Source organism: Dreissena polymorpha, chromosome 11 (assembly GCF_020536995.1).
Source record: "Dreissena polymorpha isolate Duluth1 chromosome 11, UMN_Dpol_1.0, whole genome shotgun sequence".
Taxonomy (NCBI): domain Eukaryota; kingdom Metazoa; phylum Mollusca; class Bivalvia; order Myida; family Dreissenidae; genus Dreissena; species Dreissena polymorpha.
In genome coordinates, this window is record NC_068365.1 from 73,659,049 (window position 1) to 73,803,227 (window position 144,179).

At 35.2% G+C, this 144,179-nt stretch overlaps 4 protein-coding genes and 1 long non-coding RNA gene across 5 annotated transcripts; 1 reads left to right on the forward strand and 4 right to left on the reverse strand.

Moving 5' to 3' along the window:
- Positions 1 to 278: 278 nt before the first annotated feature.
- On the reverse strand, positions 279 to 3,548 carry LOC127849935 (uncharacterized). Its single transcript, XM_052382678.1, has 4 exons — positions 3,401 to 3,548; positions 2,703 to 2,890; positions 921 to 1,070; positions 279 to 362 (listed from the first exon to the last, which is right to left on the reverse strand). The coding sequence occupies exons 1-4, from the start codon at positions 3,546 to 3,548 to the stop codon at positions 279 to 281; spliced, it is 570 nt and encodes a 189-aa protein (XP_052238638.1).
- Positions 3,549 to 13,652: 10,104 nt separating this feature from the next.
- On the forward strand, positions 13,653 to 17,272 carry LOC127850507 (CDK5 regulatory subunit-associated protein 3-like). The gene is made up of 2 exons (XM_052383595.1): positions 13,653 to 15,092; positions 15,594 to 17,272. Exons 1-2 carry the CDS (start codon positions 14,901 to 14,903, stop codon positions 15,654 to 15,656), a joined length of 255 nt encoding a protein of 84 aa, XP_052239555.1. The 5' UTR covers positions 13,653 to 14,900; the 3' UTR covers positions 15,657 to 17,272.
- Positions 17,273 to 28,431: 11,159 nt separating this feature from the next.
- On the reverse strand, positions 28,432 to 39,642 carry LOC127849936 (uncharacterized). Its single transcript, XM_052382679.1, has 3 exons — positions 39,534 to 39,642; positions 35,604 to 35,734; positions 28,432 to 28,833 (listed from the first exon to the last, which is right to left on the reverse strand). The coding sequence occupies exons 1-3, from the start codon at positions 39,640 to 39,642 to the stop codon at positions 28,432 to 28,434; spliced, it is 642 nt and encodes a 213-aa protein (XP_052238639.1).
- A 19,358-nt stretch (positions 39,643 to 59,000) lies between these two features.
- Positions 59,001 to 88,049, reverse strand: LOC127850759 (sperm-associated antigen 7 homolog). The gene is made up of 7 exons (XM_052384048.1): positions 87,902 to 88,049; positions 85,340 to 85,407; positions 79,614 to 79,702; positions 76,994 to 77,078; positions 75,305 to 75,394; positions 67,982 to 68,132; positions 59,001 to 61,694 (listed from the first exon to the last, which is right to left on the reverse strand). The coding sequence occupies exons 1-7, from the start codon at positions 87,978 to 87,980 to the stop codon at positions 61,516 to 61,518; spliced, it is 741 nt and encodes a 246-aa protein (XP_052240008.1). The 5' UTR covers positions 87,981 to 88,049; the 3' UTR covers positions 59,001 to 61,515.
- A 50,865-nt stretch (positions 88,050 to 138,914) lies between these two features.
- LOC127849529 (uncharacterized) lies at positions 138,915 to 142,701 on the reverse strand. Its single transcript, XR_008034894.1, has 3 exons — positions 142,517 to 142,701; positions 141,751 to 141,840; positions 138,915 to 139,299 (listed from the first exon to the last, which is right to left on the reverse strand). It is a non-coding gene; the product is annotated as an uncharacterized LOC127849529 (long non-coding RNA).
- Positions 142,702 to 144,179: the final 1,478 nt, after the last annotated feature.

Genomic DNA, 144,179 nt, shown 5'->3' on the forward strand with positions numbered 1-144,179 from the left:
CGCACGCACGACGGACACAGGATCATGACATAAGCCCTGCTGGCCTTTGACCAGTGGAGCTAAAAACAACATAGAATACAATAAGCGGGGAAATTATGTTTCACATACCATCTGTGGTTTAATGCACTGCCAAAAATATCTTACAACTTAGGTGAAACATGAGAAATACAACTTACATAAGAATCACAACTATGTTTGTCATCGAGAAGGAAAAACAATTATGTAACAGCTATTAGATTTCATAGCTAATCTATATACAAGATGCAAATTACAATTGGTTAGATGTCAGGCAGCAAATAACTCACTATTGCACATATTATTTTCTCTGATTTTGTTACTCTGATTTGTCCGTTTGTAACCTCTGACAGGGGTCTCCTCAAACCACTCAGTCCGTTTCTTTTTGATTCAATACTCAAATGTTTAAGTTGCAATCCACTTCCTGCAACTTTCCTTGTAACACCTTGACTTATAACCTTTGTATCAATCATGGTTTGGAAAGATTTGATGTTGGAAGCAACATTTTGTTACACATTGTATGCTAATACTGCTCGGTCATAGCTGAATGAATATTTGTTTACAGTATTTTGGTCAAGAGGAACAGAGTTCACTAACTTTTGTAAAGCTGAAACATCCTGTAGAGCGCCATGTGCCATGTATAATTCACCAATAACGTCTTTAACTAAATGTTCCCGCTTATATGATTTCATATTTGGTAATATTTCCTTTAACATTTTTAAGTATCTAAAAAGCCACAAATATTTTGCTGAAACTCAAACATTTTTCCACAAGTATGGACAGCTTGGAGCAACACTTTACAATCAAATACACTCTATATTATGCCCAACTAAAATAACTGGTGAAAATGTCTGTAAGAATGTTATAAAACTTGTCAATGCAGATTTGATGGGGACAGCTGTTACAGTTTGTCCCTTGACAAGCATAGAGTCGCCAACAACTGTCACTCCAGTTATTTCTGACGCTTTCAAGGACATCTTCTTTTCAGGCATCACATATGTTGAAAACTGACCAGTTGAATGCACTGCAGCTATTTGAATTATATGAGAAGTACGCTCTGAAAAAAAAACAAAAACATTTTACATCGAAATTGCACAAAATCCATTTAAGCTCCATTAATCAGAGAGCCTTGGGTCGCTCGCCCAAGTACAATGTAAACTTCTTAAAATACTTTTGCAGTGTTTACAATAAACATAAAAGGGAAAAACATTGCCCCCCCCCTCCCCAGGACAGGACTTATTTTGAAGCTTAATTTGAACAATCGTAGAAGAGGTTCCTTCACATCCATTCTCTATGCATTGTGGTTTAAGAGTTTTTCAGTTGAAGGGTTATTGATCGGAAACAATTTTCACACTTATTGTGACCTTGACCTTTGACCAAGTGACCATAATTTAAATAGGTGTTATATACTGTCCAATCCCTATGCACATGGAAAGTAAAAAGCCAATCCGTGAGAAAGTTGACAAAATATTGATCGGAAACTAAATTATCTACCGACAGACCATTATCCAGCAAAACAATATTAACTCTCTCTTCCGAGGGGGGCATAATAACTGTTATTATGAAAATTGAAACGCTCTTTTCTTCGATTCATGGATATATCTAAGTAAGTTTTTGGCATCTTAATTATTCATAAATCTGAAGAAGCGAAGAGAAGAGTGTTTACATTCTTAAATGATGCACAATATAATACTATAGCCTGTTTTGGGTAATGTAACATTGCATCATCTAAGTGGTATTTACTATCATTTTATCAATAAAGATTAAGAATGATTTATTATATGAAAGCAATATGAGAAATTAGTCTGAACATAACTCTTGTTGCAATTCAATCATATGCTAGGTTGACCAACAATTCACACGATATCTCACATTGAGTTACTCAGCAGTAGCAGGTTGAATTATGTTACTCATGTAAGTAAATATGTATATTTTTTAATATTTTTTTACCAAGATAAACATCTGTATGTGCAACACTGTGAATAAGGAATATGTTAAAAATAAACTTTACCTAACCCTCTTGTTTCCAAATCAAAGAAAACAAATTCCTTCCCAGTAGTGTCTAGCCCTGCTGGACCAGGCTTGGGTACAGGTGGGGGTAAAGTTGTAACTTCAATATCTTGGTCCTCTATGTTTGAACTGTATGTTGGTCCCGCTCGTACTTCTTGCACTGTCCTTTGAATGCCTGAACAGGAAAACAGAATTTCAAATTGGAAAATGTGCTTGCACCTTCATGGGTTATTTTCGATTTTTATTTAAAGAAATGATTACACAGCACATTAATGCTTTTACAATAATCAATTTACAAACATTAGCATATGCTTTTAAATGTTGCTACTTCTTTGCATATATAATTGATGGATCTATTGAAACAATCTCAAACAAGAAATGTGTCCACACGACACGGATGCCCCAAACTCCAACTTTGTAACAATATAAAAAATACTCCATACAATTGTAAGAAACCCACGATCCCACATGGCCATGTTCGAACTTGGTCTAGACACAGCTTCTGACCAAGTTTGGTGAAGATCGGATGAAAACTACTTAAATTAGAGAGCAGGCACGAAAAGTATGACGGACTGACCGACCGACCCACGGACAGTGCGAAAACTAAGTCGCCAATTTGGGGCATACACATGAAGAATACTGTGTTTTAAAAATAAAATGCCCATAATTAAAAATACCGTTCCAGTTTTGAGTCTTATGCGTCGCTGTTTTGCTGCACGAGCAACAGCTATAGCCTTTCTTTTTTTGTGCTGAAGGTCACGGGGAAGGGCCAGTTTCGATGTGAAAGTCCCAGGTGAAAAACCCAGTTTATGATTTACCTGAAACAGATTGCAGTAAATGACATAACAGTTTACAATCCACAATACTAGAATATGCTTATGCGGAATAAAATAATATGAAATAATGTCAATAATTTACAAAAGTTACATAATTTTATAAGACCTAGAGATCTACATACACACAAATAATAATAAATTTAAGCCCTTTATTTTCAAAACCAATACGTATTTGACGAATTGAGAATGTTTTTGTTTTGTAAACTTGCAAAATTTCATTTTTATTACCGGTATTAATAAATAAGGCTCCAGGAAGAAAATAAACTTATGTCACTTTAAAATATACATGTTTAACTAAGGACAACCAATGAACCATTCACATTCTATTGTAATTGTGTTTACTGGCAGTAAATGATTAATCAGACAAAATATGAAGGAAAAATATAGCAAGTACAATAAAAAAATGTATGCATGTAGACAACACAGGAATTACATGTACTTTGAGATAACTATCTGAATGTATTCAAACGTATCAGTAATTTAGACAATAAATCATGATATAATGCACCAATGTACCAAAAAGACAAAACAAGTCTTACCCAATGCAAGCTTTGTGTTCATGTCATAAACTCTGTCATGTTTCCGTCCAGTAGCCACATTATTTATTGCACCACAATTGCTACGCTGTATTTCCAAAACACATGCCTGTCCGAAATCCCTGCTTCCTACTGTGTTAAGTAAATTCATGGGCACTTGGCAAGAACTGCATGCTGAAAGCGATTCGGCCAATGTGTCGAGATCAACGACACATCTACTAATTTTCCAACTGGCATCGCTGTTGTCACATGTGGTCACGCTTACCGACGATCCGCTAGAAAAATTCTTCTACTTCGACTTCTACTTGTTACTCCCGAACAATCAATCCTGACTATGATTGGGAGGCGCTGTCAAGAAAACTGTGTTAAGAATAATATATTAGTGCAGATTAACAGATAAAAGTTCAAAGATAAAAGTGTGCAAGATTAAAAACATAGTAGGGTGGCTAAACTGTAACTGTCACCAGCCTATCTTTAACGATATCTAGGCTGGGACTGGACTTGACCTGGTATGGGAGACTATTCCAAAGTCTTAGGGTTCTCGGGAAAAAGGAGTTTAGGTGGTACTGTGTACGGGAATGGGGGATCAGGAAGTTCAAGTTACGGGAAGGGGTGAGTTGGTCATGGTCAACGTAAACAAGGTTGTACTGAATTTTATAGAGGAGGATGAAGGAGGTTTGGAGTCTGCGGCTTTCTAGGGTGGGCCAACCAAGCTCATTTAGCATATGAGTAACGCTACTCTGGAAGCTATAGTTGCTACAAACATATCTAGCCGCAGCTCTTTGGACACTTTCGATGTTGTAAGTTAGACTTTTCTGCCAAGGGTGCCAAATTACAGAACAGTATTCTAGTTGGGGTCTAACATATGTGAAGTAGGCTGTGGTTTTGATTTTCTTATTTTAAGTTTTGATGTTTCTCTGAATAAATCTTAGGGAATTTTTTGCCTTGGAGGTTGTGTTGTTTATGTGATGTGTCCAGTTTAGGTCTTTTGAGATGGTTACTCCAAGGTACTTCGCAGTATCGGCGGATTTTAGGATTTTTTCGAGTAGGGTGTAATTGAAGATAGTTGGGTTCTTTTTGCGTGTGATCCTTAGTACCTCACACTTATCTGGGTTGAACTCCATAGCCCAGTCCCGCTCCCAGCCTTCAAGTCTCAGTAAGTCCTCTTGTAGTCGGTTTGCGTCTGTCTGTCCCTTAATTGTTAGGTAAACTATTGTGTCATCCGCAAATAACCTTGTTTTACTTTTGACGGTTTCTGGCAGGTCATTGATGTATACCAGAAACAGGCAAGGTCCGACAACGGAACCCTGGGGGACGCCGGATAACACGGGCAAATTGTCAAAGATTTGACCTTCAACCGCAACCCTTTGGCTACGATTGCTCAGGAATGACCTAATCCATGAGAAGACATTGCAGTCAACCCCCATGTTATTTAACTTATGTATTAACTTGTGATGGTCGACTTTGTCGAAGGCCTTTGAAAAATCCATCACAATGACGTCAGTCTGTTGTTCACTGTCTAGGCTGTCAAGGACTTCTTGGGAAAAACTCAGCAGCTGAGTTTCGCAACTACGTTTAGACCGGAAACCATCTTGGAAGGGACTAAGGATATCATGATTATCAAAGAAAGTCATCATATTTGAGACAATGATATGCTCCATAAGTTTGAAAGAGATGCAAGTGAGGGATATTGGTCTGTAGTTGCTGGCGTCAGATTTATGACCCTTTTTGTATACTGGAGCTATGGCTGCGTTCTTCCAATCATCTGGCACAATGCCTGTTTCTAACGATAACGATAACCTGAATATGTGAGTGAGGATGGGGGCTATTTCACTGTGGAGTTCTTTGAGGGCCCTTGGTGAGATTTGATCTGGACCTTGAGCTTTATTGGGGTTTAGGCCTGCCAGGAGTTTGTCAACGCCGTCAACCGTTATTGTAATAGGGGGCATACTGTGAGAGGGTGGGTTTAGTACACTTTTGCACATTTGCTTTAGGCTCAATGGTTGTGGTCTGGAGAAGACAGACTCAAGCTGTTTGTTGAGAATGTTTGCCTTGTCCTTTGCATTTGTAAAAGTTTGACCTTCAGACTTAAGGGGTGCTACTCCACATTTTTCAGATTTGTTATGTTTTACAAAGCTGTAGAATATTTTGTTTTGACCTGGTTGGGAATCGCCTGAGAAGATAACCGACTCTAAGTACGACCAGTATGAGTTACGTATTTTTCGTTGGATGATCGCCTTTAGGGTCTTAAAGTGGGGATTTGACTGGGGGGAGCTCATTTTTCTTTTTATGTCTAGCATAGATTTTGTCCCGTTTTCGTATTTGTCTAAGTATGTCCATGGTCACCCAGGGGAGATTTTGTCTATGTTTGGTCATTTTCGTTGGTATGTAGAAGTCACAGAGTCTTTGAAATTCAGTCTTAAAGTCAGTCCAGGCTGAGTTTGTGTCTGTGTGTTTACATTCTCTGAACTTAGAATGAAAATCGTTTAACTCCGATTTGATTTTTGACCAGTTGGCTTTTTGTAGTATGGGATTTTTCTTTGGGGTTGGACGGGGCGACCTCTTTTTATGTTAAATTCAAGGAAGATGATATCATGATCGGAGTTTCCTAAGCTTGGGAGGGATTTGACATTATTAACCAGTGATGGTACATTTGTGAGGAGTAAGTCTAAGATATTATTATTTCTTGTGGGAATTTTAACCATTTGCTCAAGGTTGAGGCTGACAATATTTTCAAGAAAATCTTCATATAGGGTTTTGAATTTGCATGAGTTCTTAATAGCTTCTGAAGACCAGTCTATGTCGGGCATGTTGAAATCACCTGCAAGCCATATGATGCTGTTTTTAGGGATTTTTTGCAGAGATAACCATAATTGTGAGAGGCCATTTGGGTCATTTTCATGAGGCTTGTATAATGAGCCGACATAGATATTACGGGAACCGGGTATACTTAACTTGGCCCAACAGACATTACAGTCTGTTTTGAGATCTGGCTGCTCCTGACTCAATAGGAACCTTGTGACAGCTATCAGTACTCCACCCCCTTGGCTATGTGTCCTATCATCCCGATAGACTGCATAACCTAATCTGTCTGTGAAAATCTCAGCAGTATGGATGTCAGGTTTGAGCCAGGTTTCACTACAACAGATGACATCTGGTTTCACCTGATCGATCATCTGATGTAGTTCCGGGACTTTATTTTTGATTGACCTACAATTTATGTTCAGGACAGTAATACGTAGATTTTTACTGATCAGGGCTTTTTTAGGTTTGGTACTGGCTCTTGGTTTGGGGTTTGGGGGAATAACTTTTGATTTTGGGGTAGATGTGGCTTGCGGAGGGGGATGATGATCTAAGTTGGGGCCTGAGGTGTTAGGGGAGGACCCTACGTGTTCCAGAGAAACATCATTTGCGTGTGATCGGGCTGGCGACTCTAGGTTACAGTATATGTTTGTGTCACTAAGTGAATCTAAGGACGCACCTAAGGACAGGGAGTGGTTACAACTTCCACAGCACTGGCAATGCCAGCTAAATTTGGAATCAGATAGCCTAGCATATGTTGAGTTACCTATCCCTTGGCAGTCTGTGTGAATCATTATTTTCACAAGCCGATGACTATATCAAACCTGTCTCAAACGAAATCAGTATCGTGTTTTTGTAACTGCACCTTCATGCGACATTTTAAATGTGTATACTAAGTGCAACCTTTAAAACAGCCCTTTAAATCTTCTTAATGATATTCTTATGTCCCCCGCCACTATAGTGGGGGACATATTGTTTTTTCCCTGCCTGTTGGTTTGTTTGTTTGTTTGTGTGTTTGCGTCAAACTTTAACATTTGTCATAACTTGTGCAATATTGAAGATAGCAACTTCATTTTTGGCATGCAAGTGTATCTCATGGAGTTGCACTTTTTGAGTGGAAAAAGGTCAAGGTCATCCTTCAAGGTCAAATAAAATCGCTTATTTAATGTACCCTTTTGCAACATTGAAGATAGCAACTTGATATTTGGCATGCATGTGTATCTCATGGAGCTGCACATTTTGAGTGGTGAAGGTCAAGGTCATCCTTCACGGTTAAAGGTCAAATATATGGGGACATAGTGTTTCACAAACACATCCTGTTTAATTTAAGTTACAACCACATAATTTATGCCATCATTAGATGTGTCGGAATGTTCAACATCAACACCAAACATTGAAATCTAAGGAAATGCCAATAGTTTCTTTTTGCATTCACATATGTACACTTCCTACGTCAAGCATGTTATATGCATAACATACACTGGCATCTATCATTTGAACGTGCATATAATCACCTGTAGCTATCAATGGCATTTATAGACTTAAACCTTTGTGACATTTAGAGGCTTAGTTCTATCTCTCCTCTTTTATATGTTTAATATCTAGGGAAAAATAAACAACAGAAAGCAAATGAAATGCCGCATACTTTATACAGAAGTCACTTCATGTTTTCGTACATCTCTTAAAATATATTATGTACCGTTTTCCAAGACGATTTACAACAGTACAAAATACGGCGAAATGATGTTATTTTTGCAATGAACCATGTAAACATCCAGCCAAGGCGCTGTAGTACTCAACTCGGACGACATTTCGTTGATTTATATAGGCAAAGCGCCGAAGACGAACACCAGTATTACTTGCAATACCAATAGTGTGCTGGTAGAATCCCGAGATGTTTGTGGAGATCGCACGATCATACCGCTCTGAGGTGGGGGTGGTGGTGCTGGTGCTGGTGCTGGTGCTGGTTGTGGTGGTGGTGTTGATGAGGCAACACCTGTAAAATGTGGTTAATAAAAATGTTCGACAATCTTTCGATATTGTTTCGGAAGTAAAAGAACACAACGGCGAATCCTTTTCTCCCGTTGTGGAGATATTAAAGAATTGCAAAGGATTTCGTTTGATAAATATTGTGTTTTCCTAGTGGGTGAACATACAATAGATCAGTATCTCCATATCATAAGTGTTTCATGTGTTGTGTATCCTAAGCTTTTGAAAATTTCAACAACACCAGGGTAAACCAAATGGTCTAAATACCGTTAATAAATATTGTATAAAGCGTACACATGGTGCAAGTGCGCGTGAATTTTGAAGATACACAAATAACAAGCGCTTGACTATATTTTGGCTTTGATAATATAAAGCGGATTATCTTTATTGATCCAGATATAATTACTTAAACATTATCTGAGCGGGTGAATATCAGTAGTAGTTACAGAGTTATTTACAAGATAAGTATTGATGCAAAGCTTCAAAGGGCGTCGGAAATTTCAGTGAAAAAGGCACTCAATGAAGTTACATGGAACGATTTTTTTTCACTAACTGACCAATCGCATTTTGTTATTTTGTTGAAATGACGTTGCAACGTCAAATGATGTCATGAAATGTAAACAACATTCGGGATTATTATGTTTGCGTAAACATTTATTTAATTTGCTCATTTAAAAGCATGTGACAAAAAAGATCTGACACTCGTTGTCATTTCGTACAATATTTTATTAAACTCGTCCAGGAAATTCGTTAGTAAGCTCGCCATAGGCTCGCTTACTACCAAAATTACTAAGCTCGTTTAACAAAATCTGGTATAATATGACAACTCGTGCCAGATCCTATATATATGGCATCATTATTTGGTAAGAACGAGAAGCTTTATTTTTCTTTTATACCTTATGATAAAATATGACATTTCTACAGTGAAATAACAGCCGTGAAAATACACAAATTGTTATTTTCACCAGTTAAATAACAAATCTTCGGAACAACTTTTTCTATTTTCACTTTTTTAAGATTTCATATAGTCTATCAAGATTTTTATGACCAGGAGTGAATTAAAATCGGTATTCCACCGAATCCAACAAACTTTCTTTTTATTTCACTTTAGACCCAACCGGCTTTTTATTGCATAAATCAGCACTTTACGGAGACTCCGGAGATGGATGAAGTGTTATGATTGTTTTATTTTATGCTTTTTTACCGTTTATTTACATCGTAAAAGAGTTTAACTGAATAATTTCGCTGGAATAGTGACGTCATTTCGTCGAAAAAAATGACGTCATTTTGTTTATTGAAATGTATTGAGCCACGCCACGGGAGAAAGGGTAACTTTTCAGCGAAAAGGAAACGGCTGTTAATTATTTTCTTGAAAAAGGGGCATAAAATAAACAGAAATTTGTTTCATGTCAGTGTAAGATCGATAGATATTTCACTCGTGAAAATATATTTTCTATGATCACTCGTGAAATAACAAACGAACTTACCCCCCGTTTACACAAAGACGCTGCTTCTACTACGATCAAAGCGTGGCCGAAAATGTGCCCGATCGTGACAAATCGCAGGAGAAACGTAGTGGAGTCTTCATAAGCGCAGTAAGATCGCGGTAGAGTCTTCATGATCGGAGAGCTCTACGCTCTCACCACGCTTATTTTGAATATGCTCAAAACAAGCGTAGCAGGATCGTGGCCAACAAGAAACGAGAAGAAAAAGGAAAAAAAATCGAAATGAAGACCAACGTTTGCCAAATTGCTCGATTTGCTCCAATCGGCCTCGATCCGCCCCGATGCAAACCTTTTTCAGATCGTGGCTTGATCGGAATGATCGTCGTAAAGTCGCAGCTCTGTGAGAACGGGGGGCACACTGAAATGTACAACAAATATGCTATATCTTACAACAAAGTTTGCAGCTGTTTATTAATTGATAATGGTAAGAGGTACTTACTGCTGCAAGTCCAAAAGTAGAACACTGAAAAAGAGGATTTTCTCTAATTGCTTCATACGTTAAGAAATGTCTTACATGCGATTTAATTTGCCAATTGAAGTCTTTCCGAACAAAATCACCAGGGCAAGGCAATGTCTAAGACAGGAACATTAGTTAACATTTTGTGTAGAAAAGAACGTTACTATAGTACAAACCAAGTACTCAATCTATATAGCCCAAAACGTTTTTCCCAGCACGTTGAGCGTATTGAGTACCATCGTCCTGGGAAACATTTTTTATTAGCCATGCAACTTACTATTAAAATTACTATTTAAGCCTTGTTCTGAGAAAACTGGGCTTAATGCATGTGCTTTAAGTGCCATCCAAGATTAGCCTGTGCAGTTCGCACAGGCTAATCAGGGACGACACTTTCCGCCTAAACTTGATTTTCGGTAAGGAGGGACTTTCTTAAAACTAAAAATACCATAAATTAAAGCGGAAAGTGTCGTCCCTGATTAGCCTATCACAGAACGCGGCTTATTTATTCAAACGGGCTGGATAGGTCAGTTGGTATAGTGCTGGACTATAGATCCGAGGATCGCGCGTCGGATCCTTGGACCCGCTGCCTAACTTGTGACGAGATGTGTCATGAAATCCTTTCTACGATAACCCCATCTTCAGATTCAAGTAGGGAGTTCCTCAATTACTAGCATAAGCATGTGCATTTAGTACTGATGAAACAGCTATTCTAGGAAAAGTGAGAAATAGTAAACCACCTTAAAAAAGCTAAGTAAAAATTAACCGTTTATATATTCATAAGTTTATGTTTCAGAACCATATTTACTTCTTTACCATTCAAATTCATTCGAAACATCTTCTACAATGTAATCGCGCGTTCCAAATCGAATGAGTCGAATATATTATTTTTAAAATGCCTTACCAAACAGCACGAGAAAAACAAGTAGGATTTTGGAAAGCATGATCTTCTGAAATAAAAGAGTGAGATACCGTGTACTATAAGTAAACGAAAACATATAACGGATCATGTTGAACTACGTATATGTTCTTTATCAATTGACATGTTTGTGCATTTTTAAATTATTGCACATAAACAAAACTACATTTAAAGAAAAGAACAACTGTTCAACAATTGTCAACACTTAAGAAAATTTGTCACGCATGGATTACACCTGGGAAGTTTAAGAGAACATAGTCATCCCGTAAAAAGAATACAGTTACACAAATGTACAAGTACAACAATAAAAAGAACATTAGGGTGTCACCTGATTAAAATAAATGGTTACCGTACCAGGGTGCAGAATCAACGTGATTTTCAGGGATTAACACACGGGCTGGAAAGAATGTAATCACACCGTTAAGAACTTTATTTTGCAAATATCTTAAGTTATTGAAATCCATTTGCAGACATCTTTAGTGCATAAAAGACAGATTTTCTTGCAGTTTGTGCCGATATTTTAAGGGATAAGAATAAATATTTGAATACGTCTGATATCGGTAACAAAATTTCACGTTGCGTAAAGCATAACCTAGTAGTACAAATCAAATTTTAAACAAGAACATAGGCTTATTCAATACAGTAATTCTTATTTATTTAACATCGCCATAAGCAGCATAAAAATCTGTCTTTTATGAACTAGTTGAAAGTATTAAGAAAAATTGCTTTAACCCTTTCAGTGCGGGAACCGAATTTTAAACGCATTTGCAAACAGTTTGGATCCAGATGAGACACTATTCTGATAGTATTCTTTGAAAAAAATCGAAGAAAATGCTAATTTTATAAATTCTGCAGACGACAAATTTCCCAGCATGCAAGGGTTAAAAAATAAATCGAAATAAAGCACCACTTACCGTCGTGTTTACTTCCATTAAAGTTAAACTTAAATGTGCGAATTTGCTATATAACTGAACCACCGAACAGAACATTTCATTTTATATTATTGAACCACTCCCGGTCATATTTTTACAAATTACTGGAAGTGTCAATGCAAATTCAGGAAGTGTCAATACAAATTCAGCCATTACGCAGGTGCTTATAATCAACATACAGTTCATCGCTAGGTCAGTTTTGACTGTAAGTAAGTAAGTTAGTAAATTGTTTATTATAGTAACATGTGCAATATAACAAAACATCATGTTAATCTATATACAAATGTGTTTTGCACCCGATCCGATGAACCTTTAAGTCACAAAACTGAATATTTCAAATTATATACAATAGCTCCACACACACTGATACGTGTGAAAAATATATTACGTATATGAATATGAAACAAAAATTGTAAATGAATTTATGTCGATGATATACTCGTTCAGAACTATGCATAAGTAACAGTTCGTCTTTTAAAATATGCTTTAACAATCAATTTAGCCAGTTTTCGTGGACATAAAGTCATTAGTATATTCAGTTTAGTAAAAAAAACATAAGGGATGTTAAGTTATGTTGTTATAATACTGCCAAAGAATGCCTTATAAGCACTGCCAGGTTTGATTTTTGTTAAAGGTTTGAAGTCCAATTCTGATGTTTTGGTGCCATGAAATCGTACTTCAAATCATGATTCAATATAATATTGAATGTCCAGTTGGAGGCGTTCCTTACCCAGCGCCATCAGAGCTTCACAGTAAAGGCAATGTGTTAGCATCCAGCCACTTCACCTCAGCCCCGGCCTCCATACAGGTAGATGACAAGGTCGTGGAGTCCATGGCAACCAAGGTCAAGGACATCATATCTAGACTGACCTCTGTCCAGCTGCTGCATCTCATGTTGATACAAAACTCACATAGGCAAGATTGATGAATGATTTGAGTTAATTGAATAATGGTTATGATATGTGAAAATGTCACCATGTTTCCTTATCAATACCTCCCTCTTTATTGATACCTCCCTTAATGAAGTAGAAGCGCTATTCTGGAATCACAACGGATGCCAGTCAATCAAAAGAATCAAAGGAAGAAATAGATACTTTAATGTCTAAAAACTCACATTAAGTTGCATTTCGAAGATTAAAGGGGCCTTTTCACAGATTTTGGCATATTTTGAAGTTTGTCATTAAATGCTTTATATTGATAAATGTAAACATTGGATCTTAAAAGCTCCAGTAAAAAATCAAGAATAAAATTTAAAAAAGGAAAAAAAAGTAGCCGGTACCAGGGCTCGAACCAGTGACCCCCGGAGTCCTGGAGTTAGTCTGAAGTAAAAATGCATTAGCCCTCTCGGCTATTCCGCCGTGTAGACACTTGGTAAGTATTTTATACCTTATATAAGAAATCTTCGTAGTTTCGTAAATTTAAACGACAACAACAGAACTCTCCAAATTATTCAATCGTTTCGCGTTGCAACGCTTTATAATTTTTAGGTTTTCAAATTGTCAAAAGATACCTATAATGGCTATATTGGACTATGGTAAATGTTCAGTAATACTGTTTCCTCACAAATATCATAGCTAAAACGAAAATGTGCGAATCTGAAACAACTTTTTTCAATTTTGTCAATTTACCAAACCGTGAAAAGATCCCTTTAAACTCTCTTTTGTGTCTCAAATAGTCTATGAGATTGAGAGGGCTAACATGGCATATGGATTAATAATGAAATAGTCACTAAAGTATCCATTCGTAGTTTTGCCTCTCTGTCTGTCTGTCAGTTGACATAAACTTGTCTGGCAAAGTACTCCTACACTTATAAAAAGAAAATATGTTGGATTCCGTGGAATATCAATATTAATTCAACCGTGATCATATAAAAAATGTTGTCTCACTCGTGAGAAAAAATTTCTATGATCACCCATGAATTAAAATCGATATTCCACCAAATTCAACAAATATCCTCTATTTATTTAAATAAATATCCAAATTGCTGGAATTACGCCCCTTTTAAACTAAGACTTTCTATAATATTCTTGTCGCAACTTGCAATATATATATATTATGGGGCATCAAGAGCATTCCTCATTTTTGTGACAAGCTCTAGTATTGTTCTATGATTAAGTAAATAAAATCTTGTGATACAGTACAAACAACATTATCACTTTCCATAATAACTGTGAATAGACATACATGATGATCATAATAACTTACTATATACTCCTATGTTTGAGCTATGTGACATTGATTAAAACCCACTTCTTTGCATCGACCATTCCAAGTCGGTGATCCCAGTTTGTTCATGTTTGTGTGTTTGTTATGTATTTCTTCGTCTTTTCTACATTTGTTTTGTTTCTCCCATTTTGGCAATAAGTTACTTGCCATAAATATAAGACCATAATCCATATCAAGGCTTCTCTCCTGCTGATGCTGCTGAAGTTGCACTTGGTTTATATGTGAGTCGTGTTCTGAGAAAACTGGGCTTAATGCAATTGCGTAAAGTGTCATCCCAGATTAGCCTGTGCAGTTTGACGGCACTTTCCACTTTTATGACATTTTTCATTTAAATGAAGTCTCTTCTCAGCAAAAATCCACTTAAGGCGGAAAGTGTCATCCCAGATTAGCCTGTGTGGACTGCACAGGCTAATCTGGGAGGACACTTTACGCACATGCATTATGCCCAGTTTTCATAGAACACAACTCATATTAGCCCATATGAGCTAATCAGGGAACCACTTTCCGGCTAAATTGAAAGTTCATGAGGAAGAGACATCCTTCACACGTAAAATACTATAAAAGCAGAAATTGTCATCCCTGACAGGCCAGTGCAGACTTCACAGGCAAATCTTTGATGACACAGTGCATCAATGCAAAACAAAACTAATTCATCGATTTAATTTATTTTATACTTATGTTTCCTCCATGCCACAGGTATGTGGACCGCCTGCGAGACTCGTTACGACAGACGCTGACTCTGGCTGACAAGATGGTGTTCTATGAGAAGGAAATGGTGTCGCGTCGTTACGCAGCCATAGAAGAAGAACAGGAGCTGCACCCTAGAGTGGCTTTCATGGTGAAGAGGACCAAAGAGATGCAAAAACAGGTATTAAGTGGTATTTTATGAGTGGTCATGATTTAATATGATTACATCTGATTAACAGTCAATGCCGAAAAGTTCTTGTGCACTCTTATCGGTTCACTCAGGTAAAAGTGAGTAATGTATAAGTGATTATTTCCGCGTGTCGAAAAGTTAGCGAATTCAAAATAAAAGGCATTTAGTGTGCGGAAATGTTAGCAAAACGCCCGTATCAAAAGGATTCACACAAATTATACCGCTATAGCTTTTGTGTCAAATTAATAGTCACATATTGACAAATATGTTAATTAACTTTAATTTGAATGACAATACATCTGTTTCCAATTAATGCTTTTGCTGATATTTTTCTGGAGCTGAAATCATATAATATCTTCAATGCTATAAACTTACATTTATGCAGTCAAGCTGTGTGTTTTAGTTTGGTTCTGGATATATCAATCAAGCTGCAGTGATTAATCTCAAATACATTATTGGAATGATATTCAATGCTCTTTTGTATATTTGCAGATGGAAAAGGAGATTTCAAAAAAGTACAAAGACAGGCCTGTCAACATTATGGGGAAAAATTGATAAATTGATAAATGTTTAGACAAATAGAAATACGAGTCGCATTCTGAGAAAACTGGGCTTAATGCATGTGCGTAATGTGTCCACACAGGCCAATCAGGGACGACACTTTCCGCCTAAACTTGATTTTCGGTAAGGAGGGACTTCCTTGAAACTAAAAATACATTAAAGCGGAAAGTGTCGTCCCTGATTAGCCTGTGCGGACTGCACAGGCTTATCTGGGACGACACTTTACGCACATGCATTAAGCCCAGTTTTCTCAGAACAAGGCTCAGATATGTTTGCATCACATTATAAGATAAATATTACATGCACTCCATTTAGGCAGTGCATAGGACATTCAAAATGGTTTAACATTATCAGTGGTTTAATGGGCACTTAAGTAGCAATCGAGCCACTATGCCATAAATTACAAATCATGTACAACTTCATCTACTAGTTAGCAAGTTTTTGTCGGACATCAGTATTTACCAGATGTTCTAATTATTTTGTGTTTTGTAATGCATACACGCAATTAGCTTTTTCACACACAGAAACTTGTTTTCTTGAAGTTGAAGCAATATTCTTAAAAGTCAAGAATTATATTAAAACAATTGCAATGTTAAGAAATTTCGGCAAAATGAAATTTAACCCCCGACCAATGCGCTTGAGATTTTCGTTCATCTACATAAATAGGGCAGATCTCAATGATTTTTTACAACCTCTTATTTAATCATAAGCTGCTGTGGTTAACACGCACACATTATTGACATTCTTGATATTTTACCTTTAAAAACTTGTTATTTTTTGTTGTAAACAGATATCTGAATGATCGCAAATGTACAAATTAATGAATTATAAATTCACTGTTTGGATTTTCTCCGTTAAAAAGAGATATCTTTGTTTGCACAAAGATCTATAAATAAACATGTTTACATTCGCTTGAAAATAACAAACACAGGATATATCAGTGAATTTTAATGCAATATTTTTTATTATTAAGAGTGTATTTGGAGAAAACTTGTATATTTTGTCAGAGAAATACACGCTGACCAGTGTGTGAGATTACAACAATTATAGTGATATACATGTATGCCCCCTTTCGATAAAGAGGGGGTATATTGTTTTTCACATGTCGGTCCGTTGGTCGGTCCGTCCACCAAATGGTTTCTGGATGATAACTCAAGAACGCTTAGGCTCAGGATCATGAAACTTCCTAGGTACATTGATCATGACTGACAGATGACCCCTATTGATTTTCAGGTCAAAGGTCAAGGTCACTGTGAGTCGAAATAGTAAAATGGTTTCTGGATGATAACTCAAGAATGCTTACGCCTAGGATCATGAAACATCATAGGTACATTGATCATGACTGGCAAATGATCCCTATTGATTTTCAGGTCACTAGGTCAAGTTAACAGTGACTTGATGCAGTAAAATAGTTTCTAACGTATTCAAACAGTGGCTGCCACTACAACGGACAGCCCATTTGGGGGGCATGCGTATTTTACAAACAGCCCTTGTTTGTTTTGTAATTCTATTAAAGTATGTGCTTTTCTAATGTTACTATTGTATGAAATACAATGCTCTCATGAAAATTTATTGTTGAATTTGTTCACATAAATAAATGATGAAGTTTTTGCATTATTGTTGAATGCACCCAATGAAAATTGTTATAGTTATATATATATATATAAATAAATAAATAAATAAATAAATATATATATATATATATATATATATATATATATATATATATATATATATATATATATATATATATATATATATATATATATATATATATATATATATATATTATTAATTAGAAACCTTTTCCATGTAAGCTAGGATTGAATGACCCACTCTCTAGGAAAACTAGGCCGAAAGCATGTGCATAATGTGTCGCCATAGCTCTTCAAAACAATAGCAGTGTTGTATACCGGGTAGGCAAAAAGTGACGTCCCTGATTTCCCTGTGCAGACAGCAAAGGCAAATCTGGGACGAGTTTTTTTGCGCAGCAAATGAATTCAGCTCAGTTTGTTCAGAACAATCCTCAATCACAGATGAATCTGGGACGAGTTTTTTTATGCGAATTAATTTAGCTCAGATCATTCAGAACAATGCTCAATCACAAATGAATCTGGGACGAGTTTTTTTGCTCGAATGAATTTAGCCCAGTTGGTTCAGAACAATGCTCAATCACAGATGAATCTGGGACGAGCTTATTTACGCAAATAAATTCAGCTCAGTTTGTTCAGAACAATGCTCAATCACAGATGAATCTGGGACGAGTGTTTTACGCAAATGAATTCAGCTAAGTTTGCCCATCACAGATGAAGACAGTCTTAGTGCAGCTAGATTGGTCATTGTCGTCTCGGGTACTACTTACATGTACCCCGGATACATGTAAGTATACTTAGGTGTACCCCGGGTACGGTAAATATACTCAAACGTACCAGGCCTATATTAGACTGTACCCGAGTTTTTATTCACGCCCAAAATCCGATGTCGTAAAACGCGCTACTGATTACCTTACTTACGAAGCAAACTTCTGTTAAAAAAACTGCATCAAAATGCTTTTTGAGTATGAGTTTCGATAATATAAAGGCTATTTCAAAATGACATAAAATGTACATTATTAATTTAAAGATAAATAGCCGACAACGACCGATTTAGCGTTATAGTGTATATACCGTACCCGGTGTACAAGTAAGTATACTTAAGTGTACCCGGAGTACATGTAAGTAGTACCCGAGCCGACAATGACCAACCGTGCATGTACTTAATGGCCCTGAAAACGTCAAATACCTTAATTATTCTTAGTTTTCGAACACTGAAATATAACAAAAAAAATTCGTGACCGAAAATTTAGAAACGAAAATTTTCAAAAGTTATGTGTCCGAAAATTTAGAGACAAAATTAAGCTGTCCGAAAATTGTAATTATATTGGAATAAATGCAATAAATCAATGTACAATTATTATCTTGTGATTTACTCTTCTTTTTCTGCATAGAAAACATAAATACAACTTAACAGCTTTGCTAACTCTTGCCTGAAAGGATATAGAAAGAAAACATAAATACAACTTCACAGCTTTGCTAACTCTGGCCTGAAATGATAAAGATAAAAAACACTTAAAAACAGAAAGCATTCTGCTTATTGTATAGGACTTCACTGTTTCAAATGCTGTTGGGTGAATCCATCACTTTCTACCGGTATACTTGGTTATTTATCAAATTACGCGAATGTAATGGTCCATTGCCCTCAGGCATGAATTTGCAAAGTTTTATTACCCTAATCCCGTTGTAAAATCAAAGTACTGACAGTACTGGTGTGACGATGCTTTTGAAGAGGATTGATATAAAAGCATATATTTATGTTTATCTACATCACCACAATTGTGTATGTGGGTACGATAATTCTGGGTAGGAAAAAAATGGGTACGAAAATTTTTGGCACTACAATTATGACAAAAAAAATTAAGTACGTAATAAGATTTGGTTACGAAAAAAATTTGGGTACGAAAAAAATAGGGTACGAAAAAAAATTGGTTACGAGCAAACATTTTGGTACGAAAAAAAATTGAGTACGAAAAAATTTGGTACACAAAATGTAGGGTACGAAAAAAACCATTGGGGTACGGGGAAATAGTACCCGTGGGGAACTTGATCATTTCAGCGAAACTGGGAGGCGGATTACGATCTCGATCAAATATAACAAGAAATATCTTTAAAAAGGTATTCGACGTGTTTTTTCTGTACCACTTTTCTTAAAAAATTGTCTGCTACAGTAAAACGTTTGTGGGTTATAACATTACGTTTCAGCATATAAATTCAAAACTTGACATGCTCTTTAATTACACCATGCTCTTTAATTTCGCATGTATATCATACCAAACTTTATATTTCGTTGTTTTCTTTCCTAAGTTAATGATGCTATGTGTACGGACGTGATTTCACAATCCCATTTGCATGAACATATACTTTTTCTCTTTTGATTATTGTTCTTTTTCTCTAATTCAATAAGCTTAGGCATGTTTGTTCGTTAAGTACGGCAATAATTTCATTATGATTCCCGATCGAAGGTGGGCATGAGCACATAGTCGTAAGAGCACTTGAATACGTGAGGTCGCCCATGAACACATGGTAAGGTTAACTAAATCTCCGCGATATGACCTAATATGTGTTTAAAACAGCAAACAATATCCAACAAACGAATGAATTGTCAAACATAGTATGTGCACTGATGTGACTCTGTAATTTATGTTTGAAAAGTTTATAAAATATGTAAAATGCGAAAGCACGCAGAAGAGCGAGTATCACATATATCGGCTATAATGCCGTTTATATACCATAGTCGCTACAACGTTATCAAATGGCAGGTTCGAAATAATTCGTTTTCTTTACACTCTTGATCCAATGAAAGTTAATTATACACGTTTTAATTTGCAATTTATTTACTGAATCACGACATATGTCAAATACAAAACAGAAAATGCATAGTTGTTTCATTAATCTATAAACATATAATGGATTGAATATAACTGATTTAAAATTAACGTTTTCAAATTATTATTAAATCTTTTCCCAGAATATGCTATCCTAGTTATAGCTGAGCTTCCTATACCTTTTATCAATGATTATCAGCGAGGTATGCCGATTAGAAAAATCGAGCTATCTCAATCGGACTGGCTCGGTCTTTTACATAGGTTGCCATTGTGAAGATTTTTTTATGATATGATAACTTAGACGATGCTTCGCAGCATCGTCAAAAAGCAATATTCCAAGTGTCACAAGATAAGCGAAAACAGGGCAGAAGTCTATAGAAAAGCGCGGTAAAATATACTGTCCGAAAATTTGAAAAAAGATCAACATTAATTATGGACGAAAACTCGTTTGTCCGAAAATTTAGAGTCGCGAAAAAGAATTATTTTTGCTACAAAAGAGTGTGTCCGAAAACTTAGAGTGTCCGAAAACTTAGAGTAATTACGAAAGGTCGTGAAATCTTATCCACTTTGAGTTTTTGATATTTTTGTCGGTTGAATGGGCCTGGGTTGCCGGTGACTGGGCTTGTGAGTATTCTTGCTGATATAAAAAATGATTTTATTTCTTTATTTATTTGTTATGTGTCTTAAATCATAAATGTTTTGTAAACAATAAAATGTTGATATGTATATTTGTTTCGCTTGAATTTGCTCGCAGTATTTAACAATGAATTTCTGTCGTTGATGGGGTTTATAAAAAGTTTTTTTAAATACCATTACATAAAATTTCGGTCGTTTGTTTAACCGTAATGGTCAGTTTTGGTACTGCTTTTTGCGTTTTATATGTTACGCGTTTCATATTGTTCACCATAAAACGTAATAAAATTAAAACATGGTCTACTAAGTGCTTCATGGGACTGTAATCTTTGTTTATGTTGTGCGTTGAAACCAATCTAGATAATTAGCAAATGTACCATAAAGTGACAATTAATTGTCGACGGACGAATCCCCATCATCATGGACAAATCTGGCAATATGACCGAATAATACAGTTAAAACAATATTGTAATTATGCTGGCACGTCGAAGTTTCGCACTGTTCTGGTGATCTGTACATAATTTGAATATATTAAAAGGGATTGAAGGAAAGATAATCCGATGGAATGTAATACTGCGCGATTTGTGCTTAAAATGGGTTTACAAATTACACATCTGTAACGAAAAACGCTTTCTGCACAGAACGATAAGTAGAACGCGCAGCAGTTGCACACACAAATACAGGGAAAAAACGTTGTTCTCGAGTATTTTCCGAAGTGAAATGACCTTAAATATTGTCACGTCCTACATCAAATAAATACGTAATTAATAACGTCATTACGTAATCACGTCGTTGTCATAACATAGTAGCCAAATTTCCCTTTTTTTAAACGATATTTGTTTACTCATTTTTTAAATTTTTTTACAAATTCTTTTAAGCTATACCAAACCAATTATGACGTTGGAATCGTTCCACGACATAATGTAAGTGCACTAAGAAGCGATTATCCATTTAAGTGACTTGTACAATATTATTAAGTAGATCTTAATTTCGCTATAGAGATTAGTACAACAATGTAAAGATATATTGCAATTTACTGTTCTCAATAAGTAGCAATCAAATTAATTTTTCTTAAAAACTAGTTTATCCCAGTATATGGACTCGGGAGTCTCTCGTAATATGCCTTACGCTCCACGAACTAAACTACTTTTTCAAAGTACATTTTTTTTACATACGGCAAAAATAAATTGCCTTCTTTGAAGTTTTCTGCGCTTTTAAGATCAAACATAATAAAATAGTACAAACTTCATAAAGGAGAATGCTAAACTTTCTAAATACATGTGTAATTGCATATTTGTTCAACTAAAAACTATACGTTTAAATCGTGTTCACCGAAAGCCGTTTGCTTATAGAGAAACTAAGGTTTCCGTTATATGTGAACAACAAGCTTTCCGCGTTATCAGAACGAACGCTCCGTGAGTAGGAATTCAGACAGGGATATGTTTTGTCTACACATACGATGATTTATCAATGCTTCATGTGTTTTTCTAAGGGTACATCCGGACACTGGCGCGGACGTGTTAGCCAAGAAACACACTGCAACACGCTTGTTCCGTTCCGGAAGTTTCTCTATTCTTCTGCGTTCCGGATTCAGTACGTACAGGGCGGACATACGTATTCTGATTGCGTTATCTATGTAATTGGCATATATGCAAAGTTTCACTACAACCACGTGTAAAGAAAAACCTATTGCTTTTGTGAGTGCCTGCTTTAAAGTGATAATAGACGGATCTAAAAGTGTTATGCTATTTTATAGGTGTCTATCGCAACCGTTGTTTAGTTTTGGTATTTTCTCTTCATATACACTTATATTTGTTAATGCAGCATCAACATACTAAAACAAAATATCGGAAAGAGAAAAATAATGCATTTTGAATATCAACGTTCTTTTGTTTGACAACTGATCATGCATGTACGAATTGAATCTAAATTTAGTTTAAGTGCAGATTCGTTCATACGACAGAAAGACACAATTCTGCTTTACGGATCATTTTAATTTCCTGCAACGATATCTATTCATACGACACACAAACACTTACTCCGATCAAAATAAAAAGACAGTTCCGCACGATTTTGAGGACTGGGACAGTCATGTAAAATATCGAATATAATATATATATTTTACATAACCAACTGGTAGCAAGATGAGTTGCAGATAATTGGTCAGTAACCACATTTTAACTCATTCATTGTACCTGTTAATTCTTTTCAGCTCAATTCAACGGTTAAACAATGCGTCTAATATCACTTTAAAGTTTGCATTTTATCGTCATTATTCCACATTGATTTTCTTGTGTTCCAGATAAACTGTTTGCTTTCTTTGAGAAGAAACTTCGCATGTCCAAAGTTAGACTTGACGGCTGGGTAGGTAACCACAATTTGAGGGTTTGAACCTCTCTTGGTTGTAAGTAGTTCTCGCTGTAAAATTTTAATGAAGTAAAAGCTATCTAAAATTCTGGTTAAGAAGAGGCAATTACGTTAATTATGCAATTAATTATAGTTTATTAAGTATTCAGCTAATCGAAATTAAATTAATGCCCGTTTATCAGGCAACACATTGTCGCTTAAATGCGCGAATATTAACCCTTTTGACAAAAGTTCTGATTCACTTTAACCAGAAACGGAAATTATATTTGGTCGAAATTGTATCTAAAACAAAATGTTCAGAATGAAACAAGCGTTTCCTTTTTGGTTCCAATAGGTCGTCGTCGAGATGTCTTCCGATGTTGTCCGGATACAATCGAATAAATCCCGACTTTGGATCGACCTACCAGACGATCCGAATGAACTCTAAATTCCACTTGTACCAGTACCACTTTGATAATTTTAAATGAAATCATTGACAGTCTTTTAAGCGATTTTTTACACTCGTTTAGTCACTATACAAAGCAGAAAAATTGGTGCATTAATTCATTTGTTTAAAAATCCCAAACCAGCATTGGTATTTTTTTTTTTCTGTTCCGAGCAACTTCCTTTTTTTGTGCTCGTTGATAGCTCCGCCTATTTATGTTTACATTTGCGTAATTAATAAATATTGCAAATATATTTTGTTCCTAGTTTTATCTTGTAAATTAACATGCAAAAAAGTAAGTTACATTATTAACTTGTTTCTTAACATTACTGAGAGAGATATTGGCGGAATAATGTATAACGAAATACTATCTGACAAATTGAAAATTGATACAACAAAGGACCTATCTAAACTAATGTGTTTAAAGGTAATTGCTATAGTGACTGCAGATCAGGCGCACGTGCGATGGACCGATCTATGATGGTCCAGATATCGTGCATTTTGTTTGCCAGCAAATCCTGTAAAGACAATCAAAGGTCAGAAAAAGACACGCGTTCTGTAACCATACATATACATTTGTACTGTTCAGCGTTAAATTAGCCGCTCGGTGCCTGTTTCCAAAAGTTAACAATACCATGTTTCAAGCACATGTGGTTAGCGTGTGACCATGATATTAATTAGTGAAAACATCATTTTGAATGATAAATTATCATATTATAACGAAAAATCAACTTTTCTGGAAAAAAATACTATCAAATAAATATATAACAAGGTATCCAACTCGAAATCACCCCAAAACGGGGTGCATCGTTTTGAACAGCCATTACTTCATCAATTTTGCAGTGATTTCCACGATCGTGGTCTTATTCAACGCAGAAATGAATTTACTTTTTGGAAATGTTTATGTCTTGTAATATAACACGATACACAACTCGCGTGACCCAGTTAACATCGATCAGACCGTATTCATGATTGAAATCTTCACGAAGTAAAGGGCATTTTCCCTGCTTAGTTCACGGACCTCGATACCATAATTCAATAAAACGTGTGAAAAAACATTCTTACCGTGCTTGCCGTTGCATTATGCATCAAAACTAACTGTCCAGCGCCGTTTGAAACCTTTGTTTACATACATTTCAACTAACTGACATTTTAAACACACGAGTGATTTCATTGGTCCAATGCGAAGGTGTGTCTTTACAACTGGAGTTTTCATTCATAAATAGTATTTAAATACGGTCTGATCATTGTCAAGAAGGTCAAGCGAATTGTGTATCGTATTATTTCTTAAAATTTGACCCAGCATGTGTAGAAATATAACAAGATATATACATTTCCAAAAAGGAAAATTCGTTTTTGCGTTGAATAAGACCGGGTTCATAAAAACCGCTGTGAAATTGATGAAGTAACGGCTGTTCAAAACGATGCACCCCGTTTCTGGGTGATTTTGAGTTGGATACCTTGTTATATACATATTTGATAGTGAAATTTGTCTCACTAATTAATAGCATAGCCACACGCTAACCACATGTTGTTTCAAGAGTTAACCGTATGTTAGGGATGGTCGATATAGTTGCTAAGCGCAAGCCGTCGAAAGTAAGAGTTGGAAATTGCGGTTTTAGTTCAGAATCCTGTGTAAAGTTATTTAGATAGAAGTGCAGGGACGCACTCTTGGTCCTCCCTTTATACAGTCTCAGGAAATTATATAATTCTAAACACACACGCTCTGAACAGTCCGTGAGCTATACAGTTAGCGCAGTGGTTTTTACATTCGCTTTTTACAAAGGTGAACAGGTTTCAATCCCGGATCCCGAAAGAATGAAAGTGATATTTGCAGTCACCATATTTGACTGGTGTGGTTTCCTCCGAGTACCACGGCTTCTTGCACCCCCCCTCTCCCAACACACAGCACAAGAATAAACACAATTGAACATCTTTTCGTAACAAATAAACAGCCCGACATTGCAGCTGTATTTCAAGATTCGTTCGTGTGTGTAATATGGTTTATGGTTTATTCAATACATGTATATACAATAGACATACATGAGCATACATGATCAAAACATAGTAACGTATATAAAAGCATGACATGTGATCAGTATTTAATTTTATAAGTTGTTAAATAAAGTATCAATACATGAAAAGGTCTAGGAAAATAATTATTTGGGGATTACATCATTTAGAATCTAGTTAACAATTAATACTTTAACGATAACATAATTATAATTAATCTTATTATTTAATATTTAATAATGTATGATTGCCGGGCCACACTCTGAGTCCTTACTAATTGCAGCAACAGGCGGCGAAGAACTCGTATAACTTGGAAAAAAACACACATGTACAAACACATACCTTGTCTAGGTTGCAGACTGAGGACACATGATTTTGCCTACGGTTGGGGATACCACTATGCACGCATCGTATGACTTTCAACATATCTACGTATATAAGGTTGTTCATTTCAATCCTATAAAGCTATTTATTTTAGGTCTAAACTATAAAGATTGAATATTTCAATGGACACCTAAATGGGGACATTGCTTGATACTCTGCAAACTGAGGACATACCTATCACTTAGGACAGCCTTCACACAACCAATGGGGACTTCACAAACCATTGGCTGAGAACAGCATAGACAAAATGTATTTAAATAATATAAACAATGTATTTATATGAAGATGTATTATTAATCACTGCCTTTTATGTAACTTTGAGAATAATAGTAATATTGTTCCTTGATATTCGACAATTAAGAATTTTCTAATATGTCGGATATATCAGTACATGAACTTTTGTGTCCGACTGGGCACAGTCCTACCACTGAGGACTCACACACAGGCACCGAGAACCTTCTACGCGGATGTCTGGGGACACAGTTGTATATTCCATTGCTTCTTTTTGTATATTTGAAATGTCCATTGTAATGACAATCCTCGCAAAATGTTGAGGTCTGGAGTCATTGGACCAAAACAATTGACGCAATACACAACTTACCTCGTTTAATGTCGTTGCGGGTATTTGGTGTAACGGAAAAAGGGGGGATTGATCGATATCAATACAATTATTTATTGACTTTTGATCAGTCTGACTGCATTTTTTATTTGCCGACATTTTTTATCATTATCGAATCTGATCTTGTCGACTATTTGTAACATCGACCGAAACGGGTGCCTTAAAGTTAATGAAATGTCTTCTGGAAAATTATTGCTTGTGTATGTGTTGTATTAAATTTTAATCACGTATTAAAATCGTTGTTTCATTGGAATTGTAGCTTTAAACAGTATGCTACTTCGCTGTAACTAATTGATTTCCAAAAATCACGTTTTTTTCAGCATATGCGAAACAATACCCAATGTCGCTGTCACATTATATTAACCGAACATGATAATATATTTACCGCCCATAATTTTGGCGTAAAGTCCGTGCAATAAAGTCTCTTTTACTCTCTCGTTTCCATCTGCACTCCTCTCTAACTCTCTATAAGGTGAAATCCCACGTTTTACACCTTTAAAACACAACGGTCGCAACTTTGAGTACATGACAAAGAACACTTTTGTCAACATTGTTTTTGTTTCTTTATTTCCATTCAATTAAAATCGAAGTTAATGTCCGCAAACAGTTTTTCCAGTGTGTGTTTACAAACTGGACAAAATATTCTTTTCAGGAAACCTACAATTCGAAACATATCCGTTAGTCAAGAGAAGTAAGTACAATTGATTTTTGGACAATGGTTTTCCACTTGCGTTCGATTGTTGATGTGGTTTCCGCATTGTTAGTTATTGTTGACACTTCATACATCTTCATAAACTGGAAAACTGCACCTAAACACCAATATGATAACGATGACATCGACATATTATGTAAAATATAAAATGATTCATGTGTGTGCACACTGTGTTTAACTAAACTTTCTTCATGCGGACATTATTTTGTAGAAAAAGTAGGACACCGACATCAAAGATAAAAATACTTTCGAAATTCCTACAGAACTATAATAAAAAAGATGTGCATTGCACTTTAAATAACAAAAAATAATAATAATTTAGTCATCACGCTTATAATGTTTATTACATTCAATAAAGTATTAAGTGTTCAATCATAAATTTAGAATATGAAAACTGAAGCTGTAGGGCCGTAATGGTCGAAAATCAATCATGTTAAGATGGGACGTAGATCTCGTCAGTGTAAACAATAACCAATTGAACAACAGCACAATCATCCTCAATGGTGTAGTGGGTATGGTGTCCGCCTAGCAAGCTATAGTTCGGATTTCGCCATGAAATAATCCAAATGTTGAGAACCTAAAAGTGCATATGTATTCACGTAATTACATTTATCTGTATATGCAATACATAGCTAACACAATACACCTATGTTTAAAACACACGTTTAACAATTTTAAATAATGTCCAATACAACAAATGTAACATTTATAGTAAATAATGAATAATGTTCTAGCGCGTTCTCTTGCTATGGAAATACAATTACCAATAACATAAAGACACACTTATTGGTATGACTTTTACATTAATTGGAAGCACTTCACACATGACTCATCTAATACAACTTCCTTGTTCGGTATTCCTGTAGCATCTAGTCCCCAATAGAAAACTTTCCATTTGAGCCTCTCTGTGGGAAAATGGGGCTTAATGGATGTGAGTAAAGTGTCGTCCCAGATTAGCATTGGCAGTCCGCACAGGCTAATCAGGGACGACACTTTCCGCTTGTATTGTATTTTTTGTTAAAAGGAAGTCTCTGTAAAGAGAAAATCCAGTTAAGGAATAAAGTGACGTCCTTAATTATCATGTGCGGATTGCACAGGCTAATCTGGGACGACACTTTACGCACATGTATGCATCAGTCAATGCTTATTCGCCATTGGAAACATTAGAGTTGTGTCCCTCCGTCCCTCCAAGCCTCCTCAAAAGCCTTCCTCTAACACCAAGCCTCCTTCCAAGCCTCCCTCCAGGCCTCCGTCTAAGCCTCCTTCCAAGCCTCCCTCCAAGCCTCCCTCTAAGCCTTCCTCTAAATCCAAGCCTCCCTCCAAGCCTCCCTCTAAGCCTTCCTCTAAGCCTTCCTCTAACTCCAAGCCTCCCTCCAAGCCTCCCTCCAAGCCTCCCTCCAAGCCTCCCTCTAAGCCTTCCTCAAAGCCTTCCTCTAACTTCAAGCCTCCCTCCAGGCCTCCGTCTAAGCCTCCTTCCAAGCCTTCCTCTAAGCCTCCCTCATAGCCTTCCTCTAACTCCAAGCCTCCCTCCAAGCCTCCCTCTAACTCCAAGCCTCCCTCCAAGCCTCCCTCCAGGCCTCCGTCTAAGCCTCCCTCCAGCTTCCGTCCAAGCAATCCTCTATCTCTCTCTCACTCTCTTCTCTCTCTCCTCTCTTCTCTCTCTCTCTCTCTCTCTCCTCTCTCTCTCTCTCTCTCTCTCTCTCTCTCTCTCTCTCTCTCTCTCTCTCTCTCTCTTTCTCTCTCTCTGTCTCTCTCTCTGTCTCTCTCTCTGTCTCTCTCTTTCTCTCTCTCTCTCTCTCTCTCTCTCTCTCTCTCTCTTCTCTCTCTCTCTCTCTCTCTCTCTCTCTCTCTCTCTCTCTCTCACGAACAAGAAAACTAAAAGACGCAAAGATGTGCCAAGCGTTGCCAAGTTAATAAATAAATAAACACACACAAATCAATAGCCGGGTGCTGTAATCATCTCAACTCATCTTTAATAATGTTTGAACAAAATAAGATATTCATAGATTATAAATAAAACAATAAAAATAAGTGAAACTCCAGATGCTGGAGCAGTATTGAAATCTTACCATACAAAGTTTCGTCGTCCTCTATTTAAGGCAAGTTACCAATTGCCAAAGAAAACGGCACAATACGAAACAACATTAGAGCTTACTCAACGATGTATTGTGTTCATGTAATTTGTTGATGTTTTTACACCTATATCCATCTATACGCAGTTTTTCTGCTATTCCATGTTGCTTCCTACATCTTAATAGATTACTCTGTCTTTGTGTCTTTTTTTAAAAAAGCAATATGTTATTTGTAGACAACATTTGTCAAAACTGTTGCCCTACCTCGCGTTATAATGTTGAAGACATCTTACTATATTTATATTGCTTTGTTTTGAAAGGAATACTAAAGTGAATTTGAAGCTTACTTATACGTCCACTACTACTTTCAAGCGTGATGTAATACTTGTCTACAAGTTTCTGGTTTTGTTGTGTTGTTTGGGAAACAAAAGCAAATCTTACACAAAGTTTTGCACTGTGATAATATTCAAATAAAATAAAATGCGTTATTTGTAAATGCCAAACCTTTTATTTATTTTGGTTAGAATGTTTCGGTTTTGAATGCCTTTATTATGCATGTTTATATTAATACGTGTGTGTTTACTTTGCACTTGTATATTGTTAAATAAATAAGAGAATTGGAACCTTAAAAAACGAAACAACATACACGAAACAACAAACACATCTAGAAGAATAAAGCTGGGGTCAACGCCTTGAAACGGACAATGCAAAGCACTTGAGGTTTAAACCGGTTTTAGAGCGCTCAAACTCACACTTGGCCCAGCAATATTCATGATAAATTTAAGTGTTAATAAATTAATCTCATAGCATTTCAAGTCAAATCGAACAATAATTAAAGGGAATTTAAAAGCACTCCATTTAATTACTCAATGGTAGGAAGGAGATCAGCGCAACAGAGTTACACATTTTTGAGGAACGATGACATAAAATAACGAACCGTGTACACAACTCGTATAATGTATATTTATCCTTTAACAAGTCTTATAATTACTTTATAATTTCCAATTTCCGTGTATTAAAAATATAAAAATGACGTTTTGAAAACAGAGAAGTGAAAGCATTAGCCAATTGAGTTGATCATGGTTCGTTTTATCATTGATCTCAACAAAATATAATAAAACAAACAAACACATGTTGAGCAAGCAATTTTAAACGACTTGATATAACATTACTGGTATACTTTTTAAGCTGTAAAGGTAACTATAAATTTGTTTTCAAGCAAATTTAAACAAAATAAGAATATTTGGTTTTCAACATAAAACCATTTGCAACGCTGTTTTTTTGAAAATAAAAATAAATGTACCTTTCACTTGTTGAATAAATTTTTTTATGACGTTACACATATTTGCACTAAAACCAAGGGTTAAATTCTTGTTTCGGTTATTCAAACTTTCATATCAGGGATACACTTCAGTTTAATGCTATTTTTACGAACACACTCGTATTTAAGATTAATCTGATTCGAGTTCAAAATGTCTTTATGGTACGGGATCCGGATAGTACCGTCTGTAATCTCGCCTTTCTTTCATCAAGGGCGACACACGAAGCGATACACGATATTCTGCGCGACCCACGAAGCGACACACGATATTTTGCGCGATGCACTAAGCGACGCGCTAGAATGTACCACAGAATATCGCCGTTGTGTAGGTAGCCCAAAAGGCGATATATCGTGGTAAATATGGCGTGTGGCTTCGTGTATCGCGCAAAATATCGTGTGTCGCTTTGAGTATCGCCAAATATATCGTGTCTCGTGTTCAAAGGGCGACATACGAAACACGAAGCGACACACGATATTTTGCGCGATACTCAAAGCGACACACGATATTTTGCGCGTTACACGAAGCGACACACGATATTTTTCGCGATACACGTCAAACAGTAAGCTCTAGACCTTATAATATATACCTTTCAGTTTTGTCATCATATATTGTTTGAAGTTCAGCTTTTAAAATGTTAATATATTGAACAATATTTGACTGTTTTTTTCTTCTAGATTTTGGATTTTAAGTGTTTATTGTTGTTCACGAGTGTCTGCAGACTTCTTTTCATAGATGCTGCAGGATAATGCTTTGCTCTTTATTTCCATTAATAAAGTATAAAGAAAAATTTGATCGTCAAGCGCCAATTGTTTATTTTGATCTCTTTCGGACATGTTATCGAAATTATACACCAGGCCCATGTATTGTTGTGTTATTTCGTTTATTTTAGTATTAATAGTGTGGTAGTGCGGTCTCGTTCGCTTACGCAAGCGAACCGGTCACGGGACGGTTACGAGTTATGTAACTTTGTGAGCTCTTATGTAATACGGAAAGATTTATTGAGTCTCATTAAAGAACGCTTATTTCCGGTCAGGATGACACCACTGACTGGTTGTAATTTAATTAACTAAAGACGTCCAGTAAGATACGCCAGAATACACTCAAACAAATAATCTATAGTCTATGAAAACAATAGCAGCCTTTACGAAAATAACTAACTTTTATTCTTAGAACAAGGAAAATGAAGAACAATGACAAACAATGAAGAACAGATACAAGCCAAGTCTAAAGAATCTAAGTATCATTAAAAATGAACAAAATACAGCAAATACCTTCATGAATGTAAGAAAAAATTCACAATCTGTCAAAAAAAATGATTTGATTATTAGTTAATGTTAGTCTAGAAGTTGCTTCAAACATTTAGTTCAGAAAATAAGTCTAACTTAATCTATAAGAACACAATTTATGGAGAGTGAAAAACTCCAGTGACTCAAATATAAAAAATAAGAAGAATTTACAAAATATTTGAATCAAAAGAGTCTTTCTAATTTAGAAAAAAAAAAAAAAAATTAGCTAAAAAATGAGAATAATTTGGAAAATAATGCCAAAATGTCATGATGCTGGTCTTACAATAATTTAGAGTTTAATTAATTATTTATTTATAAAATTTCCCACATTTTACCGAGAGTTGTTACCTTTTCAAGAAAGCATCAAGAACTTCTAATACAGCCTAAACAGCTGATTATATACAGTTCTGAGATCACTGGCAGAACATTCTATTTTCCCTCAGAACAATCCATTTACAGACATTTTGATTGGTTAAAAATATAATCTCTACTCATAGACTATAAATATAATAAAACACTCAAATCAACAATGTTATTTAAATTGAACATAACAAACATACGTCTAGTAATATATGCAAGCTCCACATGCATTCAGCTATCAAAACACACCAATAATAAAAAAAATCATTATCATAGCTCTTTGGAACTCTGCAGGGGTTTTCTCAAAGAAGACTTATCAGTAAAAGTTCCCATTAATAATTTATTATGACATACTGGTAACAAATGTGACAATACAATAAGTACAGATTTACACAGGAAATTACAACTTAGCAAAAATATGTCATTATACCAGAAAAATATGCATTTTTAAGTATTTACCCTTTACGTGTTTTGAAACCATGGGGTCTAAACAATTCCAGAGCTGAACTAAAAATAGATTAGGGAACCTGAGTCAGCAGGTTAAAAAAGGGAGTTAACTATTACAAAGTTTCGTATAGACTATCTTTTTGGAACATAATGGCATATCAGATTCGTGTGATATGACAAAATAAAGTAAGTAATAAAGGTCAGCAAAAGCTAAATTTTACCACAATATTGTTTAAGTATTCGATGTCACCTAAGAGACTATTATTATGCTTCCATAGACCTTTGTCATGGTTAAAATTAATAAAGTGTAACGACATGATTGCAATCGAGTGATAAGATTAAGAGCTAGGTATAATTTTTACGTCGAGGACTGCTGGAGATAAAAGCGACGATACAAAAAAAACAAGCCTCGCTTGCTGTAAGGGGCTTGTTATTCTCCGTGTATACCGTCCAGGACCGGACATCAAACTCTGAAAAGATCCAAAGTATAATGGAAGGAATCATTACTAATCGTGTCAATCGTTTTGGAAAATATTGCAAAAACATTCCGGGTATCAGCGTTTGGTCTGTTTAAAGTTATAATGGGTAGTCTGGTTTCTCCTAGATTTATATCCAGCAGAATAAAATTACCTTGGTCATCATAATAACCTTTATGTACTTTGTACTCTAGTTTCTTTGTACGGAAAATTGCAACACCACGGAAGTTAGATGAGCCATAACTCATAAAACATTCCGCCCCCATTCAGAGTAAATTGTTTTATATTTTTCGCATATAAAATGTGTATCTTAAATACAGAATATGTCACAATTTGTTTCTTTTAAATATTGAAATACTGTTTATCTTTTTTAAATTACTGTGGACGCCCTTGCAGAGTGAAGATAATATTTATATGGAACACATTTACATTTAGAACGAAAAATTGGAATATTATGAATATATAAGCAAGTTCGTCTGTACAAACGCAAAAGGCAAGATCTACATATAGTAAACAGAAACAACAAAAATACACAATTAACAAAGAACAACATAAAAGTAAAAATGACAATATTTGTAACGGCAGCTGGGCGAAACATCAAAAAGATAAACGAACATATGCAATCAGCAAATAGTTAACATCAGAATTATTTTTCGAAAAGCTATGTTTACATAAAGCATTTTTCGTAGTATTTTTTAGAGCAGATATCTATCAATACAATGTTATTAAAATTCATAAAATAGATTTAATTTTTAATTAACACAATGTATTATATTTCTGTTGTCTCATTCAACGCATTTTAAATGCAGATACAAGCCAATACAATGTTATTAAGAAATAAATAACTTTGTTTTATTCATTACATATACAACACTTAATGTACTAAGTTTAGAATTCTTATGGAAGATTATTGTTATTTTCATGAGATCATAAGTTCATAACAATTTTGTTTAATTGACAATGACTTTTTACAAATATTTACATGTTAATGTAGCATTACTAACATATCAATAATACTGGTAATGCGACTGTTGGTTTAAGCTTTGCACAATTAAGTTTGCAAAAACAATCAGAGGCGGTAACAAATACGATATTTTTCCAACTATTTTCAGATTAACAGGAAATGAACATATCTTTTTTTTTCAAATATTTTCAGATTAACATGGAAAAAAACCATATTAGTTTCATACACATTGATCAAAGCCTAAACAAATAAATGACAACGTCTATTTAGGATTAATACATGTAATTGAAGTACACATGTTTTAACAGGTGATTACTAAAACAGTTTTGCTTAATTTGCATAAACTTATAACATAAACATAGATAAGGTATAAGTGAGATATGCCAGTTAATGTAATAAACGGCATTATTAATAGTGTTAGAAAATCAATAACTATAATGCAGAAGTGACAATATCTATTTACTTGCATGTTCACATCAAATTAGGATCATTAAATGAAAATAGTAATGTGTCTGTCTAAATTTGATAAGGTTAACACATACGTTAGTTTTTATTTACAGAATAAATTGTGTTATATAATTTATTTTTCATACAGATGAAAAGTTTAAGAAGCATGTTAATTTTGTAACATAAATAAACGTTTATATTCACTTTTATTCCTTCATAATTTGTAGTATCAGTATAATGTAATCAGCCTGTAGGAGAGGTACATAATTTGACAAGCATGTTACTTTTTCTAATAATTGTGTAACTGATTTATATGCGAAAAGAGAATACTCTGGAAGACAATGATATTAAATCAGACAGTGTAATTGTATTTCGCATCCAAATTTCACTCAACACTTAAACAAACTTCATATGAAAGCGAAAATGAAGAAAGAGTATGTAAATATATTAATGAAGAACTTCTAGTTATAAAGTGTTAAATGAAAAAATAAACAGATGATTTAAAGTCCTCCACTTTTAATACCTTCAAAAACTATACATTTCACATTAACCTATTTAATGAAAACTTTTGACTTGAAGGTATTTAAGTGCAAACGTTATTTAGTAAATGGTAACACTGAATGACTGGGTATTGAGTTAAAAGTAGACAATATAGCATATGTATTTATATTATGAAGCATGTACAAAAACCCATGGTCAAGTTCTTGGGTCATATTTTAAATTGTTTCATCATTGGATTAAGATTTAATGAAACGTATAAAATAATGTACCGCTGAAATGGACGAGGACAAGAGTTTCAAAGTGGGACCCATCGCTATCATGTTTCAATCAAAGCGTGTTATAATATTTTGTCTTTTTCGCTTCCTTCGAAACAGAGTTTTAACAACTACCCATGCCATTAGATAATCACACATGTTTGTGTCGTCTGTCCATATTTCACTCCATCTGAAAAACAGCTAGTTGTTTTCAATTTATTTCGATTCGACCTATTCCACTTCGTCTGAACCATACATCATGCTGTCAGGTCGTTCCGATTTCACCTCGTCTGAACCATTCATGAAGCTGTCAGTTCGATTCGATTCGACTGATTTCACTTCGTCTGAACCGTGAGTTGTGTTGTCGCAAGCTAGTTGATGAAATATACGTGCACATTGTAAGCGTTTAATAATTAATTTGCTTTAAGTTGCAATGATTTGCTAGCTTATGTAAGAAAAGTATTATTATATTATTATATGTTCTTACCTTAACGACGATCGTCGTAGCAAGTTTAAAACAAAAAATGAGCAACTATCTAGACCTGTATCTAGTATTTTATGTTTATATACATGTATATAATTAGGCACCAGAAGCGAGTGAAATAAATATATTTATATATTATTTTTTAAACATAAGACTTACAAGTCACGTTCGTAGAATTGACCATTATTTCCATTTGTAATCCTGCAATTGATTGAGATTGTCTTGACGCATTTCGTCTGAAAATATAAGTCATATGATATTTGATTTTGTTATGTTTACAGGCGTATGTTTTGCAAAGTATTTACACCCAAACCAGACCATTGTGCATTGGCATATGGTAAATACCGCTTATATGCCTATATCCTTTTAACCGATTAACATTTTTCTTTTGATGGTGTTTTATACTAAATTACAATGATAACATTTTGTTATAATAAAATGTTTGATAGAAGCAATGTAATCGGTGACAAAACAATACAATTTATAGATGTTTTGTGCTGCGCCTGAATTATAGAAACGTTGACAATATTTCATGCAAATAAATGTAACACATCTAATTAAAACATTGATTGAGTCCACCCACCGTCTGTTTCGATGGACGATGAATGCCGCGGCCCCAACTACCACAACAACCCCTCCAACTACTCCGCCAATCATTCCAACTAGTGTAGGTACGGGGAATGGTGTGATGATGGGGAAGTGTGGTGGATCTAGTTAACATCAACAAGAATAAGTCCCTGATCAGGCAATTACACACGTTAATTTGTTTGAAGGTTTGATTACCAAACCATCAGAAAATGCGGCATGATTGTTCAAATCAAGACCAGTTTACGACAATTTTAAAATATGTATTAACCATATTTCTATGTACTATAAACGTTATTGTTTGTTATTGTTTGCATACAAAATCAATGGATTTGTGTTAAATAAACACCATGCTGTATACGGCCAAGCTTAGCAAAATGTATCAACTACCTCTTACACAGATGCATTTAATTATTTATTGCCAGTATTTGAATCCAAGACCGCAAACAGTAATAGATTTATGGAAGCTTTGATTTTAATTTACATTTATATATAGATTCTATCATTGACCAGCAAATATAGTAGGATACGTTCGATAAATTGTTTCAAATATATTATATGTTAATGTTATAAAATGTTACACTCATATTAACAGAATACAATCAAAAACCAACGTTTAAGCAATGTTAGTTGGAATATGCAAAAATACAATACACAACAATATTGCCATGACAGGATACATAACATTACATTTACGATCGGGATACCGCTCCGTTCGTGATCCCTGTACAAATACTTTCCCGGTGCAAATAAAACAATAACATATCAATACATTACCATTAAAGCACTTTAAAACATCAACGTCATGCCCATGTCCCTCAGCGCATCCTTCAATGCAAACACCGTCTTCTTGGTTACATGTATTATTTACACAATAATGGCACATATCTAAACATTTCAGTCCAAAGAATCCATCCAGACATCCCTGCAACATTCATAACAACACACAAAACACGTTTAATACCTTAACACTTTTCTGGTTCAAGACATTACAATATAAAAGAACTTTCTACTCCAGTTAGCAAAGCCAAACACTCAGCAAATAGCAACAAGATGAAAGTGCATTTTTATCAATGGGCATTGATAAATTGTGTAGCTTTATAAACATCTAACAAACACATTTTTCGGAATGTTTCTAGTTGTTGTTTTTTCGTTAAACTTGTGTACAGAACGTCAATTACTTATTATATTTCATTTAAAATGCATTTCGCTATATAACAATATGGATTTCTATAACCGTTTAATGACACATGATTCATGATACAACATAAGTTTAAATCAATCAGAATGTGCACTCTTTTTTCATTATTTCTGTTCATTAATTATGATCTTGTTATTAAACACATACTGCTAAGATTCAATTCCAAAATATGTTAGCACGTATCTTTGAAGACATACATGTAACGGTCAGTGTAAAGGTGTCATGCAGACATTGATTCTTACCGCCAGGCAAGTTCCATCTACAAAATAACACGACGGCATATCAGCAATGTTTCTGCAATTTTTCGGGCAAATCCTATCGCAGTGAGAGCCGTACAATTTGTGTGCACATCCTTGAGAACACGAGCTGTTAAAGACGTCACATACTCTTCCAGTCGCATTGAAGCATGTATTCGGATAGGTCATGTTACAAAAAGGCCCATAGTACTCGTTGTTAGCACAGCCGTTTAGACACGAGCCATTGAAGACGTCACATACTCTTCCAGTCGCATTGAAGCATGTATTCGGACACGTCATATTGCAATAAGTCCCATAAAAGTTATCGACACATCCATGCAAACACGAGCCATTGAAACCGTCACACACTCTGCCAATAGTATGTTTGCATGTATGCGGGCACGTCTTTGTACACAATTTTCCGAAGTAGTTGTCGACACAGCCTTCGTAACAAGAGCCATCAATGGCGTCACATACTCTGCCAATCGCCTTATTGCACGTATCAGGACACGTCAGATTACAATAAGGCAGATAGTAGCTGTTGTTAGCACATCCGTTGGAACATGAGCCATCAATTACGTCACATACTCTTCCAATCGCCTTATTGCACGTATCCGGACACGTCAGATTACAATAAGGCAGATAGTAGCTGTTGTTAGCACATCCGTTGGAACATGAGCCATCAATAACGTCACATACTCTGCCTTTTGCTTTATTACACGTATCCGGACAAGTCATATTACAAAAAGGCAGATAGTAGCTGTTGTTAGCACAGCCGTTGTTACATGAGCCATCCATTTCGTCACATACTCTGTTATTCGCCTTATTACAAGTATAAGAACACGTCATATTACAAAACCGCCCATAGTTATTGCTGTCAGCACAGCCGTTTACACATGAGCCATTGAATACGTCACACCTTCTTCCTATGTCAAGCGTCGGCTCTTTGCATGTATTGGGACACGTCATATTACAAAAAGGCCCATAGTTATTGCTGTCAGCACATCCTTTGGAACACGAGCCATCGAATACGTCACACTTTCTGTCTATGTCAAAATTAGGCTCTTTGCATGTTTTGGGACACGCCATATTACAAAAAGGCCCAAAGAAAGTGACGTTGGCACACCCGTTGGAACACGAGCCATTGAAGTCGTCACATTTTCTGCCGAAATTCGCTTCTTTGCATGTTTTGGGACACGTCATATTACAAAAAGGCCCAAATAATGTGTCGTTAGCACACCCGTTGGAACACGATCCATTGAAGAGGTCACATTTTCTGCCAAAATTCGGTTCTTTGCATGTTTTGGGACACGTCATATTACAAAAAGGCCCAAATAATGTGTCGTTAGCACACCCGTTGGAACACGATCCAATGAAGAGGTCACATTTTCTGCCAGAATTCAGTTCTTTGCATGTTTTGGGACACGTCATATTACAAAAAGGCCCAAATAATGTGTCGTTAGCACACCCGTTGGAACACGATCCATTGAAGAGGTCACATTTTCTGCCAGAATTCAGTTTCGTGCATGTTTTGGGACACGTCATATTACAAAAAGGCCCAAATAATGTGTCGTAAGCACACCCGTTGGAACACGATCCATTGAAGAGGTCACATTTTCTGCCAGAATTCAGTTTTTTGCATGTTTTGGGACACGTCATATTACAAAAAGGCCCAAAGAAGGTGTCGTTAGCACAGCCGTTGGAACACGATCCATTGAAGTCGTCACACTGACTGCCAAAATCCGGTTCTTTGCATGTTTCTGGACACGTCATATTACAAAAAGGCCCATAGAGTCTGTTGTGACGGCAGCCTTTGGAGCACGAGCCATTGAATTTGTCACACGTTCTGTCAACGTTAAAAATATGTAAAACAAAGTCTATCCTATTATCGCATGTATTGGGACAGGTCATATTACAAAATGGCCAATTGTAGATGTTGTTAGCACAGTCATAGCACGAGCCGTTGGAGACGTCGCAAACTCTTCCAAGCACTGGACGGTAGCATGTATCCGGACATGTACTGTTACAGGAAGATCCAAAGTGATTAGCATCGCAATAGCTGCCATCATTGAAGCCACGATAATTTTCTGTTAGAAACATAAAAACAAACTGAAAGTAATATGATTTAAAACAAAATGCATGTGATATAATCATTACAAATTAATGTTTTTGCGAAACGTATATTCCATAATTCAATATTGCATAATATTGCAAATTATAATTCATACTCCGTTGTTCATTAGGTGAATGACACTGCAAATGATCCAACAAATCAAATAATTATTTAAGCATATAAACTTATTATCAATAGCAACATCAAAACTTGTATTTCACTGCAAGTGACGAAAGCCGTTGATGCTGTTTTTATTTACCTAAAAGTCTCAATGTTATATCAACTTGTTTTAGAATTAAGAATAGATACATAAAGCAGATGCAAACATTTTTTTTATAGAATTTTGAATATCTTTATATTATTTTATGAATGATTTAACGTCTGACTTGAATTATATCTATTGATCACTAATTGAGTTCCAGGCCGAATCCAGTCGTTGCCATTATGTTTGAGCAAACTTATATCTTATAAATAAGTGTGATATATATTCAAGGAAACGCGTGTTAGTTTGAGGATGATTTTGGTTTGCTGTCGAAACATCCAGGAAATGTAGGAAGGTAGGAACCTAAAGACGCATCTCTTTCTGATGCTTTATGGGACTTCATATTTACTCGCGAGAGTAAATCAACGAACATACTTACATGAAGTATCACATGAAATGCTTCAGTACTCCATAGTAATATCTTACTCTCTACTCTATTTAAATCACACCCTGTAGTTCGGGTTTTCACACGAGAAATAAGCCATGAACAAAAACTCTAAAATATTGAAGTTATTATGGTGATTTACCTCTGCACCTCCCCTAATATAGCTCTATAAATTGTAAATCCATTTAATATGGTTGGAGTTATTCTCCGCAAAAGAACATTAACCAAATGGTTATGATTCCGTACATATTGAGGGCAGATTTATGACAATTGAACCACGACTTGAAGCCATCCGGTAGCATGTATCAGTTGAATCCATTCGATATTGTTCGAGTTACGATTTGCACAATAAAATGCCACTTTAAAGTAAAGTGCTGCACAAAAAGATAAGCCATGGGTGATATCTCCAAACACATCAAAAACGTTACCGTCCTTTTACTCTGCACTTTTTTCTTTATCTTTCTATTAATTCATATATGTGTTGATATACCATGTTTGTTTTGTTATGTACTAGGATGTTAATAGAAGTGTGCTCTACACACAAAAAGTAACAAAAGGGCAATACATATAATTGTCGGCGTTTATAATTTATTTTATTAGACTAAAATTACTTTTCTTTAAATATATATTTGCCGCTGTAGAAGCACGAATATATTCGTACATTTAAATGTAACAGTGGTCAGTTTTTGTCGTTCAGCTTTGGGAACTCGTACGGTGTACATGTTATTTTTAGAGTAAATTGTGAATATTTAATATTATGGAAATGATATATGGAATTGAATAGTTGATATCGAACAAAATTAATATATAAAAATACGGTATGACGACCGAGTAATTTTATTATCATGTGTTCTATTATGTGATGTATATTTTATGATGGTTGTTAGGATATAAGCATAATACTAAACGGACAGCCGGTATGTGAGTCCCAGCGGCTAGTACCAAAATATAGAGTTGTGTTTGTTGTATAGGCAAAGAAAGGATGTAACGGAATTCCATTGTGTACAATCAGCTTGCTTCTCTTATAACCTGTGTAAATTGGCGCTGGGTATGATGTTAAACACTTTTTTTCATTTTCTGTATCTGTTGCTGTAGAGACGCTCCCTCTAAACATGTGCAGAAATATTACGTTACTCTGACCTATATGACAAATCTTTATACACCGACTCAACATGAGCATCATTTAATTCATGTAACTCATTTAAAGAGGCTTATTCGCAGGTATGTGTTTAATAAACAAACATTTGCAGTGCGACACGCATGCTTGTATACGCATTTAGAAGTGTACGTACAACAACATGAGCACGCATGAACATGCATTTTGTTTTGCACGGACATATGCTTACACAATATTTTAGTGTTTGTAGTAAATAAAATACCATAGTTAATACCATAATATCATAATACAATAGTTGATGTTGTTAGAATAACTTTATTGACTCTATTGAAGCGTGTGCACATTCAGCCAAATATAATTGTTAATCGACGAAAGGATTGGCATCATACCTCTATGTATAGAATGGAATAGCACAGTAAACATCTAAAAGAGATTCGTTGTACTCCCCACTCCGTCTCAAAGCCACATGTCAATTGGAGGATTATCGTTTGAGTCACTTCAATCCACTTTGAGCTTTACTCCGTCCGTACAAGAAATTAGACGGACATGCGTTTACAAAACCGGACAGAGTAAAAACGTTAATAAATATGTAAACAATTTAAACATTTTGCTTACCACTAGCTGAAGGAGCCACCAGTAGAATGCAGACTATATATGAAATAGGAACCGGTGTCCACATGGCTTGTATTTAGTATTCCTTTGAATAACTTTGAATAACAATCGCATCTGTTTACGTCCACTAAAGGGTGTTTTATTTCAAACAACCAAGGTAAGAAAAAAACTAAAATAATTTTCTCCAGATCACTTACAATTCACAAAATGTTCATAAGTTATATAACTTTATGATAAGTATTTTACCGAGATGTTAGCTTTCCACTGACATATGAATGTCTGAAGAACAAGTGTGGAAAGCGTCCTTTTCTATCTGATGGTAATACCTCGAACATTTATCAAACGGATATGAACACTTTTAATTGGAAGACAATTTATCTACTTTTGACAAAGAAAAAACAAGTGTTTACATGTTATGTTCCTAATGAAAATACATGTACTTAACACTACACTTCCTAAATATGCGGAAGAAAACAGTTCCAATTGTTCGTAGAAATAGTAATGACAAATGCTCTGCTGGCCTCCTTTTAACTTTTCGCTGAATGCGTCCGCACAGTGTTTTAAATGTTTGGGAAATATGTATGACGCAACAAAAGCTGCTAATGCCACTCAAAGACCACTACAAAAACAAGCATTTTGTATCTACAAAAATCTATGTAATCACACAACATCTAGAATTAAAACTGTGGCTATTGCTATAAGGAACACTGATTGTATAGGTGGTAACTTTATTTTACGAAATACTTTACGTTTTTTTCGTTGATTTGAGCGTTATAGAGGCTTTAAATGAATGTAAAGTGATCTATGTGATCGTTTAATAACACGAATTACGGATATAACAATATTTCGTTTCTTATCTTAAGTTTGCGTCTAAAATTAAGACATAAACGTTTGTGAAATCCAGCCCAGTTTTCTAAGCAAGCCCGGTATTCCGTAAAATGCCCTTTTTTTCAAACTTAATTCGGGGATCTTGTCAGAAATCTGGTTTTAAGTAAACTCTCGAAAGAATAAGTTCCAATATGTATATTGATTTTATGTTATATGATCTGTCCTGTTCAAATATGAGTATGGATCTGATGTGATCGAATTCATAGATGAATGGTTCATGATGTACTAAAGAATGGTTTTATTAAAACATTTCTTTTGAAGCCATGGTATGAACATTACATTTACCACTACAATAGTGGAAAATATATCCGGAGCAATTGCGTCTGTTCTGTCTTGTTAACATTTCAGTGCCATTTAATGTAATATCATCAACAAATCTTTAGTTATGGTGAACATGCCATTCATTATTTGCTTTCGTAAATTTAAAATGGAAATGGGAAATTCGTGATTTCAAAAGGGAAGCTCATTGTTTGAAAACGTTCTTACCAAAAGTGAAAACTGTCAATATTTTCATTTGTTGATATTTCTGGTTCCCGAATAAAACGCTTAAAACGACACGTGCAGTTTCGTGATTATTTTAGCGTTACGACATTATTATTTTCGAAAAAATCTCAAGTTGAATGCTCAAAATGTGAATAAATGGTGGAAAATCATATACTCTGTTGACTTTTTATCCAATAGTGGTCATATCAAATGAAACAAAAATAATCGTGAATTGTAATCCCTCATTATCCGTTAACACTACAAACTAAATATTTTATGATTTTATTGTGATTTTTATGAAAATTTTCGGATAATAAATTTGTAAGGAACCTTCAAACAGTGAACACTATCAGCAAATATCATCGCAAATGGTCACTTTTAACGCGTGTTTTAATTTTATGCAGAACGATATGGGTGACAAAGCCAGCATATGTTCAAGCTTTTGATAGAGAGTATAATTCAAACATGGGCAATACTCATAGCTTCCTGTTGGTAGGCGACTACTTCGGTCATATTAAAGAGTGTTTGAGGGGTGAGTGAAGTGTCGGTGAAGACCAATTAACTCTGTTACCACAGTTCACAATTAAAGAGGCTAATCCAACTAAAACATAAACGCTAATAGGGACAAGTGTTGTTTTTTTTATTTAAATATAGTATACTAGTATAAACATCAATTTGGAAGCTTTGATATTATTAGTAAAATAGTTGAAAATAAACTGGTCCACAAAATTATTCTTTGCCTTTGGCACAGAAGGTTATGGTGTCCGAATGACATAGTTTTTAAATGACATTTTACCATTCACAAATGTAGTAAACCCAAGCTACTTTTCAGTCCATGCGCCCATATTTAAATATTGTGTATTTTTTTGCCATGGTTCTACCAAACAAACGTGAATCCATTAAGGTACTAAGTTTTGCCACGATAGCCCATCGTTCTGTTCTGTTCTTAAGGCTTTAATTCTATAGAGTTTGAAATTTATACCTATAAAACTAATATTGAATACGATGCCCTAACTATTGACACAGCATGCCGTTTATCTATACTCTCAAATTCCTACTAATATATGAATGGAAATGTGGTTCTATCAAGATACCGGATAATGTATGAATTGCCCATGCATTTAACTGGTTATCTGTTTTTCACTTGACATTAGTCGGAACGTTACATTTAGCTTGGTTAGATTATAGAGATTATAAAGTCATACTTTGTTGCGTCCCATGAGCTTCCTATTAGTTTAAATTCAACATCAGTTTGCACATCTCAACTACCGTGCATGTATCCCTCATTAATGCAACCTTAAATGCTTTACTGTGACCGTTCCAATGCGATTAACCCAGATTTGATGATGATTATGTTTTGTGTTGTGCAGTTTGTTTTGTCCTGACTTGTATAGGAGATTGTTCACGTTCCCGACATAAGAGTAGCATATATTGATAACTATTGTCTCATGATAATATATCTGGATGTTCAGAATCTATGTGGGCCGTGCTCTGTGGAAAAGGAGTTTAATGCATGTGCGTAAAGTGTCGTCCCAGAGAGAACAGAACAGAATAGTTTATTTCGACTTAAGCATATATACAGCACCTCGTCATAAAAATGCATAAGCAATAACAGCATGCGTCTAATTAAATACAAAACATCATATCAAAGAAATATCAATTTAAAAGGAATGAAATACAACATGTTTAAGTGAGGATGTTACATGGATGAGGTTACTACATAGTGATCACTTAATTTAAAAATCTAGTTTATTAATTGTAACACGTATACCATTATTCTAAAGATATTGGCTTTGTGAAAAATATATAATTTATTCAACATATATAAGACATTTTCTCGCATTTTACAGCATTTTAAACAAAACATGGCTAGTTTTCTTAGCACTTTTATTTGAACTATTAAGTAGTTCGATATACTCGAACTTATTTGGGCGAGAACAATAATACCTTTGGAATTAATGAATTCCTAACATCGGCATAGTAAGGACATATAATAACAAAGTGATTATCACCCTCGATATCATTTAGGTTGCATAAAACACATTTGCGTTGATCTCTGACAATGTTCTGGTGTTTACCCGATTCCATTACTCTCTCTCTATCTCACTATCCCTCCCTCCCTCCCTCCCTCCCTTCCTCTCTCTCTCTCTCTCTCTCTCTCTCTCTCTCTCTCTCTCTCTCTCTCTCTCTCTCTCTCTCTCTCCCTCTCTCTCTCGCTCTCTCTCTCTCCCTCTCCCTCTTTCTCTCAAAATGAGCATGGCTTTACACATATTCCTTTTGTTACTTAAATGAAGCGTCCAATTTTACAAATTGACGCGTTTTAGTTGGCCTAAAATTTCCTGAAATCTGACATCTGATGGCATTTCTTAGGCATGGCTTCCTTTAATGTTAAAATGATTGCAAATAACTTTTTAAACAATTCTGGATGTCACCCTCTGGGATGCTTGACGACCCTGTAATTAGGTCAAAGGTCAATGAGTGCATTTTGCTTTAAAAATTGAGGCAACATTGCCAAAATTGTGAAACATCAGATACTGTTACTGGCTTTACTCCTGAACTCACTTATATTTGATACTCGAAGGGTGTTCTCATTTTTTAATGATTTTGGCTTTTCATACGTAGGTCAAAGGTCATCAAGTGCACTTTGATAACCCGCATAGGACGTAAATTGCAGTGCATGTTGAAACCAACCAAAGATCTATGTATAATATATTTGTAAGTAACTTTTCAATGAGAGATGAATACTTTGATGATGAAATGAATATTTCTCTGTTGTATCTTAAGTAAATGTTCCTAACTTTGTAAATTACGTTACCTAAATCAAAAGAAAACAATGTTCATTTATAGACTTGTAATACTTATTGCGTTTTATAATATAACAACTTTTTAAATAAGAACCAATATTATTTCTGCATTATTCTATTAATACAATTACGCGACTTTAAACAATGAAAGTATAGTTACAAGTAAACATGTTTGATCTACGTTACAGTCTAAATATTTTTATTGTTTTATATGCTGTTATGCTAAATACTATTTTAAATAAAAGATTTCAGCTCAAATAGTATACTCTAATGAAGTTTTTAATACTGTACGTTCTATTAAGTCATATTCATGCAAGATAAGTTATTTTTACTTCATAAAATTAGTATAAATTGTAATAGATATGAATAATGTAAAACTGAACTTGTTTTACCAAAAACAGTGATCTATTTATTTATATATTTCAAAATCTTGAAGTACCATTTATAATATAAAACAAATGTTCATCGGACTTCAATGCACTAGTATGACCTTCTGTATCATAATGCTGAAGATAATATCGGTCCTGTGTGATAATTTATTTAACATATGTTACATAAATTCACAGTTTTGTTCCAAAACACGAATTACTATGGCAGTATATGTATCTCCTTATCTTTTATCGTTTACAATAATTATCTAATAATTCACATGCGCATTGAAACAAGCATCCTTGGTCAGATCGATAGCATTTACATCGTGCTGTTCTACACTTGGTTTGACAGCCACATGACACTAACTGGACAGATGCTGCAGGACATTTGGTTTCCCCATCCATACCGGTTTCAATGAATTTTCTTCAATTTTCCATGCGCCAGAATCAAGAGGATCATCAGGCTGAAAATCCTTATCTGTGGTATTTAGTCATATTTTGCCTGATAATTTGCCCTTTTAATGTTAATTTCAAGCGCATCATTTGTAGGGGGTAACACATCCAAACTCTTCCAGGCTTTCCAAAATAACTGATACCTATATGTGTAAATGTTTGGTGGGTGATTTTCACAGCAGCCATACAGCACTCACAGAAATTTAGAAACTGATAGAGCATCACCATCTCTACGAACACCCTCAAATGTATCAGGTTGTGCGATATACTTCACCCAGGCGATTTTCTTACTTATTCCATTTAGAGCAGACATGGTTTTGCATCCTGTCAATGCATGTAACCCCAAAATGTTCCTTCTGACATTGTCACCTAGTTTTTCAGATATTGTGTGCACAGGATAACATTTTCTTTGTTTGACTGTACCAGATATAATATATACCTCGGCGTCAGCTCCAAGGTGGTGCATTTACAAGAGCAGAACGTCAGTGTGTCTACAATATACTTCTAAACGCTTGTAGACTCTATCAATAGCATCCCTTGAGTGCAATATCTACCGCGTATCTGCATCCTCATGATTTACACATACATGTAGGTTTGTCGCATCAAAAAATACTCGACTTTGAATCAACATCATCTGGAAATCCACCTCCTACAACTATAGTTGATTCTGCTTCTGATTTTCTTATTGTTTTAGCAATTCGTTTGAGAGAAATTCAGCCAAGTCTGCTTTATTGTAATTGTGTGTGATATACTGTTCCCATATTTGCGGAACATAAACAATAAGTCGACGCTTTCCTTTCCTCTTAACTCTCGTTGCTTCTTTGATAGATTTACTTCCAAAGTATCGATCAAAAGACGCATCAACTCGGGTAGTGTTTGCGCTGAAAAGACTTATAATAGATGTTACAAAAACAGTTGCATATTGTCCAAATGTTTGACTGTCCTTTGGCTAACCTAAACTATGTATTAGAGCGTGTCCATCAATTGCACATGTTGCATCAGTCGGAACAACTTGAGGCGTCACTATATCATTGTCCTTTGTAAGCCCTTGGAGTAGTTTGATTTCTGGGTTTCATGCATTTCCACACTAGCCTTTGCAAATGATAAAAGCACATCCGAAAGTTCATGTTCTAGTACAGATGCTGTTTCTACGGCTCTCCCTGAATTAGTTGCGTTGAAAGGTCCCTGCATTAGCTTTCTGTCAGCCTTTAAAATCTTTGTCACTTTCTGCTTTTCATTGACTGTCTCCTTATAGAGATATGCAAATGTTTTGGATTGTACCTTCTCAATAGGAGCATAACATTCAACATTCTGCTCTTTCAGCCTTTTCTCTACAAATTCCTTGAGTAATGTTTTACCTCGACTTTCACAGGTCAATAAAACATCTCTAATATCATTAGTTACAATGTCCTTAGATGCTATTGAGAACAGTCTGTTCTCCTCTTCATGCACTCCGAATATATCATATGAATCAAAGAGCTGCATCATTTTCTTTGTGCACTCTTCCTCTGAAGAAACTCTCGAGCGAGTTCCATCTGCTCTATTATTGAATATTCCATTATCTTCGTCATCATCAATTTGATTGAACAATGTTTCTTGGTACTATTTGAAACCTCAGAACTTACTAACCACGTAATACAATCAAAGCGCTGGGGGCACTCAATTTTTTCGTTTTTGTATAATCTTAGATGCAACTCAGTTTTCAAAATTATGTTATAGCTTTTTACATCGCAAGTTTGAAATGACCACAACCCATTCAAATTTATAAAGAGTGTGTCTTAAAGCACATGTTGAGATGTGTGTGTGTTTTTTTCAAATCATTGATACAGCTAATCAGTGTGCACAGACTAATCTTATTTGACATACATTAAGCCCCGTTTTCCCTCAAAGCAGCCAATATGTACAGATTTCAATGACAAACACTAGACTTGCCAACGTTGTCTTACAAGCTGTTGAATACACTGTGTAGTGTACCAGTGAGAACAGGCAGATGAGGTGGTTAAACCAAACGCTTTAAGCATTTGTCATTTTCTAAATTGTACTGGGTTACGGGCCCTGCCGTTGCTAAGGCATACTGATTTGCAAAATTGCGTCTGCATTATTTGCGAGCATCGCTCACAAATAAAAACTATCTCTTGTCTGGTCCTGTCTTGTTATTCCAATTATACCACCTGTCGTTTTACACATTATGTTTATGCAATCAGTAGCTTGGTCGACAGGTACTCCGTTGAATGCTTTTTCCTTCAGCCTGACTACAAAGTGACCTTCTATAAACTCTTTGAACACTTAAGGTGCTGCAAATTATAATGCATTTATGTCTGCTAGATATACAGGACCCCAACGTGCATAGATTGTGTGGTCGTACACAATTAGCTTCGGTAGCATCTCGGAAAAGGCTTCAATATGCAACAGCCAATAGTCTGTTCTTTGGGCTTTAATGAACTTCATAAGTATATCAACCAAATGTAGGTAGGAATTCCAGAAAGAAAAGTTCTTCACTTCACTTTTCTCTTTGTCGAATGTATCTTGTAATTCACATATCTTTTTCTCCTTGACTGCTTCAAGAAGATTGTCATTTGCTTCACGAATATCATCTTGGTTTAAGCGACTTTTCATTTCAAAAGCAACCTATAACTCTCTTACTTCATGTTCAAGTTCTGGAATTTCTTCTTCCTTAGATTCTAACCACTGACTAAAATATCTTATCTTTAACCTCCAAATCGCCTCATATGCAAGCATATGGCCCCTAACCGCACGATAATATGCCGTTCGATCCATAACCTTAGTAACAGAATATAGTTCCAATACACCTACTTCAAGAAATACGTCATCCAATCCTGAACATTGCATAATTATGTTGACCGATCGCGCGAAAGAAGTTGAAGCATACATGAAGTCCTCCCATCATGAAAATGACATTCTTGTAACGTTTGTTTATTTGCCCATAATATTTCTTTGCCTGTGCTGTATAATGGCTGGTCAGCAGTTATAACATTGTATTTCTGTCCAACATGCCTACTTATTTCTTATACACAAATGAGTTTCTTTTTTTTTATTTAGCCTAAGTAGTACTTCATTATACATGTATATATAATGGATCCTTTTAATTTTTCTTTTTACTTGACAAATATGTTTATAGAGTTAACAAAGATTTGATCTAGCAAATACTATTCCATTGGTTATAAAATACTTTTTGAACATAACATTTATTCTGTTGATTTTCCATGCCAGTTGTTATGTTAATTTTGGCATAAAAGTGCACTAAATGACCTTTTTACCTATTTACGTGAACACTAGAATAGATAAAATTTTAATTAGATCCAAGCAGGTTTATTTTCAGACAATATTACTGCCTTAAACTTTTCAATTTTAGTTATAAATCACAATGAGATTTATTTCATATCCTTAACAACAGAAGACTGTACCCATTGACCTTTGACCTAATTAAAAAGAAGTCAAGCACCTGAGAAGGTGACATCCCATCTGATTTTCAGCCGAGGGAATGTAGATACCAAAAAAACATAAAAAGAAGCCATGCCTAAAAAATGCCAACCAACTTTTTTCCAGGCACATTTCTCAGATTTTAAGGTTAACTAGTTTATTGCTGTCTACAATTCCTTTTTAAAGTTGTAGTTTTACTGTAGTTTTATCGAAAAACATATGTCAATCATACACCTTTGAATTTGGCGGCTGTTTTAATACACTCCTTCCAAAATAAAGCTTCATTAAAGTCCAGCATCAGTTGTCAACTCTCAACTTTCGACAAAAAATCACCTAAGGGTAAACAAGTAAACCTCTGTAGATTTATGAAATTTGATCGTATTTTTTTCAGTTAATATGGATTTATAAAGTACAAACAAATACAAAGGATTTCACCTAAGGTTGGATAATAAATTAACTGATCTAACATTCCAGATTGTTAAATACCAACTTTGAAATGAGTCAATAATAAGATACCAATGAATAACTGAACATCAGTATTTGTAACATTTACTGTCATAATTTTGCTTATGCAAAAGTGTAACAATGGCTTAGAATTGCATTTGTCAATTTTAAACATGCGATCTAATGTTAATAAATTAACATATTTAATAAATATACCGTCTTAAAATTACATATCAACAAATACAAGTAGAAAAATATCATGATATATGACGTTTTTCATTTATGTAAATTCCCTTGTTTTTTAAAATTGTAAACATTTATACTTAATTTGCAAAATGTGTGGATGGTACTTGGAATTAAAATGATACATATTAAATATACACTAAATTCAATTATTTATGGTCTAAAATTGATGTATTTTAAAACATGAAACATACAGATAATGGACAGGTATCATTCAGTTAACGATGCAAAATTAAAATCATAGGTGAAAGTCAATATTATTCCATAGTTTTATCTGTAATCTCAAAGTTGAGCAATTAAATCGAAAACGAGTATACTTATTGGTTTCGTTAATGATCCAACGAACGGCTCAACATTGATTTGACATCTGGCTATGATGTGATCAGTAAAGACACAAGTGCAAAGGAATATTAACTTTTGTCACTTGTATGGAAATGAGTTATGATACTGTTAACTTACTTACTGATCTTAAGATAAATCCCATTAACCTTTAAGATTTAGCACAGAATGTGGTGAGAGTAGAGTTGGTTAATTGAAAAAATAACCAATCTGGTCGTGTTGAACTTGTTATCGGTGATGTACGAGGTACTGTGTGTGGCGATAGATGGGACGACAACGATGCCAAAGTCATTTGCAAAATGCTCGGATATATGAGTGAGTTAAAAGTATTAATTGGAAACTGACAGCAAGTTATTGTAATTAAGTAATGTTGTTGCTGAGAAAACTATGAAATGAATTGTTATATAAAATAATTACGTATAACGTTTGATTATTAATGCAGTTTTGAAATAACCGTTGTCTAAGCGCAAGAGAAAAGACAAACAATATGTTTATTTGCAGTGTTCCAAAGTGATATATCCAAAGGGGTTAACCTAAAATACAATTGAACTTCTTTATATTTATCTTTTTTGTTTTGCTGGTTGTGTGCAATGCCTCGCATTTTGTATCAATCAGTTCATGTACAATTATGTAAACTGTGTATATTCTGTAAGGTATTTGAGTTATAAACATATAATAGTACAAACATTTTTTACAGTGGAGGGAAAGCGCTTAGTGAAGCCTACTATGGTCAGGGCAGTTCACGTATTCTTCTGGATTAGGTACATTGTGACGGAACTAAACCATTCATCATGGCATGCCGCCATTCTGGTCTTGGGTCTCATGACTGTGGACACCATGAATAGGCCTCAGTTATATGCATTCCTAAGAAAGCATGTGGTGAGTAATTACCAAGCCAACGTCGGGATTGTTCATTTTAGATTATTCTAATACTCGATTGTATATGGTGGAGATGCTGGTGTAATATATAGCACAATGAAAGTCACTATGGAATTCCGTGAGCCATCACCAGGCTATGCCATATAACACATTTTACATTTTCATCAATTAAACAAGACATGTTGATTTTTAAAGACCAATGACATTGTGCTGTTTATTGTTGCGCCTTGATATAATACAAAAGAACGACGATAATCGATATCGTGACTTCTCTCGTTTTCTATGGTGAAGTCTTTTTTTCGTACTTGACACGTTTCATGCTGCTTAAAAAACTATAAAACTCTTAATCAGTAGTATTATAAGTAGTGTGAAAAAATATTACACTTTACCATGTTTTCAAAAGTGTAATATTTATAGGGTGCATTATCCTCTTGACGTTAATTTACACAGCCGAGCAATAAACTGGTAGAAACTCAGGAGAGTAGTATACATGCAAGCAAATATTATTTTCTGTAATACCCATACTCATCGTTTTTCATTTGCTTAATTTAAAAAGTAAGAAAACAATGCATAGTTCCACTACCATAAAATTTTAAGTTGCAGCTTTACCGAAGGAATCTAGGTCAAGAGTTATAGGAGTAAGCTATGGCGAATAAATAAACATTAAGTTGTGTGCGGATGTTAATAAATGTTGGTTTCTATGTATTCGTCCTCTGGAACATTGTTCAAGAAGAAAATAGCATTTATTTCATCGGATAATTGGTGGTAAGGAGGCAGAAAAGGGCTTCTATCCATGACAAGCTGGAGTTCGAAAACTAAAAGAAGTTGGAGAAGTACAAACCAATTGTACGAACACTTGTGTTGCGGGACCATTTTGAACGACCGTTGGATACTTAGCGCCGATCACTGCTTTGAGTATGCTTGCAATGGCATTTATGAATATGTAATTTTAACGTTAAAACAAGACGATGAAGGCTTCGACATAATTTAACATCACGGAAGTCTTTTTCCACCATGCAAACATAGCGCATTGTCTTAATTAAATATGTTTGAATTGATATCAACACGTTATCTTGAATGCAATTTTCCTCATTATAAACTCATTTAAGAATAGATATACGTTAAAAAACATAATTAGTTTAGTAACACAAACAAAGATGACATAATGGTTCATTCCAGGGAACACGCCCTTTTGAAAGGAGATACATTTGAAGAACATTTCGAGTTGGAGCACCTTATTAAACATCCTAATTATACACGTGAGAATGGTTTTGCGTCGAACTGCATAAGTTAATTTTAACTTCATGTGTATGTGGAAAAGCTTAGTGTTATAATAAACATGAACTAGTTAGTAAGTAGACGCATATTTCGAGAATTTTGAATGGTTTGTTTAAGAGTTAATGGTTTTCAGTCGTATGCTTATGTATTCCAAAACATATACATGTGATAGGATTTATTCGTTTATCATTTTACTCATTTAAATGTGAACTTGACTGGGTTTTTCACTGGTCCTTTTTTTCCATATGTAGATCCGTTCTATGATTATGACATAGCCCTGATGAAGGTGAAGCTAAACCAAGAGTCTGGTATACAGTTTAACGATGAATTACAGCAGGCTTGTTAGGCGGGTGCTAATATGCAGGACTGGACTAAGGTGTCACATCTCTGGATGGGGAAAAACGTCCTTTGATGATAAAAAAGGTACATCAACGCTGTCATACAGTTGTATAGTGATCGTATAGAATTGAACTGAAGCGTTAAGTCCAAGTTCTCAATCTCTTTTCTTAAAATATATATCAACATATGTATGCATGTTTGTGTTGATACCCGTTTGAGATTGGACACTTACCCGCAGTTGTAGAGTACTGGTTAGTATTGACCAATCGCAGCCCTTTAACTGTGCAAAAAACGTGCTATTTGCATGTTTTATGTATTGAAAAGCATAGTGTATATAGTATATTTATATGAACAGACGCGTTTCAATAAGATTTTTTGATAAAATGTTGTGTAAAATGTCTCCTTTTAAGTTCATTCATGCGAACAGAGCGAACAGAAGTACAAAATTGCAACAACAATACATGTTGTTGTTGCTTTTGTATATTTTGTAATTTTTTACGATTGAATTGACCCAATAATTTTCGCGTTGCTCCTGTTATTTATTTACAGTTGTAACTATTTATTTGGATAGTGTTGTTATTCTTCATCTTCAATGCCATTTATATTGAGCAAATGATTTGCAATTATCAGATATGAACAATTAATACGGTCTAAACGAATTTTTTTACAATTGCGTTATATGGAAACGTTTAGAATAATATAACAAATCTTGATTTTCTCCTATATATATATATATATTAAAATCAAAATATTGGATCTGCATGTCAGACTGTACTTCATTCAGCCGAGGTTCGTTTAATTGATGATGGATGTTGACTGCAAAAGGTAATACAAAGACAACTTCACACCGAACATGGTTTGTGCCGGTTATATGGAGGGCGGCATCGATGCCTGCCTAGGAGACTCGGGTGGACCTCTGGTGTGCAGTGTTGATGGACTTTACTATGTGATGGGCTTCATATCCTGGGCATAAATGTGCTTTACCAGAAAACCCTGGTGTCTATGAAAAGGTGGCAGCTTTACAGCCTTGGATTGATTGATGGCGTTGTATCCTTATCAGTAAAACTGATGGATGCTCCCCAATGATGCTTTGTCGATCTATGGGTTAATTGTGTGTTAAAAAGTGAGACCTTAAGAAAATCTAATATTAGCCTCAGTGACATTGACCCCAGTGACCTCAAACCTCATCAAAAGGTAGAGGTCCATGCAAGGTACCTACAATGCAAATATAAAGGAGATCGGTCAAATATTGAAGGTGCTATGAGAAACTGTAACCGAAGTGTGACCTTGAGAAAATCTATTATTAGAATTGGTGACCTTGACCCCAGTGACTACAAATCTCATCAAAAGGTAGAGGTCCATGCCAAATATGAAAGAGATCGGTTAAGTATTGAAGGTGCTATGAGAAACTGTAACAAGTCTATTATTAGCCTTGGTGACCTTGACCCAGTGACCTCAAACGTCATCAAAAGGTAGAGGTTTATGCAAGGTACCTACATGTCTATTATAGAGATCGTAAAGTATTGAAGGTGCTATGAGAAACTGTAACTAAAGTGTGACGGAAAAATCTATTATTAGCCTTGGTAACCAGGACCCCCAGTGACCTCAAACGTAATCAAGAGGTAGAAGTCCATGCAAGGTATCTACATGCCAAATATGAAATAGATCGGTAAAGTATTGAAGGTGCTATGAAAAACTGTAACAAAAGTCTATTATTAGCCTTGGTGACCTTGACCATGACCCCAGTGACCTCAAACGTCATCAAAAGGTAGAGGTCCATGCACGGTATCTACATGCCAAATATGAAAGAGATCGGTAAAGTATTGAAGTTGCTATGAGAAACTGTAACAAAAGTCTATTATTAGCCTTGGTGACCTTGACCCCAGTGACCTCAAACGTCATCAAAAGGTAGAGGTCCATGCAAGATATCTACATACTAAATATAAAAGAGATCGGTAAAGTATTGAAGGTGCTATGAGAAACTGTAACAAAAGTCTATTATTAGCCTTGGTGACCTTGAGTTCAGTGTCCTCAAACCTCATCAAAAGGTAGAGGTCCATGCAAGGTATCTACACGCTAAATATGAAAGAGATCGGTAAAGTATTGAAGGTGCTATGAGAGACTGTAACAAAAGTCTATTATTAGCCTTGGTGACTTTGACCTTGACCGTACGGAAGTATGGAAGTGCAGAAGTACGGATGTGCGGAAGGACAAACTGGCAACTATATGCTCCCCATATATATATATAGGCAGCATACAAATCTACAAAATGTGTGTAAATCAAAAGTGAAGATAAAATAGTGTTATATGTTAAACAAATCGAATCGAATGCATAATCAAATCACATTGTTTTGTTTATCTTGTTCTTGAACAAACATACTCGTTCTATAGATAGACATTCATATTTACCCTGATAGGAAGCCGCAGGTGATTATTTTCTTTGTGGATAAAAAAATATTAACAAGGTAAATGTTGACAACGCAGAACGGACAAAAAGCAATCTCAAAAATGCTTTGTGCTCAGATCAGCTAATTGAACAAGGATTATTTAACATACTTTCAAAGTACCTCTTGCAATGGTGTAAGGGCAAAAATAAAGCATTCATTAAGGTTTCAAACATTGTATTCATAAAACTGGCAAAGGTATTCACGGATATATCCCATTCATTATGATTGTAATTTAAAGGCATAATTTCTAATAAAATGTTATGATAGATTAAACAAATAAACTGTAAGTATTTTCAATAATTGTTTACGAGTCTAGCATTATAAAAGTATAAAATAAAAGCATAATTGAAATATGAAAAAGAAACATGATTAGAAATGCTGAAATGTAAGAAAATAATTGAAAATAAGGGACAATTGGAGATTGAATAGAATGTGATACAAAGCCTTTTTTCTACAAGTGAATGATATATATGAGCATTTATGCACAGAACAATTTGGACACACCATTTGAAAGGAAAACACCGTGAAAGTAATTTGAATTAAAACTTTACATTAAATTAGAGTTTTTAACATTCACTGTAATTACATGTATGTTGCAAGCGATAGTCTAATACCAGCAACATATGTGATTGTTTCGTGTTGCGTTTAAAAAATAATACACTGAATTTATGAATTTACACAAATACACTAGTACCAAATTCGTGTTGGTAAGTAAACATACCCACCAGCTTAGATCTCTCACATTCAGACAGCATGGACGGAAGACAGGCACAAATAAAGAACACAAGAGCACCGGTTTTCAACCATCACATTTACTCTAATTAATTATTAGAATTTATAAGTAATTACCCTTTGTTGCAAAACATTAGGGCCTTATGTCCTGCATGTACATAACCCAAATGAACTGAAGTTTTCTGAGCATTTTCAAAAAAACTTTTTTGAACCTAGCTGAGGTACCATTAAAACTATCCAAACAAGTTTCATGAAGTTTGGACAACACTTGATCATATTGTTTAACCCTTTGCATGCTGGGAAATTTGTCGTCTGCTAAAATGTCGTCTGATGAATTTTGAAAATAGCATTTTCTTTGATTTTTTTCAAAGAATACTATCAGAATAGCAAACGGTTTGGATCCAGATGAGACGCCACGTTCTGTGGCGTCTCATCTGGATCCAAACTGTTTGCAAAGGCCTTCAAAATTCCGTTTCCGCACTGAAAGAGTTCATCATAGCCACCTAAGGAAACTTCCAACCCATGGTAGCCAGGTTTTTCAAAAGACCACAACCATTTTTAAACTCAGCAGAGATAATTTTAAGAAGTTACCCTTTGATGGGACCAATATGACCCCAGCAGCAGGCATAATTTGAAAAAAACAACACGGTTGAGAAACACCAAACAATGATACATGCCAAAACTTCATAACACTGTCATGAAGACAATAAGTTAAAAAAGAAGGTATTAAATAGGTACTTATCTTACAATAAGGGCCCGAGCTCCGACATTTAACAAACCTTTGACTCACTAAACCTACAGCACTTGTTTGCATGCAGATCGATGGGCAACATCTCACTAGATAGTTTATTCAGTCGGACACAAACACCTTAAGAAAACTGACATCAGCAAATGGACCCATGGCCTTGAACCCCAGCCAAGTAAGAACATCGAAGAATCAGCAAATACAAATTAGTGTGTGTGCGAAAATTATTTGAAATGTGCCTTAAGAAAGAACTCAGGTCGTTCATTAGGCAGATCAGAACTGGAACCTCACAATTCACTTTAAAACTGGGAGATTGGACACCTGAAGGCTGAAGAGAGACTGTGTTTACTGTGCAAGGAACCAAATAAAATAAAATCAGAGTACCACTTCTTATTATGTTATGTTGATGGTATACAAACCTGAGACTTATGTTTTATAATTCGATCATAACGATAAAAACGATTACACCAGACCTGATTTGTATGTACTATAGTGACTTAAATGCCTAATGATGGTTTAACGAGTGATATATAAATTTTCTTTATTTATAAAGGATTGCTACTGAAAATGAGAAATTAAACTGTGTATGTCGCTATGACTATTAGGATTATTATACAAAATTGTACATGACATTTATAAATGCTATTTCCTATATCAAATCAGTGATAATTTTACTATATACTCCAAGTGCTATATTTATCCATGTTTGTTTAGTGACTCGTAAGCCATTTTCATGGCTGGGCAGTACTGTAAACATTGATATAAAATATTTCTTGATTCAATATTCTAAACATTTCATTATTTTAGTTTGATTTGAAATTGTATATAATAATTATTATATGTATGTACTATATGTCACTTAAATAAAATATAAAGCTTCTACGAAAATTCTGATCCTAATGAGAAAAGATTATTTTAACTGTGTACATAAAAGCTAAACATGTAACCGCTAGAGCGTGGCCCATTTTTGGCCCATGAGGCAAAATTTGAACAAGAGACTTGGTAGAGGACCACCAAATAATGCTACATGTCAAATACCAAACCCATGTGCCTTGCGGTTTCAGGGGAGTTTGTCTAAGCTTTCACTTTATACATAAAAGGGAAACAAGTAACACCCATTGCAACTTTGTTTTAGGACCACCATATGAAATAGTAAATTCTCTATGCCTTCAGAGATTTTGTTGCTCCACATAATGCATTTGTTGTTCTCACATGATGGCGTGTTAGCAGCCTTCTTCAACTCACTACAATGTAAGAATGAGGAGGCAGAAACCCGCCACCATTTTTTAAAAAGCGCCTTCACATCTTCTATTGTATTTAATTGCAGTAAATTGGCAGTTCATTTGTGAACAAAAAGCAGCTATTAAATTAGTATCAAAATTCACAATCTCTGCAATGAAATGTATTAACCATCACCTAGATATCTAGTGAACAAACTTTTAAACTTATGAGTGCACCTTGAGTACAACACTATTTAATAATTTTTAACTTATTTAGCACATTGTACACAATGATGAGCTTAAAAATGCATAACAAATATTTAAGTAAGTCTGTAGACGTCTATATAAAATACAATTCCTTAACAAGTGCTGTTTTTAAAACATGCATGCCCCCTAAATGGGCTGTCAGTTTTAGTGGCAGCCATTGTGTGAATACGTTAGAGTATGGTTGGCAATTTAAAAAAGAATTGCTCGCGTGACTCATGGAGTTGCTGATGCCCCCATGAACTTTCCTGATCCTTACCCTAAGCATTCGTGAGATATCATCCGGATACCATTTTACTGTTTCAAGTAACTGTGACCTTGATCTTTGACTTAGAGTACTGAAAATCAATAGGGGTCATCTATCAGTCATGACCAATGTCCCTATGAACTTTCCTGATCTCAGGCTTAAGCGTTCTTGAGTTATCATCTGGAAACCATTTTACTGTTTCAAATCACTGCTACCTTGACCTTTGAACTAGTGACCTGAAAATGAATAGGTGTCATCTGCCAGTCATGACCAATTTACCTATGAACTTTCCTGATCCCAGGCCTAAGCCTTCTTGAGGTATCATCCGGAAACCATTTGGTGAACGGACTGACCGACAGACCGACATGTGCAAAACAATATACCCCCTCTTCTTCAAAGGGGGGCATAAAAATAGTTCAACTATTTAATAACTCAATAACAACAAGAATAATGGTAGAGATCTCAAACATTAACCTGATATATGTCACTATAATAATTTCAGATGAAATGACTGCATTGATTCTTATATATTCACTACCCGTTTTCCTTGTTAAAACTGTTCATCAGTTTAATTAAAAAGATTACACCATAACATTTATAGTATTTAAGTGTATACCCTTTAATGCATTTCAACTCACTTTAATGCAGAAATACGTGTATTTATATCAGTCTAAATTAAGATACACTAATATAAAAATGAATTAATTACAAAATAAGTAAGTATCTGGTAGCTATATTAAACAAGCAAATTTGTTTAATTGATATTCCCCGCAAATATGCTTCTGGACACAAAAGTGTTATATTTGACACTCAAAAAAGCATTTTTTCAAGATACAAAGGGCCATAACTCCGTTATTACAAGATGGTGTACAACGCTATTTGGCGTGCATCATCTCTCATCCATATATATACTCATACCAAGTTTCAATGAAATCCGCCAAAGAACTTCCAAGATATGGCTCCGGACGGACGGACGGAAAGACGGACCGAAAGACAGACGGACATCGCCAAAACAATATCCCTCCGTCGATGGCGGAGGAAAACAAGCAGTGCAACACAAATAACACAAAAACATTCGAAAGACAAAGGCCAGTATCACAAATCTAACATGTTTGGAATTGTAGTAAAGTAAATATGGTTTGAAGAGAATATATAATAAACAACACATTTGGTTTTTTGTATACTTTTTGTTTTAATTTAAGTCTCTTTTTTGCAAAAATCCAATTAAGAAGGAAAGTGTCCTCAATGATTAGCCTGTGTGGGCTGCACAGGCTAATCTAGGACAACACTTAACGCACAAGCATTCAAGCCCCTTTCCCAGAGGGGAGCTACCTTTCAGGCTGCAAGGCAGTTTGTCCTTTATACCGTATCATTTCTTCTGTAAAATTTGATTTAGTTCATGAACATTAAAAACAACAACTTAAAAACACTTGACCATCAACTTTTGAGCCTTTTTTGTGGACTCTTCATGGGACAATTGCCTCACAAATTATACACATTGACTTTAAACATAAAAAGTTTTAAAAACAAGTGACAAGGGCTATAAGTTATCTGCCCTTGTTTGTAGTGTGGGTTGATCGGTCTGTGACTGTGAATTAAGGCCCTCATCTTGTGAGTCTGAGGGATGTCTCACATGTTCTGTCTTCTGTTTTTTCTTTGCCCTTGCATCGGCCAACACTTGCTCTATCGTTCTCTGGTCTCGCTTGTTTTCAGATGACACTGTGATAAATTAAATACATTGAGCAGTGCCTGGCAATAACTTAATTCATGTGAAGACTGCAAATGCTAATCTGAGACAGCCCTTAACTCAAATCTAGTAAGCCCCTATGATCATATAATTTGTTCTTATCATATCCAAACAAGCATGTTGTGAAGGAGCTTATGCAAGAATACATATGACCCCAAAGTGATTTATTGTAAAGGGGCCTATTCAAGAATAAATATGATCTCAAAGTCACATGTTGTGAAGGGGCCTATGCAAGAATAAATATGACCCCAAAGTCAACAAGCAAATTCGTTAAATTGATATCCCCCGCAAATATGCTTCTGGACACAAAAATATTATGTTTGACACTCAAAAAAGCATTTTTTTCAAGATACAAAGGGCCATAACTCCTTTATTATCCAATGGTGTACAATGCCATTTGGCATGCATCATCCTCTTATCTATATATATACTCATACCAAGTTTCAATGAAATCGCTGAAGCACTTCCAAGATATGGCTCCAAACACATAAAAACATTTTTCCAAGATACAAAGGGCCATAACTCTTTTATTAACTGATGGTGTGCAATGCCATTAGGCGTGCATCATCCTCTTATCCATATATATACCCATACTGAGTTTCATTGAAATCTGCCAAAGAACTTCCAAGATATGGCTCCGGGCACAAAAGTGCCAGACGGACGAAAGACAGACGGAAAGACGGACGGACGGACAACGCCAAATCAATAACCATCCGCCTATGGCAGGGGATAATTAGTCTGTCAGTCCTAAAAATTCCCCATTTAATAAAAAAATAACTTTGTGTACATGTAAACCTACATAAGTTTGCACAACACACTAAAGAACCATATAGCTATCAAAAATGTCAATGTCAAACATTGAGGTCAGAATATTTTAATAGTTTTTATAACTTGTTGGTGCATTAATCGATTTTAAAATAAATTGGCACATATCTTCTTTAAATTTGTTAGTGACACAAGAACCATGTGGCTCCCTTCAATGTAAAATACATAACTTTAACAAGAGGGCCTGACAGGCCCAAAGTCTCTCACCTGAGAAAAAAGAAATGACCTGTTTTTTGCCTCCCAAGATATCAATGGAACAAATGTTCTAACCAAGTTTCATGAAAAATGAACAACAAATGGCCCTCTGGCGGCCATGTTTTTCAACAGACCTGAACCACTTTTGAACTCGTCCAAGATGACAAATCTTCTGACAAAGTTTCATGAAGATCCGACAATAAATGTTAACAAGGCAAATATTCATGACGCACAATGAAAGACAGACAATTAACAAAAGGTGATCACAAAACTTCACCATGAGCAAAAAATTATATGCTCATAAAGATTGTCACCGTGTTTGAAGATGATATTATTAAATCTAATTGAGTAGACTACATCAAGATATGATAACAAAATTGCACTCAGCAAGCGTCATTCAGATTGAACTAAAAAATGTCACTAAAAGTATTTACAAAGTTTAACTATAAACAACAGTAGACATACAAAAAACTACCACCCCCCTGAGAGCCTTGTTTATAAACAAACATGAACTATTTTCAGACTAACCTTGCAATTATATTTCCAATTAACAAGATGTGTTTGTGAAACACAATGTCCCCCTATATGACGTTTGACCTTGAAGGATGACCTTGACCTTGACCTTTCACCACTCAAAATGTGCAGCTCCATGAGATACACATGCATGCCAAATATCAAGTTGCTATCTTCAATATTGCAAAAGTATTCATAAAATAAACGATTTGGGCCACATATATTTGACCTCTGACCTTGAAGGATGACCTTGACCTTTCACCACTCAAAATGTGCAGCTCCATAAGTTACACATGCATGCCAAATAGCAAGTTGCTTTCTTCAATATTGCAAAAGTATTCATAAAATAAGTGATTTGGGCCACATATATTTGACCTCTGACCTTGAAGGATGACCTTGACCTTGATCTTTCACCAGTCAAAATGTGCAGCTCCATGAGATACACATGCATGCCAAATAGCAAGTTGCTATCTTCAATATTGCAAAAGAATTCATAAAATGAGCGATTTTGGCCACATATATTTGACCTTTGACCTTGAAGGATGACCTTGACCTTGACCTTTCACCACTCAAAATGTGCAGCTTCACGAGATACACATGCGTGCCAAATATGAAGTTGCTATCTTCAATATAGCAAAAGTTAAAATTGGCGCAAACAGACAGACCAACAGACAGACCAATAGACAGGGCAAAAACAATATGTCCCCTACTACATAAAAATATTAAAATTATTGCTTAAAACGTAGATCTTTTGCTGATAGTCACTTAGTAGTATATATATTTAAATCATTAGACATAGTTGTCCATGGGATATTTTAGCGACTGCGGCAACATTGTAGTAGCTTAATATAGTAATATAATGTACATGGCAATACATCCAAGCAAACTGTAGATACCTGACTTGTAAATATGCTTATTGCATACTTTGATGTGGTGCAATTGGATTCCATAAGCGTGAGTTTTAATCAAACAGAGGACGTGTTGGTTAAACGATATTTTAGCTGTTATATTTCTTAACGATTCCATCAACATAGTATTGCTTTTTGTGGTATATACCTTACAATCATTGTATTTTCTATATGTATTTATAGAGGGGTAACCGTCGATATGTCCATTTATTCAGAGTAATGCTCCATGAAACTCGGCTACTAATTCGAAGATCGACGTCTAACACCTAATCATTGTGTGTAATCAATGTGTAGTTGGAACACAATTTTGACATCAACAGTGTATTTCACCTGTTTGAAAGGAGCCATTTCGGGGGGATTTTTCATCTTCATTTACGAGTTGTTGTTTTTTTCTATGTCATAATATTTGTTATAAATTGGTGCCTGTGATAAATCATCTATAAAAAACCTTGTTCTTTAGTTCATGTTTCGTTTGTTAATGTTTGTTATGCGTTAACAATAACGATGTTGTAGATTCATTAAAATAGTTTATGCAATTTGTTATGCTCATTTGAAGTAGAAATGAGTCACATGATACAAAAACATTATTAATACAGATATAATATAAACCTTTCTAGTCAAAAGTTTCAACACAATGTGATTGATGGTTTGCTTTTTGTATTATATTTATGCATACTTGATGCTCCATATCGCGAAGTCATTAATGTGATGAATTATTACTATTTACACTCAGTGCAATTTTAGATTGACAGTTTTATGTTTGCAAATATCCGCACTGTGATCTTTGTCTTTGATTATTTTTATAATGAATTGTTGATCTGAAAAAAGTTTATGGTAAATAAAATAAATGCACAGTTTTGTGATAGAAAGAATACAAATTTCAATTTTAACTCATTTTACCATTGTAAATAACTGCATATTTCATTAGACTTCCACCTCATTTATGAAATTTATTATGCATATATTAACACTTATAACAAGTTAAAAAATAAGTTGCGTATCCACAAACGCCACTGACGCATGTGATACGTATACAATATGTAGAAAAAATGCACATTCAGTTGGTAAATGTTCGTATAAGTATTAACCTTTAAATGAATATGTCATTAGCTGATATATAATCTATATTATTTCCATTCGAATTCACCGTTTTGCTGTTCTAATATAGTTCACAAAACACAATGAAAGTTAGATGACGTCTGTTAAGCCCATTTTAGAAGTAACCAGCATTTTAGATTCATTTCTTCTAGCTTGTTCCCGCCTAACACCAAGGACGCCTTTTTGTAGAGAGGTTCTGTCCCTACAAACGGTCCCGCCTTGCTTCTTACTCCCTTTTAGATGATCAAAGAAATGCATGGTCCCTGTAAGATTACATACCATATTGAGCTTTATTATTTTAAACATCAGTTAGCGCAAATATTATGATAAAATATATTGAAACAAATTTATATGGTTCGTAATATAGTAATTGTAACTTAAAAATATTTTTCAAAGATAAAACTTTGCTAGCTTATTTCAAAGTTAAACAATCCACGTGGTTTCCATTTGATATTTATTTTGTCATAACGATCGGAATTGAGCATACATTACTATCGGGATAAACAAAACTATTTTTTTTCATAGCCTACAGTTACCGGTAGTCCAACTAACTAACTTGATTGTAATATCAGTAACGACTGCTCTGGATCTAGATACGCATGCCTCATAGTTCTGGCCACACTCTGATGGTAAATCCTTGGACTTCTCCAGCAGATGATATGTATGCAATCATCCCGTACGGTATATAAATGGTCTATAATGAAAAATATATTGTTATATGCATGGATATCCTATGACTATATACTAAATTATACTCAAGTATACAAAGGTACTAAACAAAACGAGTGTTTAATAATACTTGTGGTCGTTTGCATAAATTCATATTCCAAGTGTGGTCGTTCGCAAACTTTTTCAAGTGTGGTCGTTAGCACATTTATTTTTCCCCTTATAATTATACCATAGACACTGTAAATAACTTTTTAAAAACTACTGAGATTTCGAAGCTGTTCTTTGGTCTGTTTCGTATAGTTAAACATTGACAACTTGGTCTTTTAAAAGAGAAACACACACAGAACCAACATGTGTGGTCGTCTGCATCGTCGAGTTCGATATTTGTCTTTGAATGTTCTCAAAAAGTATTATACCTAAAACTATGAGCAACTCATCAATGAAAAGCAGAATTCGCACTGTGTACGGTGCACCAAGGTATTGTTACATGTGGTCTTCTAAAACGGAGAAAATATAAGAAAACATACCTTCGATCGACGTTTTGTCCACAAAATAGCCGTGGTCATTCGCATTTGTGGTCACGTGACAGTTCTTGTTCCCGCACATTGTGGCGTGCATCATCCTCTTATCAATATATATACTCATACAAAGTTTCAATGAAATCCACCGAAGCAATTCCAAGATATGGCTCCGGACACAAAAAAAGCTTTTTTTCAAGATACAAAGGGCCATAACTCCGTTATAAACAGATGGTTTACAATGCCATTTGGCGTGCATCATCCTCTTATCAATTTATATACTCATACCAAGTTTCAATGAAATCCGCCTAAGCACTTTCAAGATATGGCTCCGGACACAAAAGTGCCGGCCGGACAGACGGACGGACAGACGGACAACGCCAAAACAATATCCCTCCCCCTCTGGCGTGGGATAATTAGCCTCGTTCTGGAAAAACAGAGCTTATCAGGGATGACGCTTTGTGATTTTAAGGTATTTTTAGTTTAAAGAAAGTCTCTTCTTAGCCAAAATACAGTCTAGACAGAAAGTGGACTTAACCAGATGCTCAAACATAACAACAAGAAACCGTCGGAGACGGGTGATGCTCCCCAAAGGTTTTTTTGCCACAATATTGCACTATATATTCAGATAAAAGGAAACGTCTTGAGGGCACAGTAGTTGGGGGGGACAATAATTTTTTTATAGAAAATGTCAAAGGGCCATAACTGAGAAAAAGCCCGGACAAAAATTTTGCACGGACAGACAGACAGACAGACACACACACGGACAGACGAAGCGGCGACTATATGGGGGAGCATAAAAAGTGCTAGCTCTAACAAATCCCTGATGTCTGGTTTGTGACGGTGGACTCCCCTGCCTCCTATGCAGCCGTGTCACCTATCAGGTGGCAGTACTTGTGATACTTGAGATCATAGAATAAATTATCCATGCTGTGGGAAAATGTGACTTAATGCATGTGCATAAAGTGTTGTCCCAGATTAGCCTGTACAGACCCCACAGGCTGGTTATAGAATAAGGTGGGAAAGAGTATCCCATAAAAAACAACAACAATTGGAACAAGTTTAGTGATGTGTTAATAAAAAAATTTTGAGTTAGAGAGTTGACAAGATTGATTGTTCCAGTCTTTATATCATTCAAAGCCCACAATTCAGACGTGCTTCAAATTACATTTCTACCTAGACTGGTTCAGACGTGCTTCAAGCAACATTTCTACCTAGACTGGATTTCTGCTAAGAAGAGACTCCTTTTAAAAGAAAAATTCCATAAATGTGAAAGTGTCTTAATGATTAGCCTGTGTGGACTACAAAGGTTTATCTGGGATGAAACTTTATTGACATGCATTAAGCCCTGTTTTCCCAGAAAAAAATCAAATGTTATTAAAAATCTAAGCCCTACTAAAGCCAAAGGTTCTGTTGGTGACCATAAACGCCGAAATTTTCACCCATTGTTAGCCTACTTGGACACATTTTGCACATGCATTTTGCCCATTTTTCTCAAAGCAAGACTCAAACGTAATAAAATGCTAGTCCTACCGAAGCCGTATGTCCTGTTGGTGACGGTGGACTGCGCTGCCTCCTTAGCTGCAGTGTCACCTATCAGGTGGCGATACTTGTCGTGATAGTTGGACGCTGGCACGACCTTCCTCTTCCCGGGTCTACTGTCCTCCGCAAGTCTCTCCTGAGCCTTGAAAACATGTCATTTTAAATACTTAGCGCTTGATATAAATGTTTTTATATTACTGGTATTTTTTTGGGGGGTTCACTTGGCAACCTAGATTTTTATCCATAATGACCAAGTTTAAACTTAACAGGCTAATCTGGGACAACACTTTATGCACATGCATTAAACCCCTTTTTCACAGAGCACAGTCCAATTAATCATTTTTTCTTCAAATAAAATTTTATTTGATAAACTATTTCTTTTAAACAGGGTTCATACAGATTTTCTCTAATGAAATTCAAGCACTTTTTAAGCACTTTTCAAGGGAAAAAATCCAAATTCGAGCACTTTTTTAGTCCGATGTACTGAAAACTGTATATTATTTTGTGCCCAATGCTGACAACATTTTCGCTCACTTGGTCTCTTCTTGCTTAACATTCTATGTGACTTACAACAGTCTGCATTACCCTGCTACAGTAACAACTGTTAAATCAAAAGTAAGATATTTCATTATGATATAGTAATTGACCAAAGGCATTACAAATACCAAAACAAAATCTGTTATTTGTATTGAATATATATTCTAAATGTTCACTCTTCTGGTGGCTTTTTCAACGGGGATCCCCCCAAACTAGCGATCTCTATATCTGTTCTGCATACTTTACAAGATGCTTTGACTTAAGAAAGGGCGTTGTCAACAACCCAATGGTACTTCAAAAGCCACCCTTTCTGAAAAATGCACTTATTTATTGGCCTATTTCAACTTGTCAGCACCGTAATGGTATAATGCGTAAACAAAAAGTGAAGTAGACCAATTGGCGGAAGATTAGTAGTAGTTGCCTCCCTTACGTTCTTAAACCCGTACTGACCCATAGCGATCCAGTACCTGCCAGTATGAGCAGATTGGAACCTTCATAAATCATGGAAAAAAACTACGACTTCGGAATCATGGAAAAGATATGAAATTATGTATTTTTACTCTTAGCGAGTTTTCAAGCACTTTTGAAGCCCAAAATAAACACTTTTTAAGCACTTTTAAGTTTTTATATGCAAATAAGCACTTTTTAAGCACTCAACAGCCTTTATAAGCACTTTTCAATGAGAACATCGAAATTCAAGCACTTTTCAAGGTCTATATGAACCCTGTTAAAGGAGCAGGTGTCTAATGGTGGTCTTTAACAATAGGTTAACAGTAAAAAGTCAACCCCTCTATTGAGACCATAGTCTGGATTGTGCAATAAAGTCTCTTGAAATAACTGTTTATTTAAGGTTGAAGCTGTTTTCACACCCCAACATTTATGTTATTGACAGTCAGGGCTCTGTTTTACAATTATATATGAGAATGATAATAATGCAGATTTAGTATACATTCAGGCTGTCAAGTGACCTTTTTTCAAAAAGTAGGAAAAAATAGGAACTACTTTTGCAAGAAAAGAAGGAAAAAAGTAGGAAAAAGTAGGAACTTTTCCCTTAAAAGTAGGAATACATAATACTAATTTTTTAGCCACAGGTCCAGGAAACATAGCTTGAAACAGAGCAGGAGTGCCATCACATGTTCTGTATGGATACCCACTTGAAGCTACCTTAAGGGCCCAGAAGATTTCAGCCTTTTGTATCTGTTCCTTGTGTGATGGATGTACTTGCATACAGAAAGATTTATCCCCACCACCCTGAGAGCTGCTTGGCTTTGGAGCACTTCCAAACAAACGCTTTTGTGAATTATCATGCATGTATTTCATGTTTTCCTTGTGTTTTTGTCCATCTGCCTGACTTATCAGTTGATTAGCACCAGAATTACTACACGAGATGGACTTCATGCAAACAGTACAATATCTTGCAAATTCATTGCCGGTATCTCTCTTGCACCATGATCCAAGTGTTTTTCCACTGTTGTCCAACTTCTCCATCCATGAAGGGTAAAACTTTGTTTTCCCACTAGGCATTTTAGCACTTATAGTGTATCTATGATAATTAAGTTTCAAGCAAAGCTACCCTGATTAAGAAGTATAATTAGATGCTGTTCATTTTGGTGTATCATCAAATAAGTGGTTAGAGATCTTCTGTGTATGGATATAAAAATTGTAATATATTGTGCATGTTATATTCTTAAGCAGAAGACCAAATTTATTTAGTGATACACCAACTTGTTGTACAAGATTAATACTAGTATATAAAGCAGTGTCAATGCTCTGCTACAGCTACATCGTGAAACCTTTAAATTGACAATAGGGTGCAGTTATAATGACTTAAGTTACATTCAAAATGACTGGTCATTGCAGAGCAGATTATGCAACTGGAGATAGACCTTATCACCTGACATCTTTTATGACATCATTGATTGGGCAATGAAACAGTTGCACTATATTGTTTATTCCAGTTTCAAATAATGGTTTTTACATTATTGATGACTTCGCGGGAGTGTAATAATGCCGTTTAATAATTTTAATACTACGCTGTAACACCTTAAAGTTACCTCACTAGCCATGGCATCATTAGACAAGAATTGTGTTTGTCAGAAACACAATGCCCACTATTGCGCCGCTTTGAAATAAAATTTCAATATATCATTTGGCAGGTTTAGAAATTATCTCCCTCTTAAAGCTTATTACTTCCCTTGGATTGTATTTTTTGACTTTTTGAAGCTATATATATTTGACTTTTGACCTTGAAGGATGACCTTGACCTTTCACCACTCAAAATGTGCAGCTTCATGACAAACACATGCATGCCAAATATCAAGTTGCTATCTTCAATATTGCAAAAGTTATGGCCCATATTAAAGTTTTCGGACGGACACACAGACAGACAAACAGACAGACAAACGAACTGACAGTACAACTGCTATATGCCACCCTACCGGGAGCATAAAAATATATCAGGGCATTTAGGCTCTGTGCATTTATCTTTAATTACTAAACATGATGTACCTATGATATCAATAGAACATCATATCCGTTGTCATGTAATACAGAATTTCTTACATTATATTTGTAAATGATGAAAACTCGGCAAAGCATCATTTTATCTTTTTCAAATAACTTGCGTAATAAATTCCATATTACATAACCACTCATACAATACACGTATCTCTATATCTCTACATTCCAAACAGCAATATCATGTAAACATGCATAAGGTTTGGTCAAATTGTTGTCAATGGAAACAAAATAAAACTGGAATAAACAATGGGTTCCCTCAGCTCTTGCATCACTGGGAACTGTGTAAGGTAGTGAAGTCTGCAGTGTACAAATGCTAAGGAAGTAAACAAGGCACTATTGTTACTTAAAAAAAACTTGTTAATAATTTCAAAAGTTACATAAGAAATAAATATTTATGCTTCCTGAAGAGGTGCTAGCAGACAGTCAGCATGGGTTGTCAGGTCTCATCAGGTCTCATCTAGATGAATGCACATTAACAGGGATACAGTCATGCCATAGATTCATTCGTCCTGCAAGTTTACTAAATAAACTCTTGAAAAAAAATAATTCTCCATTGAAAATGAAAAAGTAGGAATAGTAGGAAGATTTGGTAAAAAAATAGGAAAAAGTAGGATCCTGATGAAAAAGTAGGAAATAGTAGGAAAAAGTAGGAAAAAGTATGACCGCTTGACAGCCTGTACATTGTATGAGACTTGTGGTTTTCATTATTACCGTATAGTTAAAACCTATTTATTTTAGCTTGATTGCATCAAAAGCCTCAGGCTTATTGAAACGTTCTCGAGTCTGTTTCCTGGGCCTAGAACCAGTACCTTGGTTTCTTTGGGGGAAATCTAAAGAACGCTCCCACAGTGGGGATTGAAACCATGACCTCCCTGTCGCTAAGCAGACACCATATCCCATGGCGACCTCAATCATTATGACTGTATACAGGTGTGCACTTCACCCGTACAGCTGTAGCTCACATTTTCTTGTGACTACCTAAGCTCAACACTGCCATCTGTTTTGTTCAGCAATACCATATTCCAGTTCAGCAGTAGCTCACATTTCACTGCAATTGTATGCAATATACCAGTACAGTAGTAGCTCACATTTCACTGTGACTAACTTCTCTCAATTCCGCCATCTATTTAACCCTGCAACTACCTACTCTAAATTCTGCAATCTATTTTGCCCTGCAACTACCTTCACTCAATTCTGCCATCTATTTTGCCCTGCAACTACCTACTCTCAATTCTGCAATCTGTTTAGCCCTGCAACTACCTACTCTTAATTCTGCCATCTGTTTTGCCCTGCAACTACCAACTCTTATGTCTGCCATCTGTTTTGCCCTGCAACTACCAACTCTTATGTCTGCCATCTGTTTTGTCCTGCAACTACCTACTCTTAATTCTGCCATCTGTTTTGCCCTGCAACTACCAACTCTTATGTCTGCCATCTGTTTTGCCCTGCAACTACCAACTCTTATGTCTGCCATCTGTTTTGCCCTGCAACTACCTACTCTTAATTCTGCCATCTGTCTTGCCCTGCAACTACCAACTCTTATGTCTGCCATCTGTTTTGCCCTGCAACTACCTACTCTTAATTCTGCCATCTGTCTTGCCCTACAACTACCAACTCTTATGTCTGCCATCTGTTTTGCCCTGCAACTACCTACTCTTAATTCTGCCATCTGTCTTGCCCTGCAACTACCAACTCTTATGTCTGCAATCTGTTTAGCCCTGCAACTACCAACTCTTATGTATGCCATCTGTTTTGCCCTGCAACTACCAACTCTTATGTCTGCAATCTGTTTAGCCCTGCAACTACCTACTCTTAATTCTGCCATCTGTTTTGCCCTGCAACTACCAACTCTTATGTCTGCCATCTGTTTTGCCCTGCAACTACCTACTCTTAATTCTGCCATCTGTCTTGCCCTACAACTACCAACTCTTATGTCTGCCATCTGTTTTGCCCTGCAACTACCAGCTCTTATGTATGCCATCTGTTTTGCCCTTCAACTACCAACTCTCAATTCTGCAATCTGTTTAGCCCTGCAACTACCTACTCTTAATTCTGCCATCTGTTTTGCCCTGCAACTACCAACTCTTATGTCTGCCATCTGTTTTGCCCTGCAACTACCAACTCTTATGTCTGCCATCTGTTTTGCCTTGCAACTACCAACTCTTATGTATGCGATCTGTTTTGCCCTGCAACTACCAACTCTTATGTCTGCCATCTGTTTTGCCCTGCAACTACCTACTCTTAATTCTGCCATCTGTCTTGCCCTGCAACTACCAACTCTTATGTCTGCCATCTGTTTTGCCCTGCAACTACCAACTCTTATGTCTGCCATCTGTGTTGCCCTACAACTACCAACTCTTATGTCTGCCATCTGTTTTGCCCTGCAACTACCTACTCTTAATTCTGCCATCTGTTTTGCCCTGCAACTACCAACTCTTATGTCTGCCATCTATTTTGCCCTGCAACTACCTACTCTTAATTCTGCCATCTATTTTGCCCTGCAACTACCTACTCTTAATTCTGCCATCTGTTTAGCCCTGCAACTACCAACTCTTATGTCTGCCATCTATTTTGCCCTGCAACTACCTACTCTTAATTCTGCCATCTGTTTTGCCCTGCAACTACCAACTCTTATGTCTGCCATCTGTTTTGCCCTGCAACTACCAACTCTTAATTCTGCCATCTGTTTTGCCCTGCAACTACCTACTCTAAATTCTGCCATCTGTCTTGCCCTGCAACTACCAGCTCTTATGTATGCCATCTGTTTTGCCCTTCAACTACCTACTCTTAATTCTGCCATCTGTTTTGCCCTGCAACTACCAACTCTTATGTCTGCCATCTGTTTAGCCCTGCAACTACCTACTCTGTATTCTGCCATCTGTCTTGCCCTGCAACTACCAACTCTTATGTCTGCCATCTATTTTGCCCTGCACTACCTACTGCAACTACCTACTTGCCCTGCAACTACCAACTCTTATGTCTGCCATCTATTTTGCCCTGCAACTACCTTCTCTCAATGCCGCCATCTTTTTTGCCCTGCAACTACCTACACTTAATTCTGCCATCTGTTTTGCCCTGCAACTACCTTCACTCAATTCCACTTTCTGTTTTGCCTTGCAACTACCTTCTCTTGCCCTGCAACTACCAACTTTTATGTCTGCCATCTATTTTGCCCTGCAACTACCTACTCTCAATTCTGCCATCTATTTTGCCCTGCAACTACCAACTCTTATGTCTGCCATCTATTTTGCCCTGCAACTACCTACTCTTAATTCTGCCATCTATTTTGCCCTGCAACTACCAACTCTTATGTCTGCCATCTATTTTGCCCTGCAACTACCTACTCTTAATTCTGCCATCTATTTTGCCCTGCAACTACCAACTCTTATGTCTGCCATCTATTTTGCCCTGCAACTACCTACTCTCAATGCCGCCATCTGTTTTGCCCTGCAACTACCTACACTTAATTCTGCCATCTGTTTTGCCCTGCAACTACCTTCACTCAATTCCACTTTCTGTTTTGCCTTGCAACTACCTTCTTTTGCCCTGCAACTACCAACTTTTATGTCTGCCATCTATTTTGCCCTGCAACTACCTACTCTTAATTCTGCCATCTATTTTGCCCTGCAACTACCTACTCTTAATTCTGCCATCTATTTTGCCCTGCTACTACCTACTCTTAATTCTGCCATCTGTTTAGCCCTGCAACTACCAACTCTTATGTCTGCTATCTATTTTGTCCTGCAACTACCTACTCTCAATGCCGCCATCTGTTTTGCCCTGCAACTACCTACTCTTAATTCTGCCATCTGTTTTGCCCTGCAACTACCTTCACTCAATTCCACTTTCTGTTTTGCCTTGCAACTACCTTCTCTCAATTCCACTATATGTTTTGCCCTGCAACTACCTAATCTCAATTCCATCATCTGTTTTTCCCTGAAACTACCTACTCTCAATTCCACCATCTGTTTTGCTCTGCAACTATCTTCTCTCAATTCATCTGTTTTGCCCAGCAACTACCTACGCTTAATTCAACCTCTGTTTTGCCCTGCAACTACCTACTTTCAATTCTGCCATCTATTTTGCATTGCAACTACCATCTCTCAATTCCACTATCTGTTTTGCCCTGCAACTACTTACTCTCAATTCTGCCATCTGTTTTGCCCTGCAACTACCTAATCTCAATTCCACTATCTGTTTTGCCCTGCAACTACCTTCTCTCAATTCCACTATCTGTTTTGCCCTGCAACTACTTACTCTCAATTCTGCCATCTGTTTAGCCTTCACTGGGTCCCACTCCTCATCCCTTCTGTAGGCCAGCAGCTCTTCATCAGATGGCGCAAACTCCTGTGGAAAGGTTAAACAAAGGCTACAGTCATGCTAGCAGGGATTTAAGCTGTCTTTGGAAACAGGGAGTAATACAAGAAAACTAGGGTCAAAATGTAATTTAACAATATGTGTCACAGGCACAGATGAGCCCTGTGATACAACTAATTGTATTTTTCTATAGAAGAAATATGACAAAGGGTCAAAGTTTTGACAGAATTGGTCGCAGTAAAACTTCTTTCCTTAAAAAATACCTTCATGTTAGGGTTGTTGAATAAAGTATGCCTCAAAGTCTATGACCAGAATATTACATGCTATGTCATGCATATTTCAAAATGTAAAAGGACATGATTCTGCCCAAATCCCTTTATACAAATTCACCCATAATTATAATTGTTCAGCTGGAAAAAGATGAGAAAAATAAATTCTACCCACAAATACACTGTTTAACCCAATACCACTTAGATATATGTATTTTTTGACGCATTTTAAGTACCTTTGAAAGTTAAATTAATTAAAAACCTTTGTAACTAGATTCAAGATTATTTAGGCTTCATTTCCAATCCTTAGATACTAATGAGGAGAAAACAGCACAAAACCTGAACAGACTGCCAGTTTGCACATTGCCATTTTTACCTTGCTTCTAAGTGGAAAAGGGTTAAATATCATGGACATAGCAGCAGACAAACAGCATGTCAGTATCCATATTGTTACCTTTTTCACTTTGAAATATATAATATAGTTAATAACCAAATGAATCTTATAAGAGTGCATACATTAAGCATGTAGAAAATTAATACATGCACAAAGAAATAAAATGAAATTTGAGTTACAATGTATAAATGTTCATAGTCTGTGAGAAAGCAACATGTATACATATATGAATCAATCTTGCGAAAATGGATCTAATATCAAATGAGGCCTGCGCAACTCTTACCAAGCCTTCACATCTGTGCAGTCTGGTCAGGTGCTACCCTGTCCACTTATAAGGCCACGAAATCTTGCATGACTTTATAGCGGACAGTTTAGGTCCGGACCAGACTGCACAGGACAAACGACCCATTTTCCCATCGCAACTAAACATGATGAACAAATACACTTAATCAGAGGAAGCTGCAAGGAATAATTGTTTTGGGTAATTCATTAGATGCAGTTCAGTGTTTTTTTTTCCACCATTTTAGGAATGGGGCTGGGTACCTTTGTGTTTGGAAAATTTGCGTCATTTAAACTAAATTTGGGAAATAAGTATTGTTCATTTTTTGCTAACAAATACTGAAAATTGAGAATTAAAGTGATATTAATATTATATTCGCTATGGTTTTTTACTTATAGAGCTGGATTGGAGATGAATTACATGTTGAGACTTATTGAAAAAAAAATAATAAAAAATATAAGTCTTCAATTGGGAATTTTCAGGTCACATTTGGGAAAAATATATACTTTTTTTCCATTGGGAATGGATCCCATACAGGATCCAAATTTGAACAAAAAACACACACACTGTAGTTGCAATAATCAGACTTTCAGCTACCGACACTTCAAACTGCTGAGAGCTGTACCTTTGTATTCATAAAACATAAAAGCATTCAAGAACTAACATAAAATGATGCAAGGAATTACCTTCTTCCATATCATCACATATCTGTCCTGCTCTTCCAGGCCGAATGAGAATGAAGTGAGACTGGCAATATCTGCTATATCATGTCTGCAAGCATGGAACAAGAACAAATGTGGCTTAATGCATGTGTGTTAAGTGTCATCACAGATAAGGGAAGACACTTTCCGCTATTATGATAGTTTCTGCTCAATGGAAGAATCGTCTTAAGTGTAAATCATGTTAAGTCTGAAATAGAGAATAACAGCAGGGCCCTCAATCTGTCAAATTCAAGGCCGAAATTCGGCCGCATTTTTTTTATATAGATAGATGTCTCATGATTATTATATCTCAATTCTATTTTAATTTAATCTTGTCAAACATACTAAATTATGAAATAAGCAATGAATATAGTGCAAACATGTACAAATGTAATAATTAGATAGTAAGTAAAAAAATCCCCCCAAAAGGGAAAACGCCGCGAAAATTCCCCCAGCTATGGGTAGCGACCCGCTTCCCCTAAAATGGATTGAGGGCCCTGAACAGGTTACTGCCTGATCTTTTTGTAATATATCAGGCAAGGCTTAGAATAATATAACGGCAAGGCTTCAGTCAGCAAGTGTCATCCCAGATTAGCCTGAGAGGAGGGAATGTGAAGAAACTACACACATGCATTGTGAAAACCTTGCACAATTTTATACCAATTTTGCAAATTGTTTGTCCAAAAGGAATTCATAACTTAAATATGTGTTGATGTATGAAATTCCTTGAATGTAGCAGCGCAGACCCTATTGAGACGCCCCGTCTCATCTGGGTCTACGCTGTTTGCCAAGGCCTTTTTTCTAGACGCTAGGCATGGGTTAACCCTTTCTCACTTTGAGGCAAAGTGAAAATGGCTATGTGCAAACAGCATAAAACTAGAACAGCCTGCGAGTAACTCGCAGTCTATTCAGGTTTTATGCTGTTTGCTGCTCATTAGTATCTAAGGGTTGGAAATGAAGCCTTTAAATCTTGAACCTTGAAAGGTCTTTTATAAAATTTAACTTTCTCAAGGACTACAAATGCATCAAAATGCATATCTTAGTGGTTTAATACGTATCTAAGTGGTAAAGGTTTAATAGGTGCATGGTTGTGCTGCTTTGCTCACCTTATGACACAGTTCAGGCATTTACAAATATGGTCCATCAGTATTATATGCCTAGTTTATTAAGTTTCAGGAATACTTATGAACACATCACAATTAAAACAATCATAAAATATGGATGCTACATTAAACAATTTGCACAGGCTAATCAGGGACAACACGTTCTGCCTTAACCTGATTTTTTCTAAGAAGAGACTTTCTTTTAACGAAAAATATCATAAAAAGGAAAGTGTAATTTGAAACCACACTTTATGCACATGTATTAAACCCCTTTTTCACAAAGCATGGCCTATATACATTCTTTTCACAAGGGTGTTTTATATTCACAGGATATGAATTGAAAAAAAAAAAATTATGAAAGAAACGTATTATTATATATGTGATGCATACGCAGATATTGAATCTTGAAAAACAGAAAGTTATGGGATAAGTGATCACATTTTATGTAAAAATGTAGACAATGCAATGTTACTCATTTCTATCTTTGAAATATCCAACCACAGTAACTCAGTGCTCCAGTTAGGCCTAAATAGAGAGGCAAAGAACTCGGCCACCACAAGGTCCCACTAGCCCCCTTGGACCCCCATCATGCCCCCTTGGACCCCCACCATGCCCCTTTGGAGCCCCACTCAGCCCCCTTGAACCCCCACCCAGCCCCCTTGGAACCCCACCATGCCCCTTTGGACCCCCACTCAGCCCCCTTGGACCCCCACCCAGCCCCCTTGGAACCCCACCATGCCCCTTTGGACCCCCACTCAGCCCCCTTGGACCCCCACCCAGCCCCCTTGGACCCCCATCATGCCCTCTTGGACCCCCACCCAGCTGCCTTGGACCCCCATCATGCCCCCTTGGAACCCCCCCCCCCAAGCCCCCTTGGACCCCCACCAAGCCACCATGCCCCCTTGGACCCCCAAACAGCCCCCTTGGACCCCCAGCATGCCCCCTTGGAACCCCAGCATGCCCCCTTGGACCCCCACCTATTCCCCTTGGACCCCAACCATGCCCCCTTGGACCCCACCATGCCCCTTTGGACCCCCAACAGGCCCCTTTTTATTTGATCACATTATTATACTGTAAATTTTATTTTAAAATTCAATCATTAATGTTCACACAATGAGTTTTATTTGTTATTGAAACAATGTTTTAAAATGAAAATAAATGTTATATTAAATATAAGCATATGTAAAACATTCTGTATTGAAAATATACCACAGGCACAATATGATGAGGCAGAGTGACAACAAAGTGCTCTTTTGACAAATTACCACCATGTTCAATCAAAATTCAAATCTAAAATGGAGCAATAGTAACTCAACTTTTAGTAGTTTACATATTTTTTTGAATGAAAGTTTCCTTTTTTACCCAATCAGTCATACATTTAATGTCTAGCCTAAAACATTTTACAGTTGGCTTTATTTTTCAAGTTCCTTCATTATAAATTATCTGTAACAACAGATGTCTTGATTTCTGCATAAATGCAACAAGCAAGTTGTAATACATACACGATTGCTCTGTAAGTCGTTTCCATTGGTTCAAACTTGAGCTTCTCTTGTTTTCCATCTTTTATAAATGCACTTATCTTTGACTGAATCTGAAGCAAAAATTAAAAGCTGACATGATATTGCATAAAGTTTTACCTCATCCCTCTCAATCTCAAACTAAAAATTGCTATGTGCCAACAGCATAACACCAGAACAGCCTGCAAGTAACATGCAGTCCTTTCAGGTTGTATGCTGTTTGGTTGGAATTGAAGCTTTTAAAACTTGAATTTAGTAAAAAAGGTCTTCAATTAAATTTAGCTTTCTTAAAGACTACAAATGCATAAAAATATATATCTAAGGCCAAATAAAAAAATAGTCTTGGTTAAGGGAACATGGCCAGAAAAATGTAGGAGGGTAGGTAGGTTTTTCTTTTCTTTTTTTTTTTTTTTTTTTTACCAGTCGACTGATTTCAGGGTGAAAAAGGGTCAGTTAATGCACCCATGATTGTTTAAACACTGACCAAATGATTAACATTGCACATGTGGTATTTAGTCGTTGTATATTATTCAATATTCCTAGCTCTTTATGCACTTCTTCAGGGCTAGCGCTGGCCCAAAATTTCTTTGAGCCAACCATTTTTTGTTTGTCTGTCTGTAATAGTGTGACCTTCATATTCAAAAGTGAACAAGCCATCTTTATCAGTCTCTGGTGTTTGGGGTGTGACCATCAGAATTTTTTTCATCATGAGACCTGACCTAGTCTCCGACAGGTGCTCAAGAGTCTGAATAGTGGCTGTCAAAAGGAGGGTAACCTCAGAATAGCACAAGTCTTTCTTCTGGTACATTTTTTTATAAAATGGCAATGGGTTTGAGCGCATCGCACAGGCAGTGAGCAGTGTACATAAATTTGAATGTTGCTATTGGTTTGTACAGGCTAAGGGCGTCACAGTACATTGATTTTGATTCATTATCAAAGCGAAGCCAATTGTTGTCAAGTTTCCATGACTCTTGGAATGCTCTAGTGTTTTGTGTTTTAATTTTTTTTTAATGACTCTTTTTCGTCCAACGACGCTTTAAGGTTAAAGACGCCATGTTAGCGACTGTAGAGACAAAGTGGTTAATTCCATTTTTATAGTAGACTAGATGAATGACTCTTCCTATGTGTTAAAAATACGAAACTTTAATTACAATTAAACCGCGCGTGTTTTTCACATTTTCATTTGATTAAAATACGCTGCTGTCAGTTAGCATAGTGTGCGAGTAAAACAAACAAATTAATTAATTATCATCTTTTCATTTGATCGGAAATTGACAGAAAGTTGTAACATCATCGACATAGAACTAATTATTTAATTATCACTTTTAAATTCAGATCAATAGACAGCTTGGAAATAATTAAATTATTGTCACGCTTCTTTTCATTTTTAATCTTTAATAATACGACATTTGCGACCGGCCGCTATTTTGTTTGCAGACGACAATTTTAACTGTGTATTCAAAGTGCACAGTGTCTGCGCATGAATTACCGAATATTACTCCATAGCTCCACCCATTTTTACATTTCATTCAACAACGTTATTTCATCTGTAAGCGAGCTCAATGTTGATTGGCCAGCTAGCATGAGCACTTCAATAACAATAAGGTCAAGCAATGTCTCGTATACAGGTGCAGACCGGTTTTTGTTCACTGTTCAAATTGCGAACACTTTCATTGAAACAAAGAGAAAAATATAGAAAACCAATCCAGGTTTAAATGGTGGCTGTTTTCAATGAAATTTTACGAGATTTTAGCATTTTCGCCATCAGATTTTTTTCCATGGACCAAAAAATCGTTAGGGTCGGGGGCAAAAAATAGGGTCGGTCGGGTTCCCTGAACCAAGACTATTTTTTTTTTGGCCTAACTGGTAAAGGGTTAACCGTGAACACATTTGCTTATACTTCAACAAGGGACAAAATTGTCACAAAACCAGGTTTTCATTGTGAAAAAAAAATCTGATAAAGGGAGAAAACTCCAACTCAACTTTTGAAATGAACAAACAAAATTAACCCCCTTTGTAAGTTTGTTTTAAAAAAAATCTATTTTTAGTCGTGGCGACCATGACATTGGAGATATTGACGTGATTCTTTCGTGCGACACACCGTCCCATGATGGTGAACAAATGTGCCAAATGATTTCAAAATCTCACAATGAATGACATAGTTATGGCCAGGACAAGCTCATTTATGGCCATTTTTGACCTTTGAACTCAAAGTGTGACCTTGACCTTGGAGATATCGACGTAATTATTTCGCGCGACACACCGTCTAATGATGGTGAACAAATGTGCCAAATGATTTTAAAATCTGACAATGAACGACATAGTTATGGCCCGAACAAGCTTGTTCCGCCCGCCCGCCAGCCAGCCAGCCCGCATACGCCAATCTAATAACCAGTTTTTTCGTTCGGAAAACCTGGTTAAAAACCTGGTTAAAAATGCCTATTCTCATCTATTTTTAACAACAATACAATGTGTCGATCACATGAACGGTTTGTGAACCATAAAAATATATGCAGCAACATCTCAGTTTTACTGTATTAGTGACATATTTGAAATGAATGCATTTTACTATGTAAGTATTGTGTGGTCATGTGATTAAAACAGACCCAATAATAGTTTCAGTTAACAAAATGCTAAGATGTGGAATTGATATTAGACGAACATGTCATTGTGAGATAAAACGAGAATATCAGTGAAACATGATGGATGCTCCTCGATGATGTGTTTTGTCAATCTATGCGTTAATAACCACCTAAAAAAATCTATTATTAGCCTCGGTGACCTTGACCCCAGTGACCTCAAACCTCATCAAAAGTGAGAGGTCCATGCAAGGTACCTACATGCCAAATATGAAAGAGATCTGTAAAGTATTGAAGGTGCTATGAGAAACTGTTACAAAAGCGTGACTGAAAATATATTAATAGCCTCGGTGACCTTGAGCCCAGTGACCTCAAACCTCATCAAAAGGTAGAGGTCCATGCAAGGTACCTACATGGCAAATATGTAAGAGATCGGTAAAGTATTGAAGGTGCTATAAGAAACTGTAAATGTGACAGAAAAATATATTATTAGCCTCGGTGACCTTGACCTTGACCCCAGTGACCTCAAATCTCATCAAAAGGTAGAGGTCCTTGCAGTGTACCTACATGCCAAATATGAAAGAGATCGGTAAAGTATTGAAGGTGCTATGAGAAACTGTAACAAAAGTGTGACAGAAAAATCTAATATTAGCCTCTGTGACCTTGACCCCAGTGACTTCAAACCTCATCAAAAGGTAGAGGTCCATGCAAGATACGTACATGCCAAATACGAAAGAGATTGCTAAAGAATTGAGGGTGCTATGAGAAACTGTAACAAAAGTGACCGATAAAACTATTATTAGCCTCGGTGACCTTGACCCCAGTGACCTCAAACCTCATCAAAAGGTAGAGGTTCATGCAAGGTACCTACATGCCAAATATGAAAGAGATCGGTAAAGTATTGAAGGTGCTATGAGAAACTGTAACAAAAGTGTGATGGAAAAATCTATTATTAGCCTCAGTGACCTTGACCCCAGTGACCTCAAACCTCATCATAAGGTAGAGGTCCATGCAAGGTACCTACATGCCAAATATGAAAGAGATCCGTAAAGTATTGAAGGCGCTATGAAAAACGGTAACAAAAGTGTGACAGAAGTAAGGAAGTATGGACAAACTGGCAACTATTTGCTCCGCCAAAATTTTATTTCGGGGAGCATAAAAAATGTTTGGGCCTTCTGATTTAGTCTTTGTCAAATTGTAGGTAAATGGCAATATTAAAAAGACAAGAGGCCCAAGAGGGCCTGAATGGCTCTACTGCTATAAACACTGTGCAAGTTTGGAAAGAATAAGATGGAAACTGTGTACTTAATCGCGCAAACAAGAAGAATTTTCTCAAATTCAAGGGGAGATTATTGTGTACTTATTTCTCCGATACTGCTCATATTAAATAGGGTTCAAGTCCTCATTGATATAAAGATACTGTGCAAATTTGAAAATAATTGAATGAAAACTGTGGAATTAATTGCATTAACAAGCGGGATTTAAAAAAATTCTCATATTCAAGGGAAGTCATTCTGGACTTATTGCTTTGATATTGCTCTTTTTAAACAAGGGCTGTATGTAAAACATGCCCCATATGGGCTGCCAGTTGTAGGGGCAGCATTGTGTGAATATGTTTTTTGTCACTGTGACCTTGACCTTTGACCTGAACATTAATAGGGGTCATATGCCAGTCATGATCAATGTTCCTATGAAGTTTCATGATCCTAGGCGTAAGTATTCTTGAATTATCATCCGAACCATTTTACTGTTTCGAGTCACTGTGACCTTTACCTTTGACCTAGTGGCCTGAAAATCAATAGGGGTCATCTGCCAGTCATGATCAATGTAACTATGAAGTTTCAAGATCCTAGGCTTAAGCATTCTTGAGTAAACATCCGGAAACCATTTTACTATTTCGAGTCACTGTGACCTTAACCTTTGACCCAGTGACCTGAAAATCAATAGGTTTCGAGTCCTCATTAGTATAAAGACACTGAACAAGTTTGAAAAGAATCGGATGAAAACTGTGGAATTTATCGGACAAACAAGAAAAAGTAACCATTTAATTATTTCGAGTCAATGTGACCTTGACCTTTGACCTAGTGACCCGAAAATCAACAGGGGTCATCAGCAAGTCATGGTCAATGTACCTATGAGGTTTCATGATCCTAGGCCTAAGCATTCTTGAGTTAACATCTGGAAAACATTTTACTATATTGAGTCACTGTGACCTTGATCTTTGACCCAGTGACCTGAAAATCAGTAGAGTTCGAGTCCTCATTAATATAAAGACACTGAACAAGTTTGAAAAGAATCGGATGAAAACTGTGGACTTTATCGGACAAACAAGAAAAAGTAACCATTTTATTATTTCGAGTTAATGTGACCTTGACCTTTGAACTAGTGACCCGAAAATCAATAGGGGTCATCAGCCAGTCATGGTCAATGTACCTATGAAGTTTCATGATCCTAGGCCTAAGCATTCTTGAGTAATCATCCGGAAACCATTTTACTATTTCGAGTCACTGTGACCTTGATCTTTGACCCAGTGACCTGAAAATCAATAGGGTTCGAGTCCTCATTAATATAAAGACAATGAACAAGTTTGAAAAGAATCGGATGAAAACTGTGGACTTTATCAGATAAACAAGAAAAGTCTAACACACACTCACACGGACAGACAGACGGACACCATGCCTTTGACAGTAGAGCTAAAAACAGGTGGTATGGGTGTGTTGATAGTGTTGAAAGACATCATGCGTGCAATTATAAAAGCTTGCATGACTATATAATATATTAGGGATGTATAAAGAAGAAAATTTCATTTTGGGTTTACTGGAATTTTGATCTTCAAAATTAGTCTAAGTCCATGTTGGTCAATGGCATGGTAAAAATGAGGTCAGTTGATGTGGATTTAGTTTAAAGACATCATCTATGCAAGCATGAAAGCTTTGAAGGAACAGAAATGAATAATAGACAAAAATGTGACATTTTCCGTTACCCTACTATGGACAGACAGAATGAAAATCATGCAGACAAGCCAAGAGCTATTTGCACACCAGCATCGGTAGAAACTGGCACCATAATAAACCAATTAATGATAAACATCAACATTTTCCTTAAGGATCATCATGCAATATCAAGTTTTACCTTCACACGAAAGTCTTCCAGCTTTCTACGTTCCAAGTCTTGCTGCTTCTCCAATAAAGCTTTTTGTGCTGAAATCCAACCATGCACACTAATCATGTGTACCACTAAAGACCTCTGTTAATTTAATTGAAAAATATATTTTTTAAGTAAACATATATATAATAAACATCAAATTGATACTGCACTGCAACTTCAATATGAAGCAGTGAACAGTTTCCAAGCCCAGAACGGAGCTGCGTTATACAATTGGTGCTCTTAATGACAAATGTGCATGAAGACCCTACTGTATTTCGGTTTCTGCGTACAAGAATTTAAAAAAAAATCCATACTAATGTATTTTATAAATCAGTTAAATACTATTGTTAAGGTTTTCTTTCTCAATTTGAAGCATTTTTTAGCAAACCATAGCAACCACACTAATTTCCCAATTTTAGTCAAAACGCTGCAATTCAAAGGGACCCGGTCCCATTCCCAAAATGGTGAAAAATATACTGACATCGTGACATCACATCATGTGTGTCCTCACATGACTTGTAATGAATTTATTTCGTTGTCATTTAAACATGAGCATCCTCCTCAGTATGCAAATCCTGACAAATCTGCGTGGATATGACGCAGGTCTTTACATTTTTGCAAGTATATGTTTACCATAGCATAAAACATCATTGAAACATAGTACGAGTATCCTTGTCAGTATGCATATCCGGACAAATCTGTGCGGATGTCCAGACTGGGTTTGAGCTACGCTGGCAGAACATTGGATAAGACCCATTTTCACATGATGCGGGTCTTAACATTTTTGCAAGTACACGTTTACCATAGCATTAAGCGTCATTGAAACATAATATGAGTATTCTGCTCAGTATGCATATCCTGACAAATGTGAGCGGATGCTCAGACTGGATTTTAGCTAAGCAGACAGATCATTGCATATCACCCATTTTCACATGACGCTGGTGTTTACAATGTTGCACGTTAACTTTTACCTAAGCATTAAGCGTACACAGCCATCTGTTGACATGTAGGAAGATAACCTCTCTGTTAAATATAAGAGCTAAAAATGCATCATAACATGACTGTTATTCAGGGCTTCCCCTGGCTCAAAAATTTCTTTAGCCAACATTTTAGCCAATTGGATTTTTTTGTAGCCAAATTTTAGAAACTGTAGCCAAAGTTTTAGCCAAGCATTTGGGACCGCCTCGTGAAAGTCTAGGAGTGTAAGAACACAAATAACTACAATATGAAGCTTAAATATATTTATTACTATAATCATCCTTTTAAAATATTGTACATAACAGAATATCAGTTTATAAAAAAAAACATTTATAGATATGCATACATCTAGTACATAAATGTAATAATCATACTTTTATTCTACATAACAGAATATCAGTTTGTTCATACATCATAAGCACATCTTCAGTTCACATTGTTTACAAAATAAGCACATTTTCATTATTTTAAAGATATTCATTCTTGAGCACATATTTCAATATTTGCAAAACATAACAGTTGATCAAGACTAAAGATGCTTTATTTTCAAAGCCTCTCACTTCATATTGTTAAACAGTTATATTTGGTCATTTGGATATGATATACATCAGCTTTGACAGCTTCTGTTGTTAAAACATTTTCTGTAAGTGGTGGATGATTTCTAGGCTCAAATAAATGAATGTTTTAACGCATATTTCTTGATAGAAAGGCCCAGATAATTGCTACCATCCATTCTAGTTGCCTGAAATATGATAAAACATAGTTTTACAAACTATCAACAACAAACCAACACATAAATGTCCGTATCTTTAAATGTCCGAATTTTTAACATATCCGAAATATATTACTACGACTACGAGTGAATGGTATACTTTTTATTTCCGAAATTGTTGGTTTCTTAATCAAACTTTACCTTTCCCAAAATATTATAATAATGAAACTATTAAACAGAAATGCTCTCAAATTCCTGTTGAAACAAGATTTCATGTGTTTTTGTGAAGAAATAGTTTTTTGTTAAATGCTTTTGCCAGGCCCGTGGTATTGACATAATGTTCGATAACACCTTTTGTTTTCACACCAGCAAGCGTTCTATACATAGATGGTGACGTCACTGCCAGTACACAATGCACCAGCAAGTTTCCTTTGTTTCGATGACCGGTTCTGACCGGTGTTGCTGCAGACTGCGTATCAAATTTTCTGGTTAATAACACGATGATGTATTAACGCACAGTCGACGGTTTAAAGAGTTTACTATCTGGGATGGTATTTGACAGGCAAAAAACGTTTCGCCGAGCATTTTCGCCGACTGAGAATTTTATTCGCCGATTTTTTAAAACGTTTCGCCGAGCATTTTCGCCAACCGAGAATTTTACTCGCCGAATTTGCGAAATTTTCGCCAACGGCGAATTTGGCGAACGACAGCGGAAGCCCTGGTTATTGCACTTAACGAAATTATTAATATTAGTTCTTTGGACCAAAGACAAAGTTTGGTACGAACTTGAGAGGGCGAAATAAAATCACCTTCATAAAGGTATGGTTACGATATAACAAGCACTATAATTATATTACCTTTTATCTTCTTTTTGTCGGACTCACTTATGGAAGGAGGCTTTTCCATGGATCCCATTATAGATCCTAAGAGATCCATTGTGCTTCAACAATTACTTGAGTTTCTCGAAGTGCCCGAAATGTTTTTGATGATCAAACGCTTGCTATGATTAAACGCTTTATGTTGTAGCGGTTACAATATACTAAATCTAATGGTATAGTACCAGAAAGGCCGTTTACCAAGAAGGCCTTCCCAAAAAGGAGGCATATGGTATACCAGAAATGCCATGCAATATTGTTTGTGCTGAATATACTTATGATATCTATGAAATAATCATATTTATTTTGGTTTTTACTTTTTATGCTCCCCCATATTGTTTTGGGGTGAGCATATAGTCGCCGCTTCGTCTGTCCGTGCGTGCGTCCGTGTGTCCGTCCGTCCGTGCACATTTTTTTGTCCGGGTTATTTCTCAGCAATTAATGACCGGAATTCCATTAAACTTTATGGGAAGCTTCACTACCAAGAGGAGATGTGCATATTATCAGCCGGTTCTGGTCGGATGATTTTTCACAGAGTTATGGCCTTTTGAAATTTTCCATTAACTGTACATATAGTGCAATTCTTGTCCCCCCAACTACTGACTGGAATTCAATGAAGCTTTATGGGAAGCTTAACTACCATGAGGAGATGCGCATGTTGTTTGTGGGTTCTGGTTAGATGATTTATTTTGAGAGTTATGGCCCTTTGACATTTTTAAGTTGCTAAATCATCCATAGTATTATTTTGTCCAAAGTTATGCCCCTCAAGACGTTTCCTTTTATCTGAATATATAGTGCAATATTGTGACAAAAAAAAACTTTTGGGGAGCATCACCCGTCTCCGACGGTTTCTTGTTTATAAGTTTACTTAAAAGCCGTTAGTTTTATAATCAAAGTCGGCAAAATTATCGTCGATTATCACATATGAATTGTTCGTTAGTCACAATAGTTTTCCTTGAGTATTTGACGTTTCACTTGTTTAATTGAAAGCCGTTAATTTTAATCAAAGTCGGCATAATTATCGCCAATTCTCACGTAGGAATTATCCGTTTAAGAAAATAATATTTTTCTCTAAACAGGTTTACAGGTATATTAATTATAAACTTCAACTTTAACTTCAACGATATACTCTTCAACGCCTCGAGGACGTCAACTGAAGAGGGCTAAGAACTGTGCGAATGTAGAGTGCGGAGTGCTTCTTAAAATTCGAATAAAAATAGCTTTCGCCAACGTATGATACACTGTACAACTGGCCTACTACTCTAGGCACGGAACACTGGCAGCGGCCGGACAGCAGACTTGAATGTGCCCGAGCTTGGGGCTGTCACTACTGCGGTGGGTAAGGAGTTCCAGATAAATACTGTTCTTGGAAAGAACGAGCGTTGATATACGTTACTTATTGTTTGAGGAGGGATGAAGTTTTGAGAGTTGCTTTGTCTGGTTGTTGTGACTATGGCACGTTCTGGTAGGTATGAAGCTGGTACGGCAACAAGACCATTAACAACCCTGTAGAATAGCACCAAGTCATAGCATTGTCTACGTTGTTGCAAAGTCTGCCAATTGAGTTCATTGATAATTGATGTTACACTGTACGGCTGGTATGGGTTGATAGGCTTATTCGCAACGAATCTGGCAGCGTTTCGTTGTACATGTTCAATTTGTTTCAGTTGAGTTGTTTGTTTCTGAGTAGGATTCCAGATGGGTGGAGAATATTGCAACTTTGGTCTAACTTATGATTGATAAGCTCTTTTTTTAACTAGTTTGGGGCATTTGTTAAGGTTTCGTTAAATAAATCCCAAAGTTTGTGAAGCCTTTCCAGTTATTTTTTCGATGTGAGTGTCAAATTTCAAGTTATCGTTCAATTCAACCAATATATATGCATGCTGGTCTACGGTTTCTAAAGATTTACCACTCATTGCATAATGATAACGTTCTTTGTTGGATGTGTTCGAGATATTCATTATTTATATTATTCATATTCCATCTGCCATGACTGAGTCCATTCTACAAGTTTATAAAGATCTTGCTGAAGTTTCTGTTGATATGCTGAAGATTTAATTACACGGTATATTACACAGTCATCTGCGACTAGACACACTACAGAGGAAATGTCATCAGCAATATCATTAATGTAAAGTAAAAATAAGCAGGGGCCGAGGACAGTTCATTGGGGCACTCCTGAGGTAACACTGGATGTTTCTGATGTGGAGTCCTGTACCACAACTTTCTGGGTCCGATCTGCTAAGAAACAGTTAATCCATCGCCTGGTATCATTGCGAATTCCATAAAATTCCAACTTTGATGACAAATGTTGATGAGAGACCTTATCGAAGGCATTCGAAAAATCCAAGATGGCCATATCTATCTGTTCACTGGCATTCAGGTGTTTAGCGATATCATCTGTTGTTAAGAGCAACTGTGACTCACAAGAACGTTTCTGTCTAAATCCATGCTGATTTTCGTTCAGGATGTTATAAGAGTCTAAATGTTTCATGATGCTGGAGACGACGATGTGTTCCAGCATTTTTGAAGCGACTGAGGTCAAGGACACAGGCCTATAATTTGCAGGTTTAGAACGATCACAATTTTTAAAAATTGGAACGACATAAACAGTTTTCCAGTCAGATGGTACAACTCCCGTGTCAAGAGATCGTTGAAAAATGCACATCAGGATATCAGCTACAATTTCACAGTTCCGTTTCAGAATTATACTGGGAATTTTGTCCGGTCCAGTTGCCTTTTTCTCATTTAAACGTTTAATACTGTTTATGCTCTATGGAGGGTGATTTGTATTCGCTCCATGGGTCTGTGAGGAGATGGTCCTTTATTTAGAATATTGTTAAGATTTTCTTTTGTAAATACTGAAGTATTCTGTTTATTTAACATTTCAGCCTTTATGGGGTGTATCACCTATGGTACCTTCATGTTTCAGCGTGCTTATCCCAGCTGCATCCTGTTTCCTACTCTAAATGTATTTCCAGAAACTTTTGAATTTTCATCTTTTTCTGGGTCCAGCATAGTATTCAAATATTCATGGTAAGCTTTACGTAGTCTGTATTACACTTTCTTTTTTATTTCAGCGTAAGTATTACGTAGTGATGTTGATGGCGAAGTACGTAGTCTTTTGTGCATCTCGTCGCGTTTTTTCATCAATTTGCTAAGTTCATTTGTAACCCAGGGAAGATCTACCTTTTTGCGAAGAGATTTAGTTGGGATGTTTTTTTCATTGTAGATGCTACAGCAGTTTTAAAAATGTTCCAGAGTATATCAGCACTGGTGGATGAGTCCGAGGGTAAAACACTTTCCCGGCAATCACTCAAATCTGACTTGATTTCATCCCAATGTGCTTTACCATAGCGGTACACTGTACGTCTCTAACGTTTACTTGCGGCCGACGCCCACGAGGTGGTTACCTGCAATATTTCGTGATCGCTCATGCCGATAGGAGGACATATGGTTTGCTTAATCACTGTGCTTGTGTGCGATGTAAAGAGTAAATCCAAGATTCTACCTTTGCGAGTTGATAAATTGTTAATCTGTTCAAGAGAATGGTCACGAACAATTTTTACATATATAGAGAATAATAGGTCGGTGCCGAAAAAAGCAAAGTTTATTTTGCGAGGCTTGGAAAATCTGAACCACGAGCCTTGGCGAGTGGTTCAGATTTTCGTGCCGAGCAAGATAAACTTTGCTTTATTCGGCACCGACCTAGTATTCGATTTATTATTATCCATTTTCTTAGTCGTAAATTATTTCTTTAAAAATAGATTAGGAAAATCGAACTAGACGGAGAATCCCAAAGATATTTTAAGCACACATTGTTTCATTATTTTAATCGTGTCGAGCCTAATACATTACAAAAGGATCAGTAACTAACCTGTTTTTCTGTTTATCATACCTCTACGTCCCGGATTATTAAGAAATAATGAAAAATAAAGACACTAAACAACTGCATCTTTAGCGTGAAACAACATGCATTGTGTCGTATGACGTGTTAACAATGACATCACGAGTGCGCGCACTTAATATTTGTAAATAATGTTTATTTGCTTTTTGAGTTGCATTATGTGTTAAAAAATATTACATCTTGGTATCAAATTGTTTGTTTTGTTGAATCTGATTCGATTTTACTAAAAATGATAACTTTATAGTTGATTCCGAGTAATATGAACATCTTTCGCCGCGCGTGACAGCGTTTCAGCACTGCTGAAATAGAGGAAAATTTATTCCACAGTGGTTTATTTCGACAATGCACGTCTGATGATGGGATAAAGTCTGTCACAATGTCCCTTGTCCCTCGATCCTTTAGGAGCTGCTGAATTTTCCCAATTAATGTCTCCTAGGTTGAAATCCCCGCCAAGTTTGATTATGCAGTTTTTATATTTGGCGTTGTTATTTATCTTACATAATGAATTATTCAGATGATTGAGAGCTTCTATAGATGATTTTGGTTCACGATAAAATGCCCCAAAAAACTGTTTATCTTATTTGGCATAGTAATTTTCACCCAAAGAATTGCACAGTCGGTTTCAAGATCAGGACACTGTTCGCAATCATAAACTGGCTTAACCAGAACGATAACTCCGCCTCCAGATTTTTTATCGAGCATTTCGAAATCTCTATCTTTTTAAAGACTTTGTACATATAATCGCTTGGAGTATTGTAGGGAAACAGTTCAGCATCATAAATAGATGGATCCAAGTGAGTTTCAGTTCCTATCATTACATCGGGTTCCATACTTGAGAGCACATGATATAATTCAAGTTTTTTGTTTTTAATACTTCGGAAATTTTCGACAAGTATGGTAAACGGTTTATCTTTTTTACTATAATTCACTGTGGTATCTTCATGATCAAAAGAAACACTCATAGATCTAGATGTCACGTTACTTGGAATATCTGATTGGAACGATGATGATAGGTCTGGATCAGAAATTATGCTTTCAGCATGGGATGACACTGTGACGTTTGAAATGTTTATGAGATTCGGGTTAGGAGGGTGGGATCTCGTTGGTGTCGATACATTAGGATTGTCAGTGCCATGGATTACTTGAAATCCATTGAATATATTTGTGGTTTCATAAAGTGATATATCAACGGATCCCGAGGATGAAAGGTTAGGAATTCCACATGAAGGCTGTAAAGACTGTCAGATATTTTGGTACATCTATTATGGTACCAGATGTCGCAACTATCACATTCAAGAGCTTTCGAGTTCCAGACAACACCTCCTTAACATATACCGCACGGAAACCTAGGCCCAGGTTGGACCTCTATATCACCACATTGTATGATTAACATATACATCAAGAAGACGAAGAACGTTTTCTTCAAATCCGATATAACACATATCTACAGTTCGTTAGGTCAAAGTCATATAACATAGTCAATGTCGTCAAAAAAAAACATACACAATATATAGTGTTTAATTCAACGTTATTCTTAATTACTATGTAAAATCATAAAATAAATTAAATTAAATATACGCATATCGATTAGTGACTGCTTACAGACAAATTTGAGGCTAGTCCTCTTAAACTATTTTTTGCAGTATTTAAAATATAAAAAGTTGAAAGAATTTGCGTGTACAAAAAAAACCTTGCTATTAAGACCGGGTATCCAAGTGTCAATGGTCATTCACAGTTTGCGGCATCTGTTTTGATAACGGATTAGTAGAAAGCCCACATATGGTATAAATGACACTTATTGGCACCTATTGATAATTACTGGCGCATTTTACAATAGTTTCTGAACTTTTAACGATATAAAAATAGCTACATTAAATTCGGAAGACTTAAACCGAAAGAAATACAAATGCTTTATTCTATGTGATATTATTTCAAATAATTATTAAATTAAGAATCTTGTTGTGTTTATATCGGGTTTTTAATGTTTGTATTAATACAGGCATAACTCAGACAGCGATGCGTCTCGGTAAAGAAACGTTTGTGTGTCTTCCATGCAGAGACGCAGAGGCCCTCGACAATGAAATGCCCGCCCTAGAGATAAGCGTAAGTGATATTATTTTTGTAATCTGACGAAGGCTTGTGCGCATGTTTCGACTTGATTTTTAGTTTAAACCTATTTATGTTAGCTCAATTGCACCGAAAGCCTTAGGCCGATTGAGTCACTTTCGAGCCCGTTTCCTTCTGTTTTCCTGTCTTTTTTTTGGAGCGGAAAACACAATTTCTGTTTTCCTGTTTTTTTTTGGTTAGGACACCTTAGTGCCACCGTAGTTATTGGGCGAGTATGTTTATTCTTGAAAGTAAATGCTTTTAAAAAAACTGTTTTGCTGTCTTTTAAGGTGAAATTCAGACATGAGAATTGATCCAGTTTTGAATTCAACATAACGTTTATAAAATTACGCAAATGTTAATAGTTCGTATGAAGATTTATGTCTGTGAAAATACATCTGACCTCTTTTACTGCTACATTATAATCATTAATAATGTCATTTAGGTCATTAAGCTCGCCTTTTCTACCAGTGTTTGTTTTCTTTTAGAATAGCTGCTCATAGCTTTTATTCATCTTTATAATTTCAGACGCCTTTAATATTTCGTATTTTGTCTTAAGTTTGTTATATAAAAATGTGAAGATGTTCTTTTAGGTTTTAGTTTACTAGTAAAAATGAGGTCGTTTAGCTTACGTATATGTTTCTAACATAAGTTCCATATTCTGAATATATTAACTGCTGAATAAGAGTTCTTCATCCTTTATTGTTTGGTACTTTTTAGTTTGTTATTGTTCTCATGATAATGACTAAAGAGAATATAAACTTTTTTCTGCTGAAACCTGAATTTATATTTGACTCATATGTGTCTTTGAAAATATTAAATCACCTGTTAACATATTATTCGATTCATATAAGACGTGGCTGCGTTTTTTTTTTATAGTTGTTTAGCTTGTTTTGGAAAGAATGCTTATCATTAGGCTGGACATCGTTTTATTTTCATTGCTGAACTGTTCTCTTCTCTTTTAATACACGCAACTTGAGTTACACACTCGTGGAAACGACCCAAATTCAAACGCACATAGACACCACATCGTTGTCACTTCAGTAAAGATCTCAATATTTCAATGACTTACTATGGCAAATATTCTTCAACAACGCTAATAAGTTTCTAGATGGCAGTGTACGTTTATTATTAAATGGTCTAAATCAGTTTGTAAGCCTGAATGGCCCAGTTAAAGAGCGTAAAACATATTCTATGAGTTCGAATCACATAGTTTTTTTTCCCTTTCATAACTTAAAAAAAAACGACGCACCTCATATCTATTACAGTGTTTATCTCCCTTGACAGTGCCTGCAAACACAGCACAGCAAACAAACTCCTCACAGCAGTTACTTCCCATGGGCATTCGCCTGGTCTCTTCTAGTATAAGGGAGACCACTGCGTAGGAGATTGCACAGCAAACTTGCAGTGGTTACCTCCCCTATCAGTAGCAGCAGACAAAAACAACACAGCAAACTTGCAGTAGTTACCTCTCCTATCCGTGCCAGCAGACAAACACAGCACAGCAAACTTGCTGTGGTTACCTCCCCTATCGAAACCATCTTGCATACTTAAGAAATTGTTCTCAATTGTGTTGATTATTAGAGACTATAATAAGTATAAAAAGTTTGTAAATAAATACATGTATTAACATTATGTCACATAAAGTATTATTCGATGGTTTGATTTAAAAGGCTATTACCAGATACATACCGGTATGTTAAAATAAATATTTGCTTATAGCAGTCATTGTGCGCGTTTGTTCGCGTTTGTTTGGAATATAAGCCAACGGTGTACTTTTATCTTACAGTCCACTCGTGAACAATAAGCAATGAGCACCATGCTTTTTGTATTCAAACACCTTTTTTTACTTTTGTGCACGACATGATTGAAAAGGAACTTTCATGTTGATATTTCTAAAACTTAAAATGCTGAATTCAATATTTTATAGCATTTTTATCCTATATTATCGCCAACCTAATTAACGTGTTCCTACATATGACAAAAGCAAACAATAAAACGAAAACATACTCTCTTTTTTAAGATAAATGATCGAATCCCGGGGAAATAAAATAAGAAGCGTGACAAGTTTACGCTTTGCAACGCTGAATACCAGTCGCTTCGGTTAACTGACTGTACTTTTAAAACGAATGAACTTTTAGGGTGTTTAAGTTCTTTGTTCTACTGACATTCGCCTTTTTTTGTTTGTCTGAATGCTAAGTGAACATATTTTTAAGAAATAATTGTTAACAGTTAAACAATGAAAAAGGAAACATAAGTTTGTGTGTATTTAAAGTAAAAAATACAAATTTTGTATTAACAAGTTAACGAATTTAAACGTTGATGAATAACAACTCGGGGAAAAAACTCAAAATACATGGTAGGTACCTGAACATGAACATCACCGAAATCGTAGTTTATATAATTGAATACACTGTTTGTCAAAAAGTAAATCATGTTAATTAACATAACCTCTGTTAGGTAATAGCCCGCTATTACATTAAGATAATTATGTCTTACGACGCATCGACACAATTTTCTGCCACACATATGATAAAACAGTCGGTATCGGTGTAACGCAAAAATTGTTTCGGGCTTTACGCAAACTAATTTCTATATTTTATATTTTAATTAATTAAAAAACAACAACACATTTTTAAATTGGCACGATATCTGGACGATATTCAATAGTGTATTGGTATTCGATGTACATCCCGACTTGTGTTAGCAAATTAAGATAATCAAATAAGAGTATTGGAAAACAATCTGCATCCTGAAAAAAATACTTAGTATTATGCGCTGAAGAAAAAACAGACAGTGAAAATCCAGTTGGCTCTCCGGTGAGAGCAGTACTTTCTACACGTTCTTTCACAAAGGCGATCCATGTTCAATCCCCGTTCCCAACAGAATGTGTGTATGGTTCATGGTCACCATATTGGAAGCGTGGAGTTAGGTGTCCCTCGCGTTTACAGGCTTCTCACCCATAGCACAGGATGACATCAAAATTGAAAATCTTTCAGTAACAACTAAATTGACTGAAGTTACAGATGTAATTCAAAATTCGTCTATGTGTCTAGTAAGTTGATTGGTTTGTATTGTCGGGACATTCTGTTTTGAGTTCAAAATATTTTACGGAGTGATACCTTTTAACAACAACTAGGGTTATGCGATAAACTTTACTAAACTTTTTAAAACCATAAAAGTGTTTTTAGGTCGACGTACTTTAATGCTTTCTATCAATTTCAGAATCTTCTCTTAACGAGCCGTTAAGTGTAAATTGTGTCAAAGTGTTAAAACCACTTAAGGTCCAGTGTTTTTCTGGTTTGCTTTTCTGGAACAAAAAAATCAAAAAGACGGTGTACATGGACCCGAAACATGAACAAACCTTCCAGTTGGTATTTCTCTATGCTTGGATTTTTTTATGTATGGAAAATGAAACGTGAATAGAAAATATAAATTATGTCCGTGGTGGAGTGTTCGAATTTCAGTTACCGGTATGTCGCATGAAATTGAAGTTATGTCTATTTCTTATTCAAATCGGAGTCGTTTAAGATCTGCCGTGGAAAAGTTTTATAAAGTTAACTGACTGCTTCGATATGACTGAGTTACTAACACTACTGTTGAATATTTGTGGAAAACAAACAAACACATACAACCACAAATAATAATAAAAGATTGTTTAAAGCGAGTATATACGATTTTGTCAAATGTTAATGAATTTATATAAAATGTGTAAAAAACTTATTATATATATATATTTCAATATAAAATAAAATAAAAGTTCAGAAGAACATTTGTCGAAAAATGCGAAATAAGCCGGATATTTTATTCTGAAATCGAAAACGGCTGTACAGTCGAATTCACCAGCATGTATATCATGCATGTAAGATGTGAATCTAAACTTAGTTTAACGGTGCCTTTTAAATTCCTGCAACGATAACTATTCATACGACACACGAACACTTACTCTGGTCCTAATAAAAAGACGAATGCTTCGGTTATTGTAGGAAAACATGTTCGTCAGAATCGGCTCGGGGCGCTAATTTGTTGTTGCTGCATTTTATGAAATTCGTATTAAATGTATAATTTGTCTTGCCTATTTTGTGTTATTGTAGCATATTTTATCAATATATTACAATTCAACACATATACAAAATCGTATAATCTCGCTTTAATAGTTCATCAGCATTCTTACCGTAATGAACATAATCCTAACGGCAACTTAAGTGACTAGTCTAATGGTATTGATGAAAACTCATGCATGGGGAACATCTTGATTAAACATACAAACCATTTAAGCACATGCGCACTCCTTGACTATGTTTGCTTATTTTGTATATGAGTGGGTAACAACTAAACACCGATACGACTTTACGTAAGAGTGACCGTTTCACGAATTAAGTTTAAAAAAGATAATTTTCTACAACAAAAGTCACTTTTATTCGTAACAGTTATTATGTGTGTGCCAATGATTGGAGAGATCGATCAATGCTTTTACAAAGAAACACTTTTAACATGTGTTTTAATTTGTTTCCCATTAAGTAATGCTTCCTGATATATATGCCATCGCATGATTAACACAAGCATATACTTAATACCACAACTGCAATTACAGCAACATAACAGATGCAACGTGTGTAAGGTTTCTACAAAGTCCTCGTTAATGTGTGATGTTGTGTTGCATTGATTGCCCTGTATAGTATAAGCCACTGGTCACTTGCCCTACAGCAACATAACAGATATAACGTGTGTAAGGTTTCTACAAAGTCCTCGTTAATGTGTGTTGTTGTGTTGCATTGATTTCCCTGTATAGTATAGGCCACTGGTCACTTGACCCACAGCAACATAACAGATGCAACGTGTGTAAGGTTTCTACAAAGTCCTCGTTAATGTGTGATGTTGTGTTGCATTAATTTCCCTGTATAGTATAGGCCACTGGTCACTTGCCCCACAGCAACATAACAGGTGCAACATGTGTAAGGTTTCTACAAAGTCCTCGTTAATGTGCGATGTTGTGTTGCATTGATTGCTTTGTATAGTATAGGCCACTGGTCACTTGCCCCACAGCAACATAACAGATGCAACGTGTGTTAGGTTTCTACAAAGTCCTCGTTAATGTGTGTTGTTGTGTTGCATTGATTTCCCTGTATAGTATAGGCCACTGGTCACTTGCCCTACATCAGCATAACAGATGCAACGTGTGTAAGGTTTCTACAAAGTCCTCGTTAATGTTTGATGTTGTGTTGCATTGATTGCCCTGTGGTCACTTGCCCCACAGAAACATAACAGATACAACGTGTGTAAGGTTTCTACAAAGTCCTCGTCAATGTGTGATGTTGTGTTGCATTGATTGCCCTGTATAGTATAGGCCACTGGTCACTTGCCCTACAGCAACATAACAGATGCAATATGTGTAAGGTTTCTACAAAGTCCTCGTTAATTTGTGATGTTGTGTTGCATTGATTGCCCTGTATAGTATAGGCCACTGGTCACTTGCCCCACAGCAACATAACAGATGCAATATGTGTAAGGTTTCTACAAAGTCCTCGTTAATGTGTGATGTTGTGTTGCATTGATTTCCCTGTATAGTATAGGCCACTGGTCACTTGACCCACAGCAACATAACAGATGCAACATGTGTAAGGTTTCTACAAAGTCCTCGTTAATGTGTGATGTTGTGTTGCATTGATTTCCCTGTATAGTATAGGCCACTGGTCACTTGCCCCACAGCAACATAACAGATGCAACGTGTGTAAGGTTTTTACAAAGTCCTCGTTAATTTGTGATGTTGTGTTGCATTGATTGCCCTGTATAGTATAAGCCACTGGTCACTTGCCCCACAGCAACATAACAGATGCAACGTGTGTAAGGTTTCTACAAAGTCCTCGTCAATGTGTGATGTTGTGTTGCATTGATTGCCCTGTATAGTATAGGCCACTGGTCACTTGCCCCACAGCAACATAACAGATGCAACGTGTGTAAGGTTTCTACAAAGTCCTCGTTAATTTGTGATGTTGTGATGCATTGATTGCCCTGTATAGTATAAGCCACTGGTCACTTGCCCTACAGCAACATAACAGATGCAACATGTGTAAGGTTTCTACAAAGTCCTCGTTAATTTGTGATATTGTGTTGCATTGATTGCCCTGTATAGTATAGGCCACTGGTCACTTGACCCACAGCAACATAACAGATGCAACGTGTGTAAGGTTTCTACAAAGTCCTCGTTAATGTGTGATGTTGTGTTGCATTGATTTCCCTGTATAGTATAGGCCACTGGTCACTTGCCCCACAGCAACATAACAGATGCAATATGTGTAAGGTTTCTACAAAGTCCTCGTTAATGTGTGATGTTGTGTTGCATTGATTGCCCTGTATAGTATAAGCCACTGGTTACTTGCCCTACAGCAACATAACAGATGCAACGTGTGTAAGGTTTCTACAAAGTCCTCGTTAATGTGTGATGTTGTGTTGCATTGATTTCCCTGTATAGTATAGGCCACTGGTCACTTGCCCCACTGCAACATAACAGATGCAACGTGTGTTAGGTTTCTACAAAGTCCTCGTCAATGTGTGATGTTGTGTTGCATTGATTTCCCTGTATAGTATAGGCCACTGGTCACTTGCCCCACAGCAACATAACAGATGCAACGTGTGTTAGGTTTCTACAAAGTCTTCGTTAATGTGTGATGTTGTGTTGCATTGATTTCCCTGTATAGTATAGGCCACTGGTCACTTGCCCCACAGCAACATAACAGATGCAACGTGTGTTAGGTTTCTACAAAGTCCTCGTTAATGTGTGGTATTGTGTTGCATTGATTGCCCTGTATAGTATAGGCCACTGGTCACTTGCTCCACAGCAACATAACAGATACAACGTGTGTAAGGTTTCTACAAAGTCCTCGTTAATGTCTGATGTTGTGTTGCATTGATTGCCCTGTATAGTATAGGCCACTGGTCACTTGCCCTACATCAACATAACAGATGCAACGTGTGTAAGGTTTCTACAAAGTCCTCGTTAATGTGTGATGTTGTGTTGCATTGATTGCCCTGTATAGTATAGGCCACTGGTCACTTGTCCTACAGCAACATAACAGATGCAACGTGTGTAAGGTTTCTACAAAGTCCTCGTTAATGTGATGTTGTGTTGCATTGATTGCTTTGTATAGTATAGGCCACTGGTCACTTGCCCTACAGCAACATAACAGATACAACGTGTGTAAGGTTTCTACAAAGTCCTCGTTGATGTGTGATGTTGTGTTGCATTGATTGCTTTGTATAGTATAGGCCACTGGTCACTTGCCCTACAGCAACATAACAGATGCAACGTGTGTAAGGTTTTTACAAAGTCCTCGTCAATGTGTGATGTTGTGTTGCATTGATTGCCCTGTATAGTATAGGCCACTGGTCACTTGCCCCACAGCAACATAACAGGTGCAACATGTGTAAGGTTTCTACAAAGTCCTCGTTAATGTGTGATGTTGTGTTGCATTGATTGCTTTGTATAGTATAGGCCACTGGTCACTTGCCCTACAGCAACATAACAGGTGCAACATGTGTAAGGTTTCTACAAAAACCTCGTTATTGTGTGATGTTGTGTTGCATTGATTTCCCTGTATAGTATAAGCCACTGGTTACTTGCCCTACAGCAACATAACAGATGCAACGTGTGTAAGGTTTCTACAAAGTCCTCGTTAATGTGTGATGTTGTGTTGCATTGATTTCCCTGTATAGTATAGGCCACTGGTCACTTGACCCACAGCAACATAACAGATACAACGTGTGTAAGGTTTCTTCAAAGTCCTCGTTAATGTGTGATGTTGTGTTGCATTGATTGCCCTGTATAGTATAAGCCACTGGTTACTTGCCCTACAGCAACATAACAGACGCAACGTGTGTAAGGTTTCTACAAAGTCCTCGTCAATGTGTGATGTTGTGTTGCATTGATTTCCCTGTATAGTATAGGCCACTGGTCACTTGACCCACAGCAACATAACAGATGCAACATGTGTAAGGTTTCTACAAAGTCCCCGTTAATGTGTGATGTTGTGTTGCATTGATTGCCCTGTATAGTATAGGCCACTGGTCACTTGCCCTACATCAACATAACAGGTGCAACATGTGTTAGGTTTATACAAAGTCCTCGTTAATGTGTGATGTTGTGTTGCGTTGATTGCACTGTATAGTATAGGCCACTGGTCACTGGCCTTAACTTAAAGACAAGCGGGCGTTTATAAAGACTTCTTTACTAAATATGTTTATAAGTTAAATCACTCCTGCATATGTCACACTCTACTTTCGACAAATGCACAGCCTGTGAACATGTCTCTTTAAAGCACTCTTATAAATTGTGTAAATGTATTAAACTGTGACACATGAAAACTTGTATACAGGCGATTCATGCACATGTACCAGATTCATACGCTAGGGATCACAGGTAGGTGGCTATTAGCTATAGTAATTTAAATTATGTTGATGTTTTTGTTGTTGTTGTTGTTGTTCACTTACTTGTTTACACTCATTTTCCCATTGGTGTTTTTGCAACTAACCTATTTATTAATTTCATTCTTTCGACAACATTCGAACGCGATGAAGATTATTTATGTATCAAATTAACATTAACCGTGTAAATGTGTTTTCATTTTTAGTTCAAAAATTTTTAAGTGTTTTTTTATATATAAATATAAACAAATAGCTTGATAACTATCTTAATTATCTTATCAATACAAACAGTGAACTACTAAAGCTACTATACCTTTAAAAATAGTTAAAAAACGTTTTGATACATACATTTATTTACATATAAATACTTTTACAGATATAATTAAAGACAATGCATGTGCGTAAAGTGTCGTCCCAGATTATCCTGTGCAATCCGCACAGGCTAATCAGGGACGTCACTTTCTGCTTGTATTGTATTTTTTGTTTACAGAAAGTCTCTTCTTAGAAAAATACCAGTTTAGGCGGAAAGTGTCGTCCATGATTAGCCTGTGCACGGAGCATGGCCTATTTATATTTTATATATTATTGTATTGGGATTTATCAGAGATTATAAAGTGCTAATATTTTTGCAGTTAATTAGCTATGTTAGGTTACTTGAGATCAAACGTTATTAAATATTTCACGAATGAAGCACGAACACTACATTTACCTCTTTATGAATATCAGAAACAACGCAGTTTATCGTCATTACGCATATAAGAAAAACTTTGCATACACAGATGATAAGCTGGTCGTCTTTGTGCACCAAATATAGATAAATGGTTAAAAGTTTGTTTACATTGTCCGCGCACCTAACGTCCAATGTGTTATTCTGGTATGCATTATATCTCTAGAATTATGTTGTTTTCGATATATTTTTATTGCCAAGTTGCCATCTAATAATAGTGTGCTCTAAAGTAACAAAGACCCGAATGCATTTAGAACATGATATTCTATATATAACGTTCAAAATTGTCATCCATAGCGTGGCTGTCAAGTAAGCGCAGTGGTTGGTGGCTGTCTGGTAAGTGCAGTGGTTGGTGGCTGTCTGGTAAGTGCAGTGGTTGGTGGCTGTCTGGTAAGCGCAGTGGTTGGTGGCTGTCTGGTACGTGCAGTGGTTGGTGGCTGTCTGGTAAGTGCAGTGGTTGGTGGCTGTCTAGTAAGTGCAGTGGTTGGTGGCTGTCTGGTAAGTGCAGTGGTTGGTGGCTGTCAAGTAAGCGCAAGGTTGGTGGCTGTCAAGTAAGCGCAGTGGTTGGTGGCTGTCAAGTAAGCGCAGTGGTTGGTGGCTATCAAGTAAGCGCAGTGGTTGGTGGCTGTCTGGTAAGTGCAGTGGTTGGTGGTTGTCTGGTAAGTGCAGTGGTTGGTGGTTGTCTGGTAAGTGCAGTGGTTGGTGGTTGTCTGGTAAGTGCAGTGGTTGGTGGTTGTCTGGTAAGCGCAGTGGTTGGTGGCTGTCAAGTAAGCGCAGTGGTTGGTGGCTGTCAAGTAAGCGCAGTGGTTGGTGGCTATCAAGTAAGCGCAGTGGTTGGTGGCTGTCTGGTAAGTGCAGTGGTTGGTGGTTGTCTGGTAAGTGCAGTGGTTGGTGGTTGTCTGGTAAGCGCAGTGGTTGGTGGTTGTCTGGTAAGTGCAGTGGTTGGTGGTTGTCTGGTAAGTGCAGTGGTTGGTGGTTGTCTGGTAAGTGCAGTGGTTGGTGGCTGTCTGGTAAGCGCAGTGGTTGGTGGTTGTCTGGTAAGTGCAGTGGTTGGTGGTTGTCTGGTAAGTGCAGTGGTTGGTGGTTGTCTGGTAAGTGCAGTGGTTGGTGGTTGTCTGGTAAGTGCAGTGGTTGGTGGCTGTCTGGTAAGCGCAGTGGTTGGTGGTTGTCTGGTAAGTGCAGTGGTTGGTGGTTGTCTGGTAAGTGCAGTGGTTGGTGGTTGTCTGGTAAGCGCAGTGGTTGGTGGTTGTCTGGTAAGTGCAGTGGTTGGTGGTTGTCTGGTAAGTGCAGTGGTTGGTGGTTGTCTGGTAAGTGCAGTGGTTGGTGGTTGTCTGGTAAGTGCAGTGGTTGGTGGCTGTCTGGTAAGCGCAGTGGTTGGTGGTTGTCTGGTAAGTGCAGTGGTTGGTGGCTGTCTGGTAAGCGCAGTGGTTGGTGGTTGTCTGGTAAGTGCAGTGGTTGGTGGTTGTCTGGTAAGTGCAGTGGTTGGTGGTTGTCTGGTAAGTGCAGTGGTTGGTGGTTGTCTGGTAAGTGCAGTGGTTGGTGGTTGTCTGGTAAGTGCAGTGGTTGGTGGTTGTCTGGTAAGTGCAGTGGTTGGTGGCTGTCTGGTAAGCGCAGTGGTTGGTGGTTGTCTGGTAAGTGCAGTGGTTGGTGGTTGTCTGGTAAGTGCAGTGGTTGGTGGTTGTCTGGTAAGTGCAGTGGTTGGTGGTTGTCTGGTAAGTGCAGTGGTTGGTGGTTGTCTGGTAAGTGCAGTGGTTGGTGGTTGTCTGGTAAGCGCAGTGGTATGTACACGCGCTGCTCACCTAGGCGACGTGCGTTTAACCCCCGTTCCCGGCGCATGATAATTTTGTTGGTTGTCACCATAATGAACAAGTGGTGTTCCTATCGGGAATTACGGCTCCTCCCCACAACACACTACCAGGCTAAACTTGAATGCCACTTAGTAGTAATTGTACCTGCAGTTTAAAATTGATCCAAACTTTCATGAGTCTAGTACGTTAATAAGGTGGGTGTGCTGGACGTCACTTCTGGTCCTCGCATTATGCGGCCTCAGGTGTGGATGCACTTTTCGGATATTACATAAACACAATCTATCAACTGCATTTTGACACGCAAACAGTAATAAATATTCGATCACGGCAATCATCAATCCAAATACAAATACGACATCGTTTTAAAGTATATTTGGTAATCCATTAATAAAGAAATATGCTCATCTCCCCCTCTGGTGATTCAGTCCGATATATGACCTGCAAATTCCGGCCATTGGACCTTTTCGTTCAATATTTTAAACTCATACAATCAGATGATATTTCTATTATATTGGTGACAAACCAAACTTGGTTTTCAACACAAAAGTGCGTTAGCGCTTTAGTCGGTCTAATTGTTATGGTTAATAATGATGCTTAAAGTATATTTTGTATAGTGTCATAATCTTTTATAAAGTTACATTCCGAAAGTTAAATTCATCTGCAGTGTGATACCGAGTATTACTCAGTTGTTCGCTTATGGGTAACTCATTCGAAAAGTTTACGGAAAGAGAGCATGTAAATAACTCTTTATCCATAAATAACTGGCATGGTAAAGTCGGTAAATCGATTGATTTTTTTAAATGTATAGTACACTTGACTCTCGCTATGCCGAAGACGGATATATCCAAGTAATGGAAACTTCGAACATATAAGTTCATTCCCTTCTCAAATTTGAGATACAATGTTTTTCTTAATTGAAACGCATTAATGTATTTACAAACTTTAAGACAGCTACATGAAAATTGAAAGTAATGTTGGTATTTCCTACTGGAGAGCTTTTAGCATCGTTTTCCCATGTATCTAGCTATAACTAGTCAGAAGTGTACGTCTTATAAATCGGGTTACTCGAATATCTTTTATCTCGAATTAATTTGTATGGTGTATGAACTTCGACATTTCGAGATAGATTCCACTGTACTTTGAAGGAGATTGTAAAATGTGTTTTGCATGCGTTGTACTATATGATTTCCTTCTATCCTTTTGTTTTAATAGCGATAATTATGACAAAACTCTGATTACGAGCTAACATTCGATCTATATCTGTTGCGGCTTTCTTTCAAGATTATACTATTTGGAATCTAAGGACCATGGATAATTCATATGTGATATGTCGCGGTACGAATGAAAATAGTTGAAACTGTAAAGAACTCACACATTCACATAAATTAACAAGTTGAACGTTTCATTATCACGCAGATACGGAGTCCGGATAGTGCCATCTATAATCTCGGCCTTCTTTCATCAAGGGCGACACACGACACACGAAGCGATACACGATGTTTTGTGCGACACCTGAAGCGACACACGATATTTTGCGCGATACTCAAAGCGACACAATATGTCCATAGCAGCTAGTGAATCTGTAATATAATCGTATAGCTTGTTGTGAACGCAAATGTAATCATATCGCTTGTTGTAAACGGTAATATAATCATATAGCTTGTTGTGAACGGAAATATAGTCTTATAGCTTGTTGTGAACGGAAATATAAGCATCCTATCGATTGCTTGGCATGTCAATACCGAAATACACACGAAAAACCGAGTTTCGAAGGATTTTACAGAAATATATTAAATAACGGAAACTCATGAGACATATCGGATTTAATCCGTTTTTAATGATTTAAGTTAATACATGTCCGACTGAAAGCATCACGAAGTTACAAACATACACTAATGAAAGAGACCATTACGGCAGTGTGTAGGAATCATATTCATCACCATACCTGTTATATAACTATTTAATCGTCTTCCAAAGAGAACACATAAACAATTCAAATCCTGACTCACCGCTGTTCTGTAAATACACGTATATGTTCACCCGGAAAAGAAGGGAAGCAACCTACAGAGACAATCAGCGCGATATTGCTCTTTTTTATATAATAGCAAATGCTTTTTTTAACAACAGTTAGTTTTTCCATTATACAAATTCGATTGGGTAGGAAATATAAGTATGGTCTTCACCGGCAACAAGGTGAGAATACCACACGTTATAAAGATTAAGGATTAAACACAATTAATTTTACCCAATCTGTATACGTCTTCGACATAGCGTGAGTCAAGTGTTCTCTACATTATGTGGAGACATATTGCGTGTAAATGACTTGTTTAAATAGTGTCAAAGTATAAATTATTTAAAACGAAATAAACTCACCCATCGCATTTTATTTCAAACTACGAATTAAAATCTTAAAACTGTTCTTGTGATCAAAATATCTGATAGTTCTATCGAATATGGTTCATGAGTAACGACCACATCTCATCATGCCAATTTTCATTGCCTCAGCCGATGGCTTGAACATAAATTTATTTTCTCAGCCGATGGCATGACCATCTAACAAGTAGCCACGGCCGTTGTCTTGAGCCGTTTTTCAAACCCCACTCCAATTTTAACGTTGATAAAAATGTTGTGTGTTCATGTGGGATGTTGTAATTTGGAATAACCGAAGACAAATGATTAAGGATTTCAACAAAATGTTGTTCATATTTATCTTTGGTCTAAATCCTGTGTAATTAGAATTTGACAGAGAGAGTGATGACTTTTGTTTGATTTTTGACCACATTCTAACGGATTTCTTTAAAAGTAAGCAGCTAGGAAGGTAGGGATTACGTTCACAAGTTCCTTCTTACTTAGGCTCTCAAAGAACACACGCAAACCTGCTCAATTCACTACGTAGAATATAAAGAATATGGAAATACTTACATTCCGCTTTTAACCGACATGTATACAGCACCGCAGCCGATGGATGAATCACAGACGTTGCGTAAGTCGATTGAACGTTGTGAAATATATGAGACGGAAACCCCCCGTCAGGGGAAAATACTTTTGTTTGCGATGATGATGATGATGATGATGATGATGATTATGATGATGATTATGATGATGATTATGATGATGATGGTGAAGAAGAAGGAGAAGAAAAAGATGATGATGATAATGATGATGATGATGATGATGATGATGATGATGATGATGATGATGATGATGATGATGATGATGATGGTGATGATGATGATGATGATTATGATGATGATGATGATGATGATGATGATGATGATGATGATGATGATGATGATGATGATGATGATGATGATGATGATGATGATGATGATGATGATGATGATGATGATGATGATGATGATGATGATGATGATGATGGAAGTGATGATGATGATGATGATGATGATGATGATGATGATGATGATGATGATGATGATGATGATGATGATGATGATGATGATGATGATGATGATGATGATTTTTATGATTGTAATGATTATGATGATGATGATGATGATAATGATGATGATCATAATTGTGGTGGTGGTGGTGATGATGATGATGATGATGATGATGATGATGATGATAATGATGATGATGATGATGATGATGATGATGATGATGATGATGATGAGGTTAAGTAAATATTTCATATAATTTTTAAGAAGCTTAAGTGAGTGTAAAGAAATACGTGCCATAGAGAAGTTTACCATGCAGATTATGACATGCATTTGAATTAAAAGATGTGCCAAATAGTGATCTTAAATTTTGAGGCAAACGTATTTTGGAGTTTAAGGTGAGTAAATGTAAAGAAGTTTTTTCTTCATAGCAGCAAATTCATTAAATACCAAAATTAATGACTTACGGACATACTACATTTCCGTATTTGTAAATTGATTATGGAATAAGGTCAAACTATTTTAAATGTGCTTGTAAAGTGGTATGTTTAAACTTTATTTAAAAAGAATCCATTGGTATGAGTAATGCATATTTACAGTTGGATTGGATGCAGTCGCGTGCCATTAGTATCGTGCTTTCGTTACATTTATAACAATTGATTTCATGTTTTCACAGTTTATTGCTTTTATAGTGTCTTCAAAGTTCTTAATATGCCACTCTGGTGTTTTTAACCATTTTAACCATTTAGTAATTTTAACTGTACATGATTTGTTGTTTTCTGTTTTAATCTTTAAATTGAAATGCGATGCAATGAGGATAATGTTTGTTTATGCGCGTGTGTTTTGTGATTAATTCTGGGCGCAGAACAAGGTTTATGATCAAATTAACTGGTTTAAAATCCCAATGCTTTGAAAAGAACGTGACAGGGTGGTGACCCCACTTTTATTATTATTTAATATTTAAGGTCGTATGGTATGTTCTGTCTTGTATTTTACGGGCGATTTGCTTTTTAAAATAAGGACAAGCGAAATCGAGTTTCTCTCCAGATAATGTGTAGTCTGTGTCTATGTATTAAATTGTAAAAGCAGAAATGTTCACACAATCCGATTAACGTGATTTAGATAAAAATTAAGATTTTTGAAACAAACACGCTACAAATTGAAATGACCATTGTTTCAGAACCGTGTTTATTTTAGCTTGTATACAATATGTATTTATAATTTGAAAAGCCCTATTATTTTTCCAACAGGAATAAACATGGTGGTTCTTAATAATGAGTGCGTTCAGTCTCAACAAAGACATACAGATAGAAGCACAAAACACATCTGTTGGCATTTGTCCTTAGATGAATTTTCTGTTAAATTAAACATACATGTATATATCGCATTTTTACTCCAAATGTAGAAGAAGGATCAACATTTAATTATATATTTTGTCTGTAAAAAATACTACAGTTGCATAATACATATTAAACCACAGAGAGTTTCTGTAACGAGGACGCTTATGCTTTGCCTTAAAATAACGTGTTTAAGATAGCCATGTTAAAACATCTCAGAAAATGATCAACGTTTTCCCATCTGTTTACTTCGAAACCCTCCTCGCTTGCTTGTCATCCCTTATTGGCGCTCTCCAAACAACACTCGCTCGCGTGCCGTCCCCAATGGCAGTCTCAAAACCATCCCCCTGTGCGTGCCGTTCTTTATTTGCGGTCTCAAAAACATCCTCGCTTGCGTGCCGTCCCTAATTGGTTGTCTCGAAAGCATTTTCACTTGCGTGCTGTCCCACATTGGCGGTCAAGAAACCATTCTCTCTTTCGTGCCGTCCCCAAATGGCGGTCTGAAAAAGCTTTCTCTCTAGCGTGCCATCCCTAATTGGCGTTCTGAAACCATCCTCTCTTGCGTATGATAATAATTGATATTATAATATTAACAATGTTTTATATTTTTTAATTCTTTTCCATTCATCATTCATTCTCATACGATTTTACTCTTAATCTACCGTGCCTAACCAGATGCTCTGGGAAATCTGGTCTTTCACTTTTCCATGGAAACACAGCTTGATATTTTCCAACTCCAACGTGCAGCTTACTAGTGGAAAAAAATGTATTATTAGTTCAGTGATTCTCAACCACACGTATGGACTCTTTGTGCAAGAGTCTTCTATGCTTGGATTGGACGGGTCAGACGCCGTAGTCGCCGTATTCGCCATAGTCGTTGTAGTCGTCGTACTTGTCTTAATCGTCGTATTTGTCGTAGGCGTCGTAGTCGGCTTAGTCGTCGTTATCGTCGTAGTTGTCGTAGTCGTTGTAGTCGTCGTTGTCACCCTATTTGTAGTAGCAATCGAGTTCGCCGTTGTCGTCTGAGTCGTCGCAATCGTCGTAGTTGCCGTAGTCGGCTGAGTCGTCGTAGTTGCCGTAGTTGTCTAAGTCGTCGAAGTCGTGATAGTCGTAGACGTCGTGATAGTAGTGGTAGAAGTAGTAGTAGAAGTAATAGTAGTATTTTTAGTATTAGACGTAGTAGAATTAGTAGTAGTATTAGTAGTAGTAGTAGTAGTAGTAGTAGTAGTAGTAGTAGTAGTAGTAGTAGTAGTAGTAGTAGTAGTAGTAGTAGTAGTAGTAGTAGTAGTAGTAGCAGTAGCAGAAGTAGTAGTAGTAGTAGTAGTAGTAGAAGTTGAAGTAGTAGTAGTAGTAGTAGTAGTAGTAGTAGTAGTAGTAGAAGAAGTAGTAGTAGTAGTAGTAGTAGTAGTAGTAGTAGTAGTAGTAGTGGTAGTAGTAGTAGTAGTAGTAGTAGTAGTAGTAGTAGTAGTAGTAGTAGTAGTAGTAGAAGTAGTAATAGTAGTAATAGTAGTAGTAGTAGTAGTAGTAGTAGTAGTAGTAGTAGTAGTAGTAGTAGTAGTAGTAGTAGAAGTAGTAGTAGTAGTAGTTGTTGTTGTTGTTGTTGTTGTTGTTGTTGTAGTTCTCGTTTCAGCAGCAACACCGACAACTTAATGATACTATCAGTGTAGAATTCATATTTGCAACAATAGCAGTATTAGTAATATACGAGGTATACACGCTGTTCTACTCTCGCCCCATCAAACTCGCAGTGATATAGAAATAGAGAATACTAGGTTAGCGTTGAATACAGAGAAGTTTATGTTGCGAGGCTTAGAACGCCGGGAGCGCGAGCCTTGGCAAGCGCTTTCGGTGTTCGAGCCGAGCAACATAAATTTCTCTGTATTCAACGCTAATCCTAGTATTCTATTTATCCCATTTGATTTTTTTTCAACGTGACATTTAACTAACGTTAGCCTAACAATTAGTTCAATTCATTCTTAAAAATCGCTTAAAATCTAACGAATTTAACCATGCGTAGTGATAAAAATGTATTTGTTCTGGTACGCAAAATAGTCTTTAAAAAATTCACACACAAACTGTTAAACTAGTAAAAATATCACCATATGCCTCGATTCAATTTTACGCAGCATGCGAATTGTAACACATTACGACCGCGAAAAGAAGATTTTACTTTACTATAATTCATTTTATTTTCGAAATAAAATGATTAAAATGCAATATGGCGGCGATTGCTCCTGACAAAATGATGTCGATGTCAACATAGATTCTACATGTACACTATCGACGAGTAAACAGACAATTGCAGCGACTGACACTTTATTTGATCTAATATACAGGGCAATACGTTTTCCGACTTCGAACGACGAATTTAAGGACGCGCAGAACGTGTTTTTTTATATAATGTTATGGGTATGCCGTGTGTCAATGGCCCCATGTTAAAATCATTTCCCCGAGAACAGGGAACGACAAAAGTACAAACAAAAACCAAAACACGTTAGAACTAGTATCTTATCTTTAATTATCCTTTAAAATCCATCTAATAATCCATTTACATGTTACTCAATAATTGGCGATTTTGCATCTAGGGTCTTTAATAATTATTTTAGCATAGTTAAATATAGACCCTTATGCCATCCTATCACTATTTTCAAATGAATTCGTTAAACTTTCTTATTCGTCACACGTAGTTGCAATAATCCAACTCCCAGCTATTGACCCTCCGGGTCCTGGGAGTTGCAACTGGTTTCGCGATTTACCATAGCAAAATCACCGCCTGAAATCCGGGCGCGCTCATTTATTGGTAAAATTAGCAACATAAACTATTTTCTGGCATGAATGAACACAAATACATCGTCAATATATCTATAATGAGCAAATTAAGATAACTTACATGATATGGTGTGCTCGCAGAAGAAAGATTTTAATCAAAGTTTCAAACACGTCAACCGTAAATGTAAATGTCAACTTGTTTGCATATGGAACAGTTTTTATTAACCAAAAGAAAAATTAAAGGAACGCACGCATAGTGTTTACAACAACATGTACCAATAAACGGTTTACATATGCTTTTCTCCGTACATACAATATATGTTTTTAAGAAAGGTTATTTTCAAATAATTAATATTTGTTTTAAATGGACAGAAATTTTATATATAATTTGTTCAAATTTTAATGAATACTTATGTTAATTGTATATGAATAGCGGTCAGATCTGCCTTAAGGGAATTATAATACAACATCTACAGCAGCAACATGTATTAGCTCTAAAGCATACAATTGCTTTTAGCCATATACAAAATAGAAAAAAGCAAAAGTGTAATGCATGGATTATAAGAATTATGATTTCCCCAGGCGATTTTAGCCCAGCGGGCTAAAATGCGTGCACTTGAAATTTTCACAAGCGCTTGCTGTCTGCATTCGGCCAATGGTCAATTAAAACATGCACGCTCTTATCAGCGGTGTGTGCATAAGGGGCTTAGATAACATGTATGATCATCTAGATTTTGGTGCCACTGCTAAGTGTGTGGCACAAAGTGCTGGCAGAGCGCTTGGTCTTTTAATTGCTAAATGTAAATCAGCAGGCGGTTTGCCATATAAAGTATTTACCAAATTGTATGATATGACTGTCTGGCCTATAATTTCATATGGTGCGGCCATTTGGGGCACTAAATCATTTTCGTGTATTAATGCAGTAGAAAGTCGAGCTATTCGATTCTTCCTTGGTACAGGCCGATACACACCTATAAATGCTTTGTATGGCGACACTGCCTGGCAACCACCACATGTTAAACAGTGGAAATCTATTGCACACCATTGGTATAGACTTGTTAATATGGACAGTGGTAGAATGAATCAAAAAGTATTTTTATTCTGTTCCGTTAAAAGTAGCAGAACTTGTAAGAATTGGCAGTTTGAATATAAAACTCATTTTAATGATATCTGTTTGTTAAATCCATTGAATGACTGTAGAGACAGAAACCTGAGAGATTTCTGTGAACAAGTGCTGTCCCACACCATGCATAAATATGTTAGCATATGGACAAATAATGTTAATGCTGAAGTTGGGCCATCTGGTAGGGGGCGTAATAAACTTAGAACGTATAGACAGTTTAAAGAAACATTTGCTGTAGAAACGTATGTTACATCTACACTACCCTTAAGACATAGATCTGCTCTTGCTAAGTTTAGATGTGGAACTGCTCCACTTAGATTAGAGACTGGAAGGTATGAGAATATTCCCGAAAATCTGCGTATCTGTCCCTTATGTAAGCTAGATATTGAAAATGAATCTCATGTTTTGTTTCATTGTGATGCCTACAACTGTGTTAGGATTGACCTTATCTCTAAAGCTAATGAGATAAACAGATCTTTTAACTCGCTCTGTGATAATGATAAACTAGTGTTTGTACTTTCAAATGAAAACATGGTAAAAGTCAGTGCCAAGACCTGCCATATGGTCTTAACTACACAAACACAACTCTTGTATAAATAGCATTTTAAGCCTTCTCTTAACTTTTAGCAAGACTTATGTTTTATCAGATTTTAGTGATGCTCACATATAAATTTGTAAATTATCTGTTGATGAGTTCAATAAAAAAAAATCCTATATATAATATCTGTGTGTATGTATATATGTATATATATATATATATATATATATATATATATATATATATATATATATATATATATATATATATATATATATATATATATATATATATATATATATATATATATATATATATGTAATCTCTCATGCTGTTTTAAATTTGTCAACTGGAGCTCATAACCTTAGTATCTGGGTGTCTAGTTGATTTTATAGTGTATATATATATATATAAATGTTATCTCTCATGCTGTTTAGAAACTACATGTGTTTTAATTTGTCAACTGGAGCTCATAACCTATCTTGTTGTTAAGTTGATTTTATTTTATGCTATGCTTATGTTGTTTTTTTTTGTTTTTTTAGTTAATTTTAATTATTTTTCTATTCCTCTATGTATAAAGTATTTAATACCTATGTTTTAGATAGAGAGCTGTCTCTTATAACTCTGTACTGAGTGGCAATACACTTGTAATCTATGAATAACTTGTATGTGTATATAGCTGTAAAATATGTGTATTGAAGAGACGTTAATAAACTATTAAAACTAAAACTGTATGAACGATTTACGGGTCGTTCATGGGAATCAATTGACCAGTCGCCAAATTATCGATCGCTCCGCCCACATAGTCACGTGGTCTAGTGATTAGAAAACTCCGACAAGCAGATCGCAATTATAGCGGATTACGTGAGGGAAATTCTATATTTGTAATGATGTATTATGCTCTTTTCTATAAAATAAATTATTAAAGCCGCACACTAATCTAAACTGCTTTGTAAAACGTTAATACAATCATAAAAACTTTAGAGAGAAATGGCGTAATCAAAATAAATGAGTTTACGGCAGACTGACTATCAGAAACGTTTCTTATACATATAATATAGGGAGGTGCTGAAAAATCCGTTGTAAAAATGAGCATTTATTTCATATTGATTTTGAACTTGTATTCAACCGTCTGACAGTGAACCCGGTGGCTATTCATATATAATTTTGAAAATATTTTTATTAAATGCAAATGACATATCCATATAATGATGGGTTTTTTGTTTATTAAAAATGTTTAGATCTTTGTTTTATTGTGTTATTTTTAAAAAGACACCGATTTTTTTTATTTGGATATAAATTAAATTTTGATTGTAACCATAATTTAATACAGGCCTAATTTCGTGGTTTCATTAACAGATAGTCTAATATGCATTTTATTTCATTTATGTTTAATGCGAACCTGTTACATTTCACTATCAAAAAATGAAATGTTGGTATTACGGTGCTGTTCACGAACATTCGAATTGAATACATTTAGCATATTATGCATTTGCTTATTTATAACAAGATTGCCCTTATATGTTAATTGCAATTTTCACATTTCTCCCCGTATCAATATATGTTGTATTAGAAATGTTGTTGTTGTATTATAAGCCGTACATTTTACACTTGAAGTCGCTTTAAGCTGGCTTAGCCGCGTTGAAATCACCTTTGTGTTGTTTTTACTTTAGTTAAAACAGTATTTAAGTTAACCATTTATAATGATTTCCCTTGTTTATGATCCACAGAAAATAAATATATAATTGGAAATCATTTAAGTAATTAAATAGTTTTCTTTTCTTGTGTACAGTACCTAACAATGCCTTAATGTTCCTTCATTCTGAGATCCACGCAACATACTGTTATTTATTAATCATCGACAATTACGCTGAGATTAATAAGCACGTGTGGCAATTCTTATGTTGCCCAAACTGCTTAATAATATTGTGCATCAAACGGTATAACACGTTTTAGAGAACACACACCTGGTGTGGTTAAACTATTTATTGTGTTTGTTTTGTCATTACTCGTTCATATGTTCAAGAAATAAAGATAAAATAATAACCTTTTATAAAGTATGTATAGCACCTACAATTTTAAATAATGATCGAACAGTAATGATCATGCATTTGATATAAAATCTGTGTAAACTCTTAAAAATTACGTCCATTCCATATGTACAACACGCTTTGTTTGTCGGACAAAATGGCGGCCAGATACGCGTTGCTGAGGGTGTGTGAAAAATCGATATCCGATTGGCTGATCAACAAAATGTGGGCGGAGTTGGCGACTGGTCATTTATGGTGTTTGTCCCCTAATAATGGCCGATACTGATCTATTATTACCGGTACATGTGGAGTAAGAGCAATTAAAGATATGCTCAAATTGTTTGTTTGTTCTATTTAAGATTTTTAATTCGTTTAAACCTATTTATTGTAGCTCGATTGCATCGAAAGCCGTAGGCTTCTATAAACGCTCTCGAGTCCGTTTCCTGGGACTAGAACCAGTACTTGGTGTCTTTTGGGGGAGATCGAAGTAACGCTCACAGTGGGGTTTTAACCCGTGACTTCCCGATCTCTAGGCGGACACCATATCCACTATGCCACAGCAATCTTTTAAATATTTTAATTTTTTACGACTATTGCAGAAAATAAAAAGTATAAAGAACTTGCTTCAAAAACAAACTGTAACTGATGTGTTGCGGTTGTGCGTAATTTAAGTTATAAATACAAATAATTGGAATCAAACGTCTTATTTGATTGCTCTCGACCATTTACAGTAACATTACTACTCAAAATCATAGAACATTTCATACAATTGTTCGTAAAATAAACTTAACCAATTAAAAATCAGTGTTCTTTATTGCCGAAATTTCAACGCCAGATGTGGACTGGTAAAATAGATGTTTGTAGATACAAAATGCTCGTTTTCAATATTGTTTTGCATATCTATTCATACGACACATGGACACTAAAATGGCGTTCGTGTGTCGTATAAATAGATTTATTCGCGGGAATTAATTGTGGCCACAAATATATAAACACGAGCATTTTGTATCTAAAAAAATCTATGTAATCATATCACATCTAGCGTTGAAATTTTGGATATTGCTATAAAGAACATTGATTGTTAAGGTGTTAACTTTATTTTACGAAATACTTAACGAAAGTTTCGTTGATTTTGAGCGTTATAGAGACTTTAAAATGTGTTCACATTATTTTCTTAACGGCGACTATAGCTTAACAGTACCAATATTTAATATATTCAGATCCAATAGATATATAGTTTCTTTCATAATTACGAAATTCGCTATATACCTGCAACACATTTTCTTTAGTCTTTGTGCATGACGGAATACAATCTAATAAACGGCCAGTAGTTGGAAGCAAGATTTTCCATGGGTCACAGAATGTTTTTCAATGTTTTTTTGCTTTCTGTTTATTTTGGTTGTTATTTAATATTATAATATATGACTTGAATGAAATGAACTGAGAACAAATACATAAATATTAAAAGAATTGTGATTTGGTAGCTCCAAAGTAGTGTGGATTTTGATTTATAACATTTAGAAAGTATATAAAGAATTCGGCACGAACCGCCTTCCGCAGTGCCTGACCAAATTCCTGGGGAAATGCCAGTATATATATATATATATATATATATATATATATATATATATATATATATATATATATATATATATATATATATATATATATATATATATATATATATATATATATATATATATATATATATATATTAATATATATATTATTCGCTTGTTATTCTTGTTTGTTTATCATAACATTTTAATCAGTGACAATAATCAAATGAAAAATCTCTCCAAAACACCAACGTATCCGCATTTTGCACAGCAACTCGAACAACACTGACAAAGATCACACTCACATACAGAACAATTCTTTAAACGCAACCTTCCCTAACGCATAGCACACTTTCACCCATCTCTTTAGTCAACAAAGTATTTAATACAGACAGCCTTAAGCACTCAACACTCTTAAACGTCTCTCTCAGTCAACTGTCTCCCACTAACGAACGACCATACGGATAGAAAACGGCAAGGGACGGGTTCTATATGCTTTTATTTAATATACATTTCAATATTTACACACATTATCAAAGCTTTACAATATGTACACTAGGAGACATACATATATACACTGTTATTTTAATATTTATTACATAATCACAAACAGTATCAAGCTTTACAATATGTAAATAAGTAGACATACATCTATATACGTTTATGCTAATATTTATTTCATTCCGTTAATTAATTAAGTACTAAATTGTATAGCATGAAAAAATAAAATATTTATTAAATATTCCATACTACAGCCTTATCTCTAGGCGACCCCTTTCAGTAATAGCTTTATCTACCCTTCGATAATCAGTACCCTCATCAGCTCTGAAATGGTCTATTGCCTTATCAAAGACATTCGCACGTGTTAATCCCTTTGTCAATGCACCGCAGAGTACATAACAGGGCGGTAGACTTGCTAAGCATGTAAGAACACCCGACACTACATCCAGATTTTTTCCGGATTTTCAGTTCAATTAGCATACAGCGCAATAACTGTTTATACAATGCTGTATCTAAAAGCACGGACTCTGCCACTTATCCGATCGCAGCGAGAATACATGCTCAAATCGACAATTCACAACTTCCGCCATGAACGATTTGTTATCAAGTTTATGTTTTGCGCATTTCTCAACAAAATACACGCAAATTGATGTCGATTGCAACAGGTATTGTGGTTGTAACAATGTATTAGGTTGATTTAACTCGATTTTATGGACATATGTGAGAGATTATTTTTTTACATTGAATTTGGTTTTAACAAGAAAAACTATGAGCTGTACGTATGTACTCATAAAAGCTCAGAGCATTCAAGAAGAACTATCGTCACACGCTGCGTCATGTACTCTATGAACATTACTGCCGTTAAAATGAATCGGAGCAGTTTATCAAATAATAGCCGTTGGTAAACTCGGATGCATTTGCAGATTTCTGCATACGAACATAATTATGTTTAAACTTGCACAATGTTATTTGTCTATGATAAATGCCCTTATTGTGTACAAGAAAATAATTTAATAAATAAATACACAAAGAATGGAAAACCTTCCATTACACAACAGATAAATCAGTAGATAATACCCGTGTACAAAATGGGACGTTCCGAATTCTAGTGTGGTGCTATTTTTACCATCTTATAATTAACACAGCTCTATGCTTAACGTGAATTAAATCGGATAGCAAATATTGCAGATTATTTATGAATTGTGCGATATTTGTATGGCTTGTTGTACATCCTTAAATGTCAAAAGTATATGCATGGATTATAAAAAATGCACATTACACGAAATAAGGAAAATGTGATTAATTGACAATTCAAATACCGTATGTCGATATACAGTACATGTACACGTGAAATAAGTCGCGTTTATAATAAATCGTCAATTGTTTTTGGGAAAATGACGCAATAAGTGTCATTTTATGACGCCATCAATCAGCTGATTCATTATACGGATGGCAAAAAATTATGTCATATGCCTGATTTAAAGGTTGAATGTCGTATAATTTTGAAGCTAAAGTTTTATCGACTTTATTAATTATGAAAAATCATTCAGTGGTAAAGTAAAAAGTAGTCCATGCACGTGACAGGGCACGTGACAGGTTTATCCCACAGTGTTGAATACAGGCTAGTATATTCCATAAAGTGTTATACCGTCAACGTCGCGTTGAAAATGGGATGAATCAAATATAACATATGGGATCGTCGAATGACTGTTCTTCACCGACAGCATAATTGTGCCAAGAAAATTTGATCGTTTATATTATCGTACACAACTTTTAATTCATTACCATATTTTTTAACATACACGGTATATTTTCGAAAGCTATTTTAAGTTATTATGATATATCTACATAATATTATAGATTAATATTGTATACCCTCTTTAAAGTTATTATATTTACTAACATGTATATTTCAATTTGCAATATAATACTAGCAATATAAACAATGTTGATTTGTAGAGAAACATAATACTTAAGTGGTATCTAACGACTTATGAGCAAATCGTGTGCATTTGGAGAATAGTCCACCATTTTGCTCTTGTGTGACGTCGTGTTCCAAAATAAATACTCTTTTGTAGGAAAGATTATTGCTTTTGGTTTATTTTCAAGTAGGTTCACATAAACATACGCGCATTAAAAGTGTTCTTTATCGGTGCATTGTTACAAGTATGTATATACCGTTAGACTTTTATATTGTATTTTACAATTGCAAATCGGTGTTCTGTAACATAACACCATGTTATTTTTAACATGCGCGGTATATTTTCGACTGCTATTTAAAGTATGAACGAACATTAACAATACAATTATACAAAATTAAAGTATACCAACTTAAAAGGTTTTAGAATAACTATTCTTAGTATTTGCACTCGTTGAAGCAATGCTGATTTTTCCTTAAAAAAACATTACAAAAGAGTTGTATCAAACGAATTATGAGAAAATCGTGTGTGCATTTGGATAAAATTCCACTATTTTGCTCTTCGTGTGACGCAGGAAAATAGAAAAAAATATTTTAACTCTGTTAATTAAACAAAAATCAAACATGAAACAGTATTTTTGAATTTCGATCACAAGAAAAAAGATTGATCAAATATAATTCATGATGATAAATGGTATTATAATAATTATTTATTTTATTTTGATATCTTTTTATTATTTTTCATTTGATGGTGTTTTCCTCTCAATCTACCAATTTCAAAACGTGATGGTCTGCTAAGTTTGGTCTTTCACATGTCAATGGAAACACAACTGTATTTACCTATTCCGACATGAATTAAACTGTTTAAACATTGTATTGTGCTTTCAATATTTTTCTATCGCACAAATGAACTCTACGTTCCATTATTCTTCGATGCTTGGTTTGGGCGGGGCAAACTTATAGGCCTTATTTAAAAGAAAAACATTGGTCAAAACATTAGAAAGCATTGGAAAGGTTTTCAAAAAGTTATCTGTTTAAGTTGAGAACTTTTATATGTATGTCATTTATACACAGCAAGATTTAGGACAGCTTTTGCTGGGCCTACAAGAACAGCAGAACACCCTAATTTACCCATAAAGCGTTGAAATCTCGACGTAGTTGGAACAGGGAAACGTGAGGTCAAATCATAAGTCTCTGGGTCAAATATAATATGTTGTATACTACATAACTCAATTATACTCTGTTAAATATTCATGTAGATGGTTCTGGGCTATAAAAAGCTGATGATGATGATGCTTTTGATGATGATGATGATGTACGAGATTTATTTGACGTGGGCATCATCAGTTTACACATAAACTTGCGCTAGTGCAAGTTTTAAATATGTTGTTAATGCAATACATTTTTTAAATGGAAATATACATATGGAATCAGTTAGAAATCACATAAATTAAACAAATAACAGTTACAATTTTTTACAGTTGTAAATGTTTAACGTCTGCTTTATCGCAACTACAAAAATGTAAATTCTGTCTTAAACTTTAGTAAATCGACACAATTTAATAAAAATTGTTTGTTCAAAATATTCCTTTCCTTTCCATGCTGCATTTTTTGCGAGTTTCATTCACTGGCTCCTTTTCTTCACGATATATCGGCCTACTAACAAACAATAAATTACAACCCATCTCTTATTATTAAAGACAATTAGGTTAATCAGTGGAACAGCTAAAAAATGACAAATACATTCCATTTGATAAATAAATAAGGCTACAGCTAACTAACCAACAAAGTATCAAAAATAACATTTGGGCTTGTTTCAATAATATTTCCATAACGTATAAAAGTATGAGAGAATCAAAGTGTTGGTACAAAATAATTATGTAAACTTTCTTATACTGATATTTAACTCAAATAAATAACTGTCTATTACACAGATTATTAAAAGACATTTAACAATGGAATTGGAATAATATTACTAAAAATATTTATATTATTTACCAACACAATTCAGTATTTTATATTGAAATATTCAGATAAAACAGTAAATTAAGAAGGGTTTTGTGCATTGATTGTAATTATTAGTACAATTTATTGATGTCATAAACAATGAACAGCTTGGTATTTCTATTAAATGGGTATCCGGACAATCGCCTTCATAGAGAATCGCTCTTACGCTAATTTTGACATGGCGGACGTTAGCTCCTACGTTGTCGTGAAAACCCGGACAGTCGCTTCTACATGACTTTACAACCTGGACAATCGCTCCTTCATTATTTTTACAAACCCGGACAGTTGCTCCTACATATAATGCTGACAACTAGGACAGACGCTCCAACATAATTAAGACACCACGGCCATTGGTTCATACAATTAGATGCGTAACCTTAAAACATAGTATACGCCGATAAAAGGTTAACACCTATAATTAGCCGAAAATTAAATTTACTCTATGCGTACTATCATAAATACAAGTTAAAGAAATACCAATATTTCAGCCTCTCAAGCGTTTTTTATGTTAACACTGTAACGTTCTCGAAGATGACTTCCATTTCTTACTCGAATGTCCAGTTTTAAATAGCCTCAGAAAACAATATATACATAGATATTATGATTGATTTTTTGAGTTTCTTACGTTTCAAGAATTTCTATGGTTACCAGTCGAATTGACACCAGTTACCAATGTTGTGTATTAGTCCAGACAAAGCTGCCATGAGTGTCATGGATTTTATGGCTATTTGGCTGTTGAAATGTGCCTTATCACAGTTGATTAGTGCAGATACAGTATGGTTTCAGATTAGAGATTAGCCCAAGCCCAATTATATCAACAAACAATCATAAAATGCATTACTATCAGACCTGTGCTACAGCTTAGCAAACCAAGGGGTGCAGCTCCATGTCCCACCAATGTCCCACTCTGCCCACTTGTACCTACACCATGCTATTGTTTTGATTATAATGTGATTATAACGGAAGTTGTATTTATCAAAAAATTAATATTAATGTTCACAATAAAAATCTTTTATTATTACTAGAAACCGTGTTTTAAATCTAAATTCATGTAATTAGAAATATTGACATTCCTTCCAAATCAGAACTGAGGCAAGTATCCGTTCTCTTTTTTATTATTAACCTGTTACGTAATTACATATTGTTCGTGGAGAACACACAGTAACAAACAAAGTTCATTTCTCTTTTCATCGCGACTCGATTGTCAAACTTAGACTATCTTTTTAGAAAAATGAAAAATCAAAACTGACCCAACAGACTGTATACATTTTTTGATTAAACATTATAAATATGTCGGTTGACCGACTCTCTTATGTTTCGATTCAATGAAGCGGTCGGCAGTGCTAGAAAGAAATTATCTTATTTGACCATATGTTTTATGGCTTTTCAAGGTAAGTATTTTCGGACTGCGTTTCATAACTTATCTTGTTTGACATCTTTAAGTATATAACTATAGGCTGTCACGTTTTGATGTGTACCGTGATAACCGTGGTACATATTAATGTAAACTTAATTACGTTCTCTTATGATGAATATTTAAATTATCTAACTTTATTTAAACCATTATTTTTTCTATAATTATACATGTATAAATAATCTCTAAAATTCAAGAATCCTATTTATGAAATTATGGTTGCTGTGATAAAAGATTTTTTAATAATTGTCGACAATTAATAATACAAACCAGTGTTTTGTGTAACCTAGTCATATTCAACAAGCTTGTACTTTAGAATAACAATCAAAGAATATTTTTGTTTTTCTTGTTTTTTCCTGACACATGCATGTAACAAAATTATATATTTACCAATCCGTATTCCCAACACGATGGTCGTCTTGAGCATCGGCAAAATTTTCTTCGCTGTCCGAGTCATAAAAATCTGACTGAAAGTCGCTAAATTCTGGCTCAAACATGTACGGTTGAACGAAAAACTCATCATAATCAATTTCATCTTCCAGTTGTCATCAAATGTTCTAACTTAAGTTGCGAGATATAATACTTTCGAAGGCATATTACGCCGGTTCGTTATTGAGAGCATGAACAATGGAAAATTAGTGACGTCACTTCCGGTTTGAATGAAAATGGCAACTACATCGGAGTGTATAAAAACTAGCGACTTTGTTCTATTTGTTCTCGCTAATAACTTCGTTATTGAATTGAAGTGAGGTGCGGAATAGTTTAAATATGCACTGAAATGATAAATAAAGGGGTTTTACGGGTTATTAAAATCGCGGCACGTGACCTTTAGTCAAAGTATCATGTGACCTTTACATACACATAACACAAGCAGACATAGTGAACTTTGCTTAAATTTAAGATTTTAGTCAATTGTTTTTTTGTGTTCATTTATTATTATATTTTGAGTTTTGGGGTACAACTCAATTTAAAGTTCTAGGTATTCTATTTGATGTTGATTGGAAAAAGAATGATAGATACATGTATCAACTTCGCAAATAAAATAACTAAATTATAAAATACTATACACTTTTGGAATAAAAGAAATTACCCCCCCCCCCCCCAGGGAAAATAACTGTCATAAAAAATTTATTACTTCCCCTATTTACTCACTTATTTATCTCCCTTCCTAGCCCAGGAGAGTGAGGAGGGAGGACTATCTATGATAGATGTATATGCATTTGAAAAAAAATGAAACTAGCATGGTTAATAAAATAGTCTTATGCACTGGAAAATGTTTTCAACTTGTTTCTTCAATATTAGATGTTAAAAAAATGATGAATGTACACTGAGAAAATTTGTAAAGTATTAAAGAATAGTTTTTGGAAAGATGTTCTTGCATCCCACATTATGTATATCAGTAAGAAAGTTGTTTGCAAATGTGACGATATACTTAACATACCTTTATTTTATAATCACAATTTTATAATAGGTCTTAGTAGTATATATAATAATTCATGTATGACAATGGAATTCGATTTGTTAGGGATATTGTAAACACCTCTGGACAATTTTTACAACAATCTATTTTAGAGAATTATATTGGCACAAAGTTCAACTTCTTATTTTATGAAGTATTGATTAGAACTGTGAAGAATTTTCTCAGTCATTCTGACTTCCAAGTTATTAAAAAGCCAAATACAGAATGAGCATTTATATCGTTTTACTTGAATAGCATAGTTGTTATGCAAAACCCAGACCAAAATGTTTATAAAACTTGTATTATCAATTCTGATATACCGACTAGTAAAACAAAGTTCAATACATTTTTCAACAACATCGAACGGAAAAAAGTACATAGTCTCGTATTTAATATTTTCAAAAATACTTACACTCAATGGTTTCATACAAGAATAATACATAGAATTCTATGAAAAAAATGAACATTTTGCAAGATAACATGTGTACTTTTTGTAAAGAAAATGAGGAAACTATAAAACATCTGTTTTTGGGATTGCTGTTTTACACAAAGAATTTTGAATTATGATGTTGAATTTGTAAGTGCACATAATGTGCAAAAACACTCAGAAATAAGTTGTAAAACAATGATACTGGGAAGTCCAATCAGTAATATGACTGATATAAATATTCTTATGCTAGAATTGAAGAAATAAATATACCTATATCAGAGAAAGTTGATAGTTCCATCCACACACGGGCTAACAAGGAGCCTGACTTTGTCTTTAAAATACAAAACAACATTAAGTGTCATGAAACAGAACTACAGTTTTGGGCCATTGTAAGTTTGTTTGCTGAACCAATATTATACTATGAATATTATTATTATCCTTTAAAAACTCCACAATCAACCAATTGAAAGTACTTAATAAATTGTCACTTGTCCAATGCTTTTTATACTTCCACAATGAAAATAGTTTGTGCATAACATAACATGCTTAACATAACACTATATTTGCTCTTCATTTTTTATAATATACTTTATTTGCTTTTTTAAGATGTTAAAACATTTGTAAATGGTATAGTGTATATCTATGTATAAAGATATTATATTATAAAAATTGATTACAACACTATTTACTGTTTACTCATACTAACACAAAAATGTATGCACGGTATGGAGCAGGATGACCTCGACCTGCACATACCTATGAACGAGGTAGATAAAGTATCATTTAAAAAAACAACATATTTTGAGTTTTGAAATATGTAAAATAAGGCACGTATCATCAGTCAAAACATAATTGTTTGGGTAGGTCAACTCATCAAAGTAGCTTACACACTTAAATCCAGTAGATACAAACACATCCTTTTATATCTTATACTTTTCATGTGACGTCATATCTAATACATATATATGTATATAACAAAATTAAAATAATACGTACTAGAATGTACTTTAAATGGTTATTTCTTATTTCAGGTAAGTTGTAATTATTATAGAGAATTAAGTTCCACTTAATTAATTCTTTCGCAATAATTTTTTACAATCGCATTTCTGTCGGAATCAAATAATATAGAAAAGATCGTGGCCTCTTTGTAAATCAAATAAACACAAAAAACTAATTTATTGGATTATACTTTTACATTTTATTGAATTTACTGTTGATGTAAATAATGTTCAATATTCATGACATTAAATGTATGTAAGGAAAGAACTTTACACGCATCATGTTTTCGTAACGACTTAAACTTTTTTCAGGTTCATAGCAATGTTTATTGAATTGTTCAACGGAACTGCACATTAGCGTTTTCATTATGCGCAATAAGTTTATATTCCACATCACTAGCTAAAGGTGTACACAGATAAATACTAAATGCAGTAATGTAGTAATGATGGTATCAGCAAACTTTGGTTTTCATATGTTATTTTTCTCATATATGAAGGCTAGAGCACTTTCAAATAAAGTGTTCTGCATAACTGATGAAGGTAGATCTCAAGGCAAAGGTGCCAAAAACTGTAGTTACCTGAAGCATTACTTTCAGTGTTATGGGGCAGGAGAGGCACATGTACCCCTTCATGCAAATAACTGATATGGTCAGAACAAGAACACTGTAGGTTTGTGGAGTCTGATGCGGAAAATAGCGAAAGCTGTGTATAAAAAAACTGGCCTCGTTTGGTAATATTTACTGATTATTAAGTTTGATATAGTTTTTCAATTATATATATTTTGTTAATATAAAATAATACTTAATAAGTTTGTGTTTGATTTATTTTATTTCATAAATTACGAGTGAAATACATTTATTTTAAAATATTATACAATTTACATAAGCATATGAGCATCATTATGTTTTTGTATGTATTAGTTCATATTTAGTTATTTGTTATTCATGTCTAGTAGTTTTAGGTAGCTCTGATATAAAATCTGTAGTCTTAGTTGTTTTATAGTTAACATATAGTTAAATTTAACCTATTATAGCACGTGCACGTTACATCCAATCATTCACACTCCCTCCTTTATTCAGTTGCTTGTTGAAAGTTGTTTCAGACAGCCATTTTATTTTTATTGAAACATTATAATATTTGTGTAGGACATTTTGTATTCCTGCAGGTAATTAGTTTAAATCTTTTATTTAGGTTCTCTGTCAATTGTTTGTATTATTATTTAAGATATCTGACGGTTACGGTTTTGTTTATTAATTATTTAATAAAATAACTTCATGCGAGTAATATTCACATCGCCATGCAACGCTTATCATTATTAATGTGTATTTCATTTGAATGCATACATATATTGTCTTGATTATATACCTAATTGCATGTATTGATTGTTTCTATTTCAGATACCCTTATCGATCAATTAAATATAAACTTCGATTGATTCGATAGTTTGTCGTCAAACCCTAATACGCAACTTGCGCGTAGCTAAGCCGACAACAATATATATATATACTACATCAAGGTCGATATCTCGAAACTTAAAATGATTGGAGCTTTCTTTTTATATTTTATTTCGAAAATAAAGTAGAAATGAAAAATATAAAAACCTCAAATTTTGATATTAAGCAATAATACACGTTTTTTTCCAGTCAGTGACACATATGTTTTGGTATTTGTATTGCTGCAATGGTATTTTTATTAATGCAACGCTTTGCAGCAGTATTTGTTCGTTTAATTTCTTTTGAAATTAGGGGTTTATTTTTTTTCTTTTCTTTTCTTTTCTATTCTTTTTCTCTCGGACGGTTATTATTTAAACTCAACACATACTTACTTTACTACTAATGTTGTCAGCATTATGTTACATATATTGTGCAAGGAGTAAAACTATTTTATTTTCATAACACAAGTAAAATGTAAAACAATTTGTCAAAAAATAATAATACACTTACTCGTTTGCTTTAATCTTTACGCAAACAGTTTATGCCGTTACATATGTTCGGTATATTCATCTTGATATTCGAAATCAATTCCACAGCGGTCACTGTTTATCCTTCGATGCCAATGCCGTACTGCAGGTAGTTTGATGTAACGAAACTCCCTTCGCTAACGCGATTCGAGAGAAAACCGTTTTCCTTAACTTGGAAAATATGGATTCAGTAACCAGGTGTCCTACCGCACAAGAACGTCCTTCAGGTGAGAAAGACAAAAACAAACATGTTCTGTTAATTAACATGGTTAATTACGGAGATTTTCTGTTTGATGATTTTCCTTTTCTGACTTTTTTTTTAAATTACTAAAAATTGTTTCATTTTATATGCAGGCATCGATACGAGATATTAAGAAAGCTTAGAGAATCGGCTGTGCAGCTCTAATTTTGTGTTAGTCGTATCCAAACAGTGGCAATTCTAGCTAAGTCCGCTTATCGATTTGACCAAGGTATGGTTATTATGACACTGTTTCTTTATGCATGAATATTTGATATAAATTAATTTCCGCACTGAAAATTATGTAAATCAAAATGCACCTCTCTTAGAATACGGTGTTGGTCTCACTTAAGTCGCGCATAACGTACACGGACAAACCTGAATGCCAACATATAACAATCCGCGAGTAAATTTATGCAAATTGAGTTCACGAGTTCAAGGCCAGTTTTTGCGAGCTGTGAATTTATTTAAAAGCGATAGACTACGCTTCTTGAAGTCGGGTTAGCGAAGTGGTTGGTACACACGCTTCTTACATTGGCGAACCGGGTTAAATATATGTTCCCAAAAGCATGTGTTTTTTGTTAGTAGTAACCATACCTAACAGGTTGGGTTGGTCTCCACCGGATACCCATTCCTCGCCCCACACCGCAACACCACAGAAAAATTGAACATCTTTCAGTTACAACCAAATAGCTGGAATGTGAAGCCATAATTCATAATTCGTACCAAGTTTAATGAGTCTTGTAAGTTAATAAGGTAGAAGATATGGGACAAACTCTTCGTGAAGATCAATAATGCAACCTCAGGCGCGAAAGGACTTTATACGCTTCCAAAATACCCAAAAACATTTATTATAAATAGATGAAATACGCGTTTTAACAAGATTTATGCAGTACGCATTGTGTTTTCCTGTCGAAAAAATGCGAAAAAAAGATGGATGAAGGATGGACTTAACAATACGTGGTTTAAAAGGTTCAGTATGCAACCACATTTCAGTTTTGTTTCAAGCAATCGCTTATGTTGAAAGCATTCTGTTTATTACCAAATTCGACTTTTTAAATTTAACTCTTTTTTGTGAGCTGGATCTTTGAATTAATGGGACATGTGTTACACGCAACACCCAATTTAATTATTATGATTATTTGTAGAAAGATTTCTTAAATTTGATTGACGAATGAAAAACAGTAAAAAAGGTATAGCTTTAGCAATTTACTCTTAAGCTTAAATTCCCTAAGGTAAGGAAATATGCCATGTCATCATTTGTGTAATAAGTGGCCCATTATCTCAAAATAACATGATAGATGATTAAGTTACTGCGCTAAACCCTGTTGTATGTATGAAAATACACCAATGTATGGCTAAGTAATTGCTGAGACGGACATGTTCAGGCTATTTTATGGCAACATTCTCAAAAAGCCACTTAGTTGTTTTACAAAATAAAATGCCTTCATATTTGAAAAAAAAAAAATTTATCTCAAATTAGAATGGTGAATGATACGTTACAGACCGAGAATGCTGTTTAATGGACAATTTGATTGCGACGTTTATTTTTGAGATAGGGCGACGAGTAAATGCGCAACACATCGCATTTTTATAATTTACATTTGAACCAATTAATTTACCGATCTATATATGACGAGGTCATTATGGCTTAGGCAGGAATTTTCAATCTGTCGTATGGCTGAATTAGACATTGACATCCACATGTGACATTGGCCCTTAAGAATGAGAGACCCTTGTTACACGTCGAATGATAATTTTATTTTCTTCCAAATTACTTTGAAATACATAAATAGCAAAGATGCTGGGACAAGAATGTTCAAGAATGTTCAAGTTGTTTTATTGCCAAACTTGTATTCAACATCTAAATATAACATTGACCTTTGATTAACAGAGGCGGAAGTTACATACGACACGTCGCCGTATGGTTTTGGACACATATGTGCATACGTATTTCAAATTCCTAAATTGTAAGCTAAAGCAAAACTATGGCTGATACCATAGACGTACATACGGTAAGTGTTACTGCTACTACTACATTCAACCTTCTTAGAAATTGGGCTTCAAAATAAACTAACCTCGAATTACAATAACATACAAATGATACACACAAGGAATCGCCATAATCATAAGAAGCATCGAAGTCAAAGAGGACTTACTTCCAAACTAAATAATGTAGTATAACTTATTGACGGGTTATATAATATAGATTATTTTTCTCTTAAGAAGGTATATATAAAATTCATACAAACGAATGACAAACGCTAACATTCTTGATCAAAAGTATTGATGGATATTTACAAACAACTGAAAAACAAAACTGCGCATGATGCCAATAGAACGTGTATACATATTGGAATCACTTTACTAGTTAATATGAGTAATACATTAATAGCATTTAATATCAGAAATCGTTATTGTTGTAATGTTTGTAAAAACGTAATTCAAACGTAAGTGCTTGTTTTTATGATGTCGTTAGTACATGGCCACAACATATTCTCTGGAAACGTAATCACATGTATAAAGTATCGTTGTGTGATTGAAAAAACCGGGTCATGCTGGTTTTGGAAGGGGATACATGTCGAATGGCGCGGAAATCAAAATACCCTCGTGCACAGATTTGTGAGTTTGGCCAGAATGGTAGAGCGCAGACGTAATTGAAATCGTTTTATTTATTTTGATCTGTCTGTTTAAAGGTTAATATTATGGTTCAGTGTTTCAGTAAGTTTTATGTGAGCAGACGGATGACTTGAGATAGAAAAGGGCAATGGTTCCTGAAATTAACGAGTATACGTGTTTTACTATTTTTTCAGTTCTGTGAGCATGGTTTTATTAAAGAATACTTATATCTTAACGATATAGTAATAGCTGATTTTATGCAGATTTCTCTAACATTAAAGGGTTCAAGAGGTGATGAAGGCACCGAGACAGCGTTCTTAAGCAATGGGTCCTAATATGTCCAATGCCATTTAAAGAAAAAAAAATGCAGCAGGGTTTCGTATTCCGCTCGCGGTTAAACCTGAATCGTTTATTAAAACCGATTATTTGTTGGTGTGGAAATGAAGGCATGTGCAGTTTTCTTGATTGTTGGTTCTGGATCAATCTTGCAAATATTGCAGCTACTTTTACATACTCATGTTCCACTGTGTGCACTTTTTCCGATGTGCGTGGTGGATGGGAATTTGAGGGGGTCCCGTTTACGTTTTTGGCATCGGCGGGGGCGGGCCGGATGTTCAGTCAATGGCGCCAATGGGCTTTTGAATGGTGTAGTCAAATTGTGCACTTGTGTGATTTTTAGATCAGGCTTACCTTCTGATGTGTATCAATAATATTGCACTTTTCGCATGCCGCAAATGTGCCGGTTTAATTATGCGTTTAACGACTTTTCCTACAGAATTGATTTAGTATCGTTTCAGTTCTTAGATGTATGGGAAGGATGTCGCAAAGTTTAGTGACATTTTGACTCTTCAATTTAGCTTCGCCATTTAGGTTGATCTCTGTTGCAAAATTTCAGACATACGGTCGTCATTAGCACTGCTAATTGCATTTATATGTAGAAAGCCCTGCTAAATAAAATACCCTGCTTGTCATGATACATAAACAAACGTGTTTGCTGTTATTCTGGTTAGATGATAAATTATTTATGTATGTCATAAAATAAAATGGAATATAAATCATACGGAGTTTTAATTAACAGGTACCCGCTAAATACATGTAATGTTTGGAAGTTAATTTCATAATAATTAAGTACATGTACTTTATTTGTATAAATTATACGTGATCGTATCTTACCAGTGTATAGTTTCTGATAATCAACTTTGGACGAATGACTTTTATTTTTTACAATGTGTTACATATCTCATTGGAGCCACAGTAAAATGTTTTGGCGATTAATTACTCACAAATGAATACTTAAAACTACTACCAAAAGAAAACATGTTTGTATCATAAATTCTGTTTAATGACCGGACTTTAGTTTTACCTTCGGTTTATGACACAATGTTGTAAGTTAGTCTGGACATATCTGATAAAACAGGAACCAAAAGTGTGTGTATAGCCTATACACACAGTTTTGGTCCCTGTTTTATTAGGTACCTGATCAGAACGTGATAATAGCTTTTCGCAGAACAAATGGGCAAGTAAACGCCGAAATACAAATGCTCAAACGAGTTTAAGATTGTCAGAACTATCCAATGAAAACTTACTCATGAAATTTTATTGAATGTGTTACAGCGTTAGTTTTTTTTAAGACAAATACCATTACAGCCAGTTATTATATGATGTGCATGGAATCGATCTTTTTGCACCTTCATTGTTTTAGAAAAAATTAAATTAATTCTGAAAGTTTTTAAGGGGTTTTCTTATAGAAAAAAGGGCCCTTATATGTGTGGATATGTGGTCGTGAAAATGTGTGGATTCTTTTGTAACTACATAATACTGAAAACAAACAGCGTGTTCATTACATATTTCATTCTAATGTTATATTCCCGCGAATATTATTATTGCAAAATGAAACATAATTTTGCTCAACGAATGGTGACAGTTGTAGGCATTGGTCAGTGATTTCTATATGCGCTTATATAAATGTAACGCTTTTTGCCAACCAGGGGCGGAATCTAAACTTTGCAGGTGCGCCTGAAGTCACTCGTTAACTGATCTATACACTGAATATATAAAAATGCAGTTACTTGTTGTTTTTGCGTGACCGCATTTTGGCGACTTTAAAAATCGCCAACACGCCAGAAGGAGTAATTTAGAAATTTCCTCTTTTATAACTAATATAGGAGGTGTAATATTTGACTTGTAACATCATATGGTTGTCTTCTAATAAATTTGTTAAAAACATGCCTATGGGATAAACATAGCATTGTCTATGGATAAATGCTTTTAATGTAGTCTGGTAAAAAAGAAGTTAGATACAAAATGTTCGTTTTAACTATCGTTTTGCATGAACACTTACATGGTACCATTTTAGTGAGCTTGTGTCGTATGAATATATGTATTCGCGGGAAATTAAAATGGAATTATTTGTGTCACAAAATAATAAAAACGAGCATTTTGTATCTACAAAAGTCTATGTAATCATACCACATCTAGCGTTGAAATTGTGGCTTCTGCTGTAAGGAACACTGATTGTTTAGGTGTTAACTTTATTTAACGAAATACTTCACGAAATTTTCGTTGATTTTGAGTAGTAATGTTACTTTAAAAGTAAAAACTTTATCATTATTCATCTGACATCAGATTGTGGTTTTCTAAAATGATTGTTCAAATTGTACCCCTGGGTTCTTAAACCTTAAACGAACCGCGCCTCATTATACAGGTAAGCGATTAACGCCCATCGAGACTCTCGTGCTAGCTTTGTAATGTTAGTTAACGCTTGCGTGCAACATTACTTTTTTAATATCTATTATAACTAATTCAAATAAACATGTAAATAGGTCTTCATTTTGCTTATAAACAATCACTGACCAATGCCTACAACTGTCACCATTCGTTGAGCAAAATTATGTTTCATTTTGCAATAATAAGTCAGGTAACGGTTAAAGTGCCATTTAATAGTCGGGTTCAAATTTGCACACTCAACGGATGGAAAGAAAAATATAAGAATAACGTTAGCATATGACGTTATAACGGACGTCACCAGCACTTTGTCTGTTATTATTCAATTGCATCGAGTGATCATTAAGTCAATGCTTTATTTAAATAACACAGAGATTTAAGCGGTAAAAAGGTTTGGTAATGACGTTGCAGATCGGTTGGTCCGTAGGTCGGTGGGTTGGTCAGTCTCTTCGATAGAACGATTGTTTACCATGAGCATGAAATCTTCCACTCATTTAATGTTTTAAAAGATAGAACATTTTATGTCAAATCAATTTATATTTATATTTGGCATTCATCACATACACACTTTTAAGTAACGTATAATTCAACGTTATGTTTTAACTGTCTTCTGTGGTCACATCCGGAACAATAAACTGTAGCTCGTGTTTTCTGACTGTCAACATAATTATTTAACCCCTGAAATTCACACAAAATTGCACTGTTATCGAGGCTCTATGTGTTTGTACTGAATGATTTAATCTAAATTATTCCTTTTTGAAATCTCGGAATACATGTTGATACAATACGATATTTATGCATGAACACACAAAAGCGGTAACAAAATAGTATGCATCAATCATTATTTCTTTTTGCTACTTGGGCAATTGTGCAAATTGCGACTTTGCTGTTTTATTTACGAAGTCACTGTGGGGAGCCTGTACATTTTGTGGAAAACGAATTGCTAATACATTTATAAATGCGGTTCTGACTTATTCAATGAAACGACAGTTCTTCAGTTAAAGCTTTAAGGAATACCTAAACATGGCTTTAAAACTTTTCTATAATCTATTTATATTCACCAATTTCATTTTTTAAATCAATTTGTTTGAATCGAATTAGTTGATGTAAATTCGGTTTTTTTTTTTAATAAATAGCTGCCCTGTGATGAATGTTGTAATCCTTTATCAAAAAGGTAATTCTACACCACAAAGACTTAACAATTGAACCACAAAAGACTATCGAGCAAACGATGTTGAAGGTATTAGCACTTTAATGGGACATTTTTATTTTTTCTTCTTTCTTCGCATATTTCTTAGTGTTGTGGAATTCTGCAATAATAATTTAAGTTGAAATACAATTCATCGTACATTTTTTTTGACATGTTAAGTTGTCAACCCCATTTTTGTCATTAATCATTTCTTACTATGACAAACAAAACAAATACATGATTGTCATGGTCGTTTTTTTAAGAAGTCCGCCAGGTTGGAATAAGTGTCTCCAAAATCCGTGACTGTAAACAAGAACACTCAGTGAATGAAAATTCCTTGCTTGTTCTTGGTTGAATTTGAGTCTATAATCTGTCTCGTCTAAGTTTCCCCCTGCACAGCTATTTCACTGAAAAGATAACACCATTGTTCCTTTTAAGTTGATGGTTGCCTAGTAATTATTCCAGGGTGGTTCATAAAAACTTGAATAAGTTTCAGTCACCGATAATTATGCAAATAATAAATTATGTATCAATTATTTTAACCATTTTTATTTATTAACAGAAAAATATTCGGTCTTTTCTTATGTATTTGGGTTCAATAAGCATTCTAATTGTTGTTTATATAAATTCACAATATTTTCTACACGTTATTTAACAAAACAATTATATTCTGACGTCAAATACACAATAACTTGTAAAGGAGTAAGAACTGACGTTAGTGTTTCATGGGAGAGGGACATACTCCATTATATTATATGTCATTGTTTGTATTTATTCAGACATTCATGACACATCATGTCATCAATATTAGTACTTTCAAACTGGATTAATAAGTAAGTGTTAACACCACATATATACATTCTTCATCCAGATGTTATTTACCAAAAACATGTATTATTCTTACTGGATATGAAACCAACTATTAACGTTACATTTTATTTATTACTTAAAACATTGGTTCTAAATTAATAATCACATACAATTATAGTGAAATACCTACTTCAATCCATCTAATAAGCCTGCCTAGCAGCGCCTGCTGAGGAGATAGTTGACACTTGTTTAATGGTCTTACCCGCATGTATTTTATTTGTGTTTAAGTTCAAGTAATTTATCGTTGGAACATTCAATGTTGACAAAAGTTATTTAACCCTTCCTGGACAAACAATGTTGTCGATTATTGCTGAAAAGATGATAAATATGCAACATTCTAATTTGAATAACTACAATAAATGATTTATCAGATCACAAAAATAACAGTCAATGGCATATCATTTCTTGAATAGTAATTTTAGTATCTGGGACAAAATATACTTGCGTTGTTTGTTTGAGGAAAACAACATTGCTTGATCATTTAATTTTAACATGCTGTCCTTGACTTCCATGCATTTACATCACATCTTTTCCCTTGCATAGCATATTTTCTTTTACAAAATGGAAGCAAATATTAGCTAGCCTGATTATTAAGTAAACATCACTGACAGGGTACACTTTTCCTTCACGATCTACTTTACTCTCATTATGAATTATTAAACTGTGTCATACTTGAAAAAAAAATGCATTATCCGTGTTATTCCTGTTTCGAGCTCTGTATTGATATCACAACAAGGCATTCCTTTCTTGAAAAGTTGGAAGACTCTTCTTAACATAATGGGTTTACCCGGTTCACATGGCTACAGTCAATATTCTGGCATCGCACAAGCAAATATCCACGTAATCCTCTTTTTTTGCCCACCAGCAATATTTAATTTTGTAAGTGACACAAGTTCTAAACGTCATTCTTTACAGTGGGCAAACTTTTCAAGTAACGTTTAGAATTCGACCACCGGGCGAGCGTATTTCCACTAATCGTTTTTTTCATCATCCTAAACACTGCCATCCAATGGTTGACTTATCATTAACTCAAGCCACATTTATATGGACAACATTAACAGTTTTATGAATCTTTTTCTTTAGAGATAGCAAACTGCGTTTACTTTAAACGACCCAACCTGTCACGTACATTGTCGGTCATATTTGTTGTCATGTTATTTAGCTTGAGGGTCCTACATTTCAGAGTGCAGAATCTATGGGGTTTTCAGGGGTTTCCTCACGGGCTTGACAGAATGTAAACACACAGTTAAGGACTTAATTTTGCAAATATCTGAAGTTATTGATATGTATTTGCAAACACCTTTAGTGCATAAAATACAGTGTTTCCGATATCTTAAGGTGTAACAGTAAATCCTTCTGAAATCGTTGACAAAATTTCAAGTTACGTGAAGCATAAATGTATTCATGAATGCAGTACACATAGTATTTTCGAACAAGAAAACATGCTTGTTAAATAAAGTAGTTCTGATGTATTTTAAAGTGCCATTAGAAGCATATAAATATACACTTTATGCACTGGTTAACATTATTAAGAAAGTGTTTTTAAAATGTATTCGAAAAAAAGCAACACTTACCGGTTCCCACAAAGTCACATGATCCTGATTCAGTACTTCATACCGATATTTATCGAATATTCGTAGTTATCCGCACATACCCAGAAAACGTTCGGAGGGACGGATATGTACGAAATATGGCGATATTGCACAAAGTTCATTAGAGTGCTAATATCTTAAGTGCATACTTTGTGTTAAATCGCTTCATTTATCCAACCAAACACTGTGAAACAGTATTTATAAGTACACACGAATGCACACGAAGCATAAGACTAAAAGACTAAAAAACGAGCAAGTATTGAAATTGTGGAGCGTTGGTCTTGCGGTTATAACAAATGGTTTGAAGTATCCTCAGTTTAGCAATGACCTTCATGAAAAGTGAATGAATAATTCATGAATTGAAACTTCATAAATTCATGAATTAATCTTGCTCTATTCATGAAGTTTAAATTCATAAATTATTCGTGCTCTATTTATGAGGTTTCAATTCATGAATTATTCTTGCTCTATTCAATGTTCTAGAACTATTTATGAAACAAGTGATGTCATGAATACTTCAAGAACAAAGAATGCAAGATGTAAATGTATACCATTACAGGTATTTGATAGATAAGAAACGGGAAAAAACACATCAAGATGCACTAAACGACAAGTGATCTAGTTAGTCAGGGTCTATACAAATAATATCACATAAAATGAGCCTTTTAAAAAAGAAACAATTGTGGAATACAATCACACCAGTTTAATATTGTATAAATTGGCAAAACAAAATACTTGTACTATATACAAGATACAAGATACAAACTTTTACTTCAAGTCGGTTAACAATAAATAACAGTATAACATTAGCTATGTATAGCTATTGACCGACACATACAAATAGTAATATGGTTATGTACAAGGCATAAATAAATGAATAAATTTTCATATTTATTGTTATAATATCAAAGGCATATTTAGTTTACTGACAAAGCACATGATAATAACTTAGCAACTATAAAATAACTTAGCAACTATATAATAACTTAGCAGCTATATAAAAGATATAAACACATAAAAAAAATAAGCTTGTAATTAAAACATAATTATTTACTTAAAGGATTTACAATAGTTATGATGAAAGTATATTTACTTAATTATGATTAAGCTTATATATAAAAAAGCATATATCACAGTGTGCATGAAACATAAGAAACATGCAAGCAACAAGCAGCCAAAATTTTAGCAACTTAAACAAGCAAGCAACAAAAAGCCAAAATTTAATAACTTACATATTTAATGAAAGTATATTTTACTTATAATGATTTAACTTACATATTTATATTAAAATCAGGTTCGTTGCATGAGTAAAAAGAAAAGCGTATATCACAGTGTGCATGCAACACAAAAGCAAGCAAGCAACAAAAACTAAAAAATGTAGCACCTTAAACGAGCTAGCAACAAAAAGCCAAATAAAAAGTTTTTTTTTAAGCAACTAACATATTAAATAATCAGTTTCGTTGCATGAACAAGCATATATCACAGTATGCATGAAAACATAGAGCATGCAAGCAACAACAAAAAAGCAAAATTTAGCAACTATGTTTGATACATGCAATAGGAGCAGCGGCAGCTCTCACCGTCCCATGAGCTAACCAAACTGGAGAACTGGTTGAAATGTAATTGGTCCCTGAAATGTTGGGGGAGAGAGTTCCACAGTTTGGCAGCCCCGAAACGGAAAGAGTTGATGCCGTAACTTGATGTTCTTACTTTGGGGATTTCAGCAGTTCTGGTGTATCTAAAAGAATAGGAATTAGATTTAAGATTTACAATGTCATTAAGATAAATTGGAGTTTGATTATTGACTATTTTGAATGTTTCCAAAATAATTGATCTTAGTCTCCTAATTTTTAATGAAGGCAATTTTGACTTATTCAATAAATCGTCATAAGTTGAAACATAATCGTCATAAATAAATCTTAATGCTCTCTCTTGAATTTTTTCAATTTTCTTTGTATTTACTTCCCCACAGTAATGCCATACTACTGGACAATAGTTAAAACTAGATAGGATAAAAGAATGATAGATGGTAAGTTTACCTAATTTACAAAGGTGTTTTCCAATTCTTTTAAAAACAATTAATTGCCTTGAGGCTTTTTTACATATGTTAGATATATGGCTATTAAATTTAAGTTGAAAATCAATTGTGACACCTAATAATTTTACTTCTTCATCACATTTAATAGTATGATTATTTCCAAGATTGAAGGATGTAATATGTTCTCTAGATTTTTTTCCAATGGCAATGCCTTGAAATTTATCTGGGTTGGCTTGCATTTTATTGTTTGAAAACCAAGCTATTAATGTTTTGCTATCTTCTTCAAGAGTACTTACAACGTCTGTTAAATTCTGTCCTGAGAATGAAAGGGTGTTGTCGTCAGAATAATTATACAAGCTGCTATTTGAAATGAAATAAAAAATGTCGTTTATAAAAATGTTAAATAAAACCGGCCCAAGAATAGACCCTTGAGGAACTCCTTTGTATAGGTGTAAAAACTGACTATTTAAATTTGCCATGCGGACACACTGTTTTCTATGTGAGAGGTAACTTTTTAGCAAATCGGTTGATTGTTCGGACATACCATATGCTTTAAGTTTTAGCAGTATCAAGTCGTGAGGGAGACAATCGATCGCTTTATATAGGTCCATTAAAATTGCAGCAACAAATTTATTTTCATCCAAGGATTTTTTCCAATCTTCTATTATTTTTAAAAGTGCAGTTTGGCAACCATAGCCTTTCCTAAAAGCAGATAAAAAAGGGTTAAAATGATTGTTAAAATATGTTGTTAATTGTTCATTTATTGATCGTTCGAAGATTTTGGACAGTGTGGATAAAATACTAACTGGTCTGTAACTTGCTTTATCTAACTTGCTATTTTTTTATGTAATGGTTTTACTTGAGCTATTTTAAGTTTATCAGGGAATGTTGAATAACTAATACTACAGTTTATAATAACGGTTAAAGGACCTGTCAGAACAGGTTGAGCTGCCTTCAGCAATTTACTTGATATACCATCAATGCCTACTGCCTTTTTAGTGTTTAGTTTTCTAATTTGCTTTCCTACAAAATCTTCACTGACAGGGTTGAAGGTAAAACATTGATTAGGTTTGATATTTAAGGATATCATAGATATGCTAGGGTGATTTTCATCAACTGTTATGGATTCATTTCCTATGTTTTGTGCCACGTTTACAAAAAAGTTATTAAATATTTCCCCTACTTGTTCTTGATTAGTAATAAGCTTGTCATTTTCGTTTAGAAAAGATCGTCTTTATTGATATTACTGCCTTTGTTGGTTAAAAAAGGTTTGACAGTTTTCCAGAAATCCTGAGATTTGCATCCCCCTGTACACCTTTCAATGAAGTAATTATTTAAAGATTTACGTTGTATTTTGGTTACAAGATTTCTTTGTTGTCTGTAATTTTCCCATTTTTTTGTATTCTTGTTATTTAAATATTTGTTACGGAGCATTCTTTTTTTTATAAATTGCACTTTTTAATTGTTTATTCATATATGGCACTGGTTTCTTTTGGACTTTTTTCATTTTAATTGGTGCATGTTTATCAGCTACATTTAAAAAGTCTTCCTTAAAAGTATTATAAAGTTTATTTACATCTGATTCGTTAAAGTCGACACGTGAAAATTGTGTTTCTAACTCAGTTTGAAAAGAAATGATATCAAAAATTTTAAAACTTCTGTTATTTCGATATTCTCGTCTTTTGGTGGGTATGCTATGTTTTAGCTGCACACCAATAAGATTGTGAACATCACTTAAGCCACAATTAAAGTTACAAGTTTTTCCTAAAAGTTCTGGTTTATTTGTTAGAATGACATCTACCAGACTTGGGTCTGCATTTTTCGTAAAACAAGTATGATCTGTAATTACATTTTCTAGGCTAAAGATATCGCATACATCAAGTAATGGTTGACTTTTACTGTAACTCATTATATCATAATTTAAATCTCCAATCAGTAACAAATGGTCATATTTTTTCATGCATTTATCTAAGATCAAAGTACAATCTTTTTGAAAGGTTTCATTGTCTAATACTGGTGGTTTGTAGCAGCCAAAAACTATCCATTTGAATTTACCAAGTATAACCTCTATAGAAATCGATTCGATGTTATTAAATTCTAGATTTGTCTTATCGTCACATGCAATGTCAGACCGTATATATGCGGCTATACCTCCTCCATGTTGGTTTCTATCAGCTCGCCATATGTGGTAACTATCAACTTCAAATTCTGCATCAGGAAAAGAGTCATCTATTTTTGTTTCTTAAATAAACAGAAGGTCAACAATGGTATCTGTAAGTAATTCTTTGATGTAAATAAATTTGTATCTTAGACTATTTATATTTAAGCTTGCACAGATGAAGTCAGTAGGATGTTTTTGTCGTAATACATATAGAGAGTCAAATATATTGTCATTTGTCACTGATGTTTCTTGTGAAGAGGAAGGATCTGAGCTTGCAGATAGATCAAAGAAGGAGTCTGCAAAATGGAAGCGAGTACAGGCGTTGCAAGTCCAAGGGGTGTCATTTTTACCCATCTTGATGTAATCATCGGGTGAGATGCCTTCACATTTAATGTGTACCCACTGTAGACAGGCTTCACAAAAGATAGCCCTATGGTTTTTGGCTACAGGTTCATAGCACTGACCACAGGGAAATCGTATCGGACCAGGATTAAGTGCCACGTCACCGCACATGAAAAGTAGCAGGTTAAGGTGTCTTCTTCTATGGAGCTTTATAGGTTGTGATACAGGACAGTTTCTCGAGTGTTTAATGGCGTAATACATAGCACTGTAGAAGTCACAGAAAGAGTCCTGGGAGATAATCAAATTCCAAGGTTTAAGGAATGTTGGCTGATGGTCATAGTGCCGCACCGTGTAAAAGTCTACTCCACAGTTGTTATTATTTGGAGCTACGTTAATTAGAAAGCTATAGTTTACTTGTGATTCGTTTGTTGAAATCTGTTCTGCCTTGCGACATAGAGTGTCTGTAGAGTCCAGCTTGATAGTAGATGATACCTTTACATAGCTTCTGTTTGCAATTATAGTTACAAGTGTTAGTATACACAAAAACTTCTGTGTTGAGATTTCCAGTTCACGTTTATTTGTTTACTTCCGCGTTCTTCCGGAAGATTGTTTTTGAAGCGCTTGGATTTTGATAACGTGCGCCTGATGACACTGACTAGGAGAAAGAAAATCAATTTCTGTGTGTTTCTGAATTCCAGCGTAGATATGTTGAATGGTAAAACGTTCTGTTGTAAATGTTTAAAAGCTAGAAGTTTAAAATACTGTTTAAAAGTTATTATTTCGTCCAATTTCATGAGAGCAATTGGACTACAGAAATGTTCACAAGCGCAGTTGACGCATGCGCACCTATGAAAAAAACAAAGTCATGTCTTTCGAAAGAATGCTCCCTAACCAAAGAGTGTACCGCCAAAGGTTGCCAACGCTCGGCTGCGAATGCAGTTTCGTATAATGTCTGCAAGTTTGTGCAGGGATCTTGACCTCTGACCGAGTGACTCAAAGTTGTCTTTTTTGTACAAGAAGTAACCAAAATAAAACATGTCACCAGCCACAGACTGCCAGGCATAGCACAGAGACTAGTTTTCAAATTCTTTGTCCAAGTCTTCAACACCATTTTCCTTTCTAGCGCATATTTGAGAATATTGAACACCATGCATTGCCTCCGGGTCCTTTCTGGTATGAGGTATACTGTTCACATGTGCTCTACAGAAAAAAATCATAGACAGGTGTATAGTAAAGAGTTATTTACATTCAAACTATGATAAAAGTGAATCTATAATCAATACACATTTGGATCTGACAACAGAAAATGGACTGAAAAGTTTGATTTTGTAAGGCTAACCGACTGCATGGTGATTGGTCTGATATTGTTCTGAAGGACAACTATCTGGGGTAAATTAAACAAGACAAAAGCACTATTTAAAATTCAAATTAGCACCAATAATAAGATACGTCCCATAAGTGATTATTATACATAATAATGAGCAAATACGGACTTAATACTCATTTAATGTACAGTTAGTGCAAGCCCAGTACCTTTAAGACAGAATACACTGCTGTCTGTTTGAAGCTTTCCGTTGTGGATGACCACTCAAGTTGAATTTTGCCATATGGGGGACATTCATCACCATGAAATCGGTCTGTTTATTACAATAAGTTACATAAAAAAAATATTGTATGAGCTCTGTATTGCATATCAGATATGTTATATTAGCACAGCAGGAAACTATTTATTTTAGTATTTCATTTCTTTCTTTTTTAAAGAAAAATAACCAGATTTGTTTTAAGCGAATTATTTCAGTTAGAAATCTATGTTACTTGGCATGGCAATTATTTTATTAGAAAATGAAGACTTTGTACTTCTTTAAAGCTTGTTACATAATGATATATCTTTTGGAGACTGTCGCACTGTGTACCACATGTAAATACATAATTTCCAGTAAAGTGTTACATCACTGACTCCTGGTACGAAGTCCGCAGGGTACGAACTCCTAAAAGATAATCCATTTTATTTATAGCTAAGCAAATGATATAGACACCTTTTAAATTATTTTAATCACATCGGTTTAAGAATAACTTA

Excerpts from the sequence above, each read along its gene's own strand:
- LOC127849935 (XM_052382678.1), bottom strand. The coding sequence starts at position 3,548 with ATGAATTTACTTAACACAGTAGGAAGCAGGGATTTCGGACAGGCATGT. Across the intron at positions 2,891-3,400 it reads GAACACAAAGCTTGCATTGG|TATTGTGGATTGTAAACTGT; the intron begins GTAAGACTTGTT and ends AGCATATTCTAG. Across the intron at positions 363-920 it reads TGCTTGTCAAGGGACAAACT|GAGGTTACAAACGGACAAAT; the intron begins GTAACAGCTGTC and ends AGACCCCTGTCA.
- LOC127850507 (XM_052383595.1), top strand. The coding sequence starts at position 14,901 with ATGTTTCCTCCATGCCACAGGTATGTGGACCGCCTGCGAGACTCGTTA. Across the intron at positions 15,093-15,593 it reads CCAAAGAGATGCAAAAACAG|ATGGAAAAGGAGATTTCAAA; the intron begins GTATTAAGTGGT and ends GTATATTTGCAG.
- LOC127849936 (XM_052382679.1), bottom strand. The coding sequence starts at position 39,642 with ATGACGTGTCCAGAAACATGCAAAGAACCGGATTTTGGCAGTCAGTGT. Across the intron at positions 35,735-39,533 it reads CACCTTCTTTGGGCCTTTTT|CTTGCGACAACACAACTCAC; the intron begins GTAATATGACGT and ends TTCATCAACTAG. Across the intron at positions 28,834-35,603 it reads TGATGTATGGTTCAGACGAA|CTGGAGGGAGGCTTAGACGG; the intron begins GTGGAATAGGTC and ends CTTGGACGGAAG.
- LOC127850759 (XM_052384048.1), bottom strand. The coding sequence starts at position 87,980 with ATGGATCTCTTAGGATCTATAATGGGATCCATGGAAAAGCCTCCTTCC. Across the intron at positions 68,133-75,304 it reads AACAGATGGCAGAATTGAGA|GCTCAGGAGAGACTTGCGGA; the intron begins GTAAGTAGTTGC and ends CATGTTTTCAAG. Across the intron at positions 61,695-67,981 it reads CAACAGGACATACGGCTTCG|TGTCATCTGAAAACAAGCGA; the intron begins GTAGGACTAGCA and ends AATTTATCACAG.